The 144179-nt window shown below is 42.8% G+C and overlaps 2 protein-coding genes across 2 annotated transcripts; one reads left to right on the top strand and one right to left on the bottom strand.

Annotated features, from left to right (window-relative positions):
- Positions 1 to 48340: 48340 nt before the first annotated feature.
- LOC145396065 (DBH-like monooxygenase protein 1) lies at positions 48341 to 113038 on the bottom strand. Its single transcript, XM_080269530.1, has 12 exons — positions 112838 to 113038; positions 104197 to 104469; positions 103403 to 103491; positions 101562 to 101724; positions 97486 to 97636; positions 91543 to 91595; positions 84042 to 84196; positions 64991 to 65166; positions 63277 to 63420; positions 58580 to 58754; positions 49434 to 49608; positions 48341 to 48533 (listed from the first exon to the last, which is right to left on the bottom strand). The coding sequence occupies exons 1-12, from the start codon at positions 113024 to 113026 to the stop codon at positions 48372 to 48374; spliced, it is 1905 nt and encodes a 634-aa protein (XP_080125656.1). The 5' UTR covers positions 113027 to 113038; the 3' UTR covers positions 48341 to 48371.
- Positions 113039 to 142388: 29350 nt separating this feature from the next.
- LOC145396093 (uncharacterized) lies at positions 142389 to 142817 on the top strand. Its single transcript, XM_080269559.1, has one exon. It carries the CDS (start codon positions 142389 to 142391, stop codon positions 142815 to 142817), a length of 429 nt encoding a protein of 142 aa, XP_080125685.1.
- The last annotated feature ends 1362 nt before the right edge of the window (positions 142818 to 144179 follow it).

The raw sequence follows: 144179 nt of genomic DNA, 5'->3' as shown, positions 1-144179 counted from the left end.
TGTGTGTGTATGGTCACTAGGCGCTGTCGTGTGCCTATAAAGCATTCCTTGAGTTAGAGTGTGTAAGCATGTTTAGCATTGTTCGATTCTCGCAGACGCAATACCTCTGACTTGCTGCTTCTATCTGTCTGTCTATCTATCTATCTATCTATCTATCTATCATGTTTTCTATAATTAATTGTATTTATAAAATGGAGTCCTAACATTGCTCGGTCACGCCGCTTGAGGTCCTCTGACAGTAATTATCATTGACATATGCTAATCTATTATTACATAATATTGATTATAATATTGTATACATTTAATATTTATAGTAAATTGCAATGATCTAGTAATACTACATTTTAAACAAGTTGTATACATATTTGAATAAATGCAGTGGTTGTTGTATGACATTTTGTAAGATGTGTATGTATAACAGACATACGCATATAATTGTGCAATGGTAATACTGCTAGGTTATTACATTACATATTGAGTTATCTCTTTAGTAATGTCTAATATTTCACCTAACTTGTATGATGATTATGGTAATACAGAATTGTTTGTAAAATTGTATGATTTTACATAGTATTGTAGGAACAATGTGGTAATACATAATTGTAACATTGTGAATTGTTACATAATTGTATTGTAATTGTTACATTGAAGTAACGTTGTAGTAATACAGAATTGTAACATTTTATGAATTGTTACATAATATTGTGGTAATGCATAATTGTGTTGGCCTTATAATTGTCGTTACAGTTTGTTAATGCAACTGTTACATAATTGTGTTGGCCTTATAATTGTAGTTAAAGTTACATGAAAGCTACATCTTGTTAATGCAACTGTGACATGTTTGTATTGGCCTTATAATTGTAGTTACATTTTGTTAATGCAACTGTTACATAATTGTGTTGGCCTTATAACTGTAGTTACATTTTGTTAATGCAACTGTTACATAATTGTGTTGGCCTTATAACTGTAGTTACATATTGTTAATGCAACTGTTACATAATTGTGTTGGCCTTATAATTGTAAAGTTAAATAAAAGTTACATCCTGTTAATGCAACTGTTACATATTTGTTACATATTGTTTGTAGTTACATAATTGTAGCAAGAGTAACATAATGCAATCGTTTGTCGTTACATAACTGTTACATATCGTTTGTCGTTACATAATTGTAGGTAGTGTAATATAATGCAATCGTTTGTCGTTACATAATTCTTATATATCGTTTGTAGTTACATAATTGTAATAATTGCAGTCCTGACATTGAATCCGGTCATGCTGCGGTCGATGATATGATGTGCAATGCCACTAGCTTGTGGAGACAACAATTTGCTTTTTTGTTTGTAGTTTATGTGATATTTTGGCGTTTGTAGTAACACTTACGTTTATTTTCATTTGTTTGTTATGTGATCGTACTTTATTTCTTTTTTTTTCTTTTTTTTTATGTATTGATTTTCTATAGTTTGTTTATCTTCGTTTGTCTACGCTTTTTCGGTGCTGTCCGAGGTTGCATAATTGCTGGCTAATTTCCTTGGGACCCTTTTTTAAGGTTTAGTTTATATTGCACAGATATTACTGAAAATGATATTATATAGCCCCATATTTTGTTATTTTATATAAAAAAAAATATATATACACTATATACAGTATTAACTATATACACTGACTTGTTCACTTGTACCTGTCGTGGGCAATATATGTGTCAGCACTGTGTGGAAATCTTTGTCTTAACGACTGTGTGGAAGATGTTCATTCTTGCTAACGTCATTTGTGTTGGCCATTTTTTTTTTCTGGTTTTCCTTGTAACTTAATTTATCTGTTTCCACTAGGTAGCTTTAATTAATAAATGTTTAATACAGTTCTTTTAATCGCTCACTGAGTAACTGTGATGGTATATTTTCTTTATTACTTTGTAGATGTAATAATATATAGCTGTATGTATGAAACACGTATTTTATGTAGGTATAAATGGTAACACTCGTTGGTAGTAAATAACTGCTATAATAAATGAATGAATATATACAGTGTAGAATATTTATTGTTGGTGATTATTTAGTGTCTGAGTTATGCAGATAATTGAAGTAAGTATGAGTACGTAAGTTGTAATTATACAGCACGTGTTACATGTTTGTGTAGAAGTTTTTTGTCTATCACTGTGTATTGTATAAATGAGGTAACTATGTAACTCACTAAGTTTTACCGCGGCGGGAATGGTGTGAGTGGTGTTCCTCGTGGTGATAACGTTGTCCTTCGCGGGTTGATTGACGTGTTGTCGTCTCAGCAAGCACGTATGATGACGTCGACTTCCCACACTGGTAGCTGTGGTGAGTGAATGAGTAGCGATGAGTAACTTGGGTGAAGGTGAGTGAGTAAGATGAGTTGTGAATATGGGCTTCGTATCTGCCGCGTCGTCTTGACCTCGCACTCCTGCGTCAGCAGTGGAGGTTGAGTGGAGGTAGGAGAGAAAGGAGGGTGAAGTCTGGTGGTTGTGAGTTGTGAGTCATGTCTCACTCTTCGTTTGTTTGTTTTGTTTTTCTTTCTCGATGCATTCTCGGTCCTTTTCTCTTGTGATTTACTTGTTGTGGGATGAAGACTTCCGATACTTGTAGGTGCGTGTAGAAGATTATACAGACGACTCGTAGAGTTGTTACTTGTAGTTGATTCTAGATGGTTGTAGTTTGTTGGTTTGTTGCAGAAATTGCAAGATTGTTTGTATCAACATTTTGTTAAACTACATCAACGTGATGATCAGGCAGACGGAGGGGGGGTTGAAGAGAATACTGTTAGGAACTGGCTGTGAGTTGTTGGTTGTAAGAGGTATTTTTTGTTTTCAATTTTGATAATGCAGAATCAACTGTACACTCGTGGCCTCATAGGCTTGTAGACACGTTGGCTTGTAGACTTGTAGGCTTGTAGACTTGTAGACTCGTAGGCTTGTAGACTCGTAGGCTTGTAGCTTGTATTTTGTATGAATTCACTGTCGATTCGTAGACGAGATTCGTACGTTCGCTGCTGCCATATCTCACAATAATTTTGTAGTTTCTTGTAGTGAAGTTTTGTAGATCAGTTATACATAGACTTGTGGACTAGCGGTTGTTATACTTGAGTAGTTTTGTAAGTAGATAATCTTGATTCCCATTTGTCATGCAATGACAGGAGAGGTAAAGAATAGTATGGGACTATATTTATTTGTCTTGGAATTATTAACAAAGTCTCTCTTACACAAGTGAAGTATAGAGTCCCACGAGCTACCTCCCTGTCTCTCTCTCTCTCTCTCTCTCTCTTCCACCCTCTCGCGCATGTTGCTAGGCTCCTTCTCTCCACTACCTGTCGATTCTATAGCAAACCTCATTCTGAGCTCTGCTTCCTAAATTCTGGTGTAGCAGGGGTCGTGTCACGTGTGTTACACTGTTGCTGGAATGTTCTAGAAACCTGTGTGTGAGTATGTGTGTATGTGTATGTATGGTCACTAGGCGCTGTCGTGTGCCTATAAAGCATTCCTTGAGTTAGAGTGTGTAAGCATGTTTAGCATTGCTCGATTCTCGCAGACACAATACCTCTGACTTGCTGCTTCTGTCTGTCTGTCTGTCTATCTGTCTATCTATCATGTTTTCTATAACTAATTGTATTTATATTATGGACTCCTAACAACCATACCAAAACTCTACCTGAGCTTACCATTACCTAACATACCAAAACTCGACCTGAGCTTACCTACCTGAGCTTACCTACCATACCAAAACTCTACCTGAGCTTACCATTACCTACCATACCACAACTATACCTGAGCTAGCCATTACCAACCATACGAAAACTCTACCTGAGCTTACTTAAATGAGCTTACCTACCATACCAAAACTCTACCTGAGCTTACCATTATCTACCATACCTAAACTCTACCTGAGCTTATGTACCTGAGGTTACCTACAATACCAAAACTCTACCTGAACTTACATACCATACCAAAACTCGACCTTAGCTTACCATTACCTACCATACTAAAACTCTACCTGAGATTACCATTACCTCCCATACCAAAAATCTACCTAAGCTTACCTACCATACCAAAACTGAACCTAGGCTTATATTTGCATACCATACCAAAACTCTACCTGTGCTTACCATTACGTTTCATACCAAAACTCTACTTCAGCTTACTTACCATACCCAAACTCCGCCTGAGCTTAGCTGCATAAGCTTACCTACCATACCAAAACTCTGCCTGAGCTTACCTACCTGAGCTTACCTACAATACCAAAACTGTACCTGAGCTTACCATTACCTACCATACCAAAACTCTACCTGAGTTACCTACCAGAGTTTACCTACCATACGAAAACTCTACCTGAGCTTACCATTACCTACCATTCTAAAACACTACCTGAGCTTACCTTTACCTACCATACAAAAACTCTACCTGAGCCTACCATTACCTACCATACCAAAACTCTAACTGAGCTTACCTGCTTCAGCTTAACTACCATACCAAATCTCTACCTGAGATTGCTATTCCCTACAATACTAAAACTCTAACTGAGCTTACCTAGCTGAGCTTATCTACCTGAGTTTACCTACCATACCAAACTCAACCTGAGCTTACCATTACTTACCCTACCAAAACTCTTCCTGAGCTTACCATTACCTACCATACAAAAACTCTACCTGAGGTTACCATTACCTACTATACCAAAACTCTACCTGAACTTACCTACATGATCTTACCTACCATACCAAAACTCTACCTGAGCTTATGATTACCTACCATACCAAATCTTTGCCTGAGCTAACCATTACCTACCATACCAAAACTTTACCTGAGCTTACCTGCCTGAGCTTACCTACCACACGAAAACTCTAAATGTGCATACCTACCATACCAAAACTCTACCTAAGCTTACCATTACCTACCATACCAAAACTCTATGTGGGCTTACAATTACCTTTCATACCAAAACTCTACCTGAGCTTACCTACCATACCAAAACTCTAAATCACCTTACCTGCCATACCAAAATGCTACCTGAGCTTACCATTACCTACCATACCAAAACTCTACCAGAGCTTACCATTACCTACCATACCAAAACACTACCAGAGCTTACCATAACCTACCATACCAAAACTTTGCCTGAGCTTACAATTACCTACCATACAAAATCTCTGTGTGAGCTTACCTACCACACCAAAACTCTACCTGATCTTACCCTTACCTACCATAACAAAACTCTACCTGAGCTTACCATTCCCTATGAGACCAAAACTCTACCTGAGCTTACCATTACCTACCATAACAAAACTTTACCTGAGCTTACCATTACCTACCATACAAAAATTCTACCTCAGCTTACCATTACCTACCATACCAAAACTCTACCTGAGCTTACCTACCATATAAAAACTTTACCTTAACTTACCATTACCTACCATACCAAAACACTCAGGTGGTTTGCACATATGGAGAGAATGGAGAATGACAGACTCACTAAGAGTGTTTATGTAAGTGAGTTGGAGGGAGGAAAAGGGAAGGGAAAACTGAGGATGAAGTTGAGGCATGGAGTTGAGAGGTATATGAGGGGGGGGATGATATGGGGGGGTAAGCAGATGGTGGGTGACAGAGTGACTTGTTGGCGTTTTGTCTGTGACCACCCTCTGTGGGATGAAGGCATCAGGCTATAGATAGATGAAAACTTTGCCTGAGCTTACCCATCTTACCAAAACTCTACCTGAGCTTACTATTACCTACCATACCAAAATTCTACCCAACATTACCATTACCTACCATACCAAAACTCTGCCTGAGCTTACAATTACCTACCATACCAAAACTCTACTTGAGCTTACCTACCATACCAACACTGAACCTGAGCTTACTATTACTTATAATACCAAAACCTTAACTGACCTTACCTACCTGAGCTTATCTACCTGAGCTTGCCTACCATACCAATACTCTACCTGAGATTACCTACCATACCAAAACTCTACCTGAGCTTACCAGAATGTACCATATCAAAACTCTACCTGAGCTTACCATTACCTACCATACCAAAACTCTACCTGAGCTTACCATTACCTACCATACCAAAACTCTACCTGAGCATACCATTACCTACCATACCAAAACTCTACCTGACCTTACCTACCTGAGCTTACCTACCATACCAAAACTCTACCTGAGCTTACCATTACGTACTATACCAAAACTCAACCTGAGGCTACCATTACCTACCATACCAAAACTCTACCTGAGCTTACCATTACCTACCATACCAAAACTCTACCTGGGCTAACCAATACCTACCATACCAAAAACTCTACCTGAGCTTACCTACAATACCAAAACTCTACCTGAGCTTACCATTACCTACCATACCAAAACTCTACCTGAGCTTACATACCTAAACTTACCAACCATACCAAAACTCTGCCTAAGCATACCATTACCTACCATACCAAATCTCTACCTGAGCTTACCATAACCTACCATACCAAAACTCTACCTTAGCTTACCTACCTGAGCTTAATTACCATACCAATACTTTACCTGAGCTTACCATTACCTACCATACCAAAACTCTACCTGATCTTACCTTTACCTGCCATATCAAAACTAGGAGAGCTTATCTTCCTGAGCTTACCTACCATATCAAAACTCTACCTGAGCTTACCAGTACCTACCATACCAAAACTCTACCTGAGCTTACCTACCTGAGCTTATTTACAGTACCTGAGCTTACATACCATACCAAAACTCTACCTAAGCTTATGATTACCTATAATATCAAATCTCTGCCTGAGCTGACCATTACCTACCATACCAAAATATTACCTGAGCTTTCCTACCAGAGCTTACCTACCATACCAAAACTCTAACTGAGCTTACCATTACCTACCATACCAAAACTTTACCTGCGCTTGCCATTACTTACCATACGAAAACTCTACCTAAGCTTACCATTTCCTACCTTACCAAAACTCTACCCGAGCTTACCTTCCATACCAAAACTCTACCAGAGTTTACCATTACCTCTCATACCAAACTCTACATGAGCTTACAATTACATACCATACCAAAACTCTACCTAAGCTTACCTACCTGAGCTTATCTACCATACCAGAACTCTACCTGAGCTCTCCATTACCCACCATACCAAAACTCTTCCTGAGCTTACCTACCTGAGCTTCCCTACCATACTAAAACTCTACCTGAGCTTACCATTACTTATCATACCAAAACTATACCTAAGCTTACCATTACCTTCCATACCAAAACTCTACCTAAGTTTACCAACCATACCAAAACTCTACCTGAGCTTACCATTATCTACCATACCAAAACTCTTCATGAGCTTACCTACAATACCAAAACTCGACCTGAGCTTACCATTACCTACCATACCAAAAAATTACCTGAGCTTACCTGCCATACCAAAACTCTAACTTGGCTTACCTTTACCTACCATACCAGCACTCCACCTGAGCATACAATTACTTACCATACCAAAACTCTACTTGAGCTTACCTACCATAGCAAGACTCTACCTGAGCTTACCTGCCTGAGCTTACCTACAATACCAAACCTCTACCTGAGCTTACCTGCCTGAGCTTACCTACAATACCAAACCTCTACCTAAGCTTACCTGCCTGAGCTTACATACAATACCAAACCTCTACCTGAGCTTACCTACCATACCAAAACTGTACCTGAGCTTACCATTACCTACCGTACCAAAGTTCTACCTGAGCTTACCATTACCTACCATACCAAAACCCTACCTGAGCTTACCTACCATACTAAAACTCTACCTGAGCTTACCATTTCCTATGATACAAAAACTCTACCTGAGCTTACTATTACCTACCATTCCAAAACTCTACCTGAGCTTACCTACCTGAGGTTATCTACCTGAGCTTACCTACGATACCAAAACTCTACCTGAGCTTACCTACCACACCAAGACTCTACCTGAGCTTATCATTACCTTCAATACCAAAACTCTAACTGAGCTTACATACCTGAGCTTATCTACCTGAGCTTACCTATCATACCAAAACTCAACCTGAGCTTACCATTACCTATGATATCAAAACTCTACCTGAGCTTACCATTACCTACAATACCAAAACTCTACCTGAGCTTACCATTACCTACATTACCAAAACTCTACCTGAGCTTACCATTACCTACAATACCAAAACTCTACCTGGGCTTACCTACCATACCAGAACTCCACCTTAGCTTATCATTACCTTCAATACCAAAACTCTACCTGAGCTTACCATTACCTACCATACCAAAACTACCTGAGCTTACCATTACCTACCAGACCAAAACTCTAACTGAGCTTACCATTACCTACCATACCAAAACTCTACCTGAGCTTACCTGCTTGAGCTTACCTACCTGAACTTACCTAACATACCAAAACTCTACCTTTTTTTTTTTTTTAAATGTTTCTGACTCTGAGCATAGGCTTCACAGCCTGCTATCAAGGCCCAGCAGTCCTCCTACATACCATACACCTCTACATGTCACCACTTCGGCGCTAACACCCACCATCCATATTGAATACATATTAGGGCTGTCTCATGCAGGACTGGTGTATTGGTATTAGTGGGGGTATTTTTACGACATGTCGGCGGGTGCTGGTAGATCAGTAAGGCCTGATTTAATGAAATTCAATCCTTAAACTGTTCCCTGCCCCAGCAGGGATTCGAACCTGAGTCCGTCAGGACTGCAGGCCACCTCTCTACCAATTGAGCCACCGCCTCCCCCTACCATTCCAAATCTCTGCCTGAGGTTGCCATTACCTACCATGGCAAAAGTTTACCTAAGCTTACCTACCTGAGCTTACCTACCATACTAAAACTCTACATGAGCGTACCAACCATACCAAAACTCTACCTGAGCTTACCATTACCTACCATACCAAAACTCTACCTGAGCTTACCTGCAATACCAAAACTCTGCCTGAGCTTACCATTAACTACCATACCAAAACTCTGCCTGAGCTTACCATTACCTACCATGCCAAAACTCTAAATGAGCTTACCTACCATACCAAAACTATCTGAGCTTACCATTACCTACCATACCAAAACTCTACCTGAGCATACCTGCCTGAGCTTACCTACCTGAGCTTACCTATCATACCAAAACTCTACCTGTGCATACCTGCCTGAGCTTACCTACCTCAGCTTACCTACCATATCAAAACTTTACCTGAGCTTACGATTACCTACCATACCAAAACTCTACCTGAGCTTACCATTACCTACCATACCAAATCTCTGCCTAAGCTTACCATTACCTACCATACCAAAACTCTACCTGAGCTTACGATTACCTACCATTCCAAAATTCTGCTTGAGCTTACCTACCTGAGCTTACCTACCATACCAAAACTCTACCTGGGCTTACCATTACCATCTATACTAAAACTCTACCTGGGCTTACCATTACCATCTATACCAAAACTCTACCTGAGCTTCCCTACCTGAGCTTATCTACCATACTAGAACTCTACCTGAGCTTACCATTACCTACCATATCAAAAGTCTAAATGAGCTTACCGACCATACCAACACTCTACCTGAGCTTACCATTACCTACCATACCAAATCTCTGCCTGAGCTTACCTACTATACCAAAACTCTACCTGACCTTACCATACCATAACTCTACCTGATCTTACCATTACCTACCATACCAAAACTCTACCTGAGCTTACATACCTGAGCTTATCTACCATACCAAAACTCTATCTGGCCTACCATTACCTACCATATCAAAACTCTACCTGAGTTTACCTACCTGAGCTTTCCTACCATACCAAAACTCTACCTGGGCTTACCTACCATACCAAAACTCTAACTGAGCTTATCATTACCTACGATACCAAAACTCTACCTAAGCTTACCCCTACCTGCGATACCAAAACTCTAGCTGAGCGTACCATTACCTACCATACAAAACCTCTACCTGAGCTTACCTACCATACCAAAACTCTTCCTGAGTTTACCTGCTTGAGCTTACCTACCATACCAAAACTCTACCTGAAATTACCATTACCTACCATATCAAAACTCTACCTGAGGTTACCATTACCTGCCATACCAGAACTCCACCTGAGCTTACCTACCGTATCAAAACTCTACCTGAGCTTACTGTTACCTACCATACCAAGACTAATCTACCTTTACTGGCTACTGTAACCTACTCTAACCTACCTAATCTACCATGAATCTGTCCTACTCTACCTAGCTTACCCTATCTTTACCCTACCAAATGTACTCTTCCTTGCCTTACTACTTTACTTTAGCTTACCCTACACTACTCTACCCTACCCTACCCAATACTACTGTCCTCTACCCTAGCATACCCAACCCCAGCCAACCATACACTTTTTTACCCTACCCTACCCCAACCTACACTACTGTCCTCTACTCTACCCTACCCTACCCTATGTTACTGTCCTCTACCTATCCTACTCCACCCTATCCTATCCTATCCTATCCTGCCCTATCCTGCACTTCATTACTGTCCTTTACTCTACCCTATACTACTGTCCTCTACCCTACCCTACCCTACCCCACACAACTATCCTCTACCACACCCTACCCTACACTACTATCCTCTCCCCTGCCCTACCCTACCTGCCCTACAATACTGTCCTCCACCCTACCCTACCCTATACTACTATCCTCTACCCTACCCCACTCTACACAACTATCCTCTAGCCTACCCTACCCTACACAACTATCCTCAACCCTACCCTACCCTACACACACTATCCTTTACCCTACCCTGCCCTACAATGCTGTCCTCCACCCTACCCTACCCAACACTACTATCATCTACCCTACCCAACTCTACCATACCCTACACTACTATCCACTACCCTACCCTATCCTACCCTGCCCTACCCTACCGAACTTACCTATCTACCTCCTTCCCCTACCCTACCCACCAACATTGCAGCCCCAGCCACTCCATAATCCATGCAAGGGATAAAGTTTTTTAATCATGCTGTTTTAAGATTTTTTCAAGAGATTTATTGAAGCAAAAAGTTTTAACAGAATTTAGGAGGCTGGACGGATTTCACAATGTGTATTAATAATTTGTATTTTTGTTGTCTATATCGATTTATGGTTTGTATTTGACTATCTGCCTATATATCTATCAATTAATCAGTCTTTCTATCTATCTATTTATATGGTTTACAGTTGTCTATCTGCCTATCGATTTATTAATCAGTCTTTCTATCTATCTATCTATCTATCTTTGTGTATCTTTGTTTAAATACTTTTCCACCTGAACTTGGCCAAAATCTGCCATGTCTCCATCTTGATAGCTGAGTAGTAACGAAAAGATTAACGCTGGAACTCCAACTTTCCTTACCCTACCTTTCCCTACCCTGCCCTGCCCTGCCTTGCCATAAACTACCTTACTCTTCTCTACCCTACCCTACCCTACCCTATCCTACCCTACCGTACCCTACACTACCCTATCCCACCATATTTTACTTTAACCTCCTACCCTACTGTACCCTACCCTACCCAACCCTACTGTATCCTACCCACCCAACACTACTGTACCCTAACCATCTACCCTACCCTACTCTACTACACTCTACCCTCTTCAACCCTACCCTACTGTTTTATACCCTACCATACCCTATCTTACCCTACCCTATCCTACCCTCCTCTACCATATCCTACCCTACCATACAGTACCCTACCCTACCCTACCCTTCCCTTATTCAGTCTCTTTTCCACTACTATTTTTCTATTGTCTTCTTTCTACCTTTAACAAATTTCTTCAGCAGAGTTTTCGAAGTGAAGGGGTTAAATACGAGCGGTTGGGTGGGGTGGAGTGGGGTAGGATTGGGATTGGGTGGGCTGCAGGGAGATACGATCGGGTTTGGGTGGGGTGAATTGGGGTAGGATCGAGGTTGGGTGGGATGCAGTTGGGTAGGATCGGGGTTGGGTGGGGTGCAGTGAGGTAGGATCGGGGTTGGGAGGGGTGCGGAGGTGTAGGATTGTGGTTAGGTGGGGTGCATTGTGGTAGGATCGGGATTGGGTGGGGTGCAGTGGGGTTGGAACGGGGTTGGGTGGGGTGCATTTGAGTAGAATCAGGGTTGCATGGGATGCAATGGGGTAGGATCGAGGTTGGGTGGGGTGCAGTGGAGTAGGATCGGGGTTGGGTGGGGTGCGAGGGTGTAGCATTGTGGTTAGGTGGGGTGCATTATGGTAGGATCGGGGTTAGATGGGGTGCAGTGGAGTTGGAACGGGGTTGGGTGGGGTGCAGCGGGTTAGGATCGAGGTTGGGTGTGGTGCAGTGGGGTATAATTGGAGTTGGGTGGGCCTCTGTGACCATTACTCTGCTTTGTCTTTAATGCCTGGGTTATGACTCAGGCATTAAGTCTCATCCCTTGTTACGACTTTACATAAGAAAGTATGATTCTATGCATATCAATAAATCACAGTGGAGGAAGAAATAGTTTGAAGCTTCTTTTGGTCATCAGCAAGAATGCTACATTTCTGAATACTGTCAAACACTGATGGTGAGCACGTTACGACCTTAACTTGTAAAGCCCAAATGGCGGCACTGGCCATTGGATATGAAGTGTTTGGGATTGTTTTGCTGATGAACATAGCCGTTTTTTTTTTTTCCACCACAGTTTCAAGTAACCGCCAAATTCTTTCGTCACCACAGTGGCATGAAAGCATAGGGGAAACTGCCATATGACATAAGCAGTCCAGTGCATGCCATGGAAAGGTGTAGAATGAATAACTCTGGTTCCACTTCGTCTGATTCACCTGTCACTGCCACCGCTGCCCATCCGGACCATACCACCTTCACCCTTGCCAAGCCACGCACTCATGCAAGGAAGGGATTGAGAGTAAGTGCCAAAGGGAGGAAAATAGAGGTGCAAGTGTCATCCTGTTCTGGTCATCCCGCCCTAGTCATGAACTTGAGTGCTCATCCAAATGCAGCCTTGCCACTACAAAAGCTACATCTCTTGTTTACTTTCGCAATCCACAGCACATCCACATTGGCACTTGACGATACTTGCAGTGGAGAAATGAATGGTTGGTGAGTATTTTTATTGAATGTTCTAGTTGGTGTAGTCGCTGAGATACGGTAGTTTGAAAACAAACAATTTCTGTAAATATCACTGGGCACAGCGAGTGACTCGGGCTCATGGGGGGTTAATCTTGCTCTTGCTACGGTGTACTGGCACGTGGTGTCATGCTGTCCAGTGATGTATGACAACAAGAAGAGTAGCTGTTGCACGACAAGAAACTGCATATCACCTCTCATTCGTTACAAATTTGTGAGATCGTTGTCATTTTTTTTTTTTTTTTTTTTTTTTTTACACATCGGTAAAATTATATTAAATACATTTAATACTGAACTACTTTGTTGCCAGTAACTTAATTCCACATCACATTTTGCTGAACATATTGTAGAGTTGAGAGCGTCTTCTGTTTTCTAGAGTCTGTCACAGGCAAACCTCAATCAGTAGCCGAGAGGGGTGGCGTGGGGGGATCACCCCCCTCCCACCACCGCCGCAATGCTCTTAACTCCACCTTGCTGAACTAGTTAATATTAGTTTAAATCCATTCTTTACGTTGTTTGGAGGTATTAATTTACCCTTCAATTTGGGATTATTGTGAATAATTTAGCTTAATATACTTAAATTTATTTTGAATTTTGCCAAAATAATATCGGTATACAGATTTCAATAAATATTTTGGCCATGCAGCTAGTCTCCAGAAAATTTAGTGAAAAAATTTTTCAAGTTTATCACGTAAATGCCAACAATATTTTTTTACACATAACTCGTAATAACAACTTTAAATTAGGAGGAAAATTGTTTCAATACACCTTGCGGTACTGATGTAAATAACAAATAAACATATAAATAGAAAATGAAAAATCGGGAAACTTAAGTTACTCTTAATGTTTTGCGAGTGGGGATACCAAGTATAATAGGAAATGGTAAACTTTGTTAATTAAATCAGTATTAAATGCTCACCCATAATCTTTTATTTATATCGTATTACGAGTGCCGATGTATTATACGCACTGTTATTAAAATACCTGCCGCCGCCGGACCGACCACACCGCCACCCCCCACCCCACCAAGCCACCACCACACCACCACCCCAGGAGGACACCACGGCGGGGCTATTGACCCAGAACAAGAAGGTCACTGGGGCACCCCTGTCATGACTCCCTCTTCCCCGCAACTTACCATTCACAAGGTACACAGGAAGAAGCAACGACCCTGCGAGCGAGGCAGCTGTCACCAGGTTCGGGGTGGGACTGATCCAGAGTCAGTCCCAAGCAACACCACGGTACGGCCACTGTACGTGCCGGGGAAGAGACGGACACTGTACGCCCTTCAGTTGCCTCCCCCCTGTGACTCCGCCATCACGGCCACTGTACGTGAGGGGAAAGAGGCGGCCACTGTACGCCCTTCGGTCCCAGCCACCTCTGGAGATGGCCTCGGATCGATAGTTATTGATCGCGCTCCGACTGGCAAAGCCAGGAGTAGTGGAGCCGTGCTCACGGCCACTGTACGTGATGAGGAGGGAGCAGCTATTGTGCGCCCCTCATCCACTAACTTCTCCTTCTACGGGAGTAACACAGCGCTCACAGCCACTGTACGAGACAGGGAAGGAGCGGCCAATGTGTGCTCCTCAGTTACTTCCCAAAGGGCAGGCAGGCCCACGGCTACGGCCGTTGTACGTACCAGGGAGGGTGCAGCCACTGTGCACCCCTCACCTGCTTCTTCCTCCTTCGGGAGCAGCACCGCCAGCACGGCCACTGTACGTGCGGGGGAAGAGGTGGCCACTGTACGCCCTTCAGCTGCAGGCCCTAGGAGTCACGGAACCGCCAACACCACTGTACGTGTGGGGGAAGGCACGGCCACTGTACGCCCTTCATTCGTGACTCCGACGGTCCTCCCGAAGCAGGAGGTCCCTTGCGCAACTGACCCTTTACCTCTCAGTTGCGTGGGACGCCCTTTGCTGTCTCCCTTCAAGAGTGGTTCCCCGGAGGTGCTGCCGGAGTGGTGACGTGGCCCGATCCCGGCTCTACCACCTACCCCTGGAAGGTCCCTGCCCCTGACGGACGTCTGACGGAGAAGGCGCTGCAGTCCACCCCTGACAGCGCCCCACCCTGCAGACGGCAGCAGCCTCTGGACCCCCAGGCCTGACCAGCAGGCTCCAGACCCAGGCAACTTGGGCTCCCCCTCTCCACAGAGTCAGAGGCGACAGGCCCGCCTCCTGCAGCTGTTCGGCCCTAGTCCCGAGGGCCACCTCCCAGGTCGAGGCCCCCAGACTGGAGGGCCTCCCTGCACCCCACTGATGAGGCTCCAGTATGAGGGCCTCCTCCCAGGTCGAGGCCCCCAGACAGGAGGGCCTCCCTGTACATCCCCGACGATGAAGGCCCGGGCGGTGACGCCCCTACGGGCAGTGCGTTGCCCCCTACAAGAGGGTTCCCCAATAAGGCCTCCTCCCACGCCCGGGCGCCACATCAACTTAGACCCAAGAAACAAGGGTATGTAGTGATCTCAACGCCTCTTGTGCCGTGAACCGCTGAGACGGGAGTGTATAGCAACAGTAACAGAGTGAGGACCAGAATAATATAAGTGACTAAGTTATAAGTGACATACTGAGCAATGATACCCCAGCAGAGCAGAAAATACTAATGAATACAGACAGAGTAACATATAGAAATAGTGGGTCAAGACCTGCGGTGCGCGAGAAAACCAAACACCTAGAACAAGTGTTGCCGCAAGTAAGTGACTTTCCCGAGTGTCGCGGCTCGCACCCTGAACACTTATAGTAATATTCACTCCCCTGACCCTTGGCCCTTTCCACCCCTAGTGCATGTCAGACTTAATATACAGAATATCAATTCTGCCTATATACATAATACGGGTATCGCGTATTCATTATTTATTATTCATGTGTAAATGAAGAATACTACATCCTGAGTGTAGCTATGTACATTTATATTGAAGGCTAACACTGTGTCCCTATCCAAAGCATATCGAGTGTCTCTTTGTTCCATATTGTAAAGGTGTATGAATTAAGACAATAGATGTGTTAAGGTGTATTGCCTGGTTTTTATGCCCTGTTCCTTTGTGGGTGCTTTACTTCCGGTCCAGAAAGAGGACCCCGCTCAGTCGCGGGCGTTTTTAGGACGAGAGGTCGGACTAAAAACACCCAGCATAACAGTTATTCATGCCACGACAGCGACAGTCATGCAAGTATAATTTCCTCAGCTGACAGTTTTGCCCAACTGAGATGCATGATATCAACTGTGGGAAAGAATTAGGTGAATCTCTTTCCGTATTTTTTCAAAAATTCCTGACTTTTACAATGCCTGTTATTTTTTGTTCATGCTTTTAAAATTTATTTTTATCAAGCCATTTATTTACTGACCAAGGTATAAAGACTTGGTAGAGGCTAATCTACTACCAGTGTTGCCAAATCGCCGTTTTTGTCGTTACATCTAGCGTTTTTATACAAATTTAGCATAAAAAACATTAGATTTCACTCTATATCTAGCACATTTTGAACCTAAAGTCCAGTCTAGTGTGAAAGTTTGATCGGCTCACATAAAGCTTGAGGTGTTTTAATTTTCAATTTAGAGCTTTTCAAGATCTCTGTTTGGCAGCACTGCTACCATTTGGCTGGTACTAAGATGACCACCTCTCAAACGGGGAGGTGTTGTCGGTGGTGTTATAAGTGTGTGTGTGTGTGTGTGTGTGTGTGTGTGTGTGTGTGTGTGTGATGAATTTTAGAAACTTGAGGAACTGCTAGCCACCCAAGGACTCCTCAACATCCCATGCTCATCGTATGGTAAGTACAGACCCTGCAAGTAATTATTTCTTCCCCAAAAAGACTAGAATCCAGTGTTCATTCAAGTTTTCGTAGGCTGTCCAGCTTTTTTAAATTTTTTTCATTCGCCTCTAACTCTGTGAATGAATGGCCGTATTTCACACTGAAATGCGCGCTCTTGCTGCCAGACCCCCCACCCCACTATGGAGCTACAGCCCCACCACCACCCCAGGAGGACACCACAGTGGACTAGGTGAACGCAATGCCGGCCCAGAGCGAGATGGGCTCAGGTGCGTCCCGACCTTGTGTCCCTCTTCCCCTCAACCTGCCCAACCACTAAGTCGCGGTGATGGAAGACTACTTCTCGGCTGGACCAGCCTTCGTCAGGATCGGGGTGGGACTGCTCCAGATTCAGTCCCAGGCAGCACCGTGGTAACGGCCACTGGACCTACCGAGGAGGGAACGGCCACTGTACATCCCTCAGCTGTTTTCCCCTGCAGCACCACGACGACGGCCACTATATGTTGGGAAACGAACGGCCACTGAATGTCCTTCTGCTGCAGCCACATCTGGAGCCCACCTCGGTGTGACGACCACTGTACGCACACCGACAGGCAAAGGTAGGAGGAGTGGAACCACGACAATGGCCACTGTACGTGTCAGGGAGAAAACGGCCACTGTATGTCCCTCATCCACCTCCTCCTCCTCCTACAGGAGTAGCACCGTGGTAACAGCCACTGGACGTACTGTGGAGGGAACGGCCACTGTATGTCTCTCAGCTACTACCTGTCGGGCATGCAGACCCACAGCGACGGCCACTGTATGCACCAGGGAAGGAACGGCCACTGTACATCCTTCTGCTGCTATCCCAAGGGCCTGTGGAACCATGACGATGGCCACTGTATATGTCGGGGAAGGGACGGCCACTGTACACCCTTCATCCACAGTCCTGAGGGTTCTCCAGGAGGAGAAGGTCCCTTGCACGGCCCACCCTCCATCCGGCGGTAGCGTGGGATGTCCTTCTGTCTGTCCCTCCAGGTGTGGTTCCCCGGAGGTGCTGCCGTTCCAGGAGTGGTGGCAAGGCCCGGTCGCTGAAGACAGGATCCACGCCCTCCAGCCTGCCTTTGGACGACTCCAAGTCCTGATGGACCCCCCATGGATGAGGTGCCGCAGCAAACCCCTGACGGCGCCCCAACATAGAGGCGACCGCAGTCCCAGGCCTCCCAAGGACAGTCCTCGGACCCCAGGGAGGGACCACCCTGGCCTCACTCACCGTCAGCCCTCTGCCTGGAGTAAGATGCGGCAGGCCCGATTCCTGATGCTTTTTGGCCCCAGCCTTGAGGGCCCCTCACCAGGTCGAGGCCCTGACAAGAGAGGGCCTCCCTGCACACTAGACCAGAAACGCGCCTGGGCTGTGATGCCCCAAGAGCTGTCCCGTGTCTACTGCAGGAGAGCCCACCTGTAGGGCTCCCTCCGACTCCCACGTGCCACCTTGACTAAGACCAGACCTCGGCAGCCCAGTGATGACACAGTGAGATGCCAGCGTTGTATCAGAGACTTAGCAGTGACAGTGCCCATGCATTCTAAAGACAATGAGACAGGAACACCACCAATAAAAGTGTCTCTGACCTAACGTACTCAGTGTGCTGTGTCAGTGCCTAAGTTCCCAGGATTAGAGTACTATACAAGTGTGTGGTGATACCTAAGTGCAGCAGACCAGTGTACTACGCAAAGAATGAGGAGGTAGACTGTATGAACGGTGTCACCATCCTTCTGTATTATTCCCCTGTACAATAACTCAGGTATTATCACAGTGTCTGTATGATGTGATGTATTATTGTTAACTGGCCTGTCACTATACCCGTTCCACATCTTGTGCACCACCGTATATTTATTGTAAAGGAAATGGCAATATATGTGTTAAGGTGTCTTGCCGAGTTTTTATGCCCTGTTCCTTTGTAAGTGTTCTAGTTCCAGTCTAGAAAGAGGATCTAGCCCAGTTGCTGGTGTCTTGAGGACGAGAAGTCAGCCTAAGAACACCCAGCATAACACTGGTGGCCAGCAGTGGTTCTGGATCCGATTAGAGCATGGAGGAATGGAGGAACAAACAGGGAAATCTAGCACAATGACAGACAAAGCACACACCCAATTGCCAAAATTCAACCCTGAACAATACGACATCGATGTGTACTTGGCTATGGTAAAACCCTTATTGGACATAGGGTTTGAAAACAACAAGGAGAAAATTGCTATCACACTGCCACATGTGGGCAAAATTGTGGCAAGCATAGCCACAAAAATCGTCCCGGGACTAAAATGGGACCATTTCACACATATCATGAAGCAGACAGTTACATCTTCCTTGGGCAGGGTTGTCGCTCTATCACAACTAGATGCCCTCACATACGACGGTAGCCTCGATGACACATTCATCCAGGAACGGTAACTTGTCATCCCCGCCTACCCGGAGGCCAACGCAGCCACCCGGGATCAACATATATTCAATACCCTGCTGGGGATCCTCCCAAACACAGTCAGGGAACACTTCACAATTTATGATCCATCGGGAGACCTGGACCAAGACCTACAGTTTGTATGACGCCTCCTCGCTGCCTGCCCCGTACCCCAGCCAGTAAATGCAGTTAGCAAGTTCTCTATGAACAAGGCGGCACTGCCAAAGCAACGGACGCCCCCACCACAACCCACTATAAAGCCGGAACCTACCATATCCAGGGTCTTGGAATGTCCCAACCTCAAAGAAAACTTCAACTTGATATCCATAAGTCCGTGGGAATTCACCACCTGCTCTCGCAGTTGCCCTCTGCATGACATACGTGAGCAGCTGAAAGCCGCACAACACAGGGTGGCCCCACAAGGGTGCCGGAAGGTATCATCCTTGGATGACGACACACTTGAAGACGACACTCCACCCCCGTCCTATACAGACCCTGGGGAGGTGGAGCCCGACGAGGAGAGCACCGTGCAACAGATGGATTTTTAGGTCTGCCCCAGCAACTCCCCACGGTGGTGGGAGCCACTTCACATAAATATCGACCCCTAGTCTACAACAAGATGAGGCTGAATGGGGTCAAGGCAAGATTATTAGTCGACATGGGAGCAGCCAGATCCTGCCTCTACTCACATTTTTACTCCCGCCACAGCTCCGCCTTCGGCCCCCTTCTCCCCACTTCAGCCCACCTCATAGACACGGGGGATGGTCCCCTGCCCATCCGTGGGGAAACCCGGGACCTGCGGACTGAAACCCGCCAACAAGTGTCCACGAGACACCCATTCATTGTCTTTGATTCTACCTGCCGTGCATACAATGGCTACTTGGGGCTCGACCTCCTACAGGAGCTCCACGCCAATGTCAACTGCCACAAGCGCCGCCTCCAGTTTTGTCTAGCCCCACCCCCCCGACCAGCCATGCAGCACATGCACCCTTCCACCCTCGACACCCCCCTTTTCTTTTCCTTCTCAACCACTCTGCATGTGCATATCTCCTCCACCGGCGCTTCGCACTTCTCCTGCCACTACACCTTCCCATCTCTCTTCTCCTTCCTCTCCTACCTCCCCTCCACCTCCAACTTTTCCTGCTACCATCGCTTCCACCGTTACCATCCCCCCTCACCACGAGGCTTGGTTGCAACTAAACAGGCCCAGCGGTACCTCCTTACTATTCACCCCCAACTTACCATTTGAGCCCCTTTCATCAAGTTTATTATCTCTCACATTCCTCCCTCCCCACGTCCGAGCAGTGTGAATTGCCAACCTCACTGCCACACCACTCACCCTCCCTCGAGGTTTGGTAATAGGGAACATGGAGGAAACTGAGCCTTGTGACACCCCCTCCCCCTCTCCTGCCACGCTACCTACTCTACCTGAACACCTTTCCACCCACCAACCCAACAGCCTTCGACAACTCCTGGACTTCCAAGACGTTTTTTCATCTAGCCCAGTGGACATCGGGCACACCACCTACCTGAACCATGAAATTCACACTATAGGACCACCCATCTGCCAACTCTCACGATGGAAGAACCCTAAACAACGGGCAGAGGAAGACTGGCAGGCCCAGGACATGCTAGATACCAGCATCATTTCCCCCTCCACCAGTGCCTGGTCTTACCCCGTCGTACTCGTTAGAAAAAAGGACAGCACCATGCGGTTCTGTGTCGATTACCGTAAGCTCAACGATGTTACCACCAGGGACGCCACCCCCCTACCCAGGATAGACAATTCCCTCGACTCACTACACGGCTCTTCATGGTTTTCCACCTTCGACTTACAGTCAGGGTATTGGCAAGTCCCCGTCCATCCAGAGGACAAACAGAAAACAGGTTTCTCCACCAGCAATGGCACCCATTATGAATTCAATGTCCTCCCTTTCGGACTTTGCAATGCCCCAGCCATGTTCTCCCGTCTAATGGAATCAGTCCTCAGCGACCTGACCTGGGAGATCTGCCTGGCATATCTGGACAATGTCATCGTGTTCAGCCGAACCTGTGCTGACGACCTCCACCGCCTCAAACAGGTATTTACGCAAATACGCCAGGCCAGACTAAAACTCAAACCTTCAAAGTGCGTCCTAGCCGAAAGATCCGTCTCCTTCCTAGGACACGTGATCGGAGCTGAGGGCATCTCCCCTGATCCTGACAAGTTGTGTGCCATCACTGATCTCCCCCTTCCTAAGGACCTCCACGAGGTGCATGCCTTCCTCGGACTGACCTTTTATTACAGGTGTTTTGTCAAAGGTTTCACCGACATTGCCAAACCCCTGCACAACCTCACAAGGAAAGGTGAGCCTTTTGTTTGGACCAAGGCCCGGGTCGCGGCCTTAGAACCTGAAAAACAAACTCGTCTCCGCCCCAATTGTTTCCTACCCCGACTACAACTTACCTTTCCTTCTGTACACCGATGTATCTCTGGTTGCCATTGGTGCCGTGCTCATACAGGTGCAGGACGGGGGGGAACACATCATCGTCTGCACCAGTCGCACCCTCAACCAGGCTGAGAGAAATTATGCAGCCACTAAACGCAAGTGCCTGGGCATCATATGGGCTTTAGACTATTTTCGATCATACATTTCAGGCACCCACATCGTCATCATCATCGACCATCAATCTTTCCAGTGGCTGCGACAATCCAACACCACCAGCGCACAACTAATTCAATGGAGAGAAGCGCTGGAGGAGTTTGATTTTGAAATATACTGACCTGGGAAGTTGTGTACAAACGCCAATGCCCTATCCCGCCTACCCATTAATTCCATCCCTACCAGCACGGACCTCATCCAAATGTGGCAGGCCAAGCAATGCCCACCATGGATACCATTGCACACTTTCGCCAAATTTTACCAACACGGCGAGCACCTGTTTAACCAAGACAGCCACATAGTTCTAGACCCCGACGCCGCACATGACGCCTCCACACTAACAACAACATCCACCTCGGCACCAAAAAACTATTTCAAGTTTTTAATGATATATACTGGATGCCCAACCCCTCCACCATGGCCAAAAACATCATACAAATGTGCCAAGCATGGTCCTTGGGGAAAGATATCACTTGCACGGCCAGACCCGCGGGGAAAATCACCGCGCACAAACCATGGCAATTACTGTCAGTCGACGTAGTCGGCCCCCTACAACCCAAAGGAGGCGACAAATACATCATTACTTGTGTAGACGCGTACTCCAAATTCCTCATCACCTGCCCCGCGAAAGAACACAAGGCCATGACAGTAGGCGAAGCATTGGTCCACAACATTTTCTCATATTTCAGGATTTCCCAGGCTCTACCTTCTGATAATGCACTCGACTTCACCAGCAAGGTCTGGGACGAGCTAACCACCCTATTTGGTTATCAACTATCCCACTCTTCCCGCTACTGGCCCCAAGGATATAGCATGTGCGAAAGAAGCCATCATTCCCTTCTCAACCAGGTGCGGGCCCGAATTATACAAACGGGCAATGAAGATTGGCCCACCCATGTGAATATCGTTTAGTGGGGTCTGAACACATGCCCTAGGGATGATGGGGTCATCCCCCACCATCGAGTCTTTGGGGAAGCTCCGCTCCTTCTGCCCCTCCGCCAGCACCTTCAGCCCCCTCCCAAACCCTCCACCACTGATCCCCTACACCACCTAAAGAGGTGGCTCCACCACCTTCAATAACAGCAAGACTTACAACCAGACACAATTACCTCCAACCCCTACAAACCAGGGGACTCTGTCGTCGTGGCATGCCTGCCTACCCCAGACAAGGTGTCTCCCTGATTCGAAGGCCCCTTCACAATTATCAAGGTCCCTAACCCATACCTAGTCATCATTCAGCATCATGGGCAAACATGCACGTATCGCCACTGACACTCGCGTCCTTCCAACCCACTATCAATAACTGACTCATACACCTACTCCTTCTCACCTTCCCCCTCCACCTCACCCACCACAACCCCCTCCCCCACTGCACCCTTACCTGACCCACTGTCAGCCTCCTCCAATTCTGGAACATCACCATCCTTTCCGCCTAGCACACCCCACACTGCCGTCTCACCCTCACCTCCTCCTCCACCCCATAACTTTTCATCACTGACCCACACCCCCAGTAACTCATCACCACCACATCACTCCACAAACCCCCCTCCCACTGCCGCCACGGAAACAACCATCTGCCCCACACCTCCGCTACACACACCCTCCCCCACCCCCGCCACCCCCGTCCCCATCTCCTGAACTGCCTCACCTACGAGCTGCCCATGTGCAGCAACACCACCCGCCTCACACGCCACCCACACACCCTCACCTTCACATTGCTTACCCACCAATCACGCCCACTATACACGCCACCCCTCATCACACACACCACCTCACTGACCCTCCCACAACTAAAACCAAACACCCACACCACCACGTGGTCTCACAGCCTCACCCCCCACGCCCGTCTTCACTACCACCACCACGAGATCCGGACGCCTCTCATGCCCAGCAGCCAGATACACCCCTACGTCATCTCCTACACCCCCGACATCACCACACTCGGTTCCACACATGACACACACCCCTAATACCATCCCCATCACACTCAGCCTACATCAGGCAAGGTGGAAATTTCCACCGACCCAATTCCCCTGGGAGAGCCTCTGCTCCTACCCTAACCTCCCCCATAAAAATAAAAAAGGACCTCACCCCTGGCCAGCATACAGCCACACACCCTGCACCAAGCACCACCACCAGAGATGAGAGTTCAACACGTCATATGGCATCCTACACACAGGCCTGGACAGAGAGTACGAGAGACATGTCAACTCCTCTGCAGCCTCCGCCACACTCCACACACTTCCACTCTCCATGTAACATTCAACCCACATCAAGAACCCAACCACATCACTCAACACTGGACCACTCTCCTCCAACACCTCACACCTACACACCAGACCTCCACCACAAGCACATACCACCTCCAGTCACGGGGCCATGACTTTCTCAACGCAGACGGTGATGAAATGCGTGCTCCCACCGCCAGACCCCCCACCACACTACAGAGCTGCAGCCCTACCCCCAGCCCAGGAGGACACCACAGTGGGCCAGGTGAGAGCGATGCTGGCCCAGAGCAAGACGGGCTCAGGTGCGCCCCGATCTTGTGTCCCTCTTCCCCTCAACCTGCCCAACCTCGAAGTCGCAGTGAAGGGAGCCTACTTCTCGGCCGGACTAGCCTTTGTCAGGATCGGGGTAGGACTGCTCCAGATTCAGTCCCAGGCAGCACCGTGGTAACGGCCACTCGACGTACTGGGGAGAGAACGGCCACTGTATATCTCTCAGCTGTTTCCCCCTGCAGCACCACTACAACGGCCACTGTATGCATCAGAGAAGGAACGGCCACTGTATGTGCTTCTGCTGCAGCCACATCTGGAGCCCACCTTGGTGTGACGACCACTGTACGCACACCGATAGCCAAAGGCAGGAGGAGTGGAACCGCAACGACGGCCATTGTACGCATCGGGGAGGGAACGGCCACTGTATGTCCGTCCTCCACCTCCTCCTCCTCCTATAGGAGTAGCACTGCGGTAACCCCCACTGGACGTACCAGGGAGGGAATGGCCACTGTACCGGTATGTCCCTCAGCTACTTCCTGTCGGGCAGGCAGACCCATGGTGACAACCACTGTATGTGCAGGGGAGGGAATGGCCACAGTACGTCCCTCATCTGCCTCTTCCTCCTTCGGGAACAGCACCGTAGCGATGGCCACTTATGCACCAGCAAAGGAAAGACCACTGTACATCCTTCTGCTGCTATCCCAAGGGCCTGTGAAACCGCGATGATGGCCACTGTACGCGTCAGGGAAGGGATAGCCACTGAATGTCCTTCGTCCACAGACCCGAGGGTTCTCCCAGAGGAGGAGGTCCCTTGCACAGCCCACTCTCCACCTAGCGGCCACGTGGGACCCCCTTCTATCTCTCCCTCCAGGTGTGGTTCCCCGGAGGTGCTGCCATTCCAGGAGTGGTGGCGAGGCCCGGTCGCTGAAGGCAGGATCCACACCTTCCAGCCTGGCCTTGGATGATGCTGGGTCCTGATGGACGCCCCAAGGACGAGGTGCCGCAGCCAACCCCTGATGGCGCCCCAGGCCTCCTAGGGACAGTCCTGGACCGCCCTGGCTCCACTCACCGTCGGCCTGACTCCTGTTGCTGTTTGGCCCCAGCGTCGAGGGCCTGTCACCAGGTTGAGGCCCTGATAAGAGAGGGCCTCCCTGCACCCCAGACCAGAAATGCTCCCGGGCTGTGACGCCCCCAAGAGCCGTCCCGAACCTACTGCAGGAGAGCTCCCCTGTAGGGCTCCCTCCAACTCCCGGGCACCACCTTGACTAAGCCCAAACCTTGGCAGCCCAGTGACGACACAGTGAGATCCCAGTGTTGTATCAAAGCCTTAGCAGTGACAGTGCCCGTGTATTCTAAAGGCAGTGAGACAGGAACACCACCAGTAAAAGTGTCTCTAACTTAACGTACTCAGTGTACTGTATTAGTGCCTAAGTTCCCTGGACTAAAGTACTATACAAGTGTGTGGCGATACCTAAGTGCAGCAGACCAGTGTACTATGCAAAGACTCAGGAGATAGACTGTATGAACGGTGTCACCATCCCTCTGTATTATTCTCCGGTATAATAACTCAGGTATTATCAGTGTCTGTATGACGTGATGTATTATTGTTAACTGGCCTGTCACTATACCCGTTCCACATCTTGTGCACCATTGTATGTATATTGTAAGGGAAATTGGATTAAGGCAATATATGTGTTAAGGTGTCTTGCCGAGTTTTTATGCCCTGTTCCTTTGTAAGTGTTTTAGTTCCGGTCTAGAAAGAGGACCCCGACTAGTCGCTGGTGTCTTTAGGACGAGAAGTCGGCCTTAAAACACCCAGCATAACACTCAATCATAGCTATTTAATGTCAACAATTCGGTTGATTTTTTTACCACACCTACATAGTTGCTACATGTCTCTGGTACTGAGTTCACAGATTTGTTTTGCTTTTCACCGATGCATTGCTACGGTAGCCTCGGAACACTCAATGCAGGTTTGTTTTCGTCTGACGGAACTAGGCCTCTTGCACAGCTTGAATTTTAAATCATTGTTGCATGAAAGTCGACGTGCCTTGGTTATGAGACAGTAATGAGTCTCCTTGATTACTAGTCGTCAGCCCCGGCCATCTGACCAAAATCAGCTGAACTGAAGAGTGTTATGGATCTTCTTTATGGGAAAACAGACAAACTATAACACTTCCAATTTACTCTCATTTCCACCAGTTTTATCATACATGTTTTACCGTAGCAGTGAATGATTTTTGTTTATTTAGGAATCTCATACCACTTTGCCATGTTTAGGCCTTTTTGGTATTCATTTAATTGTTACTAAGCGTTTAATCGTTTATTCCAATCCTGCTTATCATCAATTTTCGTATTATCAAACTTATCATAATTATACATGTATAGTAGTACTGATCAGCATTTTATAATTTATTCAAGCATTATCATGTTTATAATTCTATATTCCAGTGTGCCATAATTACTATACTGTTAAGAAGTGGGATTTGCCAGTTAGGTGCTCGAGAAGCTTCTCGGTGTTTCGCTTACAGTAGTTCTGGTACTGGTATGAGTCAAAGATGCCAGTTTGCCTGTTGTTAGTGAGCGTAGTTATTCCATAAGTTGTACATCAATTTTTATGCTCTTTTTCTTTATGATGTTTTATTTATGTGATTGTTAAATTGTGTAATTTGACTTGGGTTTGTATGGTTAATAATTTAGTATTATGTAATGTAAGAAAACTCTTCCATGTTTTGTTTGTCTTCAATGGATAACTGTGCTCTCTCTTTCTGGAATACACCAGAACTGTAGTTCTCGTAGTATGTAGATCATTCTCGAAAAATGCAAGCTTATAATTATAAGAATGGGGAAGAGACTAGTTCAAGAGGAAGGAGAGAGGGAGGAGACAGCGACCAGACCAGCCATGCAAGACGAACGTGCTGACATTGCCTGCGACCCGTTAAGGGGGACAACCAGCCAGCCAGTCTTCTACCGCCCAGAAGATCCGCGGAACCGTGGTTTGGTTTAACGTAATGGAGGGGTATGGATTCATCAAATGCCAGGATACTGGCATTGATGTTTTTGTGCACCACCAGGCAATCATTAAACCAAGCCCACGGCACCTCCAATGTTCCCTAGGTGATGGAAAATCAGTGGAGTTTAGTCTGTTTGGAACCCCCAAGGGTCCTGAGGTCCGGGATGTTACTGGGCCTGGTGGTGTAGCCGTGCAGGGTTCTGCCCATGCACAGCAGCATCTCACGGCCCAGGGACGTCAGGCCAGGGATCCTGGAAGTTCCAGATAGATGAACCTCGTCGTGGAGATGTGTATTACGACAGCGAAGGCTTTCGTGGGGATGATAAGAGGGCTTTGCGGGTTCTCCTCCCAAAGATCTTCGAGGAGAATGGACTGCCTCGCCTTATCATCCGCAAGTGCTCTGCCCGCAATATACACTCTACCCGTCCCGACGGGAGCGTTGGGCTCATCAACCACAACCACGATCTGCTGCTCCTCATCAGACACCGAGGAAGAGGCTTAGGCTGGAGGCCCCCCCTCAACCGACAGACTGCCTCTCAGATTACCGACCCGGCCCCAGACCCGACCAACGCTACAAGTATGGCTACGACCACAGCGGAAGTCCACCATCTGCCAGCAATGTCTGAGGAAGAGCGGGCTCAACTGACACTGCCTCCATGGCCGAGAAAGCATCGACCGGCTCCTCGACCAAGGATGCAGTTGGTGAGCCCCCCTCCTCAGACAGAGGAGGGCACCCCATCACGCCCTCCCATTATCGACCTTAACCCGTCACGTCCCGAGGTTTTCCGCATCTATGACATCCCCCAGTCCCGAGCCTTTTTGGAAAAAATTTTTCTTGGCTAAAACTTCCGCTTAGGTCGAGAAACGAAGGAAAATCACAAAGAAAGTGGTTCCTGCGGTCTAGAAGTGGTCCGTTCAGGTGAGGTCCCCCGAGCCAGGTGTGGTGTTCTGTAATGGACATGATATGCCCTTACGTTTTCTATGGTAAGGAATAATGGGAGAAACAACACACAACACCTCTATATTTATTGAATTTGAACTAATAAACAATAACAGTAACAATATAATGGATTTCAGACACATATATATATGAAAAATAAGTATTGTACCATCGCGCGGGCATAGCGAGTTTGGTCCGAGTCGTAACATGCTATATGCTAAGTGTCTTGTATGAGTCAACCTATCATTTTTTCTACTTGTATACTTCTGTTTCAATGACATTTTACCAATTACAACTGTTTGTAAGTGTTTTCAGATGTTTTCGTTCCTTATGACGACATGCAGCATAAGTCTAGCGCACATCAGCTTAGTAAGCGCATTCGCTATGACTCGTATTTCAACATACCAAATTGTTTTATCACTTTCCAATTATTTTCACCTTTACATAGAACCTTTCCTCCATCACTGTAAAGTTTTTCAATTATTTTCATTCATTACGAGGGCATTTAGCGATATGCTAGCGCATATTCACGTAGCAACCACGATCTCAAACACTCGTGTTTCATCATCTACTTTATTTATTCACTCCAATTATAATTTCCCACTTACATTACACACGTTTACACTCCTATAATGCATTGTACATACTTACTGGCATTATTATTCAAGTGAGCGTGAGAATAACGCATGAAAATACCCTCGCAATGAATGTTTCGACCAACATAATACTCACACACTTATATACTAATTCTTCACATATATTACACACTTTACCACTTGCTGACTTTTATTTTCACTAATACGTGCCTTATTCATTCAACTGAGCGTCAGGAAATCGCATCTCTATACACACGCTATGAATATTTGACTTAGAATATATTTCAGCACTGACAATAATTTGAACTTATATTATACCCGTAAGCATTTGCAATAATAATAATTATATAATTACGGGCCGTATTTATTGCACTGAGCGACAGAATATCGCATCATAAAACTCTCGCTATGTAAGTTTCCACTTAGGGCATATTTATATACTTATACAATTTTTGCACTTATGTTCTACCCGTATGCACTTTATACTAATATTTGGAGATCAACATGACTGATAATTTCACTGAGCGTCTGTCTGTCGCATTTACCTCATAATTTCTGCGTCCTTTCGCATTCACACCATATTAGAATTGCATCAACGTGTGATATTCACTGAAACATGGGTGAATACAGAGACCCACGTCACACTGCACGCACTCATAGCGGGTGTCCTTCCTCTGTGTCGTGAGTCTCACCTGAGAATTACTGCACACGTGACACCTGCGTTGGGGCCTAGGTCTGTTTGGCTGGGGAGGGATAGGAGTGGGGAAATGGCGGCCGGATATTCTCAGGGGAGTTTGTGCAATAGGGGCAGTGCGGGTGCGATGTTGGGGCCTTTCAACAGCATACCTTGCAAAAATTTCTCTTGTGAGCTCCCTCACAAACCCTTCAAATGTTTCCTGAACTCCTGTTGTCATGGCGTGAAGGTGGTGGCAATTCAGAGCAGTGATATCTAGCAAGTGAAAGAACAGTTTCTTATACCACTTCATCGTGGTCCTGGCACACTCTACCGTCGATATCATGGAGTCTGACTGGTCCACGAGGCGCATGTTTATATTATAATCCATGACACACTCAGGTTTCCAAACACGACGCCTGTTCTCGCTACGGTAATCTACGGAATCAGTACGGTGCATCAAGGGGCCGTGAACCGTGGACAAGAGGCTTACTTCTCTCTTGTGGTTCCACACCGTTGCAAGGATGTTGTTGGCTTTGAAGAAGACAACCTCATTCCTTGCAAGTTTCCGCCCTACCTTGGCCATGTGACGCCGGTTCACCTTTACGGTTCCACAGACTCCCGTTTCATGCGTGTGAAGATAACGAGCGAGAAGAGGGCTAGTGTACCAATTGTCCAGGTAGAGAACGTGACCACGATGAAGGTAGTCTTCTATCATCGTCTTTACCACTGCTCCCGACAGTCCAATACTTCGATCTTCTATTATGTCTGTCTGTGCACCGGTGTACAAGACTATGTCTTGCACGTATCCAGTCCTACAGTCGCACATAACAAAGATCTTGAACCCAAAACGGTGCCTTTTGCTGGGTATATACTGTCTAAATGAAATATTGCCTCTCCACAACACGAGACTCTCGTCTATGACGAGGTCTCTATAGGGATAGAATGAGGAACGAAAGGTTTGCCTGAGGTGATCAAAGACCAACCTAATTCGCCTCATTTTATCAGTGTTGTTTGCATTTGCAGGGTCATGAGCATCATAGAAATGGAGGCGACTTAGAATTTGTTGAAACCGATTATGGCTCATCACTTGACCAAATATTGGGGTAAACATAACAGGGTCCCTAGTCCAGTAAGCAGGAATTCTATTCTTTCTTATAATACCCATCAAAAGGACCAGGGCAAAAAATAAGAACATTTCTGGAAGGGAGACAGGGTAATCATAGATGATAGAATGCCTACTCCTTGTTTCCAATCTTTCACTCTCTAGGCGCTGGGTGCTTGCAAACAGGTTGGTTTGGTATTCAATCTGATCAACAAATGCCTCACTGAAAAACAGGTGGAAAAAATCCAACCTGGTGGAATTACGGTGAATTCCTGGAGCAATGCAGCCAGATCGCCCCTGCTCAGTGAAGGGGTGAATGAGGGGAGAAAAATCACTCCCATCCTCCCAATTCCACGACACAAATCCCTCGTCCCCATCATTCTCATCACCGCCTTCGTCTGGGTGGGGAGGAGATCCTGGTTGGGGAGGTGGGGGAGAAGGAGTGCGGAGGGCTTCCCCACTGCCACTCCTCTTCCCTCTGCCTTTACCCTTTCCCTTTCCCTTACCCTTACGGCCTTGAGGAACATTAGGGGGCTGTGGGGATGAAATAGGGGAATACTGGGGAGCAGCAGTCGTGCTGGGGAGTGGTTCCTCCCCACCTTCCCCCTCCATGACAACACCACGTGCTTTCTCACGCACCCTAGCTCGACCACGTGTTAGGGGATATTGGGGAGCATAAGACGTGCTTGGGAGTGGTTCCTCCCCACCTTCCCCCTCCCTCACAACCCCACGTGATAAGGAACGCACCCGCACTGGCCCACGTGATCCACTACGCCGCCTCACACTACGTAGGGAGAGCAATGACTCACTCACATCACTCTCACTTTCCCTAATCCTCCCTGGACTTTCCCTTTCACTCCCCACTCCCTCCACTTGACTTCCTAACTCTCCAAACAAAATGCTAGGCCCATACCTGCTCATATGACGTGGTGTGCGCTCTGGGCCACGATGAGTTATCACCTCACGTCCATACCACGTGGCAGCACGTCCCACGGCTCCGTCCTCGTCCTTGTCCTCGTCCTCGAATTCTGGTTCCAAATCACGTTGGGGATAGGGATACGATGTTGCACGTGCCTTCTTTGCCTGCTGCCCCTCTCTAGCAGCACGGTAAGTCACGTACTGCCACTTCCTGGGAGACGGAACTTCCTCGTCACTGCTGGTGGTTTCTTCCTCCTCTGGCTGCACATAATCCTTGTCCATATCCTCATCATCCAGTGGGGAATCACTGTCGCCTGTAAAGGTGTCCAGGGCGACTTGAATTTTGCTGTCTGAGAGACCTCTCTTAGCCATGTCTGAGCAGGACCGTGGCTACCAGGTGAGTGGACAAGTGGTGGGCTAGCGCGGGTCGCGCGGGGTCACCGAGTGTCCCCGCCTGGTGGCAGGTAGGGGAAGGTCATGCGAGGGTACGTACCGCAAATCAAGCGCGAATTTTGAAAATTGTCGAAATTATGCACATTGCAATTGCACGACGTACCGGTACATCGCCGGGACTGGCAAATGCAAATCGTTGCAACGTACCCATATGTCGACAGGACGGGGCGGGTTAAGGATCAGCTGGACGTTGCCTCCTATAGACACCTCCTGGCTGTCAGCGCTCACACCCGGTCATACCAGCTTGGAGCAAAGACATACACCACCCTTTACGATCTGCTCCGAGCTGCCGACCAGGGTAAGGACGTAAGACCTGTGCTGATTGTCAGAGGGGAGGAGGTGAGTCTAGCTGACCTTAGAGCATTTTACCACATGCTCCCGCCTCGTCTGGCTCCTTAGATCGCTGGTGTTTTGTGGTGAAGGAGTGGCTTCAGTTTTGTCCATCCATCCTGGCCTAATGCACCATGTTGGAGGTGATGGCCATTAAGCCACCAAAAAATAAATAAAAATAAATAAATAATAGTTCAAGTTCAGTCAGTTTTCAGTTCAGTTTAAGTGTAGTGCAGTGTCAGGGCAGAGAAGATTGTATATTTTTGGTACTTGTGAAAACAGTGAAGCATTAAGTGTAATAACAGTGAAGTGTTGTCAAGAATTAAGTGTAATAACAGTGAAGTGTTATCAAGCAGTAAATGTAATAACAGTGAATGGCTGTCAAGCATTAAGTGTAATAGCAGTTAGTAAAGTTTGTATAGCTCCAGTGCTTGTAAGAACAGTGAAGTGAAATTGGCAAGCATTAGTGTAATTATTTGGGAAATAGACAATGAACTTTAACCCGCCCCATCCCGACGTTTTTGGATCTTTTTTTTTTGGCTCAAACATCCGCTTTTGGTGAGAAACATCGAAAATTCATAGAGAAATCGCTCACCTGAGGTTTAAAATACCGGATTTAGGTACGAGTACTTCCTTACCTGACTGGGTTTTCTAACAGGCTGGCACCAAAGAAAACGAGTTCTATGGGAGGGTAACTATTTTATCCACTCATAAACAGTATTTATTTATTTACTTGATACGAATTTATATGTAGTACAAGAGTATATTTTCAAACAGTAATATAGGCATTATAAGCATTGTTTCACTCACTAACTCATCACCATTCATGACCTTTTTTTTCCCACATTGCCTGATCATTATTTCTGACTGTTTCTTCCTCTAATGCTATGTAAACTTTGTCCTCCACATTGTCATCGATTGGGGAATCACTCTGGCCCTGAATGTCTTTATTGGCCAGGTCACTGGTAACAGGTGAATTGCCGAGACAATGGCGTGCAGGGAGGGGGGAGAGGTAATGCGGTGTAAGGCATTGTTCCTGCTTGGCATCTTGTAGAGGAATAGAGGAAGGTGTCCCATGTATACGTGCCAAAAATCACTTGCAAAATCACTCGCGAAAATTGAAAATTGTGCAAATTAGGGACCTTGCAATGTTGCCGAGTTAATTCACGTCGCCGGGACGGCGCGGGTTAAGAAGCCAGTGTTTATTGTCGCCTCAGCTGATCTTGTGTACTGTACACCGAAAGGCTGACCATAGGACATAGGAACTCACTGGGCAATGTCCTTCCTGTACTGTACTAATGCTGTTGGAGCCTGTGGCAGTGTGGGGTGGGGACATAACACTGGTGTCAGGAGTATGGATTTCTATAAAGTCCTGCAGTGAGTTTAACCTTCGACATGGAAGCAGGAGGTGTGTAGACATGATCCCAAGCAGGGCAGGAGGACGAGATGTCATCAGCAGTAATCATCAAGCTATTATGGGAACTGAATGAAGGACAGAAGAAATTCAAAGAACTTGTACAGGCACGGGGTGTACTATCGATAGCAAATAGTGAACTACTAGTGGCATAACAGGAACAAAAAAAAAAAAAAAACGATATGAGCAAATTCAAGAGGCATCAGAGGAGCAACAAAGTGATTTACAACTGAGGATGCAAGGACAGCCAGATGCTTTCATGGGGGAAATGAAGGAAGAACAGCAACAGCTTCAGGAGAAGGTAGATGCCAACCTAGAGCAGCAGAAGTATGAGATGGCAGTGCAGCTTGCCACCAGCCAGAAGGGTGCTGCAGTGGAAATTCTGGGCCAGATTTCAGTAGAGGAGAGGATGCAGATTTACGACCAGTGCTAGAGTGGCTGCAGCAGAGTACAGTGCAACTATCTTGGGAAGAAGTTTCCAGGTTAAGCCCCACAACCAAGAGCTACTTGAGTCAGTGGGACCTTCTCTGTTTGAACAATGGACTACTGGAGCATCAGTGGGAGACAGCCGATGGACTCAACAAGTATTGGTAACTCGTGGTTCCGAAGAAGAGATCTGAGGATGAGTTCCATAACCTGATCACCAGTGGGCACCTGGGAGTGCAGAAAACTCTAAGCCGGCTGCAACAGAGATTCTACTGGATTGGCATGCGTCAGGATGTTGAAGAGTGTTGTTGGGCCTGTGATGTGTGTTGTACCAAGAAGGGACACACACACAAGAAAAAAACGATATGAGCAACTTCAAGAGGCATCAGAGGAGCAACAAAGTGATTTACAACTCTCCAGCTGTACCAAGTGGGTGCACTGATGGAAAGAGTTGTGGTGGACATTGCTGGACCTCTGCCACTCACTCAAAGAGGAAACTGGAATATATATGTTGCCATGGACTGCTTCACAAAGCGGCCAGAAGCCTATGCCATCCCCGATCAAGAGGCTGCAACTGTTGTTCAGGTGTTGGCTGACCAGTTTTTCTGTCATTTTGGGATGACACAAGAGCTACATTCAGACCAGGGTAGAAACTTCGAGTCCGCTGTGTCCCATGAGTGTTGCAAGTTACTGAGGATCAAGAAGACCAGGACTACCCCACTAAGGCCACAGTCAGAAAGGATGGTGGAGAAATTCAGCTGGACCCTGGGACAAGAACTGATCAAGTACTGCATAGAGGACAAACAGAATGGGACCAGAAGTTACCTGCATTGTTGGTGGCATATCGGTCTGCATCCCATGAGTCTACCAGCTACACCCCTGCAAAACTGATGTTGGGCCGCGAGATACGCTCACCCATTGACCTGTTAATGTGAAGACCACCTGGTGAAGAGCTGCCAACAGAAACCACTGGCTATGCAAAGCACCTTCAGGAAAGGCTGGCTGAGGTACATCATCAAGTGCAAGGAGCCCTCATGTTTTCAGGAGAGGTGATGAAATGCAAGTATGATGCAAAGGCAAGTGAGGTGAGCTTCAAGGATGGTTATCAAGTTTGGTTATACAATCCCCAGCGAAAGAAGGGACAGTCACTGAAACTGCAGAGCCCATGGGATGGGCCTTAAACTGTGTTGGACCGCCTATCAGACGTAACGTATCGGATTCGGGGAGGCAGGAAGTCTCCCCCAAAGGTGGTACACATGTGAACCGTCTGTGGCAGTACCATGGGCCAGGACAGTACAGCTGAGACATCTCCGAGGAATCATGCTCTCCCGCAGCTGAGGATGTTGAGGACCAAGGAGCTGAAGTGCAAGAGGATGGTGACAGTTCCCCAAGAGAAGAAGCGAATCAAGAAGAGGACCAAGATCTCCCTGGAGGAGTGGACTGTGTGGAGGAGCAAGGACGCCATCGGAAGTGGCATAGAAGACCTGATGAGTTGAAGGATTATTTTGTGTATAGTTAGAGGTTTCATTAGGATTTATAATGCTTGTGTATACTGTTAAGTTTTGTCAGGATGACAAAGAACTAGGGAAGGGATAGTGTTAAGAAGCGGGATTTGCCAGTTAGGTGCTCAAGAAGCTTCTCGGCGTTCCGTGTATGGTAGTTCCAGTACTGGTACGAGTCAGAGTTGCCAGTTTGCCTGCTGTTAGTGAGCGTAGTTATTTAGCAAATTGCACATTAATTTTTGTGCCCTTTTTCTTTATGATGTTTTATTTGTGATTGTTAAATTGTGTAATTTGACTTGGGTTTGTATGATAAATAATTTATGGTGTTATGTAACTTAAGAAAACTCTTGCATTTCTGTTTGTCTCCGAGTTGGTAACTGTGCTCTCTCTTTCTGGAATACACCAGAACTGTTGTTCTCGTAGAATGTAGATCATTCTCGAGCAACGCAAGCTTATATAAGGATGGGGAAGAGACTAATTCAAGTTCAGTCGGTTTTCAGTTTAGTTTGAGTGTAGTGCAGTGTCAGGTCAGTTAAATTTGTATATTTTCGGTACTTGTGAAAATAGTGAAGTGTTGTCAAACCTTTAGTGTAATGACAGTGAAGTGTTGTCAAGCATTAAGTGTAATAAGAGTGAAATGTTATCAAGCAACAAGTGTAATAACAACACAGGGCTGTCAAGCATTAAGTGTAATAGCAGTTAGTAAAGTCTGTATAACTCCAGTTCTTGTAAGAACAGTGAAGTGAAGTTGGTAAGCACTAAGTGTAATTATTTGGAAAACAGACAGTGAACTTTTGAAGTGTTGTCAAGCATTAAGTGTAATAGCAGTTAGTAAAGTTTGTATAGCTCCAGTGCTTGTAAGAACAGTGAAGTGAAGTTGGCAAAGTATTGTGTAATCATTTGGGAAATAGACAGTGAACTTTAAGAAGCCAGTGTTTATTTTCGCATCAGCTGATCTTGTGTGCTGTACACCGAAAGGCCGACCACAGGAAGAACAACTCGCGAGGCACGTCCTTCCCGTACAGTACTACTGTTGTTGGAGCCTGTGGCAGTGTGGGGTGGGGACGTAACAATACTTTATGATTTTGACCTCAGCTTGACGTCCTTTTTATACCTTATTTCACAAAGTTCAAGTGAAAGATAAGGACAGTACCACGACTCTATATCCTTCCCACAGCACTGCTTCGTGACTAGCATCACATACAAGTGTTAATTAGCTGCTACAGTTCAGCATTAAAGATAGAGAGATAGGAATGGAAAGTGTCCTGTTTGATTAAAAAAAAAAAAAAAAAAAAAAAGGTGCAAAATTGAATTGTAAGTTAACTCATGCAAAAGTCTTATGGGTTTTCAAGTTCAGATCAGCATTGCATTTGTACGAGTTAAAAAAAAAAATATTCCAATATGATTAAGAGTACAGTATAGCTAACTGTTTATATGTTTTATTAATAGGGGCCAGAAAAGTTCATTTGGTAGTGTTCGTGCTTCGTGGCCGTAGAGCTGGCAGTCCAAGCCCCCACCAGGGTAGCCTATTATTGGTGAGAGATGTAGATGTCTCTCCAAGGATCTCCTTTTCTATAGAGCTATATAGTCCAATGGTCCTAGCTAGGGAGATTCACCCATTTACCCTTTCTGTTTTATTAATCTTTCTCCGTAATTACATGGACGTTTGCTAAATGAAGGTCATCCCTCCCACTGAATTTCCTGGATATGGCACCGATTTCCTTCAGTGATCAAACGTTTAGAAATGTTTGAGGCTTACTGGTGTACTGTTCACTAAAATAAAGTATCGTCAACCATAATGACGCCTTGACACAAGGTTCAGTGTACGGCAAAATCAAACAATCAATATCCAGTAACAGGTTTGTTTGCTGGTTTTCATAATGATGAGAAGCCTTATATTTGATTATTGTTGCGATCTTCATATATTTTATGTTTCATAATATTGCACTTTTGCTGAGGTTGTGGCACTCGTACAAAACAAGAAAAAAGTGATCCTTTTTCTGACTGGCCCTGGCAGTTACCCCAATTAACAACTTTGCCAGGTTAAATCCGCAACTAACTTAAATTGCCAATTTTATTGTACGGATGTGAAATTTGGGGCTATGAGAACCTGCATATACTAAATAACGACACATTTCTGAAGCGACTTAAGTTGGATGTGCCTACTGCTACATAAGTAGGCCCTAAAAGTATATCCAAGCACATTGACAACGCAGTGGTCAACTTCTGGCTTAGAACTGCAACTGGTGAGGAACACAAAATCTCAAATGTGCTAAATAAGTTTATTAAGGCATTATAATTATGACACAGTATTAATCACACTGGTTGAATAAAATTACATTCCTTACGGGTGGCAATGGTATGTGAAATATATTTGATGATCCAATGAACTTTAATGGCAAGTGGTTCAAGGAAGCATTCATGCTTAAATCGAATGATATTTATAGCAAAAAATGAAAAGAAGATGTTGAGAAAACCACTCAGTGTATATATTGGAGGTTAATGACTACAATCACGGAGCTGAAGTATTATTTCATTGCACTACCAAGAAAATATTCAGTTCTGTTCAGTAAATTTAAATGCGGAAACCACAAGTTACCAATTGTTAGGGTAAGACATAACAAAAATAATTGGAATGAACGAGTGTGTACTCTGTGTAATGATGGTGATATTGGTGACGAATTTCTTTATTTGTTTAAGTGTCGATATTTCATTTCCCAAAGCAAACGATATATGAAGAGATGATATTATTATGACGACTCTAATACCTTCACTAGTAAACGAGTAATTTATTTTCCAAGTTACTGTATGCATTGTATTCAGTTCTTTGCAAAACCTTACTGTACAGTATGTACTTGAAACCCCACTTGGGTTCGCTTGATTAAAATAAACCTTTCAACCTTTCAAACCCACGACCTTCAACCCCAAAACTTGATTGACCCCACGACCTGTCAAGAATTTATTCAGAAAAGGGTTAAAATGAATGCCACTATCCAGCCTAATGGAGTGAAAAGCAGTCAGGCAGTTACCATAACTGAAGTGAAATCATTTGAATCCTGCAACCGAACCTTCTGGACTTTTTTCTTGCAGCAAATTGAATCTCGGAATGAGGAGAATTCGTTCGGCAGAGTGCCCGTGTGTGTGTGTGTGTGTGTGTGTGTGTGTGTGTGTGTTTGTGTTTTCGATCATATAATTTGTAGGTACAGCTAACAGCAACAGGTGAGTGTCACAGACAGATGACACTTCAAGTTGAAGAGTGAGGTGTATGTGAAAAACACTATTCAGTATAAACATTATATCTGGGTAACCAGCCATTTCACAGGTTCCAGAGTCAGTTACATCATGCCGGAGGAAAAATACCAGAGATTTCAAGCAGGTCTTCAATTACCATAGTTCCCTGGCGTTACTCTGAGTATACCATGTGGTATTGGCAAGAGAAAGGCCACAAAAGTTCAATCTCAGGAGTATTGGTTAACTGTCATGAATGGGCTTTGGTTATGTATAAAATACTCATGTTGTTCAGATGGCATTACTAAACAGGAGAGTTTCTAGCAATACCGGTCACTTTATCTCTCATACTATCTAGTTTCTTGGTGTTTCCATCCCTGATTAGCATCTTACTGGTTGCCATTGGTCATATTTCCAAAAAGTCACCAAAAAACAGAGGCCGGCAGGGCGGAAAGGGATGAAGTCATTCTGTTTTTCCCGCCAGTTACGACCGTCTTGCACACTTTTTAAAGAGGCCGACTTCTCATATCCTTTCATTCTGAATTTCGTTTGATCTGCTACAGCTCTGATTAGTTCCCGATACCCGTGACTTGCAAAGCGAGTACGGGTACCGTTATGAGTGGTGGGCGGTCGCACGAGTTTTGTGTGTGTTCTTACCTAATTGTTCTTACGTAATTGTATCTTTACAGGAATGAGTCAAGCTCGTACTGTCCCGTGTCTTAAACCATTTTTATCGTACATATCCTCGAATTTATGAATTGTTTTGGCACACACTATTTCATTCGGTAGTGCCTTTCACTGATCAATTGCCCTATTTGGGAAACTAAATTTCCTGTCTTTATCGCCTCTCTTTTTATGCAGTTTTTTGCGGTGTCCTCTTGCTGATTCATCCCCAAAGGTTATGTAATCATTTATGGCTACTTTCTCCTTCCCTGATATGCATTTGTATGGCGTAATCATGTCTCATCTTTTCTTTCTCTACTGTAGTGTAGGTTGATTCAGTTTTTCTAGTCTTTCTTTGTAGCTTAGATCCCTTAAGCTTGGTACCCATAGCGGCCCTTTGAACTTTTTCAATCTTATCTATGTGTTTTTTTTTTTTTAGATGAGGACTCCAGACTACTGACGCATACTCCAGGGTTGGTCTGATGAATGATGTTATTATCTTTCTTAGCATGTCTTCATTTATGTATGTGAATGCTATTCTCATATTTGCAAGCAGTCTATACATGTTCCGTACTTTCTCACTGATGTGGTCAGTCGGAGATAGTCTGTTACTGATGATCACACCTAGGTCCTCCTCTTTTTCTGATGTGTGTAGGGTTTTGCTTCGTAACTTATAATCTCAGTCAGGTCTTTTTCCACTTTTACCAAACTTGATTACATGACACTTGTCCACATTGAATTTCATTTCCCATGTATTGCTCCCTTCATGAAGTTTATTAATTCTTCTTGTAGCTCTGTACGTAAGTCTGTGTTAGTAATTCTCCTTTGCATTTTTGCATCATCGGCAAACATATTTAGATAGCTTTCATTTCCAATGTTACTGTCTATATCATTTATATACACTAAAATCATAATTGGTGCCAGCACCGAGCCCTGTGGAACTCCACTAGTCACTTCTCTCCATGATGAGTAATTTCCCCTTAGTACTGTTCTCATTTCCCTTTTATTTTATTTTTTTTTGAGAAAATCTTGCATCCAACAGTACAGTTTGCCTTGGATTCCTCCTTGATGGTACAGTTTCCATAAAAGTCTTTGGTGCGGTACTCTGTCAAATGCATTCTTGAAATCTAAATAGATACTGTCCATCCATCCTTCTCTGTTCTGTAATGTTTCTGTTGCTCTATCACAGTCACTTAACAAATTACTAACATGATTTTCCCTTCCTGAAACCAAACTGTCTTTCTGTTACCATATTGTGTTCTTCTAGATGATTTATCCAAACTTTTCTTATAGGCTTTTCGAATACCTTGCTTACAACACTGGTTAGTGATACTGGTCGGTAGATGAGTGGATTTTGTCTATTCCCTTTCTTGAATAAGGGAACAGTGTTTGCTTTCTTCCAAATATCAGGTGGTTTACCTTGTCGCAAGGATTCCTTGAAAATTAAAAATAATGGTTTACTTATCTCCTTTGCACATTCATGTAGCACCCAACATGAAATTTCATCAGGACCATTTGCTTTTCCTTTGTCTAATTTACTTAGTTCCTCCTATATTTCTTTTTCTGATATTTGTATATCTGGTAGTATGTATTCTATATAATCCCTCTCAAAATTATTTTTTTCCTAAAAAAACTGTTTGGAAATTCTTATTTAGTGCTTCACAAAATTAATATCCTTCTCTTGTGTTTAGGTGATCCCCTAATGGATCCTGTAATGGATTGTATTTTATCTTTTACTTTGGTTTTGCTTCGGATGTAGCTGTAAAATAGCTTCGGTTGATCACTACTTTAATTACGACGTCCTCCTCAAACATTAAGTCAAACTGTTTTGGGGCTTCCCTCCATATTTTTGTATAATCGTTTCTTGCCTGTTTACAGTTGTTATATGCTCTTTCACTATCGCGTCTTCTGTATCTATTCCACAACAAATCCTTTTTTTCTTCTGATTTTTTACATTCTGTATTATACCATTTATTTATTTTCTTGTCTGCTTCTTTGTACTGTGGGATGTACATCTAGACTCCTATTTCATAAAGTTCACAGAATTTTCTATATATAACATTTAAATCTTGTCCTCTAAGCTCTTTTTCCCAATCTGTTTCTAAGAAGTATTTCTTTAGGTTACGATAGTTGCCCTTTTTATAGTTAAGGTTCTTTTTGTAACTTTCATTACTATTAACTATGTCATATGAAATCCTGAAGTTGTAACATAATACTGCGTGGTCACTTTTGCCGAATGGAGTGTGATACGGTATATTCTCAATATCATTTTCTTGCCTAGTAAATATAAGATCTAGTACTGATGGTATGTCAAGTCCTCTTTTTCTGGTGCTTTCGTTTACATGCTGTGTTAGGACATACTCCAGCACAAGGTTCAGGAGCTTTAGTTCCCAACAGCTTTCCTGGCTTTTTATATCTAGAGTATTTCAATTTATATTTGTATTGAAATCACCATTTAGTATAATTCTTTCATATTTCTCCTCCATTCTATGTAGTAATGCTCTTAAACTTTGAATTGTTTTCGCTGCCAGGCCTTCATATTTGCCTTTTTCCCAAATGTTTGATCTGGGGGGCTTGTATAAATTTGCCACAATTACTTTTCCTTCAGACGTACTAATCACTACCGCGATCAATTCTACCTGGGATGGTACATCTAGTTCTATTTCCTTGACTTGCAGATTTTTCATTGTTATTATTATAATTCCTCCTCCTTTTTTTAAGTTCTTATCTCTTCTCCATATATTGTATTCGTCTAGGTTTAGTGTATCGTTTGATATGCTTGGTGTTAATTTTGTTTCAGTTAGGCTAACAATATGTGGTTCCTATTCTTTGATATAATCGTTCATCTCTAGTAATTTAGATACTATTGCATCTACATTTGAGTACAGCAACTTGATCATTTTGTTTACATACTTGTCATGACTTGGGCCTAATACCTTTCTCCTTTTTATTTCCTCCTGTTAATGTACCACTTTCGAACCTGCAGTCCACTTACTTTGTAAAAAAAAATGTGTTCTTCTCTTCCTCTGATCTTCCCTCATTCTTTGTTTTTGCCTCCTCCCTCTTCTCTTTTAGTAATCCAAGTTCCTCCTGAGTTAGGCCTCTCTTTATCCATACATTTTTGAAATCCTCTTTTTCCATAAGTTTGTTTGCATTTTTCAGTATTTCCTCCACAGTGTTTACACTCTGGAAGGTTACTCTCAGGGGCCTTGATTTATTTCTCTCGTATTTCCCTAGCCTTTTGTGTTCCTCTATGTCTTTACAACAGATTTCCTCTGACACTGCCTTTAGTATGTTCATTACATTTGCAATGTCCTTTTTGTCTCTCGAAATCTGGTTTCATATTTCTTCCTCCCCTATACCAGTGTTTATTATAGACCTGTTAATGTCTGCTGAATCTTTGACCAATTTTGGATTGTTTTGGATTATTTTCTTCACTTCCTTTTTAATGCTATTTTCTTCAACTCTTGTTTCTAAGTATTTCCTTACTTTCACCATTTCAGTATATGTGGTTTCCACATCATTTTTGTAGCTTTGCATCGCTTCATTTACCTGGGTTATCTTCTCAATATCACTACTATGATCTATTAGAGTGCTTGCCTGCCTTGTCTCTGTATCATTTCTGAACTATTCCTTAATACTCTCATGGTTGACAACTGTACTTGACATTTCACTAATCTTCCTTCTAAGTGTACCTACCTCAACTGATAATTCATCAACAATTGTTGTGTCTTATTAATCTCCTTTACTAAATTTTCATTTCCTTCTGCATGTGCAACTGTTTTTTTAATTTCATCTATTTCGGTCTGAAAAGCCTTCTCTACCGGTAGTCTGTGCAATCGTTCTGCCAGTTTATTGTGCGTCTCCATTGCCACAAGTTCCTGGTAGAAATCATTATCCTGCTTTCTACCTTCGTCCGTATTCTTAACTCCTTCCAAAGGTGATTTGCTAAAGATGGTGGACATCTTCTGATAATAACAGAAAGATTCTACTTACAGTTTTGCATTCCTCTCTGTCAAGAGCCAAAACAGTCAACACACTATCAGCTGATTTGCTTGTTCGGCACTGCTGCCTACTTCGTTGTACAGTATTGTGTTGCTGGAAGAACACTTTTACTTAAACTTCCTTTTTTATATATATATATATTAGAACACTATTTAGTTGAACCTAATACTGAGCTTGACTCATATAAAGATACATTTTAGGTATGCCCATTTGCGGGCCGAGTTTGACCCGGTGCGGTGTGGAACGATGCGCGACAACGTCTTCTCGTTCTCGTGTCATATGTGTGTGTGTGAGTGTGTGTGTGTGTGTGTGTGTGTGTTAAAAATAATTCAAACAGATTTTATCCAATTTCAACGAAACTTAGTGGAAGGGTTGGACGACAGCCCATGAGGAAACCTATTGTTTTTAGAACAGTAGGTCAAAAGGTCAAGGTCACAAGGTCAGGTCAAACACGGACCTACCAATATTAATTTAAGAAGTTTTTACCCAATTTTGACCAAACTTGGGGGAGGGGTTCAAGGTTAAGCAAGAAGTTATTTTCAATACTTAGAACACTCAGTCAAAGGTCAAGGTCACAGGGCAAGGGCAAGTTCGACCCGTGTGTGTGACTGTTAGCAAAACAACTCAAACAGTTTTGATCCAATTTTAACCAAACTTGGTGGACTGAGTGAATGTCATCAAAGAAGTAAACTTACTGTTGTAGAAAACAATAGGTCTTAGGGCAAGGTCACCTCAACGTGTTTATACAAGTTATATTAAACTTTGGAGGTGTTAAGGGTTAGGCAAGAACAAAGGGATTCAAGTTTGAGAACTAATCAGGGTCTCAAGGCAAGATGAGAGTTCGATCCGTGTGTTTATGTGTAATTAAATAACTAAAACAGTTTCGAGCTGAGTTGGATCAAACCCAGTGGATGAGATGAGGATCACCCAAAAGGCTTTTTTTTTTTTTTTTTTTTTTGACAGATGGTCAGTCACATGCCAGTGTCAACTTAAACAGTTTCTAGTCAATGCAGGCTAAACTTAAAAGGGCAAGGTTTAAAAAAGAGATATGGAGGGTCGATGTTAAGAACAATTAGCCAAAGGTTTAAGTCACAGGGAGAGAGAGAGAAAAATAATAGTACCGGAACCAGGTTCAAATCCCCGTTGGGGCAGGGAACAGTTTAAGGATTTGAATTTTATGTAAAGCAGACTTTACCGATCTACCAGAAGACCCGCCGACATGTCGTAAAAATACCCCCGCTAATACCAATACGGCAGTCCTGTATGAGACAGCCCTAGCATGTATTCAATACGGACGGTGGGTGTTAGCGCCGAAGTGGTGACATATAGAGGTGTATGATATGTTGGAGAACTACTGGGCCTTGGGAGCAGGCTGTGAAGCCCATGCCCAGAGTCGGACACATTAAAAAAAAAAAAAAAGAAAAAAAAGAACCAAGGTTAATGTTTAGGCAGGAATGAAGTTATCCGATTTTTCGAGTAATCTGTTGAAGGTCAAAGTTACAAAGAAAAGTCATATATACGGCCCTGAGACCATCTGGTGTTCACGGATGTAGGGCTCTCTGATTGTCCCTTCTTCTTCTTCTTCTTGTTTTCCTGTATGAAGCATCTTTCCTCTACATAATGATGTCGCTGACCCGGCTACCAGTGAAAGGGCGGGCTTGTCAGTGTAGGACTTATTTGTCCGACTCTCTATAATATATGCGTTTATTAGTGTTATTCACATACTTCTTATTTCTCCAGCAAAGCCTACTGGTGTCACTCCTTTTTTCTGAATAAATTTTGAGGGGTGCGGGGGTCACATTGTCAGCTGAGGTGACTGACGGTACAATCGACTGATAAGATAGTTGACTGATGGCTGTGCAAGAATAATACAGGTAACATTGTACTGTAATTATATGTCGATGAAGCTAATGAAGGACAGTGGTCACCTCGAATTCAAAGCCCGTATTCTCGTCGGTTAGGGAAGTTCTGTAATACCTCTTTCTAAGTGATTTACTTTCCCTATTACACCTTGCCGTCTTCTGTGTTACTAAAATCAGTCTGACATCACCATACTCTGCATAAATAACGTACACAACGATATTAGCCAACCGTATCAAAGAATAAATGGGTAAGGAAGAGGTGTTAGGGAGCTGCCTTAACAGTCGGAATACGAGCCTTGGTGTGGTAAAAGGTGCAAAAAAAAGACAGCAAAAGTAAATGATTGACACTTTATTTGTGAACTGCCTTTTCTGTGCTAAATATGACACCCTCTCCCTTAATGCATGCAGAGTGACGGCGATCTTCCAATCAGAGAGAAAATCACACCTACTTGTAAGCTAAATACACATTGCACCCAAAGAAACAGCAAAAAAACTTGAAATTAAACGACAGAGGAAAAATATGGCTGTGCAAATGCAAAACTTTTGGCCACAACTGTTTTATCATGCCAGTATACAAAATGTCAATATGTGGGTATAGTTTTCATGTGAACTGTTCCTCGGCTCTGAAATTAAGACACTAAACCATGGATGTATTGCACGTAATTTTTTTTTTCTACCTGACAAATTTCAAACCCCTTTCAGCCCCGTTCATGGCCAGATGTAGCTTGAGAGAAGGGTTGTTCTGACTAGTAACCAAGGACTAATTTCTGCCTCATAACTAAGGCTCATCAATTTTCAAGTTCTGGGAGTGGCCCGGCTCCGTCAGGTGAAAATACAGATCAATATACGTACATCAGAGCCTTCACAGTGGTACAAGGCGGCCTGAAGCGATCATCAATTACGCGACTGAAGGGAGAGAGACCATCTCTCTCTCTCTCTCTCTGTGTCTATCTATCTATATCTATCTATCTATCTATCTATCTATCTATACCATATCTATCTATCTATATCTATCTATCTATCTATATATATATATATGTATCTATCTATATCTATCTATCTATACCATACATATATTTATATCTATCTATCTATTTATCTATCTATTGTGCACCAAGTACCCCGATGCCCTCTGGTAGACAATAAAAAAAAAAAACAAGACTACCTGCCATCTGTGAGCCAGGTGGTCTGTAATAATAGAGTTAGATGAATCCTTGACTATTATGTATCCATCCTGGATGACTCCCAGTGCTGGTTGAGTGACATGTGAACTCAAGTTGTGACTCTATACAACTCTTATTAATAACTTTTCCTTCTACAATCAATACTTTGTGAAATTTGAGTTCTCGACGCAAACACACACAGACAGCGTACATTTTGTACAAAAATGATGACCGTCAACTTCGTCTACGTGGCTCAATAGTAGTAGTAGTAGTAGTAGTAGTAACAATAATAATATAAACAGCCACGAATATATAGTGAATATATTCTATAGTCACGAATAAAATCTGCCTTTCTCAGCAGAAAATCATAAGTATTTATAAAGAATCCCAAGCAAGTTACAGAATACACGAGTCCACAGCAGTTTACTATTGTCACACACCATTTTTTTCCCCTGTCAAAATTCCTTTATTCCCCTAACCGCTTCTGTGTGATTTTCACTTCCCCAGATTCATTTCCCTCCAAACTTCAACTCACAGCAGTTCAAGTCCAACTGATACAGATTTCGTTTTATGAACGAAGGACTCGTGTAATTTGGTATATATGGATTTTCTTTCTGTATTTATTTTTTTTCTCTGTTCATCTTCTGTAAAAACTATTTAAATTAAGTAATTAATTGTGGAGAGGATGCAGAGTGAGAGACTGACGAGGAGGGTGTATGTGAGTGAGGTGGAGGGGGGGAGAGGGAGAGGGAGGCCAAGGATGAGATGGAGGGATGGAGTGGAGAGGTGTATGAGAGAGGGGTGTGTCAGCTGGGAGCAGGGCAGTGAAATGGCGGGGGACAGAGTGATATGGAGGCGTTCTGTTTGTGGCCACACCGTACGGGATTAAGGCGTCTGGCTATAGATAGAAAGAATTAACTGATATTGTGATTTAACTGTGAAATGTATAGTAGTTTTTTTTTTTTTTTTTTTTTACAAAGGAAGAACAAAAAAAAAAAAAAAAAAAAACTTTCATACGCCAGATTCCAGGTGTCTTCCAGTCATAAAAAAATCTGTAACAGTTGGACTTGATTTGCTGTAGGTTGAAGTTTGGAGGGAAACTAAACTAGGGAAGCAAGTTGGAAAGAGAAGCAGTTCAAGGAATAAAGGAATTCTAATAGGCAGAAGTTCTGCAATATGGCAGTGTGACAGTCATGAGCGTCACCAGATGCCTGCGTAGCATGGGGGAAGGTGTGGAGAGGTGGCACAATGGACGCAACTTCTTCTGAACATTTGCCATAAAAATTTCTGTAAAATAATGCAAGAGCCAACACCCTGTCTTACCTGTAGGGAAAGTGGTTCATTTGATACTGCAGTGTTCTTAATTTTTCTTAGAGCATTGTTCTGAATTTTGTCCATTTGTATTAGTGCAACCTCTCCGCATCCACTCCACAAGGGTGAGCAGTATTCCAGCTGAGAGCGCACATGACTCGTGAAAATTGTAGCCAACTGCTTTAATAATACAAAAGATGTTATTGAAGTGAAGGGGTTCAGAGAATCTATCTAGTAAATACAGGCCCTGATGTGAGGAAGCCACCCCTAACAGAATAGCGGGGACCAGGCTCCCCACACTACGAGGGGGACCAGCATCAGTGTGGGGGAAGGTTGGGGACCAGGCCAGGCAAGGGGGTAGAGGGGCGGCCATAGGAGGGCACCAAGTGGGCAGCGGACTTGTGGACATGGGCACAGGCCTTGTCTTCAGGGGGGATGTAAGGTGTCGCTCTTGGGTACCGGGTCAGGTTGGTGGACGGCTGCCAGAGAGAACATCATTTAGGATAGAAACTAAGAGAGATACCGCCAACTGTACTGCTTTTACTCTAAACTCGCCTAAAACTGCCATACCTCCATCTTCATTGCTGAGGTGAAAAAACAGATGAACACTACAATATGATGATAGTCACGAAGAGGTGCTATGAAAGTATACAGAACCGTTGTAATGTCCGATTCTGCCATTGATCTAAGCGAAATTAGCTGAAAAGGTGACGAAAATCTGTGCCTGCTTGAGGTAAAAAGGGTGTAGTATCAAAATGATGCCAGTGTAATTGTTACGTTATGTTAGGTCAAAAGAATAAACATCATGCCAAGGCAAAGGGATTAGCAGTTTGTCAGGTCAAAGAGATTAGCAGCATAGTAGGGCGAAGAGAAAATTATTATGTCAGGTCTGAGGTATTAGTCTTCTGTCAATTAAAAGAAGTTAGCATTCATCCATCCATCCATCAGCATTACGTCATGTTAAGAGAATAAGCAATATGTGAGATCAAAGGTACTAGCACTAAGGATTATGCTGGGTCAAAGGAATTAGTGGAATTAATATTGTTACCGTAGGTCAAAGAATTGCTGTTATGTTAGGTCAAAGAATTACTATTATGTTAGGTCAAAGAATTACTATTATGTTCAGTCAAAAGAATTAGCATCAAGTCAGAGCGACTGATATTATATCAAGTCAACGGGATTAGCCAATTATAGACAAAGACTTTCAAGAATTAGCAATATGTTAGGCCAAAGAGATTACAATGATCTCTGGACATAGGGACCATCCAGTTAAAGGTAACTGGCAAAAGCTTACCTTCTTGGATTAGCGTTATTTCTGGTTAAAGAGATTAATATTAAACAGCGTCTGAAGGCCTGGCTAGTCAAAGGTCAAGACTTACTTTCATGGAGACACGATGGTTGTACTGGCACTTGGTGACGTGGTCGCCATGTGTGATCCTGTTGTTCATAAGCTGATGGTCGAGGGTGTCCCAGGGCAGCGAGTTCACTGCCTCCTGGTACCGCAGTCCGTCATCCACCTCAGTGTCGAATAGAGAGGTAGCCAAATTCAGGTCTCTGGAAGATGAAATGTCAGGACTCCATATTATAATTACAAATCATAATAGATAGATAGATAGATAGACAGACAGATAGAAGCAACAAGTCAGGGGATGAGATAGGTATTGTGTCTGCGAGAATCGAGCAATGCTAAACATGCTTACACACTCTAACTCAAGGAATGCTTTATGTGCACATGACAGCGCCTAGTGATCATACACACACATACACACATACTCACACACAGGTTTCTAGAACATTCCAACAACAGCATAACACACGTGACACGACCCCTGCTACACCAGAATTTAGGAAGCAGAGCTCAGAAGGAGACAGGCGATAGAACCGGCAGGTAGTAGGGAGAAGGAGCTAGCAACATGGAAGAGAGAGAGAGAGAGAGAGAGAGAGCGAGACAGGGAGGTTAGCCCGCGGGACTCTATACCTCACTCGTGCGTGAGAGACTTTGTTAATATTTCCAAGACAAATAAAAATAGTCCCATACTATTCTTTACCTCTCCTGTCATTGCATGACAAAAGGGAACCAAGATTATCTACTTACAAAGCTACTCACGTATAACAACCGCTCGTCCACGAGTCTAATATATATATAACTAATCTACAAAACTTCACTAGAAGCACTTACAAAGTTTATTGTAGGATATGGCGGCAGCGAACGTACGAACCTCGTCTACGAATCTACAGTGAATTCCTACAAAATACAAGCTACAAGCCTACGAGTCTACAAGTCTACAAGCCTACAAGCCTATGAGTCTACAAGCTTACGAGTCAAGGAGTGTACAGTTGATTCTGCATTATCAAGATTGAAAACAAAAAATACCTCTTACAACCAACAACTCACAACCAGCTCCTGACAGTATTCTCTCTAACCCCCTCTCCATCTGCCCGATCATCACGTTGATGTAGTTCAACAAAATATTGATACAATCTTGCAATTACTACGTCGAACCAACGAACCAACTACAAGTAACAGCTCTTCGAGTCGTCTGTATAATCTTCTACATGCACCTACAAGTAGCGGCAGTCTTCATCCCACAACGAGTAAATCACAAGAGAAAAGGACGGAGAATACATCGAGAAAGAAAAACAAAACAAACAAACGAAGAGTGAGACACGACTCACAACTCAACCACCAGATCTCACCCTCCTCTCTGTGCTACCTCTACCCAACCTCCACCGCTGACGCAGGAGTGAGAGGTCAAGACGACGAAGCAATTACCAAGCCCATATTCACAACTCATCTTACTCATCTTCACTCAAGTTACTCATCGCTACTCATTTACTCACCACTGCTACCAGTGTGGGAAGTCGACGTCACCATGCATATCAACGTGTGTCCGAGACCCCACAACACGTCAATCAACCGGTGAAGAACAACGCTATCACCAAGTGCAACACCACTCACACCATTCCCACCACGGTAAAAATTAGTGAGTTACATATACTTCATTTATACAATACACAGTGATAGACAAAAAAAAAAAACTTCTGCACAAACATATAAAACGTGCTGTATAATTACAACTTAAATACACATACCTACTTCAATTACAGTACCTTCATAATTCAGTCATTAAATACTTGCACCAACAATAAATATTCTACACTGTATATATTCATTCATTTATTATAGCATTCATTTACTACCATCGAGTATTACCATTTACACCTACTGTACATAAAATACGTGTTTCATACATACAGCTATACATTATTACATCTACAAAGTAATAAAGAAAATATAATATCACAGTTATTCAGTGAGCGATCAAAAGAACTGTATTAAACATTTATTAATTAAAGCTACCTTGCTTGTGGAAACAGATAAATTAAGTTACATGGAAAACCAGAAAAAAAAAAAAATGGCCAACACAAATGACGTTAGCAACACAATCGTGAAGACAAAGATTTCCACACAATGCTGACACACATATTACCCACGATAGGTACAAGTGAACAACAAGTTAGTGTATATAGTTAATACTGTATATAATGTATGTATATATATATATATATATATATTTTTTTTTATATAAAATAACAAATTATGGGGCTATATATTATCATTTTCAGTAATATCTGTGCAATAGAAACTAAACCTTAAAAAAGGGTCCCAAGGGAATTGGCCAGCAATTATGCAACCTCGAACAACACCGAAAAAACGTAGGTAAACGAAGAAAAACAAACTATAGAAAATCAATGCATACAAAAAAAAAAAAAAAAATAGAGTAGGATCACATAACAAACAAATGAAAATCAGCCTAAGTGTTACTACAAATGCCAAAATACCACATAAACTCCTTCTATAAGTGAAACAAAAAGCAAATTAGTGTTCTCCACAAGCAAGTGGCATGGCACATCATCACATAAACTCCTTCTATAAATGAAATAAAAAGCAAATTGTTGTCTCCACGAGCCAGTGGCATGGCACATCATCACTATCATCGACCGCAGCATGACCGGATTCAGTGTCAGGACTGCAATTATTACAATTATGTAACTACAAACGATATGTAACTACAAACAATATATAACAATTATATAACAGTTGCATTAACAAGATGTAACTTTTATGTAACTTTAACTACAATTATAAGGCCAACACAATTATGTAACAGTTGCATTAACAAAATGTACCTACAATTACAAGGCCAACACAGTTATGTAACTGTTGCATTAACATGATGTAACTTTTATGTAACTTTAACTACGATTATAAGGCCAACACAATTATGTAACAGTTGCATTAACAAAATGTAACTACAATTATAAGGCCAACACAATTATGCACTACCACAATATTATGTAACAATTCATACAATGTTACAATTATGTATTACCACAATGTTACTACATTATTATGTAAATTCATACAATGTTACCACAATTCTGTATTACCAGAATCATCACACAAGTTAAGTGAAATATTAGACATTACTAAAGAGATAACTCAATATGTAATGTAATAACCTAGCAGTATTACCATTGGACAATTATATGCGTATGTCTATTATACATACGCATCTTACAAAATGTCATACAAGAACCATTGCATTTGTTCAATTATGTATATATACAACTTGTTTAAAATGTAATATTACTGGATCAGTACAATATTAACATGAATATTATATGTATACAATATTATAATCAATATTATGTACTAATAGATTAGCATATGTCAATGATAATTACTGTCGGAGGACCTCCAGTGCGTGACCGAGCAGTGTCAGGACTCCATATTATAATTACAAATCAAAATAGATAGATAGATAGACAGACAGATAGAAGCAACAAGTCAGGGGATGAGATAGGTATTGTGTCTGCGAGAATCGAGCAATGCTAAACATGCTTACACACTCTAACTCAAGGAATGCTTTATAGGCACATGACAGCGACCATACACACACTTACACACATACTCACACACAGGTTTCTAGAACATTCCAACAACAGCATAACACACGTGACACGACCCCTGCTACACCAGAATTTAGGAAGCAGAGCTCAGAAGGAGACAGGCGATAGAACCGGCAGGTAGTAGGGAGAAGGAGCTAGCAACATGGGAGAGAGAGAGAGAGAGAGAGAGAGAGAGAGAGAGAGAGAGAGAGAGAGAGAGAGAGAGAGAGAGAGCGAGACAGGGAGGTTAGCCCGCAGGACTCTATACCTCACTCGTGTGTGAGAGACTTTGTTAATATTCCAAGACAAATAAAAATAGTCAATACTATTCTTTACCTCTCCTGTCATTGCATGACAAAAGAGAACCAAGATTATCTACTTACAAAGCTACTCACGTATAACAACCGCTCGTCCATGAGTCTAATATATATATAACTAATCTACAAAACTTCACTACAAGAAGCTACAAAGTTATACTGTAAGAGAAAAAGGGCTAGATCTATGCCTGACGATTGCACGATGGTCATTAACATTTTGAACTCGGTATTGTATTTCTAATCTTATTCTTGGTATCCCCAGGCAGTATTATTCATGTTAAGATAGGGGTTTTGAGCAATGAGATGCAAACTGCAGCTCTCAACCAAGGTCCTCAAGTAAGTGGGCCATCCGCCATGTTGTTACTCCCAGTTTAGCCGCACCTAGGTCAAACACAAGGTATAATGGGTTTCGCTTGTCTGCTGCTTCTTCCAAAGCACAGAACAATTACTGTGTCACAATGATTCAGTGAGCTATGTTTTATAGATTCAATAATGGAAATACGTAAAAGAGATAAAAGGAGGGGCTACTGACGCCTCCGTCAGATCCGCTTTAATATACGAATTATATGATCATGTTAGTTATGGATTATACAACCATATAATTTTAAGTCAAAGTAATGCCAAGCGTACCATAATATCTTCAGAATAACTCACACAGAAATATATTACTCTCACAATGTAGCCAAAGGTATGCGGTGCTGTGTGGCGTGGTAATGTTGCAGCTGAGACATATTTGGCTGTGGTCTGCGTGAACATAATCAATGTAGTTCAATACTGTAATACTCCAGTGTGGTTCGTTGCTATCTGGCACGACTAACGTGCACAGGGTTGATGCCTTACCAGAAAACGTTGGTGATGGCTGTAGCCTAATAGGCTATGCAAAAAGTTACCAGATTTAGAATATAACTCAAATTCTAAAAACTTTACTATAACAAATGTAGTGGTGTGTATGTGCATGATTATCTGTGATATAAAACTGCTAAAAGACTTCTACAACGATAAAGAAAGTTTGTTTACTGATATATCCTGTACCACAAGCAGCATCAGTAGGCTACAAGTAGCCTTTGTAACTAATTTAATTAGTAAAAAACACTATACAATATGAAATTATTCTAAAATTTCGAGAAATCTTTGAAACTGTGAGTATAGTGCGCTATAGGGAAGGCAGTTCAATTTGAGGAGTAGGGAGAGTGGGCACATTTTGATGGTTCACAGGTAAGGCTTGCTGGCATCACCGCTGGCTACATTCAAGGTATGGGACGCACATTGCAGAGTATCTCTCTGTGGCTCTGAACTGGGTGGGTGGGTGAGATGTAGGCTTCATTAACTTCATAAACAAGTGGTACCCAGGTTAATGGCAGTGTACCAGGGAAGAGCGCTTACCACCCCCTGATATCGTCGCTGTTCACCCACCTAAGTTCAGCTGTTTAGTTGGGCAAGTTCAGGTTCCTAGTAATGTATGTGACGTGTGGATCATTGCATGTGGCGAGGTACATCTGTGTTTAGCATCTATCTATTTATCTATCTATTGTCAGACGCCTCAGTCCCGCACGGGGTGGCCACAAACAAATCGCCACCACGTCACCCTGTCCCCAGCCATCTCACTGCCCTGCTCCCAACTCACATCCCCCTCTCTCATATACCTCTCCACTCCATCCCTCCATCTCATCCTCTGCCTCCCCCTCCCTCTCCCCCTCCTCCACCTCACTCACATACTCTCCTCGTCACTCTCTCACCCTCCATCCTCTCCACATGGCCAAACCACCTCAGTGAGTTCCTTCTAACGCTTCCTATCACATCCACATCCACACCACAACGCTCCTTTATATCCTCATTTGTCAGTCTGTCTCTCCATGTGACTCCACAGGCTTCTCTTAAATAACTCATTTCCATTGCCCTCACTCTTGACTTGTGTCCTTCCAACAACGTCCAAGCTTCACTTCCATACGTTAGAGTTGGTATCACAATACTGTCATGCAGCAACTTTTTCACTTCCATGCTCACTTTCTTGCTTCTTATCACTGCCCTCAAGGAACCAGCAACCTTTCTTCCCTGCTGTAACCTTTCAAGCACTTCACCCTCCAAACCTCCATCCTTACTCATCACACTACCCAAGTACTTAAACGTACTCACAATTTCCATTTCCTCACCGTCCAACCTCACTGTTCATTCACTGACTTCACCTCTCTCAAAGACCATCATTTTACTCTTCCCTACATTCACCTTTAGATTCCGTTTCTTACACACTCTCCCAAACTCATCCACCAAGCCTTGCAGCTTCCCCTTCGTCTTCACTCAAAAACACAGTCATCTGCAAACAACAGTACAGGGAGGTTCCAAACACTACCCTTTCTCACTAGGGCCACTCCAACATCTACTGCCCTACCTTGTATCTCTTTTATTACCCCATCCATGTACAGACTGAACAACCATGGAGACATGACACATCTCTGTTTCAACCCAACCTTCAAAGAGAAACATTCACTCAGTTCACTATCCACACGCACTGCAGCCTTAGCACCATCATACTTACTCTTCACAGCATTCAAAAACTTCCCATCTACTCCATATATTCTTGGTAGTTTCCAAACTCCTTGTCTATCCACCCTGTCCTATGCTTTCTCCAAATCCATGAAGGCCGCATACTACTTCTTTCCCTTCTCTAGAAACTTTTTCACTAAGGATCTAAAAATGAATATCTGATATACACAACCTCTTCCCTCCCCAAAGCCCCCCTGTTCTTCTCCAACTAATTCCTCTGTTATTTCCCTAACTCTGTCAATAAGTATCCTACCATACACTTTTCCTATTACACTAAGAAGGCAAATGCCCCTATGATTACCAAACACTTCTTTTTCCCCTTTTCTTTTGTACAAGGGAATAATTATACCTGACTTCCAATCCTCCGGGACTCTACCTTCCTCCCAGGCCAATCTGCACATCTTCCACATTCATTCTACTATCTCTTCCCAATGCTTCAGCATTCACCACACACTCTATCAATTCCTGGAGCTTTCCCCAATTTGACTTTCTTCATTGCTTCCACAACTTATGTCCTACTGATTTCTTCCTGTATTCTCACCTTCCTCCTTCTCCCAGCCATTTGCTAGCCACTTATGCTCGCATTACTTCCATTCTCTATGTTCAAAAATTCCTTAAAGCGTTTTCTCCATCTGCTCACTTTTTCTCCCTTCTCCACTAGTAATCTACCATTATTATCTTTCACTCCTCTACTAACTTCACTGCCACCCTGTCTTACTCTCTTCACCTCTTTCCAGAACATTTTCTTACGGTCCCTCCACTTTACACTCATATTCCTTCCAAATTCCTCATCCACTCTCTTCTTACTCTCTCCTACGAATCTTTTCACCTCTCTCTTCCTTTCTACATATAACTCTCTCTTCCGCCTCTCAACTTCTTCCACACCCCTATTTCTCATCCATTAATTGTATACTTTCTTCTTTTGTGCCACAGCCTGTCTCACCTCTTCATTCCACCATGCTGTTCCCTGCATGCCCTTTCGTCTTCTCTTCACATCAGACACCATCTCACATGCTGCACATATTTCTTCTGTAAATATCTTGCACACACCTTCCACGTCCCCCATTTGCTCCAATTCATTTTTACCCAATCGTTCCTCCACTTCTCTCTTATATTCTGCCTTTTTCTCATCCTCTTGTAACCTTTCCAGTCTCCTTGCAACTACTACTTCCTCCTGTCCTTCTCTTCTTCTATTTTTCCATCTTACTTGGATCTTGATTCTGGCCACCACCAAGTAATGGTCAGAAAGTCCACTCCCCCAACCATTATATTTCTTCTGTGAATATCTTGCACACACCTTCCACTTCCCCATCTGCTCCAGTTCATATTTGCCCAATCGTTCCTCCACTTCTCTCTTATATTCTGCCTTTTTCTCATCCTCTTGTAACCTTCCCACACTCCTTGCAACTACTCCTTTCTCCCATCCTTCTCTTCCTCTATTTCTCCATCTTACTTGGGTCTTGATTCTGGCCACCACCAAGTAATGGTCAGAAAGTCCACTCCTCCAACCTCTATAAGCTCTTGCATCCATTACACATCTTCGCATCCTTTCATCCACACATACATAATCAGTCATAGCCTTCCTTTCATTCAGTTCACCACCTCCCTTCTCATCACTCGCCATGTATACCTTTGGATCATTTTGAGCCTGAAGAGGGTATTGGCTATCACCAACCCCCTTCCAGCACAAATGTCCACTAACGCACTGCCATTCTCATTTATCTCAGCAGGCACACCCCACTCACCAACTATTCCATCCACCTTCACATTCCCTACTTTACCATTCATATCACCAATCAAAAACACTCTCTCATTCCTTCCAAACTTTTCCATGCACACTTCCACATTTGTCCAGAACTCTTCTCTCACTCTGCTTGCACGATCTTGCGCTGGCGCATTCACTCACACAATCGCCCACATTTGTATTCCAACTTTCAATCTTACCCACACAATCCTTGAGCCAACTGATCCATACTCTCTTATGTTCTCCTTCCATCTTTTACTCATAACAATGGACACTCCTTCTTTTGCTCTCTCATTCTAACCTACTCCTGCACATATACCCCATTCATACTCTCATTCTCTCACGCTCTCTCCTCACCATTTTGTTTCAGTTACTCCACATGCATCCACTTTCGCACCCTCAAGCACCTGAACAATCTCTCTCTCTCTTTCACCTCATTATTTGCACCCCTTACATTCCACGTCGCGATTCGTACCATGTCCTTTTGTCTGGTCCTTGGTCGTCATCTTTTGGTCAGTCCTAGTCCGAGGCTTCTTGTTCGTCTTTTTAGTTAGCTGTTTTCCGGGTAGGGGCACTAACCCTCCGCCAACCCTTTTAGTCGCCTCATACGACAAGCAGGGATACTTGAGGAGTATTCTTGAAAACCCCCTACCCCCAGGGGTTAAGCATCAAGTCATAATTATTTGCCTACCTATCCGTTTCCTGATGCCTTGTCCTGTGAGATAAACAAATGTACACGCTTCTTGGTTTTATGAATATTAAAAAATCGTGCACAAATGAGCGAATTACGCTCCCATACTAAGACTGCGTTGACTTGCGAAGATACAAGAACTTCGGCCCAGAGGAGGGTCTAAGTTGAACTAAAACTGATCTCATTTTCATGCACATTCAGTAAGTGGGGACCATTCATTAGAGCAACTCAGAGCATTATAACACAAGACACAATAAACAAATCAAATGATACACTCACTCAGGGAAGCTTTTTAGGCGGAAAACATCCCTGAGAATCTCAGGGTGTGGTGATGAGCGGCAAAAGAAGAGATCGAGGCGAGGATAGTGGTAGAGGAACGCATCGCACATCTGGTCCCGCGATTTCCACCCAGTGAACGTGGCATTATCTCTGTTGCGGCTGTCGTAGTCACACTCTAACCGGAAAACAAGTAGAATCAGCATTATCAAACCAGAGCTTTTTTCCTCACCTCACTTAACCCATCTTGACATAAAGCAAAAAAGGAGAATCATCATCGTCGCCATCATTTCCTGATGTTTATTCCCACTTAACCTGGTCTAAGCAGTCATTCTGTAACCTCACCTGACCTAGCGAAAAGAGAAAGAATCATCAACCTGACTTTCTCATGATAATCTGATCTAACTTACCTTGAAAAGTAGAGAATGAACAGTCAATAACAACAACAACAACAACAACAACAACAACAACAAGATGATCTCTTCCCCATTTAATGATGGAATGAGGTAAAACCCAGACAACTAGTAAAAGGAAAATACTAAAGGCAAAGAACTATCATTAGCAGAAACTTTGTAGTACCCTAGTATGAAAGAAAAAAGCACACACACACACACACACACACACACACACACACACACACACACACACACACACACACACAAGAAAAAAAAAAAGCTTGTGAAGTGAAGCCTGAATTCCGGGTTTCAGTGATGTATGAACGATCTGTCACATTTCACGGGGATGCCTGTTTTATGAAAATAGAAAACCCAGGACTGAAACCTTACAAAAACTTGTCCTTTCAAAAGAGACTTGAACAAACTCGAGAAGCCTGGACACACTGAGTTTATAAGGCTGGAGGCCATAGGCAGTGAGAAAACAGAATAAGAAAAACAGTTTCAGAGCAGCATGAAACACTGGGATTACAAGTTAACTCTTTCATTCAGAAAGGGGGTAAGTGTGTGGCTAGGTAGATGCTGCATGCCTGTCATAATGGGGGAGGAATCCAGTACTTCAGATAAAAAATGACCAGAATAGTAACGACGAGAGAGAGAGAGAGAGAGAGAGAGAGAGAGAGAGAGAGAGAGAGAGAGAGAGAGAGAGAGAGAGAGAGAGAGAGAGAGAGAGAGAGAGAGAGAGAGAGAGAGAGAGAGAGAGAGAGAGAGAGAGAGAGAGAGCAAATTCCAGCAAAAAGAGAAAGTTCTGAAATGAAGAGCCTTTGTGTCCATCCTGCTTAGATGAGATGAAGAGCCTTTACGTCCACCCTAAGTAGATTGGACGAAAAGCTTTTGTGTCCAGCCTGTTTAAAGCCTCTGAGTCCAGTGTATAGATGATACCAAGAACCTTTGACTCCACCCTCTTTGGAGCCTTTGTGTCCACCCTGTTTAGATTAGACGAGAAGCCTGTGAGTGCAACCTCTATACTAGGTATATATTGTATGTGAGACACCCATCCTTCCCGCACATACGCCCTCTTTTGCGAGATGTATATAAGTGGCAAGTCTCCCCTCTCCTCCCCACACACATGACGGCTGTTCTGCACTCATGGCAAATAAGTTCCCTGGACGAAGTCATCAAATGGTAAAGCCGAGGGTAGATGCCACGAGGCGCTTAGCCGAGGTGCTCATCTCTGTAACATTGGCCTTTAAGCCTGTGGCGCGTTATTCACCCAGTATCCTGGTTACCACAGTTACCTCGCAAGGTGTTTCCCTAGGTACTCATTTTACCTGCCAGTCCACAGAGTGTACGAATCGATACATTACATTTAATCTCTGCCTTTGCCATTTATAAAGCATGTTGAACCTCGATATTATCATTTTCATTATCTATTTATGCATTTTGTCATATATATATATATATATATATATATATATATATATATATATATATATATATATATATAGATATATATATATATAGACTGTATATACACTATAGCAGTAGCCGTGTGTGTGTGTGTGTGTGTGTGTGTGTGTGTGTGTGTGTGTGTTTTGGGCAGCCGAAACTACAGATTCAAATCGCTCCAAATTTGGCACAGAAATTGCAAAAAATTAGCTGATGTGAAAAAACTTGGTCCCATCACGATTGAAAAACGTTTACTATATTTAACGAGTGATCACATTTTGATTAAAAAAAACGCCGGTCCTTGCGCCCGGCGTGGGATCTCCGTAGAATTTTTTGTCCACAGGCACAACTAAAGTATTTCGGACTTGTGTTCGGACAACTTGGGTTCCATTCCCGAAGCTGCAAATAACACGATCAATTGGTTAGCTGCATAAAATTCATGTGACAACGTTACACTAGAACAGCACATAAATGCTACAGCCCTCCGCAGGAGCAAGCGCAAGGGGCCCGAAGGGCCCACGAGCACTTGTAATATACTATAGCAGTAGGCGTGTGTGTGTGTGTGTGTGTGTGTGTGTGTGTGTGTGTGTGTGTATGTGTATGTTTTGGGCAGCCGAAACTACAGATTCAAATCGCACCAAAATTGGCGCAAAAATTACCAAAAATTCGCTAACGTGAACAAATTTGGTCCCATCACGATAGAAAAACTTTTATTGTATTTAATGAGCAATCACATTTTGACCAAAAATCGTTGCTCCCGGCTCCCGGCAAAGGATCTCCGTAGAATTTTTTGGCTACAACTATAACTAAAATATATTATAGCAGCACGAGAGCCCTCCGCATGAGCAAATGCAAGGGGCCCGAAAGGCTCACAAGCGCTTGTGTATATATATATATATATATATATATATATATATATATATATATATATATATATATATATATATATATACACACACACACACACACACACACACACGATCAGTAGGATACATAAGTGCACAGTCTACCAACTGGAGGCTCGTACTAAATAATAATGCTGTGTAAAGTGTTGTGCAGAACATGTCAGAATTCGTTCGTATCATAAGTTGCATGACCAGTCAGTTTAATTTATAAACATTGGTTATAATTTCTAGTATACTGAATACAAAGTAAATATTCTTTTAAATAACAATATTATTTTTTCTATGTATGTAATGTTTGACAGAGAGGTTCTGTTAAATTTACATACCAAATGCACATGCACGAGAACATGCTCGCCTCTCCTGCTACTACCGCATGTGTCTTGGTCTTGTTTCCTTAAAATCTAGACCTCTCACAAACTTCACAGAGTCCAGACCACCTTTAGACTTTCATCCTTATCGACCAAATCGTCCAATATAAGTCGTCACCATGTGAATACCTTCAGTATTTAGTGAAGCCTCTAAGACATGTTTAGGGTGCTATTTTGATGGATTATTCCCACAATATAATACCTTACCAGTAATTAGCCCCTTAGTGGCCAGGGCTCCTGTGCGAGGGATTTTGCTGGAAGGGTGCTAGGCGTACCGTCCCTCCCCCCCCGCCTGTTGGCTCATAGTCGCAAACCTCATATAGGTCCCCACCCCAGGGTTCCCTTCTTTATTAAATTTTGAAAATGCCCAGTTTCGACCCATATCGGGGATGCAGGGAGCAAAGAGGTTAAAGAAACTGATTAATTTGTCAGTGTTTAACCCCTTGGCACCCAGAGCTCCTGCGTGAGGGATTTTGCTGTAAGGGTGCTAAGCGTATCGCCCCTCCCACCTGTTGGCTCATAGTCACAAAGTTCATAGGTCCCCACCCCGGGTTTCCCTTCTTTATTAACTTTTGAAAATGCCCAGTTCCGACCCACATCGGAGACGCGGGGAGCAAAGAGGTTAACAAAAAAAAAAATTTACAACTCTGTTTCGATTAAACATCCCTGTACCTCTCGAATTCAAATTATGGCCCTTCATACCTCACCATATATCCATTGCTTTACCTTTTATGTTTCCTTTATCTTGCTAAACTTGTTCCCTCTCCACATTTGGTTACTCTCTGACTACATTGATTGGTGATAAACACCAGTGACCATCATTTTCCATTTCTTCAGTCTCCCATTTTCCTCATACTTCCTGTTAGCTTTCCCTTTCACTCCACTGGTGCTGCAGGCAGAAGTGTAGGTAAAGATTTTTTTCTTTCTTTATTTTTTTTTACCACCAACGTCATCCATGCTCCAGTTGTTGAGTGGCCACTCTCAACCACAGTTATGTGACACATTTCTACATAGATGAACCACTGTACCAATGGTTTGTTCTCATGATTTTTGCGGCACCAAGAGCTTGGGTGACTGATTTAAGATCGCAGCCATATGGACCTAACTTGCCTCTCACAGTTCTCGGCAGTAACAAAATCGATGAACAGACTAAACTGGTTCTGTTAGCTGGGGATATTGCCTCTCCGGCTGAGGAAATAAAGAAGGGAATCAGGGCGGTTGCCATGTTGTGGGCACTTAATCCCGTCTAAGGCTCGGGAATGTAACGTCAGCTTGATATAACACCAAAAAGAATGTAATCAATAGGTGCTTGAGTAGGCAGCCATTTACGAAAGCATGATTCAACCCAATGGAATTTAAAACATGATGAATTAGAGTGGGACAATGTCCACCTAAATATAAGTTTCTCAAAACCTCTTCATGCACCTGACTAATATTGCTTGGGATTATTTCGAGGTTTAGGACTAGGAAGTAAGAGTAGAATAAAATTAATGTAAGTGAGGGAGTAGATGTACGAGTAACAGCGTATCTGTTAGTGGGTGTTACAAAACCTTCCAAGCCACTTAGACTACGACCTGTATACTTACCTACTGTCAAGTGATCCCCAGGCATGACCTTAACCTCCTTGGAGAGTGTGCGGGACTGCTGGAAGTCGGCGACGTAATTCAGGTCTTCTATGAGGGGCGGCAGCTCCACGTTACCCCGGAAGTGACGAACTCTGATGGCCCGTGCTGAAATATCACAAAGGTTGTAACAGAGCTAATGTCTCAGGAAACAGTAAGTTACATTTTTCGAGAAGGGTTTTCAAACCATGCATTTATGGAAGGAAATTTAGAGCTGGGATTTGAGATAACTTTCCCCTTTATTTATTTATTTATTTATTTACTTTTTGCTTACAGGAGATGGAGTGTTTAGATTATCACCACCACCACCAACAACAACACCGACAGATTCTCAGATATACAGTAGATGTAAGCAATGGAAAAATATTGTCAGCAGATCGGATTTTAAGTAATTTCTCCTAACCCTTCCATGTTGGGCTGTTTTTACCGCCATTGCCCTCTCAGTATGGGTAGTTTTCCCAAAGTTCCTTGTTTCCAAATCTTAGTATCTCAGCAATTGGAGAAACAATTGAAAAACCACATTAGTCATCAACTCTTCTTCTTGCGAATAAAACCATCCACAGGTCTGTCGGTGGTCGCGTTGATAAGTAAGGATGTGAAGAATATAATTACTTTTTGGCAGTAAAGCACGCTGTATTCGTGCATGTGCGCGTGGCACTGACTTTCACTTTGCTCTGGACGTGATAACTTCTCCATTACTAGATGTACTAGACACAATTGCATCCAAGAAACGCCCTATGGTACTATCACTTAGCCCTTTCCTAGTATCCCCAGAAAAAGGCTTGGTAGGGGTAGATGAGGCAAGGGTTCACGTAAGGCAGGGATGGAATCGGACGAGAGACTTAAGAAAAACATTATCCTACACCCAGCAGAGTTACAGAGATGAATGAAGTATACTTGCTTTGGGTGCTGAGAGACTATTCCCACCCTTTGGTGATGAGATCAAGTGATGGCCACTTCAAACTGTGACACGAAAACACTTGCAGTTATAGTCGTCCCCTTGCACCCCCGATCCACCAATTTCACGTCGGATATAACCGTCACCCGGCGCTTAGATGTTAGTAGTGACTTAAAATATTCAAGGAGAGACTGATGATATCCTAAGACGATCCATATATGAAGTTATTTACAGCACCTGGTTCCTGTTTTGTCAGAGTGTGGTGATTCTGAGTCTCTTTCCTGCCCTGTAAACATCTGGACAAGAACTATGAGTATAACAGGTTAGTGTCTGTCCACTTCACTTATTTTGATATTATGAACCGATAGATACTCGATATCAGCAAATTGGACTGATTCTCAGGCACATAGAAAATTGCACATTTTGTTGCATACACCTACCATATTTCCCTGATTAGCTGAGACAACCTTGCTTTTGAATGCTGGTGTGGGCATTCCAGTCGGCCAGTAATTTTATCCAGAAATTAAAAAAAAAAAAAAGTATAATGAAATTAAGGGGAATAATTTGTTAATTTCCAGGGTATATAATGGGTGTGAAGCAAAAAAGTTCAGACACATCCCCAGTTATCGTGAATAACAGAACCTTAGCATAAAAAAATCAGTGGTTTAAAAAGAGCACGTAAATTCTTCCCACCAATGTATAGCATGAAATATCAGCCACTGTATTTTAAAGCAGTCACAGAGGCGGTGAATATTGTAGCTGAGTGAAGTAAAAACTGACCGAGGTAGTGCCCGTGGAGGAAGATGTTGAATACGTTGACACCCTGGCTTGGGATGGCTAGTGCGGTGCATTCAGAGGAGCAGTGACCCACTGAACGCCAGAAGGGGGTGTGAGGCAGCACCGCCAGTGAAAACACCAGGGAGTGACCCAAGGCGAGGTTACCAGCATCTTCCTGTCTGATGACACAAACACTTATTGGTGTCCACTGCTCATAACATTGAAAAAAATATCTGAAAAAGCATTAACGAGAACATGTAACAATACATTTACACTATATATTTCAAGACGTTGGTCATGCTAGCATGTGAAGTCATGGTCAAAGGATGGCTGCCGTCCAAAGTGCTCAGTCTTCTGCTCCACCTCCGGTTAGCCCCATTACTCAGGGGTTTTTATGTAAGACCTCTAACTATATCTTCTTATGTCTTCCCCTTAGCACTTTTCCTTTACCATTCATATCCATACTGCTCGTCACCCAGTAAATCTCTTCCTTTGTTCGTACATATCCATAAAACCTCGGTTGTCTCGTTTGCATGGCATCTTTAATACACTTTATGCCAAACTGTTCCTTCATTGCTGCACTGTGTAACCTGTCCCTCAAGGACAGAATACTCATCCATTTCACTATCCTCATCTCAGTTTGCTATGGCTGTGATTCACTGGCTTACAGCACCAAATATCTTTCAAAAAATTAGTTCACGGAGATGTTAATATATTACATTGTCATTGTTTCGTTAAAAATTTCTGAGCAATACATGGAAGTGGTTTGTTCTCAGAGGAAGACAATACTATACTCTCTGCCTGAAGGTAACAAAGCTACAGTACGTTAACCTTCACCTGTTGGAGATTTTCGTCCTCCAGCAGTTCTACTGTACTTCCTTTCCGTGACAATTTTTATGACTAGCACCATATTCTGGTTGTGATCTCATGCTACAACTCAGGATTGAAGATGGAAAGATGGCAATTTTAGGCGATGTTAAAGGAAACTTCCTATTGATTCATGCATTATGTCATTCTATTTCTACTTCATCTTTATTTGGAAGATACTTCCCTTGTCACTCTCACCACTATCAAGCCCAACATTTTTTTTTCTTTTAAGCTGCTGCTGTGTTTTATTGTTGTATAAACCATGATAATTCAGTTACTGAAGTGAGTGAACCCAAGCAGGCGCGTTTATCTCCCCTTAACAGTTACCTTTGGTTAACTGTAGACTGGCAGGGTTCTCAGCCACTGCAACTGAGATGGGAAAGGAAGACAGAGGCAAGTCTCAGTGCACAAATTTCAACTGCCAGATTTCAAACTGTACCACGAAAAGTTTGAATGTACAGGGTACTGAACCCGGTACACGCCACCGAATAGCCAGGAACGTACCAGGAACCGAAACCAATACAGAGGAGATAAAGTTATCTAGAGGTAGTCTCAGTAAAAGCAAGAGTACTCGTACATCATCATAATAGAGTGCTTAAAAAACTGAGACGTGTGTTTTCCCAAAGTAATTATATTTTTCAAAGGGAAGATTTGTTCTCTGTTTCATCTTGTTATATTTCTCAGAGGGAAAATTTGTTCTCTGTTTCTTCTTGTTATATTTCTCAGAGGGAAGATTTGTTCTATTTCTTCTTGTTATATTTCTCAGAGGGAAGATTTGTTCTCTGTTTCTTCTTGATGTATGCGTTCTTGTTCTTACCAACGTTTGGTGCCATTGTATCATGACTTTATTTCTGAACTGATTGGCCATATCTCATGACAGTGACTCCGATTTATTTTATCTGCTTGGTTAATTACAGGAATGTAGAAGGCACAGTAACTTAACCCTTCTTTTTTTTTTTTTTTTTAATTATATTCTTGCTGCCACTTGACAGTTTCATTAAGCCTGTGGTGGCTGTGAACTGGAGTTTAGACAGCCTTCAGTAACATCCTGCACTACTAGGCACAATTTAGAAGTTTAATAAAACCGTCCAGAGTGGCAAGAAGAAACTAAACCAAGAAGGAGGATGCAGGGAGTGCAACGCCCACCCTCTACAGTTGGTCTAAGGGCTTAGCATTTAACATTGCCTTGTGACCTTGACCTTCGACGACTGATTGTCCTCAAAACTGAACCACGCCATTCTTGCCTGACTTTTAACTCATTCACCAGCTTAGGTTCAAACCGGGTCAAAATTGTTGCAGTTCCATCATGCCCTTTGACCCATCGTTCTCAATCCTTTTTTGACTCTTAATTCTTCCTCAGGGTTTGTTTCATATCGAACAATAGTTGAGTAACAGGGTCGAACATTTCACCTTGCCCTGTCACACTTTTAATATCTTCATCCTTCCCTGACCCTCAACACTTCCACCAAGTTTGATCTAAGTCGAATCAGAGCTGCTAACGTGGGCCTTGTCGTGTGATCATCAACTCTGGTATTTCCCTGTGATCTTGACCTTTGACCGATTGTTCTCATAATCGACTAATTATAATGGAGTGAAAAACGGCAGATGAAATTTAATATAGATAAATGTAAAGTAATGCACCCTGACAACAAAAGCATCATATATGAGTATTGGCTGCTTGATATCCCACTGACAGTAGTAAAGGACGAAAGAGATCAAGAAGTTATTGTCAGTAACGATCTGAAATCCTTTAAGCAGTGTGCAGTAGCGAGTAACGAGGCAAACAAAATGCACAGCTTCACTGCACGGAACTTCCAGCACAAAACACCCGGTATAATCTCTGAACTTCATGTGTCACAAGTTGGACCACACCTACAGCGTCCCCGAACCATATTAAGGAAGAAATATTCGAAAGACTACAGCGAAAAAACAATAAAATGATAGCGTCACTGCGAAATTACCACACGAAGAACGTCTAAAGAAACTAACTATGTATCTCTCTCTCTCTCTCTCTCTCTCTCTCTCTCACTTAAAAAAAAAAAAAAAAAACTAAAGGAAGACCTAATACAAGTAGTTAAAATTCTTTAAAAATCCAACGACGTAAGATATTGTAAATTGTTCGAAATAAATCTGTAGACTGTGACTAGAAATAATGGGGTTAATTCAAAGGTAAGCGATGCAGCACTAAAACAGTATTCGCGTAGCTGAACAGAATAAACTGCCAGCAACAGTAGTTTGTGCAAAAACTGTAGATACATTGAAAATTCAGCTAGATAAATATTTCGAAACAGTAGGCCACAGTTAAAAGAGTGTTTTTTTAGTTCCCGACTGACGTGTATGCTGACGACAGGTAGACGATTGCTTGGTTATGAGAACATTCTGCCATCGTAGATGCTTCTTTTTCTGATCTGAGGTTAGATATTGTTTACAACATAAATTTTCTGCCTCTTTTCGTATGAAAATTTCCATGCTTATTCTTTCTAAGAAGCATAGTGTTTCCTGGTTTTCTTTCCTGCTGTTATTTTACTGAATGACGTGGTGGGTGAGGGAGAGCCCTCCTTTATGCTGTCCTTTTCTCACACACGTTTAAGTTTTATCGTAATATATATATATATTTTTTAAATAACCTCGTTATGGGTATTATCTGTACTTCCTGTGCACTTGTATGTACCGCCTTCGTTCTTGCCTTACCCTTAACATTTCCATCAAGTTTGGTTTTAATCGGATAAAACTGTTTAAGTTGTCCATGTCATGTAGCTTTGACCTTTTGGCTGACTCTCAACACATCCAGGAATTTTCATTAAAATTGAATTAATACTGCTGTTAATATTATGTTCACACACACACACACACACACACACACACACACACACACACACACACACACACACACACACACACACACAATAGTGAAAGGGCGTATAATAGTTACAAACAGGCAAGAAACGATTATACAAGAATAAGGAGGGAAGCCCAACAACAGTTTGAGGAGGATATAATAAATAAAAGTAGTGATCAACCAAAGCTGTTTTACAGCTATATCAGAAGCAAAACTAAAGTAAAAGATATAATACAATCAATTACGGACGAGGGAATCACTTATACACAAGAGAAAGATATTTGTGAAGCACTAAATAAGAATTTCCAATTAGTTTTTACAGAAGAAAAATATTTTGAGAGGGACTATGTGGAACATGCATGTCCACACATACTACCAGGTATACAAATAGCAGAAAAAGTAATACAGGAGGAGTTAAGTAGATTAGACAGAGGAAAAGCAAGTGGTCCTGATGAAATTTCATGTTGGGTACTACGAGAATGTGCGAAGGAGTTAAGTAAACCATTATTTTTAATTTTCAAGAAATCCTTGAGTCAAGGTAAACTACCTGATATTTGGAGAAAAAGCAAATATTGTCCCCTTATTCAAGAAAGGAAATAGACAAAATCCACTCAACTACCGACCAGTATCACTGACCAGTGTTGTAAGCAAGGTATTAGAAAAGCTTATAAGAAAAGCTTGGGTAAATCATCTAGAAGAACACAGTATGATAACAGAAAGACAGTTTGGTTTCAGAAAAGGAAAATTATGTGTTACTGATCTGTTGAGTTACTATGACAGAGTAACAAACACAATATAGGAAAGGGAAGGATGGGTGGACAGTATCTATTTAGATTTCACGAAAGCTTTTGACACAGTACCACACCAAAGACTTTTATGGAAACTGTACCATCAAGGAGGAATTCGAGGCAAACTGTTTTGTTGGATGCAAGACTTTCTCATAAAAAGAGAAATGAGAACAGTACTAAGAGGAAACTACTCATCATGGAAAGAAGTGACTAGTGGAGTACCACAGGGTTCAGTGCTGGCACCAATCATGTTTTTAGTGTATATAAATGATATAAACAGTAACACTGGAAATGAGAGCTATCTGAATATGTTTGCAGATGATGCAAAAATACAAAGGAGAATTACTAACACAGACTCTTGTAAAGAGCTACAAGAAGAATTAAATAAACTTCATGAATGGAGTAGTACATGGCAAATGGAATTCAATGTGGACAAGTGTCATGTAATCAAGTTTGGTAAAAGTGGAAAAAGACCTGATTGGGATTATAAGTTAGGAAATAAAACCCTATACACATCAGAAAGAGAGAAAGTCCTAGGTGTGATCATCAATAACAGACTATCTCCGGCTGACCACATCAGCGAGAAGGTATGGAACATGTATACACTGCTTGCAAATATGAGAATAGCATTCACATACATAAATGAAGACACGCTAAGAAGGATAATAACATCATTCATTAGACAAACCCTGGAATATGCATCAGTAGTCTGGAGTCCTCATCTCAAAAAGCAGATAGACAAGACTGAAAAAGTTCAAAGGGCCGCTACAAGATGGATACCAAGCTTAAGGAATCTAAGCTATGAAGAAAGACTAAATAAACTGAATCTACCAACACTACAGGAGAGAAGGAAAAGAGGTGACATGATAATGCTATATAAGTGCATATCAGGAAAGGAGAAAATAGACATAAATGATTACTTAACATATGGAGAAGCATCAGCAAGAGGACACTGCAAAACACTGCATAAGAAGAGAGGTGATAAAGACGTAAGGAAATTCAGTTTCCCAAACAGAGCAATTGATCAATGGAATGCACTACCGAATGAAATAGTGTGTGCCAAAACAATTAACAAATTTAAGGATATGTACGATAAATATGGATTAAGACACGGGACAGTACGAGCTTGACTCATTCCTGTAAAGATACAATTAGGTAAGAACACACACACGTCGACATTGCACCCTCCACTTCTCTACCCATTTTCCGTGCTTCCATCACAATCACTTCAAAAAATAGCACCTAACATTCTGTGGATATATATATATATATATATATATATATATATATATATATATATATATATATATATATATATATATATATATATATATATATATATATATATAGGTGAGCAGTACCGAAGTACAAAAGCACCGAGTGAGTTACATTACCGAGTTAAAATTCGAGTACCGGTAGCAATAGTGACACTACTTCTTTCGTCATGTACCGAAATTGGTTCCAACGGTATATTTTTAAGCATATTTTGTTGGTACTCGGTACCGGTACATTTTATTTATCTATATCCATTCATCGTGTGATAAAAAGAAGGTGAGGAGAAGACCTACATGGTAGTGCTGCTGCCGACGCTGGCCATGTGCCTCAAGAAGTTAAATGAAGTGAAGGAAAGCGCTGATCTGACGGTGTGCTAGCCTCTAATGAACGCAGTGATTGAGGGTGTGGAAGGCATGTTCGGCCATCGTTTCGAGGACATTGACTGCCTGCTTGCTACTGCCTTTCATCCCCAATTCAAGCTTCCGTGATTGGCGTGGTTACCTAAGTCTGCCTCCTACGACATAGAGAAAATGAGGAGGGTGAAGAAGAAGATGGTGTCGCTACTGGAGAGCAAGCTAGGGGACGCGGAGTGCAGCACCACTGATGATGACGGGCAGGATGTCAAGGAAGAGTTTTTCAAACTCTTCTATGTAAAAGCGAGGGAGACTGGGGTAAAGCTAGTAAAGGAATTTTTGGAAAAACCCCAGAAACATAAAATCAATAAGGACTGCCTTCCTTGCAAGGTTACCAGAGACTTTTTTGTAACTTACAACACGCCAGTACCATCCAGTGCTGCTGTGGAACGTCTGTTTTCACTGGGGAAGGACGTGCTTAAACCAAAACGGGCGGGACTCAGTGACTATCATTTTTAAGTGCTCATTTTCCTCAAGGGGAACACTGGAAAAGAAAACTGATGTGCACTGGGTAATTATTAATCAGATTATTGTCCATGTAATGACACGATGTAGTCATAAAATTGTGTTTATTTTGATAAACACTAAACTAGGTGTATAAGAATGAATTACAGTGGCCGGATAAAGTTTAGCGATCTATGTATTGAAAGTAAAGGACTGAACGGTCGCAAAACCTTATGCTTTAGTCACCCCATAGTTAATGTGACTGTGACAATTGTCTGACAACATCTTTCATCTCTCCTCAGGTCCGGCTTTGCAGACAGGACTGGTCTCTGGGTCCTCTGTGGTAAAAAAAAAAAAAAAAAAAAAAAATCCAATCCTGAGCAAGTTTACTTTATTCATATTCATGTACCGAGTACCGAGTACCGAGTCGGTACTCGGTACTTCATTTTTTTTTTTTAATGCAGGTATCGGTAGTGACTACAGTTTTAGGCAAGTATCGGTACCGTTACCGACGGTACTTTTTGTGTACCGGGTGCCCACCTCTCTCTCTCTCTCTCTCTCTCTCTCTCTCTCTATATATATATATATATATATATATATATATATATATATATATATATTGTTACATAGACTATGATTTCATCATCCTTTGTATAATTCTAATGTACAGTATGCTGCATGTTTGATCACGATTCGCCTCGTGGCTTCTAAAGTGACCAGGCTTGCGTGTTCTACCTCACTCCTCCCTTCTCCCCCTTCTAGTAGAGTAAGTCGTTCTTTCTGTTGTTCAGAGCAGGATTGTCAACTCTTTGTCCCCTATGGCTTCATTTGCGCGTCCTTCTTACAAGTTGTATCAAGCTCTGCCGGCCCCTATATAATGAGCTCAGTCTCTGCATTAATTGCCAATTAGATCTACTCCTCATTTGGTTCACATCTCTGTCCTCCCCTGTATAGTGTATTATTATTATTTTTGTGAGTGCTTAGGATGTCTCCAGCCATCTAGCTGTTGCATAATTTGAGTATAAGTGTTGTTACCATTTTTCTTGTACTGTATGGCCTAAGGTGTTGATTCGTAGGCCTGGTAAGATTTTTGTGATTCATGTAGAGTTTTTGATGTCAGCCATTATTAATAATATTTTGTATCTGTAATAATATATCTTCCTTTAACTGAGTATTATCTGGTTCTCTCATTTTATCAGGGCTGACTTAGATAAATTTGTTCTTGCTAAATTCGTGTTAATAGAGGCTATTGCAGTTAACCATATATTTAACCTGTTTTTGCCATTACATTATCCTTATGAGTCCTGAATGTTTAGTTGTTAGGTTGAGTATTAACCCCTTAACCGCGGGGCGTCACTTTCGTGACGCTCGGCTACAATGGATCATACCGCGGGGCGTCACTTTTGTGATTCTGTGTTATTTTGAATTATCCCGGGCTCTCAAGTGGTGGCTTGTATCATATATCAGTCCTGCCAATGTCCAACACTAGTCAGCACTCCAAATCTCATCTGTACTCCCATCCATTGTTGACATTTTAGCTATTTTACCCCCTTCCTGACTCCCCTCCCTACCTGCCCTCCATTACCCTCTCCTCTCACCTCCCACGCCGCGCTGCGCTACGGAAATTTCCCCCTTCTCTTTCCACAGATTTCATCCATTGAAATAAGCCCTATGCCCTATATTTTTACCCAATAATATATACCAAAAAAAAAAAAAGGTAAGTGATAGTGTTATACTCCAGAAATTTCCTAATTATCACCTGACAACACCTCACGTGCATTCATTCGCTACATTACCACGGTAATTTCCCCTTTGATTTATGCCTTGTAATCGATGTCTGTAATAAAAATATATATCAGAAAGGAAGGGAGAATCCTAATTGACATTTACATTCACCTGGAACTACCTATTTCTTTATTTATTGCCGAGATTTTCTACCTATAAAAAATTAGCCTGTAAGTTAGCAGCAGTCAGCCTAAAGTGTCATTGTCAACCCTTCCCTTCTCAGATAAGCCGCGGCATTTAGTTCCCTTGTCCTCCACTGCAGAGACAACATGTCGCACTCGCGCCCGCCATTCCTGCCGCTTCTGCGCCCATTGCAAAGGGCCCCGTGACCTCTACCCCCAAGAAAAGTGTTGAGGCAAGCAGGAAAGGCCTCAGTGACTCTGCAGTGGCACGAGAACTTGCTGAATTGTCGATGATAATAATGGACAGCGATTTTGACGATTCCGGTGAATCGTGTGATGAGCCGGGTGAAGTTATCGTGCCAGAAACAGCGACAACAAGTGCTCCTACCAGTGAATCTGTGTCTAGCTCCAAGGGAAAGGAGCCTTTAGTGCAGGAAGGAAAAGAATTTGGGAAGGGAGTGAAAAGGCGGCGTGTTAGCCCCAGAACAATGCCCCCACGTGACCCAGCCCGCCATGAGTCACGAGAGCATTCACCTCCCCGTTCCCCAAGCCCCGCTTTACTCATCTCATCATCATCGTCGGCTGAGTTATCTCCGGAGTCTTCGTCGTCGGAGTCACCACCAGCATCAACAGTGAAGGCCGGCCGTAGAGGTAGAGGTAGATCTAAGAGAGTGAGAAGTAGTGTAGCTAGTGGGGTAAGGGCTGCTAGTGCTGTACGGCAACCTAGGGTCAGTGCGAGTGACCTTGACCGAGATAAGCCTCCCTCTCAGCCAACCTCCACCACCACCACCACCACCACCATCCCTCCACCGCCACGCCAGGGAATCCTGGACGCCTTCGCGTGGACGGAAGGGTCAGATTTTGTCCCCGAAAACCTGGTTTTCGATGAGAGCTCGTCAGGAGTTCAGCCTGCCTTCACTATGGACGAAAATGCTGAGTGTGTCGACTACCTTTTGGCCTTCCTAGATGACGAAGTCATGCAGCACATATGTGATGAGACCAACAGGTTCGAATCACAACGTGCTGCTAGTGGTACAGGTGCAGCCAAGATGCAACAGTGGACCATGCTGGGAGTGCAGGAGCTGTATGTGTTCTTTGCCCTCATGCTTCTTATGCCACACTCCAAGAAGCATGAGTTGGAAGAATACTGGTCCATGGACCCCTTACTACCCTCACCGACCTTCAACAAGTACATGGCCAGAGATCGCTTCCGGAACATCATGGGAAACCTGCACTTTGCCGATAATGATGTACCTTCCCAAACCGACCCACTCTGGAAGATCCGGGAGATTCTGAACAGAATGAAGGATAAGTTCATGTCATTCTTCCACCCATTTCAGAAGGTTGTCATTGATGAGTCCTTGGTTCTGTTCAGAGGACGTCTTCGGTTTGTCCAGTACATTCCAAGCAAACGCCATCGCTTTGGAATTAAGTTCTTTGTACTGTGCGACTGTAAGACGGGGTACATCCTTGACTTCGTCATATATTCAGCCAGCACTGTCGATCTCGATAAAACACGGGCTTCTCAGGCTGTGTAGTGAAAGTGCTCCTAGAAAAGTATTTTGGTGGGAATCATGTGCTGTATACAGACAACTACTATACAGCACCGAAACTTGCCAAATACCTTTCTGAGCACGGCATTGGCTCCTGCGGCACTGTGAAAAGTAATCGTGCCAACTTCCCCAAATTCCCAGAGGCGGGAAACTCGCAGCGAGGAGACGTGCACCTACGCAAGTCTGAGAAGATGCTGGCAATACGGTGGCATGACAAGAGAGTCGTGCACATGCTCACCACCGTACATAAGGGGGAGATGAGAGACAGTGGGAAGGTCGACCGTAGGACAGGCGAACCTGTGATGAAACCTGATGCTGTGTTGGACTATAATATAAACATGCGGCTGGTGGACAAGTCCGACATGATGATTGGTGAGATCGACTGCCTCAGGAAGAATACTAGGTGGTACAGGAAAGTTTTTCTGCATCTCATAGATATGACGATGCTGAACGCCTTCATCCTGTACAAGATGAAGGTAAAGCCACCCAAGTCCTTCTCCCTGAGGTTGTTCGCCAGGACTTGTGTCCAGCAGCTGCTGGAAAAATATGGTAAGGTGCAAGCAGCAACTCCAAGGCGCCATCCAGTTACACTTCCCGACCGACTTGAGCAGAGGGCGTATATGGATCGGCACAGACTTGAGCTAATGCCTGCCACAGGGAAAAGGAAGGCTGCGATTCGCAGGTGTCAGGTATGTGCGCATACCACACGCCGCACACCTGAGCATAAACGCACCTCTTGGCAGTGCGCTGAATGCCAGGTTCCCCTCTGTGTAACCTGCTTCTTCGATTATCACAGCCAGAAGCAGTTCTAACAGTGCAAGTGTGGAAGCAGAATTATTTGGAAATAATGTGTAAATAATGTGTAAATAGCAGGTGAAAGCAATGGATGTTCAGTTCATATGATTGAACAGTGTATTATAGTTTCATCTTACTGAAAGTGACAGTGAATAACATATTGTAAGTAAAATAGAAGGGTAAATATTGAAAATAGAATAGAAAATGTAAATAGTAATGTAAGTAATTAGTAATATAAGAATATGAGTACAAATAATTTATGTTACAACAGTGAGAGTGAATCCGTGGCTCTCTACGTATTTTACTGACTGAAAAATAGAATGGCTTCAGTGACAATAAAATAATACGACTGAAGGAAACTTATGGAGAAAGACTCCAGATATATATAAATGTGATATAGTAATAGAAATATAAAGTGTGAGGGGTTTTATGAATAATAAATGACAGAGTGCCTAGAGCGAACTAGCGCAAGTGCGGCGATCAGACGCACTCGTAATTTCCATTGCTTTCACACTGTTTTTTTTTTTAGTATGGATCCCAAACTACTTGAAAATGGTAGAATAGTGTTTATAGTGTTTGTATCTGGCTGTGGTAATCATAAAACTAGTTGTCGGGAAGTGTAAAGTGGACACTTAGTTACCCTACTTCAGAGGTCTCCACAAGTCCTACGGAAACCGACGAAGGCTCAACAATCATTCCAGGAGAAAGCTGAAGGTATGTGCTATAAGCATATATAATTTTATTATTCTAGGACTAATAACTGATTTTTAGCAAATATTTTTTGAGAGTCTGTCGGAGCCCAAATAACCCCACGTGACACGCAAGTAATTGGTAAACAAGCCCGCTGTGTAGGGGTTAAACTTTAACTTGTAATTTTACCTAACTCTTTTGCTTTGAACCTGGAACTTTGCGGGACAGTAGTGATTTTAGTATTCTCACTTGAAGTGTTCATTATCGCTCTCTGTTCCGTAACATAAATTTGGCGACCTCTTATCAGGATATTCAGGATATTATCATAAGGATATTGCTTGATATTTTGTGACTGTGATTCATTCATGATGTCTACTATTACTACTCTTGATGAAGCCAAAGATTTTTTGTCAAATGTGCAAACAGTCTGTGATGTAGAAAACAGAACAAAGAATGAACTTAAGCTTGTTGCTCAACAATTGCGAAATGCTGTTCGCTCTCATCAGTCTAAAGATCAAATTGTTGACATGATTAATTAAAGCTTATTTAATGTAACTCCTCCAGATGAGCAAACGCAGATTGAAATAGCTAAGTTACAGCTAGCCCTGCAGGAGGCTCGTGCTAAGGAGGCTGAGTCTCAGGCTCGTATTCAGGAGGCACAGGCACAAATTGAAATTGCTAGGATTCAGGCAGACCATGAGTATCGCATGAAACAAAGTGGAACTGGATCATCTAGCTCTGATGATTTTGATGTGGCTAAAAATGTTAAACTTGTCCCTCCTTTTAATGAATCTGATTTAATTAAGTATTTTCAGTTGTTTGAGAGGGTAGCTACAGGTTTTAATTGGCCCAAAAAGTATTGGCCAGTACTCCTACAGAGTGTTCTCACCGATAAAGCTCAAGTAACTTGTGCATCTTTGCCTCAGGATCAATCTGATAATAATGATATAGTTAAGAGCTTGATTCTTAAGGCCTATGAGCTTGTTCCTGAAGCCTATAGAGTAAAATTTAGGACAACTTATAAGCAAGATAAGCAATCCCATGTTGAGTATGCAAAAATCAAAGAAGACCTGTTAGAGCAGTGGTTAAATTCTAAGAATGTAAATTCTGATTTTGATAAATTTAAGCAGATGATTTTGCTGGAGGACTTCAAAAGATGTATTAATAAAGATGTAAGCCTATATCTTGATGAGAAAAGAATAGATAATTTGTCTGATGCTGCAGTTTCAGCTGATGAATATGTTCTCACTCACAAGAGATACTCTAAAGAAAAAAGGAAAGCTGAGAGTAAGTACGTTGCCTCTACTCAGAGTACAGGTAACAAGAAAAAGAAAAGAGATGATGTTTCTCAGGAAGTAAATACCAGCTCCACCTCTAGATTTCAGAAAATTAAATGTACTTATTGTAATAAGCTTGGTCATACTACGGAGAAATGTTTCAGGAGACAGTGTGATGTGAACAAAAAGGAGTCTTTAAATATTCAGTCAATTGGTCTAGTGTCCACCCTTGTGAGTTCCCAGAATTCTTTAACGGAGTTAAATGAACCTGATTTGAGGGGTAAATTAAATTCTCATGATGAAGCTCCTCTTTTGAGCAGTAACGTGGGTGACACTTTCAAGAGTTCATGTGCTAATTTCCTGTCTGATGGTTTTGTCAGTCCACTGGACAATAATGACAGGAAATCAGTTAAAATATATCGTGATACAGGTGCTTGCCAATCCTTTATGCTGACCAGTGTTCTAGGCACTAATGTTAATTCCTCTGATGAAACTGTAATCTTACAAGGTGTAGGGAATAATTACTTCTCTGTCCCTCTGTGCAGAGTGAATTTAGAGTCTGATTTTGTTAATGGTTCCGTTATGGTTGGGTTGGTTGAGACACTCCCAATGTCAGGTGTAACTTTCTTACTTGGAAATGATATTGGTGGAAGTCAAGTGTGTCCAGCTCCTCAGTTGTCTAGTGAACCAGTGACTGCGACCCAGGATTGTGGTGTCCCTGATGTGTTCTCTGCATGTGCTGTCACTAGGGCTAAGTCTAAAGTTACTGGTGACTTAGAGGATAATGATGATGATGATGTTATCCTAGCTGACACTTTTCTTGCTAATTTGGACCACTCACCAGATGAGGCAGTACCCCGTAGTGTTGATAATTTGTCTCGTCAAGAGTTGGTTGAGTTGCAGGTTGCTGACCCTGAGTTGAAAGGTCTAGCTAACTCTGCTTGCAGTGAGGAAGAGTCAGCTAGTGCTTCTACTTGTTATTATATAAAGTCAGGAGTACTTATGAGAAAGTGGAGACCCACAACAGTATCAGCCGACTGTGAGTGGGAGGTTGTACATCAAGTTGTCATCCCTCGTGTTTGTAGGCAGGATATCATTAGAGTGGCTCATGATTCCAGTTTGGCAGGACATCTTGGAGTGAGGAAGACTGTGGCATGCATTTTGAAACACTTCTACTGGCCAGGTATCTTCAGAGATGTTTCCTGGTATTGTAAGTCTTGTCACACCTGTCAAGTTGTGGGGAAGTATAATCAGACCGAAAAGGTTCCACCTCTAGTTCCCATTCCTCCTTTTGAGGCGCCTTTCACCCATGTGTTGGTGGATATTGTGGGCCCTCTTCCTAAGACTTCTTCAGGATTTTCTTATGTGTTGACCCTGATTGATATGGCTACTCGTTATCCTGAAGCTATTCCACTTAGAAATATCTCTGCAAAGAACGTGGTTAAGGAAATGCTAGGGTTCTTCACCAAGTTTGGTCTGCCCAAGGAGGTACAGTCAGACTGGGGAAGTAATTTCATGTCAAATGTTTTCAAGCAGTCTCTGAAAGAGTTGGGCATCACCCAGATCACGTCTTCAGCTTACCATCCCCAGACCCAAGAAGCGTTGGAGAGATATCATCAAACACTCAAATCGATGCTCAGGAAATACTGTTTGGTACATCAGAAAGACTGAGATAAAGGTCTTCCATTCGTTGTATTTGCCACAAGAGAATCTCCAAATGAATCACTGGGCTTCTCACCCTTTGAACTACTGTTTGGCCACGATGTAAGAGGACCCCTTAAGCTACTCAAGGAATGGTGGCTGTCGGAGGAAGATGACGTCAACCTGCTGGAGTATGTGATGAAGTTCAAAGAACGGCTGTCCACTGCTTTACAGCTGGCGAGAGAGAATTTAGGAGCTGCTCAGGAGAAGATGAAGACTTGGTATGACAAGAAGTCCAGGTTATACGACTTTCAGCCAGGAGATCAGGTTTTGATTCTGCTACCGGTGCATGGGCAGCCTCTTCAAGCCAAGTTTAGTGGTCCTTATTTCGTGGAGAAGAAACTCAGTGATGTCAACTATGTCATCGCCACACCAGATTGTAGAAAGAACAAGCAACTTTGTCACATCAACATGCTAAAGTTATATCACAGGCGGGACGAAAATAACCCAGTCTGCACTGTAGCTGTTCCACCCGAGTCTGTAAGTGAAGTTCTCCCATGCAGTATGAGCCTGAGTGATAGTTTGGGGAAGAATCCTGATATCATGAATGATCTCCAGACTAAGCTTTCTCATCTAGCTCCCGAGGAAAGGCAGGAGTTTTCGGCATTACTCCAGGAGTACCCGCAAGTGTTCCGTGCCACTCCAGGAAGAACCACTGTGTTGATGCATGATGTCGATGTTGGAGACGCAAAGCCAGTTAAACTGCCTCCTTACCGTGTGAACCCAGTGAAAGTTCCTCTCATCCAGAAGGAGCTTGGTTACCTGTTGGACCACAAGATGATTGAGCCCTGTCAGAGCGAGTGGAGTTCTCCTGTCACTCTAGTTCATAAGCCAGGCAGGTCACAGCGGCTTTGCATCGACTACAGACGTGTTAATCAGATAACCAAAACAGACACTTACCCTCTCCCTCGCGTGGAAGATTGCATGGAGAAGATCGGAAAGGCTAGGTACATAAGTAAGTTTGATTTGTTAAAGGGATACTGGCAAGTACCTATGACTGAACACGCTAGGGAGATCTCATGCTTTGTAACACTAGGAAAGACTTTTGCATGTTCTGTAATGCCATATGGTATGAAGAATGCACCAGCCACATTTCAGAAGCTCATGAATGTTGTAACAGAGGGTTTGGCAGGGTGCGTTGTTTATATTGATGATGTATTAATCTTCAGTGACAACTGGAAAGATCACCTATGCCATGTCAGTAAATTTCTTGAGCGTTTGGTTCAGGCTAATCTTGTAGCTAATTTATCAAAGTGTGAGTTTGGTCAAGCTAACGTTCAGTACCTTGGGTACGTAATTGGTGATGGACACGTTGTACCACCAGGAGCTTAGGTTCAGGTTATAAGTGATCTTCCCAGACCTAAAAGTAGGAAAGAGCTACAAAGATTTTTGGGAATGGTAGGTTATTACAGGAGATTTGTTCTTAACTTTTCAATTCTTGTATCACCACTTACAGACCTACTGAAAAAGGGAGTTAAATTTGTCTGGACCGATAACTGTGAATCCTCTTTCAGTAAACTTAAAGCTATCCTATTAAGTCAGCCAGTGCTCGCTACTCCAAATTTTGCTAAGCCTTTTAAGATGGCTGTTGACACAAGTGATACAGGAGCTGGGGCTGTTTTGCCGCAAGAGGATGATGAGGGTATTGAACACCCTGTATCTTATTACAGTAAGAAGTTCATTCCACCTCAAAAGAACTACTCCACTATTGAGAAAGAGCTTTTGGCCTTGATTTTGGGTTTATAGCATTTTTTATTTTATTTGTGTTCTGGTTTTGACCCCATAGTCATTTATACCGATCATAACCCACTGAAATTCCTTAGTAAGTTTAAAGATAAAAATCAGAGACTGACAAGATGGAGTCTACTTCTTCAGGAGTATTCATTAGACATACAACATGTCAAGGGGAAAGAAAATGTTATTGCAGATTGCTTATCTAGACTTTAGACAGATTGTTTTAGAGTAATAAGAAATTTCCTTTGTAAATTTCTTTTTCTTTGTGGGGAGGTGTTACATAGCCTATGATTTCATCATCCTTTGTATAATTCTAACGTACAGTATGCTGCATGTTTGATCACGATTCGCCTCGTGGCTTCCATAGTGGCCAGGCTTGCGTGTTCTACCTCACTCCCCCCTTCTCCCTCTTATAGTAGAGTAAGTCGTTCTTTCTGTTGTTCAGAGCAGGATTGTCAACTCTTTGTCCCCTATGGCTTCATTTGCACATCCTTCTTACAAGTTGTATCAAGCTCTGCCGACCCTTATAAAATGAGCTCAGTCTCTGCATTAATTGCCACTTAGATTTACTCCTCATTTGGTTCACATCTCTGTCCTCCCCTGTATAGTGTATTATTATTTTTGTGAGTGCTCATGAAGTCTCCAGCCATCTAGCTGCTGCATAATTTGAGTATAAGTGTTGTTACCATTTTTCTTGTACTGTATGGCCAAAGGCGTTGATTCGTAGGCCTGGTAAGGTTTTTGTGATTCATGTAGAGTTTTTGATGTCAGCCATTATTAATAATATTTTGTATCTGTAATAATATATCTTCCTTTAACTGTGTATTATCCAGGTCTCTCATTTTATCAGGGCTGACTTAGATAAATGTGTTCTTGCTAAATTCGTGTTAATAGAGGCTATTGCAGTTAACCATATATTTAACCTGTTTTTGCCATTACATTATCCTTATGAGTCCTGAATGTTTAGTTGTTAGGTTGAGCATTATACTTTAACTTGTAATTTTACCTAACTTTTTTGTTTTGAACCTGGAATGTTGCGGGACAGTAGTGATTTTAGTATTCTCACTTGAAGTGTTCATTATCCCTCTCTGTTCCGTAACGATATATATATATATATATATATATATATATATATATATATATATATATATATATATATATATATATATATATATATATATATATATATCACGCCGGGTTTGTGGAAAACTTGTTCTTTTCGATGTCTCGAAACACTAATTTCCTCCGCCTTTCTACTGGCCACAGTCTTTCACATGACATCACCTTGCCTTCTACCACACAAAATTCTAGTTTTCATCATTATTACTATTATAGAATTATTATTATTATTATTTTATTATTATTATTATTATTATTCTATCTATCTATCTATTGCCTGACGCCTCAATCCCGTTTGGGGTGGCCACAAACAAATCGCCTCCAAGTCGCCCTGTCCCCCGCCATTTCACTGCCCTGCTCCCAACTCACCCCCCCCTCTCTCATATACCTCTCCACCCCATCCCTCCATCTCATCCTCGGTCTCCCCCTCCCTCTTCCACCCTCCACCTCACTCACATACACTCTCTTTGTCAGTCTTTCACCCTCCATCCTCTCCACATGGCCAAACCACCTCAGTGTGTTCCTCACAACGCTTCCTATCACATCCACATCCACACCACAACGTTCCTTTATTGTGATTCATGTAGAGTTTTTGATGTCAGCCATTATTAATAATATTTTGTATCTGTAATAATACAACGTTGGGTCTGGTTAGTACTTGGATGGGTGACTGCCTGGGAACACCAGATGCTGTTGGCATCCCTACGTGTCAAGTGGGGTTGGTGGAGGATTAGTGCCCCTCCCTGTAAAACAATTAACTCTAAGCCCTTGACCACCCCGTTTGGGATACATGGCGTCTGGCAATGAATGAATGAATGATGAAATTGATATTCTTTATTTTCCATTCAGAACAAGCCTATCACTCAGGGGAACGTTGTCCCTGAGGGCAGAGCAGGAAAAGGAACATGAAAACAAAGGATTTAAAGGGTCTAAAGAATACTAGGTCAGCCCTCGCTTCACACCCCTTCCCCCCCAAAAAAAAAAAAAAAAAAGTTCAGCTCCGTGCATGATGTCACTGGCAGTAGAAAGACGATATTACGGGATAATTTGCCCAGAGAAACGCCATCAAAGTTTCTCACTTTGTTTTCCAACGATGTGTATTTTTATTGTTTTTTTTTTTTCTTCAAGTTAACAGCAAGACATGTGCATGAAGTGGTGAGGGTCGGGGTGAAGTTCGTTCTATAGTAAGATGAACTTTTCTCTTCCGGTTTCTTAAGAGTGAGGATCTTTTTTTTAGGGACAAAAGTTAGTCTGCTCTTCCACTGTATATACGACATGCTTGGGTCATGTCCGTCACTCTCTTCCCTCAGTGAGAATAATTTGTGGACAGAGAAGTATATCAAGCCTCTCTTGGCCAAGGAATATTAGTTAAAGAGGTGAAAGTTCAGGTTAATATTAGGCAGCAGAAAATAAGAAGTAGAAGAGACAGATATTAAGGGTAATCTTAGTTTCCGACCTTACTTCACACTCCATCAGGGCACAACAAGAGAAAAACGAATGTGGTGAAATTTTTAGTCATCTGTAGAGAAAGGTGTAATAATATTCATTTTGACTGTGGGTACCAGCAGAGTATATATATCAATGAACTTTACAAACATGGTCTTGAATCACAGCGACGCATGAGCTTATTCCTGAATATCTGAATTAATTACCTCAGTTTGTCCGTGTAGTAGATGTTCATGGTCCAGTCCACGGTAATTCCCCGCTTGAGCATATAGTTGTCATAGTGGGTCTCGAACAGTAGGTAGGTGGAGCCCCCGTGCAGGTCACCCATGGGAACACCAACCCTCTCTGGCAGCATCTCACCCTAGGAACACACGTCACGGGCGTTATTAGTATTTTTTTTTTTTTTTTTTTTGAAGAGCAGGGAAGGAAAAACAAATAAAAAGAATCTTTACACAAGATTACAGGCGTCCTGTCCTCAAAAAGTATCTGTAACAGTTAGATTTAGATTGCTGTAGTGATGGTATATAAGCTTTAACCTCTTGGACCGTCCTCTTGTTGGCTTGAGGGATTCGTAATATCTTTTCTAGAGTTATTTATTTTCTCTGAGCTGTATTTCCTTTGGCCTTGGATATTTTGTAATTCCTCTTCCTCAGCGATTTATTGCCAGACCTTCCTAGGCTTCGGCCGAGAAACGCCTTTGTTACCGAGTTACTTATTGACTTATTTACTTTCAGGCTAATTTGAAATTAGCTTTTTGAAGCCTCCCCAGAGCCTCTAGGACAGTCACAGAGGCTTTCCCAGTCAGGAATTTTTATCAACAGTAAGACTGTTTTTGAATGACAAATTAAATTCAGAAAGTGCCTTTCAAAGTCCATTGTTTGGTTCAGGGCTCGTATTCAGATTTCTAAGTCATATTTACACTAAATTCTTAAGCCATGTTGATGAAGACTTTTAGACTAAAAGTTTTATAAGTGATTTAGAATTCTCTATGTAATAACTGAACTGAAACTTAACAAATTAATCACTGGTCTTGGCCGTGATTCGATCTCACGACCTCGTGCTTCATATAGACCCCATTACATCACTCTTTTCTCCCCTTGGTGATTAATTTGGTGATTTTTGAACATGGTAGTGTAGCATCGGAGGCCACCATTGTGGACGCTGCGGACCTCACCGAACAGCTCATCCCTGGGATGTAAGGACTAGGACACTGTCAGCTAACCAACAACATCATTGCCCTCCAAGCCTCGCCTCACATCCCACACCGCTGCCAACCAATGTACGTTAATAACCGAAATGAAACATAACAAATCAATACACTGTCCTGGCCAAGGTTCGATCTCAGGCCAGCTGTTAACTTTCATTTTTGTTATTACATTGGTTGGCAGTGGTGTGGGATGTGAAGTGAGGCTTGGAGGGCAATGATATTGGTTAGCTGACAGTGTTCTAGTCCTTACATCTCGGGGATGAGCTGTGTCTCAACTGATAGAGAGTTGGCCTGCAGTCTTAACGCACCCGGGTTCAAATCCAGCTGGGGCAGGGGACATTTTAAGGATTTGAATGTCATAAATATCAAACTTTACTGATCTACCAGAAGACCCTCCGACATGTAAAAATACCCCCACTAATACCAATACACAAGTCCTGTATGAGACAGCCCTAGTATGTATTCAGTATGGACGGTGGGTGTTAGCACCGAAGTGGTGACATGTTGAGGTATGCGGTACGTAGGAGGACTACTGGGCCTTGCAAGAAGGCTGTGAAGCCTATGCCCAGAGTCGGTCACATAAAAAAAAAATAACAGTATAGTGCATGGAAAACTTAGTCAAGTAAAACGTATGACAGCACAGGGACTGTCGTATCAGTGCAGCTCTACATGTTACGGGCCATTTGTCGTTGGGAAATATGCAAAAAATCTAAACTGTTTTTTTCACCTCTGCCTTACGTACAGTATATACTTGAGATTGTTTTGATGTATAATAAGACCAATTATTTGCTTATAAATAGGTTCTTTTGCCATTCACACTATGCATGGGTCGTTTAGGACAGGCCTCGAGTCAGTGGAATGTGAAGCTCAGAAACAAAACTTCATAGAAATCTATGCTGAAGCTACTATTTTAATAATCACATGTGGTGAGGTAATGTTTATCACTAGTAAAAGCCTAGTCAAGACACAAATTGTATATCCCACAATCTGTATTCCATGTACCTGCAGCCACCAACATTTTCCAGTAAGTATATAGCATGCAGTGTTCAGTGCGCCACTTTTGTAATAAAAGTTTCATATTCATACGTTTTCCTTCAGCATAATAGTACTTCTGTGTCAAATTTCATGTGTCAAGGAGAATTAGACCAGGTGATAAGGCAAAATGAGTTGTCCTCTTTCAGTGAGCCATCCTTTAAAAATCTGGTTTAACTTAGCTATTTATTGACCAAAATTAAAAAATATTCCACCCTCATAATAGCATTTCCAAGTCAAATTTCATGTGTCTAGGTGAATTAAATCAGAATATAAGACAAAATGTGTTGTCATCTTTCAGTGGGCTGTCCTGAAAAACTAAGTTTCAATACAAAATCTTCCATAAATTGGCTATTTGTTGATCAATTTTGTTTATTCCAAAACCATTTTACTCAGAATTCTGGGCACAAGAGAAAAAATGCCTTTTTAACCATTTAAACTCTCCTGCTTATATGTACGACACAGATTTTGAACTTTTAGAATTTAAGATTAAATAATTTCTCGCTCAAAACATGTTGTGTGGATGAATAATCACAATTAGATTTTTTGTCTTTAAATTAAGAGTAAATTACCCTTCAAATGAACAACATTGCACCGTAAACAAAGAAGTAACAGCAATTTTATTGACACGAGTAATGTGTGCCATGACAAACGCCCCTTAAGAACGACTGTTATATGGTTGGCCTCACTTTATGACCAAAGAATATAGCAAAGAATGAAATTTTTTTAAGTAATCTACTCGAAAATTATTTTAGTAATAGAAATTTCAACACTAATTCTCTTATTACACACAGGATTACACACCGGAAAGCAAACAGCAACAGACCTTATGGTCCTTTCGAGGCTGCTTGTTAGAGAAAACTATGACTACAAGATCTAACTCTACATGTTGAAGGATAAGGATAGTAAAGCAAGAAGGCTCCCCCCACCACCAAACCCTCCAGGAAAAAGTGAGAAAAACCACCATGCAGCATGGAAAAACTGACATGGAAATTTTATAGGAAACACTGGAAAGGAAAAGTCACATTCTATAATACTTTATCTATAAGCTACCCGATAGAGTAACCTGAAAGAGAAAGTAAACAAATAAAATAGTAGTTACGGCATGACATTATAAACCGGTTACATTGAGTTAATGGGAAGTCTGTGGACATAACGTGGAAGCTACACACTGCACAGTGTGGATGTTTAGGGGTGGTGCAGCAGCCTTGCCTGGCGCTTTTAAGGTAGGCAGCAGTCAATCAGGCCCTAGCTCCGTTTGCTCCACTGAGACAAGGAACTCTCCCATGTGGGACAAGTACACAAGTTTCATCCTGAAGCAGTGACCCCTGGTACATTATGTAGATCCCGATGGTGGTCACTTGACTAACAGGGACCCTCAGTGATCCACAGCCCATCACAGGTCGAAAGTAAGAGTAGTGACCGTTAACTCAGGGTTATCTGTGCAGATCCTAATCTGTGCTTATATTGCTTTCTTTGCACTGGGGAGATTGAAAAGTATATAGGACGGGTGTCTTAGATAAAAGGGGACTGCACAGTGCACAGTGTGGATGTGCAATGCACAGAGTGGATGTTTAGGGGTGGTGCGGCAACCTTTCCTGGCGCTTTTTAGGTAGGCAGCAGTCAATCAGGCAATAGCTCCGTTCACTCCACTGAGACAAGGAACTCTCCCATGTGGGACAAGTACACAAGTTTCATCCTGAAGCAGTGACCCCTGGTACATTAAAAAAATCCCCGATGGTGGTCACTTGACTAACAGGGACCCTCAGTGATCCAAATCCCATCACAGGTCGAAAGTAAAAGTAGTGACCGTTAACTCAGGGTTATCTGTGCAGATCCTAATCTGTGCTTACTGTATATTACCTCATTTGCTTTGGGTAAATCGAAAAACGTATAATGACGTGACGTGACGCTATGTTAAGTTTACGGGGTGTCCTGTAGACACGAGGGGACTGCACAGTGTGGATGTTTAGGGGTGGTGCGGCAGCCTCGCCTGGCGCTTTTAAGGTAGGCAGCAGTCAATCAGGCCCTAGCTCCGTTCACTCCACTGAGACAGGGAACTCTCCCATATGGGACAAGTACACAAGTTTCATCCTGAAGCAGTGACCCCTGGTACATTAAAAAAATCCCGATGGTGGTCACTTGACTAACATGGACCCTCAGTGATCCACAGCCCATCACAGGTCGAAAGTAAGAGTGGTGACCGTTAACTCAGGGTTATCTGTGCAGATCCTAATCTGTGCTTATATTGCTTTGTTTGCACCGAATAAATTGAAAATGTATAATATCGTGACGCAACACTATGTACGGGTACATTGTTTACGGGGTGTCTTGTAGACTAATGGGGCATGAACTTACATGTACCGTAGCTATAAAAGCAAGTTATTCGGACAGAAAAAGAGTCAGCTGAGGATTTTCGTGCAAATACTTGTCTAATTTGTTTTTGAATGTCTCAATTGAGATACTGTTCACGGTATCTGAGGGTAATCTGTTCCAGATATTTACGACTCTGTTAAAGAAGAAGTATTTTGCTTCGTGGGTTTGGAATCGCTTTCCCATGATTTTGCAGCCATTACTTCTGGTTTGACTTGACCAGTCTATATCAAAATATTTATTCATGTCTAAGTTGTCATATCCCTTCATGATTTTGAAAACTTCAATAAGGTCCCCTCTTAACCTGCGCTTCGTTAGGCTAAATAATTTAAGTTCTTCAAGGCGTTCCTCATATGGTTTGTTTCTAAGTCGTGGTATCATTTTTGTGATTCTTCGCTGAATTTTCTCTAATTTTTCAATGTCCTTTCTGTAGTACGGAGACCAGAATTGCACACAATACTCAAGATGGGGGCGCACTAGCGAGTTGTACAAGGCAAGTATGACTTTTTCCGATTTAAACTCGAAAGTTCTTCCAATAAAACCCACTAGCTTGTTTGCAATTTTAACCGCATCGGTACACTGCTTGCTTGGTTTTAGGTCATTTGATATTATCACACTAAGATCCTTTTCACTGTCTGTACTTGATAACTGAATATTGTTCATTTTGTAATTTGCATGGACATTGTTACTTCCAATATGAAGTACTTTACATTTTTCTGTGTTGAATTTCATTTGCCATTTTTCTGCCCAGCTTGCTAAAGTATTAAGGTCATTTTGTAACTGCTGCCACTGTAATTTTGAAGTGACTATACTGGTTATTTTAGTATCATCTGCAAATTTGGATACTTTACAATTTAGACCCTCATCAATGTCATTTATATAAATAATAAAAAGTATCGGTCCAAGTACTTAGCCTTGGGGAACGCCGCTGATCACATTACGCCATTTGGATTCCTTTCCGTTTATCACAACTCGCTGTTTTCGGTCTGACAGCCAGTCTTGTAACCATTTTTGCGTCTTTCCTTTTATTCCATGTGCTTTTATTTTTCTCATGAGACGCTTGTGAGGGACAGTGTCAAATGCTTTCTGAAAGTCGAGGTAAATTATATCTACTGCTCTTGAGTCATCGTATGATTTGTAAACATCATGGAAGAAGTCCAGTAAGTTAGTTAAGCATGAACGACGATGTCTGAATCCATGTTGCGAGTCTTTAATTATATTATTTTCTTCTAGATAATTAACTATTTTATCTCTTATGATTTTTTCCATTAACTTGCACACTACTGATGTTAAGCTGATTGGTCTGTAATTTCCTGGGTGCGACTCATTTCCTTTTTTGAAAATTGGTGTTACATTTGCTAGTTTCCATTCGCGTGGAACTTTCCCAGTACTTAATGATTTATTGAATAAGACAGAGAGTGGCAGCAGTAACTCATGTTTTGCTTCTTTGAGAATTCTCGGTGATATTTTATCGGGGCCAGGGGTTTTGTTTATGTCCGTACTATTTATGGCTGAAAGGATATCATTATTATGGATAGCATAGTTACTAAGGACTGTGCTATTTGCTTGGTTTGTGGGTAACAGTAGGTTTCTGGTGGTGTTTTCTACTGTAAAAACAGACGCAAAGTAATCGTTAAGAATGTTTGCCATTTCGACCTCATTTTCAGTGTGTTTGCCATTGTTTGTTTCTAGAGGACCTATTGATGTAGTCATAACCTTTTTCTTTCTAATGTAACTGTAAAATTCTTTAGGATTTGATTTGCACGTATTAGCAATGTGGATCTCCAGTGCTCTTTTGCTTTGTTTAATAAGTCTTTTCGATATGCGCCGTAGATTATCGTACTGTAATTTATCATCATTATTTTGTGTAGCTTTATATTTATGGTATGCCTGTTTTTTGGCTATTAAGTTACTTTTTATTTCACTGGACCACCACTTTGGTTTACTATTTCCAGCTGGACGTCTGTTACGTAGTGGCACACATGACTTTACCACTTCATTAAATTTTTCGGTGAATATTTCCCATGCTTGGTTTGTGTCATCGGTTTCAGACATTTGATTCCAATCTGCAGTTGCAAGTAGCGCTCTGAGCCTGTTGAAATTAGCTCTACGATAATCTGGGACCTTTTCTTTGCTCTCCGTTTCTTTTACTTTTTCAGTAGTAATATTAAACTGTATAATTCGATGATCACTGGAACTAAATTCAGGTCCTATTTCAACGTTGTTGACTAGGTTATCATTTGTAGTCAAGATGATGTCTAGTTTCCTCTCGTTGGGTATTCTACGTGTTGGGAAAGGGCGTTTTCTTGAAGATTCGTATAAAGCTCTTGTCCTGAGTGTGCCGTCAGTGGTTCACCCCACTTTGTTACTGGTAGATTAAAGTCTCCAAAAATTACGCTATCCTCTTGACAACAAATTTCCGCAATTTGATCATAAAGTTTTTCATCTGTCTCAGTTGACTGTGCTGGAGGACGGTAGATGAGACATATATTTATTTTGTGTGAATTAATACTTAGCTGAACATAACTGAAGTCAACCGGTGGAAACAAAAATGGAACACAGAACGCCATAGTGCTGAAGTGGTTATTGAGGATTATTGCTAACATATTCAACGCCAGGGATTCTCTTATACTGAATACATATTAACCAACTATAGCAAGAAGAAGGTAAAATTACACCCTCATATTTAACGGGCTAAATTTAGATTAACAAAACTCTACCCTCTTTATTCTGAATTGACAGTAATCAGATAGACAATACTAGACAGGCTCAAGGTTATAGACAAAGACTAAAGATTCTAAAGTATGGTTATTTACTGAACCCTTAGACGACGAGAAGCCACTGCTAAGTTGAGTACAACCATCCGGAGAATATAATAAGTCAAAATTGCTATCCTCATCACAGGGTTTAGAATATACCATAGCAGTTTTCAGTTATCTGTACAAGGAGTGGTCAACTAAGGCGCTCAGAAACGAAGACAAACTAGACTCATAAAGCGATATTATTACGTGAAAACAAGGGAAAAGGACCAGTGTTTCCCACTTATGTTTTCAGCGCTTGTCTGCCGTCATTTCTGTTCGCCTCAGATCATTTACCTCACTGCCGATGGCCCAGACGATGAGGAAGCGGTTGCACTGGTAGAAGTGTTCTGAGGAAGAATTCATAAACGATATTAACTTTTCTTCGTGAAAGTCTCCAAACGCGAGGAATATCAGGAATATTTTTTTTTTTCATTTTCATTCTAGTTTGGTTATGAAGGTGCTTCGTAACTGTTTATTATCAGGAACAGTTGTGTGTGTGTGTGTGTGTGTGTGTGTGTGTGTGTGTGTGTGTGTGTGTGTGTGTGTGTGTTCCTTCATTATTTTTATGCGAGGAAGAAGGAACCAAAGACTGAGCTCGCATGAACGCTCCTTCCAAGAAAAAAAACAAAAACAATACAAAGGAGTGCCAAATTCAAGATCCATTCATTTCGAGATGCCTGGACACACTGCGTGTGAAAGACTGGAGATCATAGGAAGTAGGAAATACAGACAGAGGGAGACAGTTTCAGAGCTGACCTGTTGCATAAATGAAAGACTGGGAGTTGGACAGAAAAGAGATGAGAGTTTGTTGCTAGACGGGTGCTACACGCCCATCGTAGAGTTGGAGGGATGCAAGCAGACAGTTCAGAGGAGTAGTGACCATTGAAGTAGCGATAGAAGAGAGATAAAGAGGCAACAGTGGGGCGAAGAGACAGAGGTTGAAGGGAGCAAGTAAGAGGAGGAGAGTTGATCAGACGAATAGCCTTTGACTCCACCCTATTGAGAAAAGCTGTATGTGGGGAGCCTCCCCACACAAGAGAGTTGTACTCTAAACAGGGGCGAATAAAACCCATGTATAAAGTCAACAACTGTGCAGGGGTAAAGAAGACACGGAGTCGGCTTAGCACACCTAATCTCTTGGAAGCAAATTTTACAAGAGATGTAATATGATCTTTCCAAGATAAGTCCCGTGTGAATGAAACCCCAAGCATGTTCAAGGATGATGCAGGATTGAGCTGGATATTATTAAATATTAGTGGGTACTCCTGTGAAAGATTCTGATGGGTTGATAGGTGTAAAAACTGAGTCTTTGATGCATTAAAAACAACAAGATTATTTTTACCCCAGTCAGAGATACGAGCCAAGTCAGACATTAGGTGTGCCATAGCCTCATCCCTTGTTTGTTGAAGAACTGTTGAGATGGACGTTGCGGGAACCGAATGGAAAGGTGAAGGGTAGAATCATCAGCGTACGAGTGGATGGGATTAGATGTACAGCTTAGAAGATCATTGATGAATAAAGAAAGAGAGCGGTGATAGGACAGAGGCCTGAGGAACACCACTGTTGACAGATCTAGGAGAAGAACGATGGCCGTCTACAACAGCAGCTATAGAACGACCAGAAAGGAAGCTAAATTTACTTCTACTGTCGCTATGAAGTGTTTAGTAGCTGTGTGAATGAAGATAAAAGCATAACAGTAATCTTGCACATAACTAAGGACATGTGCTTAAAGTTTTAATCAGAGACGGGAAGGCAAGACCCAAGACTCTAATTTATGACAGATATTTATAGAATGCCTGTGATAGATATGATTAGCCTGGATCCCAAATTACAGTGCGCAGTCTGGTCAGACTACTTCACTCCGTTTGTTTTCACATTGTCCTTGTTCACCCAGTATTACAGATGGGGACCTGGAGGTAAATAGAAAAGCCAAAGGCTTGAAGTTTGCAGAAGAGTTGTTCTTTACAGAACAAAAATCCATTTTAAAAAGCCATTCATTTCGAGATGCTTGGACACTTTGCGCTTAGAATACTGGTGGTCACAGGCAAAGGGAAATGCACACTAACATAGATCCTGAGGCGACCTTCGGGATACAGGAAGGACTGGAAGAATCAGATAATAGTTTTCTTTTACTGATTGTAGAAAAAAGCCCGGTGAGTGCGTTGCTAAACAGATACTGTGTACCTGCAATAATGGATGCGTGATGCAACTAGCCAAAAAGAAAAAAAAAAAAAAAAACAGGGTCGTATTCTGCCCAAAACTGAAACAACAAACACTGACTGTTTGTCACAGTGACCCTCGAACAGTTGACAGGTATAAATCTAAATCTTCGTCATCTGTATTCGTCATATGGTTCAGAAAATATCGTCAAACATCTGGGGCTTGTTTTCTCTTTCTCGATTCAAGTTTTAACCTCTTTAGCCTGAGGACCTCTTTTTCTGCTCTGTTCGTGCTACTGCCAGGCGACTCAGGTTAGAGTACCACAGTAGTAAACCAGTTCGTGAAATTTTATAATAAAATCTTTCCAGCTTAAACAGTCTTTCCCAAGCTGAGTAAAATCATGGTTTCCTTCCCTCTTGGCTTTTCCGCATTTCACCCACACACGTGGTTTCCTTCCCTCGTGGCTTTTCCCCACTTTGTTCACGTACTTAGCATCGCTACTAATGCTGCTGGCAATAGTATTCAATCTCTCATTTCTCCTCATCTGTACTAGTGCCACTACCAATAATATTCGATTTCTCATCCCTCCTCATCTGTACTAGTGCCGCTTCCAATAATATTCAATTTCTCTTCCCTCCTCACCTGTACCAGTGTCACTACCAGTTATATTCAATTTCTCTTCCCTCCTCACCTGTAGTGGTGCCTAAACCAATCAAATTTGCCTATTCGGTCGACCTAGGCATACCGGTGCTCTGCCTACCTCATTAAGGGGCTTAAAACTGATCGGGCGACCTAGCTTGCTCTTCTTTTTTCTCTCAACTTCACCGGGCTGACTACCTACCTTACTCTCCGTCTCTCCTGGTAAATCTGGCCACGCAATACAACTTTACATGCGGAATACACGTAAACACATCAGCTCAGCACTCCCGCTCCAAACTAAATTCATTGCTCACATTTTAGTCTGTAATTATTTATCCGTTTTAGTGATCTACACATGCTGTAAATGTAATTGCCTTGTACTACTTTGAAGTCATGCAGTAACTCTGTATTGTTCCAAGTTAATAATCACTGCCCTGTCTATTTCTTCCCAGCACATCTGTGTTTATCTATCCTTACCATTTGCCTTGGCATAGCCCCTACTAAAATATCCCCATAACTAAAATGCTACAGCAGGATTAAACGTTGAGCAGAAATTATGGCACACAAGTGTACAGTCAAGAACAAAACTTCTCCCTTTTCTGCATTACTTTTCCTCTGCTGATGGATATTGAGAGACACATATATGTTTCTCTGCCCACAGACGATTTACTTATGATGTGTTCCCTCTAGACAGTGGCAGGATTAGACGGTGAGCAGAAACTATGGCACACAAATGTACAGTCCAGGACAAAAGTTCCCCTTTTCTGCATTACTTTTACTCTGCTGACGAATATTGAGAGACACACGTATGTTTCTCTGCCCACAGACGATTTACTTATGATGTGTCAAGGAGGAAAGTAACGGACATATCATAGGTGTGAATTTGGCCTGGGACTGAGGCCTGGCCTTCATATCGTGGCCTCGGACGCGACCTTGGCATCTACCTCCAAAACTGGCCCTGGCCTCGAGGCCAGCTGGAAAGTGTACAGGCCTTGTGACAGTTCCGAGACCTAACCACAGTTATGGATATAGAAGTGAATCCCAGAACACACACACACACACACACACACACACACACACACTCTCAGGGAGGGGGGGGGGACAGAATCAGCCCAGTGATATATGACTGTGGTTGCATAGATACACTGAATATAAATAATAAGGGTATGTGCAGTCAGGTCTTTGCAGGAGGTAGAGCCAAGAATTATAGGAATTAAATCCCGGTGAGCGTTTGTGTGGCCCATCTTTAGTGACACAGTATTTTCTAAATCTAGGTCTTTCTTTTCTTTTATGGGAGACCTTGAAGCCACACCACTTACGTCTGAAGTAGTGTTATGAGGCTGGCGATATTGATGAGATATGGTTTAATTGATTTGAAACATACGAGTACTGCAGTCAGTCTGTCATATGAGAGTGCACGATCATGTCAATTCCTGAACAAGAACAAGATTGCAATGCCAGCACTATCCTCGTGCGTGACTATGTTTTGAAACTATATTGCTAATTACTGCACATGGCAAAGGCATCACTCCATACAAATGTAAGTGCATTACCTGGTTATTATCAGATGTAAATCAAATTCCCATCCAAATATTGAAGCTGATATTTCTGGTAACTTAACAATGATCAAACCACTGTCTCATCTCACCCTCATAGTTCCTCCACCCAGTTCACGGTTAAGTAATGCACGCAGTTACCCATATGAATGTTTTCAAAGCGATGCTATCCGTTTCGTCTTTGTATCTTTATTAATTATGTCCAGAAAAACAGTTTAAAGAACTAAGAACCAAAATAAGACATGATAATAGGTAAAGAAAAAAAGATGTGTCTCTTTTATGTACTTATACTGTATATCTGAAAAATAATCACTAACCGTACAAGATAATGAAATAGTTTGTGTGTTTGGAAAGGGTAGTATTTTAGTGCTCTTTACCTACTCACTGAAGCTTTAACAAGGAAAAGAATAATGCTTATTGAGTACAAGAAATGAACCCTCTGAAAAGGAGTTTGTGTAAACACTGAAATAACACGGAGGACGACTTTCCACCACCAAACTGTCTGAAATTCCATAGGGGAATACTTATTGGAAAGTCATTAAAACTGGACAGAGAATGGAGAAGCAAATTCCATTCACAGCTATTTAACCAGTAAAGTAAAAAGTTCTGAGACAATTAGCATGACCCTGCATTCAGACCTTGACCTTTACCTCCACCTTGACCTACCATCGAGCTATACAAAACATGATTACTTCTTTGCATCCCCACACACAATTCTCCATCCGAGTCCAAGGAGGGCCGTTGTCCAGAAATCTCGTTTATCAAGGGTAGTAAAAGAAGATGCTAAACTCTGTTATAAATTCAGGTTTTCATTGTACGTTTGTAAGGTACACGTGAAACCCTCCCCAATGAGTCAAGAGATTGGTGTTTTTACCATTGAACAATGCGTCACTTACGATGGTACTTCTGTAGCGTAACTCAGATGTGGTATTTTTAGACACTGGCCCTCCTTGCACACAGCCGGAGAACTCATGTGCCGAGTTTGATTCAGATTGCATTATTGATTAAGAGATAATCCCACTCCCTGATGCTGCACCTACAACTTTGGCCTTGACCCGCTACCTTAGATTCTGCTCATTCTCGTTCAAAATCAAATAAGGTATTCCCAAACCACTACACAGTGTATATGATAAATCTGATAAATAAACGGAAAAGATATGAGTGAGGTAGCTAATGCTGCGCCACGACACTGTACCAGGAACTTTGACCTTGGCCTGTGACCGTGACGTTTGATTGCCCAGTACAGAAAAGCCATTACTTCTTTTCCAAACCCACCCACAGTATATGTGCCAAGTTTGATTAGAATAGGATCAGGTGTGCTTGAGATAACTTGTTAACATTATACAAACAGACTCGATCACCGAAGCTACTGCCATAAAAAAAAAAAAAATGCAAAAGAAAAAAATGCATTGTTTAAAATTAATGAAAAGGTTGCCGGAAGGTGACGCTTTTGTTCTGCGCAATGTTTCAAAACCCGAAGAATGTCGTTTTCCAGTAACGTACCCCACGCATCGCTTAGCAAACATGAGTCGTGAAATGGTGGTGAGGGTGTTTTCAGCTACAGTTAGGTATTGGTTTTTGCAATACTTTTCTCTAGCTTTCATGGATCCACAAAAATCATAGCAAGTCAGTGTGTTTCATAATAGTCTGCATGAAAACAAATAGCTGTAAAGCAGCTCTCTCGCTCTCCCCTCTTTCCCTACCAGGAATCACTTCTGCTCCATGCTGCCCTTACCTCATCCTGCCATTATCCCCTCACTACCATTGTCTGCTTTCATCTTCCTCACCCTCATGACCCGTCGGCAAGAAGCAACCAGATGTGCGTGTACTAGGGACAGGGCAGTGTCACTGTTTCGTCGTCAAGGAGTTGTACAGTACCTACCTGGCATATTGGGTGTGTGGCACTCATAGCCCGGGTGTCCCACATACTGCTCCAAAATCCGGCTTGAATCAGTCCCGTTCTGCGTCTGGCACTCGAACGCCACAATGTGATGAAGGTTACTGCGAGCGTTCTTCCCGTATTTCAAGCTGAACTGTAGATATAATAAAACCATGAACAAAATACACGCATGAATATACAGTAAATGCACCCATAAATAAATTATGCACCCATTAACATCCATTCAGCAGTATTCATATTTGCTTACATTCATTCTAGTCATTTTAAGTAATTTAAATAAGTCTGGGCACAATCAGGTTAATTTATGTTCTTCAAGGTTACTTTAGGTCAAGTGCATAATCAGTTCAGGTTAAATGTAGTCAGTGAAAGCATTTTTATTAAAATTAACTTGACTTACTTTAAGACCGCTGTTTTTAATTAACTTCTGGTCCGCTGAGGTAGCTCAGTGTTCATCAAACCCAGTCACTGAGCAGGTGAACCTTACTCGTATAAAGCCATGAGCAAAAAGTTAGTCCCTTTCATATTAAACTTTCCAAGTTTTTTTTTTTTTTTCTTCTTCGTCATCATCGTCTTCTTTACTTGCATTGTGGTACGTTAAGTAAACCTATATGAGCGCAGTGTGCGTTTGTTTTCTTGTTGCCTATCCCGAGAGGAAGTGTTCTGTTACATTTCCCAAAGCAATGTTCTTTTCTTTGTCTTTTTGGTGTTACTTTTGTTGTTCTTACCACCACATGTTGTCATGGCCTCGTTACTTTATTTCTGGGTTGATTAGTCTGAAAATTACTATGCATACACTGTATCTGGACCTGATACCTCGAGACAATTTTTATATTTTCAATTTGAACCCTTGAATGTATTTTATATCCTCCAGAGTGTAAAAAGACGGGTACAGAACCACCAAAAGTCGAGCGTGAAATCATCAGACACCAAAACACCCAAAGTCTGTTGGTAGACTTTAAAAAACTATCTATCTATCTATTGCCAGACGCCTCAATCCCGTTTGGGGTGGCCACAAACAAATCGCCTCCAAGTCGCCCTGTCCCCCGCCATTTCACTCCCTTGCTCCCAACTCACACCCCCCTCTCTCATATACCTCTCCACCCCATCTCTCCATCTCATCCTCGGCCTCCCCCTCCCTCTCTCCCCCTCCACCTCACTCACATACACTCTCTTCGTCAGTCTTTGACCCTCCATCCTCTCCACATGGCCAAACCACCTCAGTGTGTTCCTCATAACGCTTCCTATCACATCCACATCAACACCACAACGCTCCTTTATATCCTCATTCGTCAGCCTGTCTCTCCATGTGACTCCACAGGCTCCTCTTAAATAACTCATTTCCACGGCTCTCACTCTTGACTTGTGTCCTTCCAACAACGTCCAAGCTTCACTTCCGTACGTTAGAGTTGGTATCACAATACTGTCATGTAGTAACTTTTTCACTTCCATGCTCACTTCCCTGTTTCTTATCACTGCTTTCAAAGAACCAGCAACCTTTCTTCCCTGCTGTACCCTTTCAAGCACTTCACCCTCCAAACCTCCATCCTTACTGATCACACTACCCAAGTACTTAAACGTACTCACATTTTCCAATTCCTCACCATCCAACCTCGCTGTACATTCACTGACTTCACCTCTCTCAAAGACCATCACTTTACTCTTCCCTACATTCACCTTTAGATTCCGTTTCTTACACACTCTCTCAAACTCATCCACCAAGCCTTGCAGCTCCCCTTCGTCTTCACTCAACAACACGGTATCATCTGCAAACAACAGTACAGGGAGTTTCCAAACACTATCCTCTCTCACCAGGGCCACTCCAACATCCACTACCCTACCTTGTACCTCTTTTATTACCCCATCCATGTACAGATTGAACAACCATGGAGACATGACACATCCCTGCTTCAACCCAACTTTCAAAGAGAAAAATTCACTTAGTTCCCCATCCACACGCACTGCAGCCTTCGCACCATCGTACATACTCTTCACAGCATTCAACAACTTCCCATCTATTCCATATATTCTTAACACTTTCCACAATCCTAGTCTATCCACCCTGTCATATGCTTTCTCCAAATCCATGAAAGCCGCATACAACTTCTTTCCCTTCTCTAGAAACTTTTCCACTAAAGATCTGAGAATGAATATCTGATCTACACAACCTCTTCCCTTCCTAAAGCCTCCCTGTTCTTCTCCAACTAATTTCTCTGTTCTTTCTCTAACTCTGTCAATAAGTATCCTACCATATACTTTTCCTATTATACTAAGAAGACAAATGCCCCTATGATTACCACACACTTCTTTTTCCCTTTTCCTTTGTACAAGGGAATAATTATACCTGACTTCCAATCCTCCGGGACTCTACCTTCCTCCCAGGCCAATCTGCACATCTTCCACATCCATTCTACTACTATCTCTCCCCCATGCTTCAGCATTTCACCACACACTCCATCAATTCCTGGGGCTTTCCCTGATTTAACTTTCTTCATTGCTTCCACAACTTCTATCCTACTGATTTCTTCCTGTCTTCTCACCTCCCTCCTTCTTCCAGCCATTCCCCAGCCACTTATACTCGCATTACTTCCATCCTCCACGTTCAGCAATTCCTTAAAAAAACACCCATCCCAATAAAAGGACGGGTTTCCAGAGATAAAGTCTGAGGACCTAAGGAAGCTGAGCCGGGATGACAGTTTCCAGTCCGTTCTTTCGTCCGTGCTCTAGAGGCCGTTGTCAAGGGAAACGCAGTAATGGACCGATTTAGAAGACCGAAGTGTTGAGTGAATCCTCTCCATCTGACGGTGTGCGCCTGTCACACTGGTGGACATGCCCATAGTCACAGTGACCACAACTGTCTCTATAATCTGTAAGGGATGTCAGAGTGCAATAATTTATGCCCTTATCACAATTTTGATACAACCCACTATAAACTGGCAATGTCCAAAAGCACTAAATACCGGCCTGCGTCGCTGCCCCGATCAGTGGTGGAGGCAGTAGAGCTGTGAGTAGGCAGGAAAGTCTGACGGTGGAGAAGTATGTAGGCTTGTAGACAGGGAGGTAAGGAGGTCGGGAGGGAGGTAAGTAGACAAGAAGGGAGTTAGGGGAGGGGAGTAGGTTGGTTGGTAAGTAGGTAAGGAAGTGGAGTGGGAAGCAGACAGGGAGGTATGTAGGAATACAGGTTGGTAGGGATGAAAGGAGGTAGTAAGGGAGGCAGGCAGGGGGGTAAGGTAGGAAGAAAAGTAAGTAGGTAAAGAGATAGGTATGCACGAACAAGAAGTGCAATTTATCCTTTATATGGTGAAGGAATAGTTTGCAGCTTAATACCACAGTGTAACAGAATGGCTGAATAACCCGAGATCAACGAAAAAAAAAAAAAAAAAAAAAAAAACGAATCCGCTGTACACGGCAAGGATCATATGAGACTGCTGGCTTTGAGACCCTATCGTGGCAAAACGCAGCCAGTACCGTATTTTCGAACGGGCTATGATAGAGGTGAGTTCAGTCTGAATATGCTTCCTACTCTGATTGGTCTGTGATTCTTTCCATATAAGTTACAAATATATACATGTATATGCGCGTGAGTAACAAACTTTGGGAAATATCATGATTTTCTTGCAAATGTTGCCCCTCTTTTCATCATTAATATATATATATATATATATATATATATATATATATATATATATATATATATATATATATATATATATATAATTTTATTTTCTATTGATGCATTCGTTCATGCATTTACTGAAAGGCAGGAGTTACGAAAAGGTGGGGCTGGGTAAATAAGATTGGATGGGATGAAAGAGTACAGCCTGTGAAAGCGGACATTGTACTGTACACTAGGTAACGTAAGTGAGGAAAAGGTTTAAATCAAAGTTTTCGCCCAGAAGAAGATAAAGAACAGGAAGAACACGAAAGTAAGAATACATTGCTCTCCGGTACTTTTTTCAGAATGTAATAATATTTCTGTATACTCTGATTTTATTGCCGATTGGGACACGGGCTTCTGTTGTCATGCGTTCCATTTGTGTCTATACAGCGACAGGACTCACCCCAATGTAATGGTGTTTCTTTTGCCACTTTGGTATCTTCTCAACGTGGCACCAGTAGCATGTGTCCTGCGTATGTGGCAAAGTGGCACTCTGACTCACCCGCCACACTTGCGCATCCTCTGGCACCGTCTCCTGGTAGAATGGCAACAACACATAGGCAAACCTGATGAAAATAAAGGCTTATGAGGGCACACATAGGCAGGCAGGGTATGCAGGTCTAAAGACGGGATAAACTGTACAAAACATTCATTGTAACATAATACGATGAAAGTTCACAAAAATGCATAGAACAACAATTATTAGCATCGAAGACTCATGGCAGTAGTGCATATAAACCAGGAAGACAGAAACAAATGTATACGATTATAGTGAGACAAAATTTTCAGGTTCTTTGGATCAGTTCAGCTGGATCTAAACTGTCGGGGCCTCTCTAGATGCTTGTGAGAATGGACTGAGACTAGTCCTTCCCTGAATGTTGCTCCTTTTGAATGGGAGAATCAAGTGGGAAGAAAGAGGAAGCAATTAATTATGTAAAAAAAATAATGAAAGATAATACGTCCGGTAAATTATTAATGTCAGTTATCAATGCACGGTTGCTTCTACTTTATAATAATTTGGTGGTTGTTCACCATCATTCATAATACTGTGATTCTGACCACACGCTGTTAGTGCAAGAATGAAAGAGAATTAACTTAAACCAGTGTTACAGTTCTCATCCTTGAGGAATTGCTACTGAGAAATACTTGCTGCTACCGTCTTTACTTTTTATATTCCTTTGAGTGAGAGCAGTGGAAATGAGTTACTTGAGAGGAGCATGTGGAGTGACATGGAGGGACAGGTTGACGAATGAAGAAGTGAAGGAACATTGTGGGGTGGATGTGGATGTGGTTGAAAAGATTAGGAGAAATACACTGAGGTGGTTTGGACATGTGGAGAGAATGAAAAATGAAAGACTGACTAAGAGGGTGTATGTAGGTGAGGTGGAGGGAGGGAGAGGGAGGGGGTAGACCGAGGATGAGGTGGAGGGATGGAGTTAAGAGGTATATGAGGGAGGGGGGGGTGAGTTGGGGGGAGGGTAGTCAAATGGTGGGTGACAAAGTGACTTGGAGGCGTTTTGTCTGCGGCCACCCTTTGCGGGATTAGGGAGTCGGGTTATAGATATATAGATAGAGATTTAAAAAATTATGTTTTTCTCCAGACATGATTTTTCCACTAGTTTAGGAATAAATGAGTGGCTTCAATTTAGTCTTAGTGATAATTAATTTCATTAAGAAACTGCGTTATAATTATCACCTTACCACATTAGCACTGGCTGTCAATTATGTGAAATCCATTTTTGTTTTACCATTTATCTTTTGAACATATTGACAGTCTTTATGCTATCAGCTTTTTAACCCCTACCAAAAACTACCCTTTTCGCTTCGTGCTGATGTGCAGCTTTGTGTACAAGCAGCAGTCGAAAATAATACAGCTCGTCAGTTCAGCCCAGGAGACGGGACGAGTAGTCCAGTCTGGAAAGGTTGAGCTGCTTCACCAGAACTCCCATGAAACTGTCCCAATCAGCCTGGACTGGTGAAAATGCACTATACTTTGTTTACTCTAACTTGGCCCAGATTTTTATGCTTTTGAAGCTAATTTCGCATAAGTCAGTGGTAGAAAAATTCAGTGCTACGGTTCTACATTCCTTCCATAGCATTTCTCTGTGACAGGCATCACATTCTAGTGCTAATGTATACTTACAGTTCAGCATTCATTTTGGAGACATGAAAGTTTACGCCAAGATAGTATAACCTGAGCATAGTTGTTGGCCAAGTGACAAACACATGACATCAGTGACGTACCTGTTTCCCCGATGAGGACAGTGGTAGGAAGGGTGTTCGTCACTAGGGTCGCTGTCTCCCCACGCGTACAGCAGCCGCACAGTCTCATTCTGTCATAGAAAATTTGGCACAGCGTCTAGTCCCGTCAGTCCAGTTATATCTTTTTTCCTTTTTTATTCTTGCTCGATTATTTTATTCAGATCAGGAGGGACTTTTCCAAGAAGACGGGTTGTATATTGCCGTCGTTGAATCTTTTAATACAAGTGGTCTCTCCTAAACTTGACAAAAAAATCGACTGGTGATAAGAATAAACAAAATTAAGAAACATTAAACTACCTGCATAAAACTGTATGCCCCTACTCAGAGCAAAACCCCTCACCCACAGGCAACTCAGAAACACAACTAGAAAAGTCAAATTGCGTCACACGAGCAGGTTTTCTGGCATTTCCTTTTCTAGCAACACTGTCCTGGCAACATCTCTTGATAACTTTCAAGGGAATATTTTAACACAAGCTTTTACAGCCACAGGCAACCTATGAAAAGCTACTGCCATCATCGAGTTACCTGAGAAAATCTGCCACAAAACTGCTCGTGTGGCACCTCCTTAACTCTACAGGTGACACATGTGCAGTATGTAGCTCTACACCTCAACTATACAGTATAATTACACACTGCCCGACATTCATACAACAGAGACAGCAACACATGTCAAGTGTGCTCAACTTTGTACTGATGTTCGCCCAGGTAAATCGATCTGGTATCTCCTTACCGTGGGCCTACTCAGTCCCTTCCAGTAACTGCAATCACATACTTACCGTAAGGACGTAGTCGTGCGGGTCGCAGGTGTTGATGTCCCTAGCCACAACAAGGACGGTGTGCGTGTCGTTCTCTCGTGCGTGCAGCGGCCGCCAGTCAGCGTGGTCGTCGAGGGGCGGTGTGAGTTCGCCCACGCCGTGGCGGTCCTGCAGGAACAGTCGTCCGTCCTTCACCCAGGCGGTGATCATGTCCCCGCCAGTCATCCCGCCATTAGACGAGAACCCGAACCCCAGCCAGCCAAGGGTGCGAGCATGGATCTCCCATACCACCTCCTGCATGGGAACACTGGTACTTAAGAATGCCAAAAGAAGCATAACATCGACACAGCAAGATTGTCAGGGAAATTATAACACACCAGCCATCCCGACACAGGCCGGAAACACGACCCCAAGCTAGCCACGTGCGCCAGCATGGATTTCCCACACGACCTCCCATCAGTGATAGAGACACTTAGCAATACCAAAAAAAGGCATAAATTAACACAGCAACATTGTCAGGGGAAACGCAACGCGACATTTATTATTCCGTTCGACTAGAATATGAACCTCAGCCAACCACAGGTGCAGGTATGTATCTCTCACGATATACCTCTAGAGAAACATGGACACGCCAGAAACTGATTTGTCTGCCTTAACCATTCGACTGTTGGGATGAACAGAATCATTTTGTGTTATCCTAATTTGATTCTTTGACGTACCAAGAGCGAAGAAAGAGTCACTCGAGATGGTTTTCGAAGCAACTGCTAGGATTTCTCTCCCAGCTGAACAAAATCGTCTGCTGTTAGGCTGAAAAAGATGCTCAAGTACGTCAGCGGCAAGCATAATATTAGATTAAAAGCAAGCCCCTGATTTCTACGGTCACTTATGGAATACTTGAAAATGGCCGATGTGATTAGCCTGCATCCCACATTACAATGTTACAGAAAGTTCAGATACTTTCTATCATCTCGTGCATCAAATATTACCGTCAGTAATTGAGGGCTTTACCACAGTTTTATCTTCATAGTTCTAATATTGTGGTCTTTAGACGTAGTTTTTGTTGTTGCTGCTCAACCCTGGCCCGTCTGTTCGAGCAGACCCATCGACCGCAGGTATGCAGCTTGTTCCTATGGGGTTGTCTTATAGGTGTCCTACACCGGTGATATTGTGTATACGTCTTTGTGTGGCATGTGCTGCAGTGCTTCATTATGTGTGTTATGTTGTATGGTCCTATTCTACAAGCAGGGCACGTGTCATCTGTGATTCTACCCAGCCCATAGCTGACCTGGCAGGTAAACAGGGCTGGGTTATGTCCTCATCTAAACCTAGGTAATTGATCTCGATCAGATCTGCTGAAGTGCACGTCTGATGGGTGGATGTCAGGATGCGGGGCTTGCAATATAGCGTTCTGATCAAGATGTGGTATTGCCTTGCACGTAAGTGAGTATATAGTACAGTGTTTCTTCATTGGTGGTGTTGGATTGTCTGGAAGTGGGATATTGTTGTAGAAAGTTTGTTATTTATGGTGATTGTTCTATGTGCCAGGGTGTGTTGTGTGTCTCTGCCATGTAATGATAGGGGCGTTGTGTATTGGCACAGACTGCTACATGGAATTGTGTACATACCTCTCATATCAAGGTAAATTCTGACAGGCAGGACTTTAGTTTCAGAATGTGAGCTGTGGCAGTGGTTTTGGTCCAGCCATTGGTGATGCGTCGGGCGTGGTTCTGTATGATTTGCAAGGTGCTGCAATAAGTATTAGATAGGATGGGAGCCCATGCTTGGAAGGCATATTGCATTACTGATCTAATGTATCGTTTGTAGAGTAAAGGCGATGTCTTTTTATTGCCCAAAGTCTGGCCCTGTAGTTGTCCTGAGTGTACTGAGTCTGGGGGTGCATCGTCTCTTGATGTCATGTTCGCGTCCGGTGTCATAAATATGTCACTCCAAGGATCTTAGTCGAGGTTGTGTGTGGCATATACTGCCAAGTGTAGTGTGAGGGGAGTACAGTACCTCTGTTCATCTTTACTGCTGGTGATGAGTGTTGTGGTGGATCTGCATCGGGCGATCGTTAGCGGGTTCTTCTAGACCCGAGTTTGCAGTGTGTTGAGGTAGTCCAGTTGGAGTGTACAGGTTGTGTCTGTAGTGCGATTTGTGGTTGTTATGATACCGGTATCTGAATATGAGACAGTGTTTGTGGGCAGCTGGGGTGTAGGAATATCATGCATGTATTGCCCTGCGGAGCTCCGTCAGGGAAATTCGAGTTCGTGATGAGTTGCCATGGAACATAACATGTGCTTGTCTACCAAACAAATAGTTGACAATTCATATTTAGCAAACGCCGATTGTCTGCCTTAATGATTATCAAGTAGTCGATTGGTATTAATGGGAGTCGTCTTTAGTACAGATGAGGACAACATTTAACTTTTTGAGTCTAATGACATCTTTCGCATTTTATTCTTGTTATCCCCACCGTTATTCCACATGGTGAGGATATAGGAATCGTCCCTGTCCGTCCGTCTGTCCCTCTTTCCGTCTGGGCCTGTATCTCGGAAACCACCCGGTGGATTGGCTTCATATCACAAAGAAAGATAGAGTATGTGTCGTAGTTGATACCCGTATATGTAAAATTGTCATATTGTCTGTACTTTACGAGCTATGACCATATAAGGAAAAGTCGGTCTTGTGTTATCCGTCTGTCCGCCTTTCCGTCCGGGCCTGTATCTCGGAAACTACTGGGTAAATTATCGTCAGATCACACACAAAGCTAGAGTATGTGTCGTAGTTGATCCCCACATATGTGAAATTGCCATATTGTCTGTACTTTACGAGTAATGACCTTATAATCAACAATCTGTTATATTTTGGAAACTCCTTGTTGAATTCTCTTCATATCTCACAGAAAGATAGAGTATGAATACTAGGTTATGTCCTTGTATATGAAATTGCCACATTGTATTTTACGAGCTGTTTCCATGTAAAGAAACTAATCTGTAAACAGCTGAGTCTTGGAAACTACTTGCTGGATCATCTTCACTTCTTAAAGAGAGATAGTGTACGAGTCCTAGTTTATCCCTCTATATATGAATTTGTAATACTTAATAGTGCATATCTATATAGTTTTTTACCTAATGGTGGAGATGCGTCTTTGCTAAAGGCTTGTTTTTACAGGTTTTATACAACTTACCAAAGACCTTTCGAACTGGAGAGGTTACATGTAGCTTAAATTATTCCCGTCGCTACTAGAGATCCTTTCTAAACTGAGTGAAATCGTCTGGAGACAGCAAGAATATAACATAAATGACGTCGTTTAGGTGAAAGGATAAACATAATGTGGGGCTTAACCAGTACCAACAAAAGCATATCATTCCCACAGTAACAGGAAACACATAACACAGATACAGTAGCACCAGCATTATCTTAACTCTTATAATTATACTGGTTTTAGCTTAGGTTCGTCTGAATGTGGACCCAGTGGACTACAGGCTGAAGTGCAGACCACCATCACACTCTCAGGATACCATACTCTCTCCAGGACCATACTAATCCTGAATCCCATTAAATAACAGAGTAGGAAGGATTCTGGAACAAGAGAGAGAGAAAGCATGAAAATAGGATAAATACCTAAAATGATCAAAGAAACGTTCCATGCATATATTCACTAATTAGGAAGGCAATAACTAGTTCACAGTAACAAAACCACAACACACTTTCCTTTACAGGGTTACTGTGACTGTTTTATTCTTTAATATTGACAGTGATAGTGAAAATATGTTTCCCATCTATACTGCCATGATGTGAAGACCTCTCTCTCTCTCTCTCTCTCTCTCTCTCTCTCTCTCTCGAGCTGAGTCATGATACTGCTGAAACAAACTGCACTAAGTGAGTGGATGGGTGTGTGGGTTGGTAGGTGGGTTGGTGGGTGGAGGGGGGGAAAAGTCCATTGAGGAATAGGTCCATGGGATAAGTAGATCCTTGATTGGAATAGGTCCACGTGGGAAGACAGGTTCATGAGTGAATCAGTCCTTCAGGGTAATGGGCCCAAGTGGAAACAGGCTCAACGGGTAAAAATATATCCGTGGGGGAAATTGGTCCATGGCAGAAAATAGGTCCATTTGGGGATTCAGTTTTTCCCCATGGAGAGAAAATAGGTGCATGAGGGAAAATAGCCTGAAGAGGGAAATAGGTCCTTCAATGAAGAACTGGTCCATGGAGAAATTAGTTTGATGGAGACAATAGGTCCATGGTGTAAGTAGGCCCATGGGGAGAGTAGGTTCAGAGGGAAAATAGGCCCATGGTATAAACAGGTCCATGGTGAAAATTGGTCTATGGTGTAAATTGGTCCATGGTGTAAATAGGTCCATGGTGTAAATAGGTCCATGGTGTAAATAGGTCCATGGTGTAAACAGGTTCATGGTATAAATGGGCCCAGGGCAAAAATAGGTCCATGGTGAAAATTGGTCCATTATTTAAATTGGTCCATGGTGTAAATAGGCCAGGGTGAAAATAGGCCCATGGTGAAAATAGGCTCATGGTGTGAATAGGCCCATGGTGTAAATAGGCCCATGGTGTAAAAGCCTTTGGTGTAAATAGGTCTATGGTGTAAATAGGTCCATGGTGTAAATTTGCACATGGTGTAAATAGGTCCATGGTGTAAATTTGCACATGGTGTAAATAGGTCCATGGTGTAAATTTGCACATGGTAAAAATAGGTCCATGGTGTAAATAGGTCCATGGTGTAAATAGGTCTATGGTGTAAATTGGTCTCTGATGTAAATTGGTCCATGGTGTAAATAGGTCCATGGTTTAAATTGGACCCCCTGGGGGTAGGGGAGGTTTCAAGAATACTCCCCCAGTATCCCTGCTTGTCGTACGAGGCGACTAAAAGGGTTGGTGGTGGGTTAGTGCCCCACCCCGTAAAAAGAACTAACTAAAAAAGCGAACAAAGCGCCTCGGACCCGGACGGACCATACGTTGACGACTAAGGAACGGACGAAGGACATTCTTAGGGTGGGAATGTGGAATGTGAGAGGAGTGACTGATGAAGTCAAAGAGAGAGAGATTGTTCAGGTGCTTGAGGATGCAAAAGTGGATATATGTGGATTGACTGAAACTAAATGGAAAGGGGAAAGGGTGAGAGAATGGGAATATGGATTAGGTATATGTGCGGGAGTCAATGAAAACGAGAGGGCAAGAGAGGGAGTATGTCTGATGATAAGCAAGAAGTGGAAGGAGAATATAAGAGAGTATGGAACAGTGGGTGCAAGGATTGTATGGGTGAGGATGAAAGTAGGTATACAAGAGTGGGTGATTGTATGTGTGTATGCCCCGACAGAGGATCGAGTGGCAGAAGTGAAAGATGAGTTTTGGGCGAGTGTAGAAGCGTGTATGGACAAGTTTGAGAGGAGCGAGAGAGTGCTGTTGATTGGAGACATGAATGGCAAAGTTGGGAATGTACGAGTGAATGGAGTGGTTGGTCAGTGGGGTGTGCCAGCTGACGTAGATGGGAATGGAAGTGCTTTGGTGGACATCTGTGCTTGTAAGGGGTTGGCAATAGCCAACACCTACTTTCGGCATAAGATGATCCACCGGTATACATGGAGAGTAATGAGGAGGATGGATGGTGAACTTGTTGAACGAAAGGCAATGATAGACTATGTGTGTGTGGATGAGCGAATGAGAAGACAAGGGTTGGATGCAAGAGTGTGGAGAGGGTTGGGGAATGGAGTCTCGGACCATCACTTAGTGATGGTCAAGGTAGAGCTGCAAAGAAAGTGGTTGAGGAGACGAAGGGGAAGACAGGAGGAAGCAACTCCTGTGAGAAGAGTGGAGAAATTGCAAGATAGTGAGAAAATGACAGAGTATAAGAGCATAGTGGAAGAAAGACTGGGAAGGTATGAGCTAGAGCAGATGGAAGGGGTGGAAGACGTATGTAAAATATTCACGGAAGAGATAGGCACAGCGTGTGAGGCGGTTTGTGGAGTGAGGAGGAGATACAAGGGTGTGCAAGGGACAGCATGGTGGAATGATGAGGTGAAACGAGCTGTGGAACAAAAGAAGTAGGCATATAGTGAATGGTTAGCGAGTAGAGGTAGGGGAGAAGATGAGAGAGAGAAGAGAGAGATATATGTGAGCAGGAGAAGAGAGGTTAAGAGACTGGTGAAGGAGAGTAAAAAGAAAGTGGATGAGGAGTTTGGGAGGAATCTGAGTGTGAAATGAAGGGAGAGTAAGAAATTGTTTTGGAAGGAGGTAAAGAAAGTAAGGCAGTTTGAAAGGGGAAATAGTAGGGGAGTGAAAGATAGGAATAATAGATTGTTGGTGGAGAAGAGAGAGAAACTGAGGAGATGGAAGGAGCACTTTGAGGATTTGTTGAATGTGGAGCGTGAGAGCAGTGCGAGTATAAGTGGTTGGGGAATGGCTGGGAGAAGAAGAGATGAGAGGAGGGAGGAAGAGATCAGTAGGGCGGAAGTAGTGGAAGCGATGAAGAATATTAAGTTGGGAAAGGCCCCAGGAATTGATGGAGTGTGTGGTGAAATGCTTAGGTATGGGGGTGAGATTGTTGTGGAGTGGATATGGAAGTTGTGTAGATTGGCTTGGGATGAGGGAAGGGTTCCAGAAGACTGGAAATCAGGTATAATTGTTCCTTTATACAAAGGAAAAGGAGAGAGAGAAGTATGTGGTAACCACAAGGGTATTTGCCTACTTAGTGTGACTGGTAAAATATATGGGAGAATACTCATTGATAGGATTAGGCATATGACAGAGGAGCTAGCTGGAGAAGAACAAGGGGGATTTAGGAAGGGAAAAGGGTGTGTAGATCAGATATTTGTTCTAAGATGTTTAGTGGAGAAGTATCTAGAGAAGGGAAGGAAAGTGTATGCTGCCTTCATGGACTTGGAGAAAGCTTATGACAGAATAGATAGGCAAGGTATGTGGAAGGTATTAAGAATATATGGAGTGGAGGGGAAATTGTTGAGTGCTGTGAAGAGTATGTACGAGGGAGCTAGGGTTACGGTGCGAGTGGATGGTGAGCTGAGTGAGTTCTTTGATCTCAATGTGGGACTGAAACAGGGTTGTGTGATGTCTCCATGGCTGTTTAATATATACATGGATGGGGTTGTAAAGGAGGTGCACGGTAGGGCAGTGGATGTGGGGGTGGCTCTAATGAATGAGGGTGAGATTTGGAAGCTTCCGGTGTTGCTGTTTGCTGATGATACAGTACTGTTGAGTGAAGATGAATGGGAGTTGCAAGGTTTGATGAATGAATTTGGGACGGTGTGTAGGAGGAGGAATCTGGAAGTTAATGTAAACAAAAGTAAAGTTATGGTGTATGAGAGGAATGAAGTCACAGAGTGTGCAGTGAGGTTGGATGGTGAGGATATGGAGAATGTGAGTGCATTCAAGTACTTGGGTAGTGTGATGAGTAAGGATGGAACTTTGGGGGATGAAGTGCGTGAAAGGGTACAGCAGGGAAGGAAGGTTGTTGGTACACTGAAAGCAGTGATGAGAAATAGGGAGGTGAGTATAGAAGTTAAGAAGTCACTGCATGATAGTATTGTGATCCCTACCCTGACGTATGGAAGCGAGGCATGGACCTTGCAAGAGGGGAACAAGTCAAGAGTGAGAGCAGTGGAAATGAGTTACTTGAGAGGAGCATATGGAGTGACGCGAAGGGACAGGTTGACGAATGAAGAAGTGAAGGAACGCTGTGGGGTGAATGTGGATGTGGTTGAGAAGATTAGGAGAAATACACTGAGGTGGTTTGGACATGTGAAGAGAATGGAGAATGAAAGACTGACTAAGAGGGTGTATGTAGGTGAGGTAGAGGGAGGGAGAGGGAGAGGTAGACCGAGGATGAGGTGGAGGGATGGAGTTGAGAGGTATATGAGGGAGGGGGGGTGAGTTGGGGGGAGGGTAGTCAAATGGTGGGTGACAGAGCAACTTGGAGGCGTTTTGTCTGCGGCCACCCTTTGCGGGATTAGGGCGTCGGGCTATAGATAGATAGATGGAGATAGTGTAAATTGGTCCATGGGGGAAATAAAAGGTTTTTGAAGGAAAATAGGTCAGTCTGGAAAATAGGTTCATACGAGATAATAGGTTCTTGGCAAAAAATGAGTCCATGGGGAAAACTGGTCAATGGGAGAACAGATCCCTGAGGAAAAATAGGTGGGCTGTGAACTGCCCCTTAGGGGGTGTGGTTGGAGACAGGCATAAGTGCTAATAATGTTGACACAACATCATTGTTACTGTTAGTATGTTGTGCTATAGGCAGTGTAGCAAGTTTTACTGCAGTAATTCATATGAATAAAACAAAAACATTATATATGTAACAAGAGAAATGCAGTCATCACTGTCGTCGTCCTGACCTATTTTTTCCACCTAAGGATGGGGTGAGGTAGGATGCAGAAAACAATGCAAGGGAAAACAGGAAAGTGGGAGAACTGTTAACTGCATACCTAGTAAACTGGGTCGGATACAGTCACTGTGCATTAGTACTATATTTAACTTCTCTGGGGTAAGCTGGGTGTCCAGCCAGCTTCACTGAGCGGATTTGTCCCACACAGCTGCCTGGGGAAGGTATAATATCCAAAATAAATCTCTGAGACAAAGATGCTACTAAGCCTTCTATGTAATTCAGACAACGACCTCTTGGCCCACACACCTGCTTGTCAAGGTCCGGTGTCCAGAACACTGTGAACACGCCATCAGGATTCAGCACGACCTGGTGTGTGTGGGCAGCGTGGTGGTGGGCGGGCAGGGAACACAGCTGCACTTTGGCTGCCACGTCAAGCCTGGGTCTGTCGTGTTTTTCCGCCTCACTGATGCCAGTCATAACAGCCGCCACCGCCATCACCCGCCACAACAGCCCTGTCAGACCCATACCTGCAACACTGGGGAGGGACAAGAAAAAGGTTTTGATTAATACCTATTGACCACACGAGGATCATTAAATTCTTCAAATTATTAACGAAGTTTTTACTTACGCTAACTTCAGACACGTATATTTAGTTCCTGTCATTCAATCATTTGTTGTAATGCTACCGACAGGTGGCGCTACGCTAAGTGTCAAGCTTAACGGTTTTCCTTAATCCAGGAATTTTTAAACTACGATGGATGGTAACATTACGCCCTTTCCCTGGGGAATGGAGGAAATATTGTTCCTGTAATCCCTATGAACCTGAAGGCAAAATGGGAGAGTAGTGGGGATAAGAGTTTACCCTTCCTCAATTTTTTCCTCTGGGAAAGGTATAGGAAACTTTGGACCTGAGTACTGTGCCTGCCCATGGCCCAGTAAACAGAGAGGTTCACATGGCTGTGTTGGCATAATATGTTATAACACAATAATATATGTAACTACAGTATGTAACTATATAGCTATAGGTAACAATATGTAAAACAGGTAGTCATGTTTGAGTTCTCCAGGAAGAGACAAATAAATACCTACCTTGCCCTAGACTAATCAAGAATGTCATACACCCCTGATCATGTGCCAGGAACGTGAACGACACACACACACGCACATGCGTACGCACACGTACGCCCACACACTTTACCCGGAAGCTAAGGGGGGAATACAAGTCCGATACCACACGTAGGAGAGCTCGTAGAACAAGTCAGACAGAGTAGGACAGGAGAGAACAAGAGGTAGACAAGGAGAGAGCGATAGGGAGTAGGAGAGTGAGAGTAAAGTAGGAGGACAGCAAGTAGCATAAACTGCTACTAACCATAGGCTACACGGGTCACGCCAAGCTCTTAACTTTTATTCAAGTAACTGTCACAATAAACTCCACTGACCCAAATTTGCCAATTTCATCATCCCACTTAAAATACGAAGAGAATAACGGAACAGAGACAGCCCACACTGACATCTACAACGCTTCACCATTACTCTCTCCTAGCGACTCTCCCATCGACGATTCAACCAAATAACCTTCTCAGTAAAATTACACCCATCAGCTACATCTACTTACATTGGTGGCAGCAGTAAAACGAACCTACTACGCACACTTACATCGGCAGCAGTGGTAAACTACGACAAACTACGCCTTACGAGTTTATACAACGCTCATTTATATTAGTTTATACGTTCATCGATATACGCAGCAGACAACTCTCCTGAACGGCTACGACGGTAAACTACGATAAATTACGTTCACTGAGACTGACACGGTGCAGTAAACGAAGCCGATAAACATCTCAATCAACAATCAGCAAGCAAAACTATAATCAAAATAATATACGACAACGCTTAATTTGGCGACTTCGCGCAATCAAACAAAAAACAAACAAGCAAAGCTGAGAACAGGAGATAGCCGTGCATCTACGCTCTTTAACTTCGTCCCTAATCGCGCCTAACCACCTCAACCACAACTCCACGATTACGAAAAACATTAGCAGCGACAAATTACGTCTGTCAACAACTCTACAAGCCTACAAGTTTATCTCAACAAGTAAAGAAAATCAAGCGTACAAGAAGAAACACCGAAAGTGAGTGAAGTGTCACCTGAGTAAAGCACAACACAGCCGAATTTCCTCCACCTACTCCACCACCCCAGTATGACCCCCACCACTATTCACACCACCACCATCATCTCCACCACAAGGAGGAGGCAAGCGAGTGTCTTGACCCCAGATGTGATGACCAAACGATGCTGACGTGTTGCTCTTCAACAACAACATCTCCCTCACCACGCCTCACGCCAAGACTTTTTTTTTTTTTTTTTTTATGTGACCGACTCTGGGCATAGGCTTCACAGCCTGCTTTCAAGGCCCAGTAGTCCTCCTACGTACCCCACACCTTTACATGTCACCACTTCGGCGCTAACACCCACAGTCCATACTGAATACATGCTAGGGCTGTCTCATACACGACTGGTGTATTGGTATTAGCGGGGGTATTTTTATGACATGTCGGCGGGCCTTCTGGTAGATCAGTAAAGTCTGATTTAATGAAATTCAGATCCTTAATCTGTTCCCTGCCTCAGTGGGATTTGAACCCGGGTCCGTCAGGACTGCAGTTGTATCTCCTCTGCTGTTCTAGTGAGTTGATTTATTCAAACCAAGGTTGTATTAGTTAACACTTCATCACTTACATAATTATCCACAAAATGCTAAGACTTAGTTAACGAACCAAGCAATTTTATATATATATATATATATATATATATATATATATATATATATATATATATATATATATATATATATGTATGTATATATATATATATATATATATATATATGTATATATATATATATATATATATATATATATATATATATATATATATATATATATATATATATATATATATATATATTGTTACATAGCCTATGATTTCATCATCCTTTGTGTAATTTTAACGCACAGTATGCTGCATGTTTGATCACGAGCGTGTTCTGCCTCAGTCCCCCCCTTCTACCGTTATAGTAGAGTAAGTCGTCCTTTCTGTTGTTCAGTGCGGGATTTTCAGCTCTTTGTCCCCATGGCTTCATTTGCGCGTCCTTCTTACAAGTTGTATCAAGCTCTGCTGGCCCCTATATAATGAGCTCAGTCTCTGCATCATGGCCAATTAGATCTGCTCCTCATTTTGTTCACATCTCTGTCCTCCCCTGTACCGTTATTATTGAGTGCTCAGGAAGTCTCCAACCATCCAGCAGCTGTGTAATTTGAGTATAAGTGTTGTTGCATTTTTTCTTGTACTGTGTAGCATAAGGTTGATTCTTAGGCCTAGTGAGGTTTTTGTAATTTGTGTAAGGGTTCTTTGTCAGTCATCATTAATAATATTTTGTATCTGTAATAATTTATCTTGCATTAACTGAGCATTACCCAGTGTATTTTCATTTTATCAGGGCTGACTTAGATATATTTACTCTTGCTAATTTCGTGTTAATAGAGGCTATTGCAGTTAACCATATATTTAACCTGTTTTTTGCCATTACATTATCCTTATGAGTCCTGAATGTTTTGTTGTTAGTTTGAGCATTAAACTTTAACTTGTAATTTTACCTAACTCTTTTGTTTTGAACCTGGAACTTTACGGGACAGTAGTGATTATTAGTATTCTCACTTAAAGTGTACATTATCTTTCTCTGTTCCGTAACATAAATTTGGCGACCTCATATCAGGATATTCAGGATATTATCATAAGGATATTGCTTGATATTTTGTGACTGTGATTTATTCATGATGTCTACTATTTCTACACTTGATGAAGCCAAAGATTTTTTGTCAAATGTGCAAACAGTGTGTGATGTAGAAAACAGAACAAAGAATGAACTTAAGCTTGTTGCTCACCAATTGGGAATTGTTGTTCGCTCTCATCATTCTAAAGATCAAATTTTTGACATGATTCATGAAAGCTTGTTTAATGTAACTCCTCCAAATGAGCAAACGCAGATTGAATTAGCTAAGTTACAGCTAGCCCTGCAGGAGGCCCGTGCTAAGGAGGCTGAAGCACAAGTTGAACTTGCCAGGATTCAGGCAGACCATGAGTATCGCATGAAACAAGGTGGAACTGGATCATCTAACTCTGATGATTTTGATGTGGCTAAAAATGTTAAACTTGTCCCTCCTTTTAATGAATCTGATTTAACAAAGTATTTTCAGTTGTTTGAGAGGGTAGCTACAGGTTTTAATTGGCCCAAAAATTATTGGCCAGTACTCCTTCAAACTGTTCTCACCGGTAAAGCTCAAGTAACTTATGCATCTTTGCCTCAGGATCAATCTGATAATTATGATGTAGTTAAGAGCTTGATTCTTAAGGCCTATGAGCTTGTTCCTGAAGCTTATAGAGTAAAATTTAGGACAACTTACAAGCAAGATAAGCAATCCCATGTTGAGTATGCAAAAATCAAAGAAGATCTGTTAGAGCAGTGGTTAAATTCTAAGAATGTGGATTCTGATTGCGGTAAATTTAAGCAGATGATTTTGCTGGAGGACTTCAAAAGGTGTGTTAATAAAGATGTAAGCCTATATCTTGATGAGAAAAGAATAGATAATTTGTCTGATGCTGCAGTTTTAGCTGATGAATATGTTCTCACTCACAAGAGATATTCTAAAGAAAAAGGGAAAGCTGAGAGTAAGTAACGTTGCCTCTACTCAGAGTACAGGTAACAGGAAAGAGAATAAAGATGATGTTTCTCAGGAAGTAAATACCAGCTTCACCTCTAGATTTCAGAAAAGTAAATGTACTTATTGTAGTAAGCCTTGGTCATACTACGGAGAGATGTTTCAGGAGACAGCGTGATGTGAACAAAAAGGAGTCTTTAAATATTCAGTCAATTGGTCTAGTGTCCACTCTTGAGAGTTCTCAGAATTCTTTAACTGAGTTAACTGAACCTGCTTTGAGGGGTAACTTAAATTCTCATGATGGAGCTCCTCTTTTGAGCAGTAACGTGGGTGACACTCTCAAGAGTTCATGTGCTAATTTCCTGCCTGATGGTTTTGTCAGTCCTCTGGACAGTAATGACAGGAAATCAGTTAAAATATATCGTGACACAGGTGCTTGCCAATCCCTTATGCTGACCAGTGTTCTAGGCTCTAATGTTAACTCCTCTGATGAAACTGTAATCTTACAAGGTGTAGGGAATAATTACTTCTCTGTCCCTCTGTGCAGAGTGAATTTAGAGTCTGGTTTTGTTAATGGTTCCGTTATGGTTGGGTTGGTTGAGACACTCCCAATGTCAGGTGTGACTTTCTTACTTGGAAATGATATTGGTGGAAGTCAAGTGTGTCCAGCTCCTCAGTTGTCTAGTGAGCCAGTGGCTGCGTCCCAGGATTGTGATGTCCCTGATGTGTTCCCTGCATGTGCTGTCACTAGGGCTAAGTCTAAAGTTACTGGTGATTTAGAGGATAATGATGATGATGATGTTATCCTAGCTGACACTTTTCTTGCTAATTTGGACCACTCACCAGATGAGGCAGTACCCCGTAGTGTTGATAATTTGTCTCGTCAAGAGTTGGTTGAGTTGCAGATTGCTGACCCTGAGTTGAAAGGTCTAGCTAACTCTGCTTACAGTGAAGAAGAGTCAGCCGGTGCTTCTACTTGTTATTATGTAAAGTCAGGAATACTTATGAGGAAGTGGAGACCCCCAACAGCATCAGCCGACTGTGAATGGGAGGTTGTACATCAAGTTGTCATCCCTCGTGTTTGTAGGCAGGATATCATTAGAGTGGCTCATGATTCCAGTTTGGCAGGACACCTTGGAGTGAGGAAGACTGTGGCACGCATTTTGAAACACTTCTACTGGCCAGGTATTTTCAGGGATGTTTCCTGGTATTGTAAGTCTCTTCACACCTTTCAAGTTGTGGGGACGTGTAATCAGACCGAAAAGGTTGCACCTCTAGTTCCCATTCCTCCTTTTGAGGCGCCATTCACCCGTGTGTTGGTGGATATTGTGGGCCCTCTTCCTAAGACTTCTTCAGGATTTTCTTATGTGTTGACCCTGATTGATATGGCTACTCGTTATCCTGAAGCCATTCCACTTAGAAATATCTCAGCAAAGAACGTGGTTAAGGAAATGCTAGGGTTCTTCACAAAGTTTGGTCTGCCCAAGGAGGTACAGTCAGACCGGGGAAGTAATTTCATGTCAAACGTGTTCAAGCAGTCTCTGAAAGAGTTGGGCATCACCCAGATCACGTCTTCAGCTTACCATCCCCAGACCCAAGGAGCGTTGGAGAGATATCATCAAACACTCAAATCGATGCTCAAGAAATACTGTTTGGAACATCAGAAAGACTGGGATAAAGGTCTTCCATTCGTTGTGTTTGCTGCAAGAGAATCTCCAAATGAATCACTGGGCTTCTCACCTTTTGAACTACTGTTTGGCCATGAAGTAAGAGGACCCCTTAAGTTACTCAAGGAATGGTGGCTGTCGGAGGAAGATGACGTCAACCTGCTGGAGTATGTGATGAAGTTCAAAGAACGGCTGTCCATTGCTTTACAGCTGGCGAGAGAGAATTTAGGAGCTGCTCAGGAGAAGATGAAGACTTGGTATGATAAGAAGTCCAGGTTACGCCACTTTCAGCCAGGAGATCAGGTTTTGATTCTGCTACCGGTGCATGGGCAACCTCTTCAAGTCAAGTTTAGTGGTCCTTACTTCGTGGAGAAGAAACTCAGTGATGTCAACTATGTCATCGCCACACCAGATCGTAGAAAGAACAAGCAACTATGTCACATCAACATGCTAAAGTTATATCACAGGCGGGACGAAAATAATCCAGTCTGCACTGTGGCTGTTCCACCCGAGTCTGCAAGTGAAACTCTCCCATGCAGTATGAGCCTGAGTGATAGTTTGGGGAAGAATCCTGATATCATGAATGATCTCCAGACTAAGCTTTCTCATCTACCTCCCGAGGAAAGGCAGGAGTTTTCGGCATTACTGCAGGAGTACCCGCAAGTGTTCCGTGCCACTCCAGGAAGAACCACTGTGTTGATGCATGATGTCGATGTTGGAGACGCAAAGCCAATTAAACTGCCTCCTTACCGTGTGAATCCAGTGAAAGTTCCTCTCATCCAGAAGGAGCTTGGTTACCTGTTGGACCACAAGATGATTGAGCCCTGCCAGAGCGAGTGGAGTTCTCCTGTCACTCTGGTCCCTAAGCCAGGGGGGTCACAGCGGCTTTGCATTGACTACAGACGTGTTGATCAGATAACTAAAACAGACACTTACCCTCTCCCTCGTGTGGAAGATTGCATAGACAAGATCGGAAAGGCTAGGTACATAAGTAAGTTTGATTTGTTAAAGGGATACTGGCAAGTACCTATGACTGAACGTGCTAGGGAGATCTCATGTTTTGTAAGATTATGAAAGACTTTTGCATGTTCTGTAATGCCATATACAGATTGTTTTAGAGTAATAAGAAATTTCCTTTGTAAATTTCTTTTTCTTTGTGGGGAGGTGTTACATAGCCTATGATTTCATCATCCTTTGTGTAATTTTAACGCACAGTATGCTGCATGTTTGATCACGAGCCTGTTCTGCCTCAGTCCCCCCCCCCCTTCTACCGTTATAGTAGAGTAAGTCGTCCTTTCTGTTGTTCAGTGCGGGATTTTCAGCTCTTTGTCCCCATGGCTTCATTTGCGCGTCCTTCTTACAAGTTGTATCAAGCTCTGCTGGCCCCTATATAATGAGCTCAGTCTCTGCATCATGGCCAATTAGATCTGCTCCTCATTTTGTTCACATCTCTGTCCTCCCCTGTACCGTTATTATTGAGTGCTCAGGAAGTCTCCAACCATCCAGCAGCTGTGTAATTTGAGTATAAGTGTTGTTGCATTTTTTCTTGTACTGTGTAGCATAAGGTTGATTCTTAGGCCTAGTGAGGTTTTTTGTAATTCGTGTAAGGGTTCTTTGTCAGTCATCATTAATAATATTTTGTATCTGTAATAATTTATCTTGCATTAACTGAGCATTACCCAGTGTAGTTTCATTTTATCAGGGCTGACTTAGATATATTTACTCTTGCTAATTTCGTGTTAATAGAGGCTATTGCAGTTAACCATATATTTAACCTGTTTTTTGCCATTACATTATCCTTATGAGTCCTGAATGTTTTCTTGTTAGTTTGAGCATTAAACTTTAACTTGTAATTTTACCTAACTCTTTTGTTTTGAACCTGGAACTTTACGGGACAGTAGTGATTATTAGTATTCTCACTTAAAGTGTACATTATCTTTCTCTGTTCCGTAACATAAATTTGGCGACCTCATATCAGGATATTCAGGATATTATCATAAGGATATTGCTTGATATTTTGTGACTGTGATTTATTCATGATGTCTACTATTTCTACACTTGATGAAGCCAAAGATTTTTTGTCAAATGTGCAAACAGTGTGTGATGTAGAAAACAGAACAAAGAATGAACTTAAGCTTGTTGCTCACCAATTGGGAATTGTTGTTCGCTCTCATCATTCTAAAGATCAAATTTTTGACATGATTCATGAAAGCTTGTTTAATGTAACTCCTCCAAATGAGCAAACGCAGATTGAATTAGCTAAGTTACAGCTAGCCCTGTAGGAGGCCCGTGCTAAGGAGGCTGAAGCACAAGTTGAACTTGCCAGGATTCAGGCAGACCATGAGTATCGCATGAAACAAGGTGGAACTGGATCATCTAACTCTGATGATTTTGATGTGGCTAAAAATGTTAAACTTGTCCCTCCTTTTAATGAATCTGATTTAACAAAGTATTTTCAGTTGTTTGAGAGGGTAGCTACAGGTTTTAATTGGCCCAAAAATTATTGGCCAGTACTCCTTCAAACTGTTCTCACCGGTAAAGCTCAAGTAACTTATGCATCTTTGCCTCAGGATCAATCTGATAATTATGATGTAGTTAAGAGCTTGATTCTTAAGGCCTATGAGCTTGTTCCTGAAGCTTATAGAGTAAAATTTAGGACAACTTACAAGCAAGATAAGCAATCCCATGTTGAGTATGCAAAAATCAAAGAAGATCTGTTAGAGCAGTGGTTAAATTCTAAGAATGTGGATTCTGATTGCGGTAAATTTAAGCAGATGATTTTGCTGGAGGGACTTCAAAAGGTGTGTTAATAAAGATGTAAGCCTATATCTTGATGAGAAAAGAATAGATAATTTGTCTGATGCTGCAGTTTTAGCTGATGAATATGTTCTCACTCACAAGAGATATTCTAAAGAAAAAGGGAAAGCTGAGAGTAAGTAACGTTGCCTCTACTCAGAGTACAGGTAACAGGAAAGAGAATAAAGATGATGTTTCTCAGGAAGTAAATACCAGCTTCACCTCTAGATTTCAGAAAAGTAAATGTACTTATTGTAGTAAGCTTGGTCATACTACGGAGAGATGTTTCAGGAGACAGCGTGATGTGAACAAAAAGGAGTCTTTAAATATTCAGTCAATTGGTCTAGTGTCCACTCTTGAGAGTTCTCAGAATTCTTTAACTGAGTTAACTGAACCTGCTTTGAGGGGTAACTTAAATTCTCATGATGGAGCTCCTCTTTTGAGCAGTAACGTGGGTGACACTCTCAAGAGTTCATGTGCTAATTTCCTGCCTGATGGTTTTGTCAGTCCTCTGGACAGTAATGACAGGAAATCAGTTAAAATATATCGTGACACAGGTGCTTGCCAATCCCTTATGCTGACCAGTGTTCTAGGCTCTAATGTTAACTCCTCTGATGAAACTGTAATCTTACAAGGTGTAGGGAATAATTACTTCTCTGTCCCTCTGTGCAGAGTGAATTTAGAGTCTGGTTTTGTTAATGGTTCCGTTATGGTTGGGTTGGTTGAGACACTCCCAATGTCAGGTGTGACTTTCTTACTTGGAAATGATATTGGTGGAAGTCAAGTGTGTCCAGCTCCTCAGTTGTCTAGTGAGCCAGTGGCTGCGTCCCAGGATTGTGATGTCCCTGATGTGTTCCCTGCATGTGCTGTCACTAGGGCTAAGTCTAAAGTTACTGGTGATTTAGAGGATAATGATGATGATGATGTTATCCTAGCTGACACTTTTCTTGCTAGTTTGGACCACTCACCAGATGAGGCAGTACCCCGTAGTGTTGATAATTTGTCTCGTCAAGAGTTGGTTGAGTTGCAGGTTGCTGACCCTGAGTTGAAAGGTCTAGCTAACTCTGCTTGCAGTGAAGAAGAGTCAGCCGGTGCTTCTACTTGTTATTATGTAAAGTCAGGAATACTTATGAGGAAGTGGAGACCCCCAACAGCATCAGCCGACTGTGAATGGGAGGTTGTACATCAAGTTGTCATCCCTCGTGTTTGTAGGCAGGATATCATTAGAGTGGCTCATGATTCCAGTTTGGCAGGACACCTTGGAGTGAGGAAGACTGTGGCACGCATTTTGAAACACTTCTACTGGCCAGGTATCTTCAGGGATGTTTCCTGGTATTGTAAGTCTCTTCACACCTGTCAAGTTGTGGGGAAGTGTAATCAGACCGAAAAGGTTGCACCTCTAGTTCCCATTCCTCCTTTTGAGGCGCCATTCACCCGTGTGTTGGTGGATATTGTGGGCCCTCTTCCTAAGACTTCTTCAGGATTTTCTTATGTGTTGACCCTGATTGATATGGCTACTCGTTATCCTGAAATATCTCAGCAAAGAACGTGGTTAAGGAAATGCTAGGGTTCTTCACAAAGTTTGGTCTGCCCAAGGAGGTACAGTCAGACCGGGGAAGTAATTTCATGTCAAACGTTTTCAAGCAGTCTCTGAAAGAGTTGGGCATCACCCAGATCACGTCTTCAGCTTACCATCCCCAGACCCAAGGAGCGTTGGAGAGATATCATCAAACACTCAAATCGATGCTCAAGAAATACTGTTTGGAACATCAGAAAGACTGGGATAAAGGTCTTCCATTCGTTGTGTTTGCCGCAAGAGAATCTCCAAATGAATCACTGGGCTTCTCACCTTTTGAACTACTGTTTGGCCATGAAGTAAGAGGACCCCTTAAGTTACTCAAGGAATGCTGGCTGTCGGAGGAAGATGACGTCAACCTGCTGGAGTATGTGATGAAGTTCAAAGAACGGCTGTCCATTGCTTTACAGCTGGCGAGAGAGAATTTAGGAGCTGCTCAGGAGAAAATGAAGACTTGGTATGATAAGAAGTCCAGGTTACTCCACTTTCAGCCAGGAGATCAGGTTTTGATTCTGCTACCGGTGCATGGGCAACCTCTTCAAGCCAAGTTTAGTGGGCCTTACTTCGTGGAGAAGAAACTCAGTGATGTCAACTATGTCATCGCCACACCAGATCGTAGAAAGAACAAGCAACTATGTCACATCAACATGCTAAAGTTATATCACAGGCGGGACGAAAATAATCCAGTCTGCACTGTGGCTGTTCCACCCGAGTCTGCAAGTGAAACTCTCCCATGCAGTATGAGCCTGAGTGATAGTTTGGGGAAGAATCCTGATATCATGAATGATCTCCAGACTATGCTTTGTCATCTACCTCCCGAGGAAAGGCGGGAGTTTTCGGCATTACTGCAGGAGTACCAGCAAGTGTTCCGTGCCACTCCAGGAAGAACCACTGTGTTGATGCATGATGTCGATGTTGGAGACGCAAAGCCAATTAAACTGCCTCCTTACCGTGTGAATCCAGTGAAAGTTCCTCTCATCCAGAAGGAGCTTGGCTACCTGTTGGACCACAAGATGATTGAGCCCTGCCAGAGCGAGTGGAGTTCTCCTGTCACTCTGGTCCCTAAGCCAGGGGGGTCACAGCGGCTTTGCATTAACTACAGACGCGTTGATCAGATAACTAAAACAGACACTTACCCTCTCCCTCGTGGGGAAGATTGCATAGACAAGATCGGAAAGGCTAGGTACATAAGTAAGTTTGATTTGTTAAAGGGATACTGGCAAGTACCTATGACTGAACGTGCTAGGGAGATCTCATGTTTTGTAAGATTAGGAAAGACTTTTGCATGTTCTGTAATGCCATATACAGATTGTTTTAGTGTAATAAGAAATTTCCTTTGTAAATTTCTTTTTCTTTGTGGGGAGGTGTTACATAGCCTATGATTTCATCATCCTTTGTGTAATTTTAACGCACAGTATGCTGCATGTTTGATCACGAGCGTGTTCTGCCTCAGTCCCCCCCCCCTTCTACCGTTATAGTAGAGTAAGTCGTCCTTTCTGTTGTTCAGTGCGGGATTTTCAGCTCTTTGTCCCCATGGCTTCATTTGCACGTCCTTCTTACAAGTTGTATCAAGCTCTGCTGGCCCCTATATAATGAGCTCAGTCTCTGCATCATGGCCAATTAGATCTGCTCCTCATTTTGTTCACATCTCTGTCCTCCCCTGTACCGTTATTATTGAGTGCTCAGGAAGTCTCCAACCATCCAGCAGCTGTGTAATTTGAGTATAAGTGTTGTTGCATTTTTTCTTGTACTGTGTAGCATAAGGTTGATTCTTAGGCCTAGTGAGGTTTTTGTAATTCGTGTAAGGGTTCTTTGTCAGTCATCATTAATAATATTTTGTATCTGTAATAATTTATCTTGCATTAACTGAGCATTACCCAGTGTAGTTTCATTTTATCAGGGCTGCCTTAGATATATTTACTCTTGCTAATTTCGTGTTAATAGAGGCTATTGCAGTTAACCATATATTTAACCTGTTTTTTGCCATTACATTATCCTTATGAGTCCTGAATGTTTTCTTGTTAGTTTGAGCATTAAACTTTAACTTGTAATTTTACCTAACTCTTTTGTTTTGAACCTGGAACTTTACGGGACAGTAGTGATTATTAGTATTCTCACTTAAAGTGTACATTATCTTTCTCTGTTCCGTAACATAAATTTGGCGACCTCATATCAGGATATTCAGGATATTATCATAAGGATATTGCTTGATATTTTGTGACTGTGATTTATTCATGATGTCTACTATTTCTACACTTGATGAAGCCAAAGATTTTTTGTCAAATGTGCAAACAGTGTGTGATGTAGAAAACAGAACAAAGAATGAACTTAAGCTTGTTGCTCACCAATTGGGAATTGTTGTTCGCTCTCATCATTCTAAAGATCAAATTTTTGACATGATTCATGAAAGCTTGTTTAATGTAACTCCTCCAAATGAGCAAACGCAGATTGAATTAGCTAAGTTACAGCTAGCCCTGTAGGAGGCCCGTGCTAAGGAGGCTGAAGCACAAGTTGAACTTGCCAGGATTCAGGCAGACCATGAGTATCGCATGAAACAAGGTGGAACTGGATCATCTAACTCTGATGATTTTGATGTGGCTAAAAATGTTAAACTTGTCCCTCCTTTTAATGAATCTGATTTAACAAAGTATTTTCAGTTGTTTGAGAGGGTAGCTACAGGTTTTAATTGGCCCAAAAATTATTGGCCAGTACTCCTTCAAACTGTTCTCACCGGTAAAGCTCAAGTAACTTATGCATCTTTGCCTCAGGATCAATCTGATAATTATGATGTAGTTAAGAGCTTGATTCTTAAGGCCTATGAGCTTGTTCCTGAAGCTTATAGAGTAAAATTTAGGACAACTTACAAGCAAGATAAGCAATCCCATGTTGAGTATGCAAAAATCAAAGAAGATCTGTTAGAGCAGTGGTTAAATTCTAAGAATGTGGATTCTGATTGCGGTAAATTTAAGCAGATGATTTTGCTGGAGGACTTCAAAAGGTGTGTTAATAAAGATGTAAGCCTATATCTTGATGAGAAAAGAATAGATAATTTGTCTGATGCTGCAGTTTTAGCTGATGAATATGTTCTCACTCACAAGAGATATTCTAAAGAAAAAGGGAAAGCTGAGAGTAAGTAACGTTGCCTCTACTCAGAGTACAGGTAACAGGAAAGAGAATAAAGATGATGTTTCTCAGGAAGTAAATACCAGCTTCACCTCTAGATTTCAGAAAAGTAAATGTACTTATTGTAGTAAGCTTGGTCATACTACGGAGAGATGTTTCAGGAGACAGCGTGATGTGAACAAAAAGGAGTCTTTAAATATTCAGTCAATTGGTCTAGTGTCCACTCTTGAGAGTTCTCAGAATTCTTTAACTGAGTTAACTGAACCTGCTTTGAGGGGTAACTTAAATTCTCATGATGGAGCTCCTCTTTTGAGCAGTAACGTGGGTGACACTCTCAAGAGTTCATGTGCTAATTTCCTGCCTGATGGTTTTGTCAGTCCTCTGGACAGTAATGACAGGAAATCAGTTAAAATATATCGTGACACAGGTGCTTGCCAATCCCTTATGCTGACCAGTGTTCTAGGCTCTAATGTTAACTCCTCTGATGAAACTGTAATCTTACAAGGTGTAGGGAATAATTACTTCTCTGTCCCTCTGTGCAGAGTGAATTTAGAGTCTGGTTTTGTTAATGGTTCCGTTATGGTTGGGTTGGTTGAGACACTCCCAATGTCAGGTGTGACTTTCTTACTTGGAAATGATATTGGTGGAAGTCAAGTGTGTCCAGCTCCTCAGTTGTCTAGTGAGCCAGTGGCTGCGTCCCAGGATTGTGATGTCCCTGATGTGTTCCCTGCATGTGCTGTCACTAGGGCTAAGTCTAAAGTTACTGGTGATTTAGAGGATAATGATGATGATGATGTTATCCTAGCTGACACTTTTCTTGCTAGTTTGGACCACTCACCAGATGAGGCAGTACCCCGTAGTGTTGATAATTTGTCTCGTCAAGAGTTGGTTGAGTTGCAGGTTGCTGACCCTGAGTTGAAAGGTCTAGCTAACTCTGCTTGTAGTGAAGAAGAGTCAGCCGGTGCTTCTACTTATTACATAAAGTCAGGAATACTTATGAGGAAGTGGAGACCCCCAACAGCATCAGCCGACTGTGAATGGGAGGTTGTACATCAAGTTGTCATCCCTCGTGTTTGTAGGCAGGATATCATTAGAGTGGCTCATGATTCCAGTTTGGCAGGACACCTTGGAGTGAGGAAGACTGTGGCACGCATTTTGAAACACTTCTACTGGCCAGGTATCTTCAGGGATGTTTCCTGGTATTGTAAGTCTCTTCACACCTGTCAAGTTGTGGGGAAGTGTAATCAGACCGAAAAGGTTGCACCTCTAGTTCCCATTCCTCCTTTTGAGGCGCCATTCACCCGTGTGTTGGTGGATATTGTGGGCCCTCTTCCTAAGACTTCTTCAGGATTTTCTTATGTGTTGACCCTGATTGATATGGCTACTCGTTATCCTGAAGCCATTCCACTTAGAAATATCTCAGCAAAGAACGTGGTTAAGGAAATGCTAGGGTTCTTCACAAAGTTTGGTCTGCCCAAGGAGGTACAGTCAGACCGGGGAAGTAATTTCATGTCAAACGTGTTCAAGCAGTCTCTGAAAGAGTTGGGCATCACCCAGATCACGTCTTCAGCTTACCATCCCCAGACCCAAGGAGCGTTGGAGAGATATCATCAAACACTCAAATCGATGCTCAAGAAATACTGTTTGGAACATCAGAAAGACTGGGATAAAGGTCTTCCATTCGTTGTGTTTGCTGCAAGAGAATCTCCAAATGAATCACTGGGCTTCTCACCTTTTGAACTACTGTTTGGCCATGAAGTAAGAGGACCCCTTAAGTTACTCAAGGAATGCTGGCTGTCGGAGGAAGATGACGTCAACCTGCTGGAGTATGTGATGAAGTTCAAAGAACGGCTGTCCATTGCTTTACAGCTGGCGAGAGAGAATTTAGGAGCTGCTCAGGAGAAGATGAAGACTTGGTATGATAAGAAGTCCAGGTTACTCCACTTTCAGCCAGGAGATCAGGTTTTGATTCTGCTACCGGTGCATGGGCAACCTCTTCAAGCCAAGTTTAGTGGGCCTTACTTCGTGGAGAAGAAACTCAGTGATGTCAACTATGTCATCGCCACACCAGATCGTAGAAAGAACAAGCAACTATGTCACATCAACATGCTAAAGTTATATCACAGGCGGGACGAAAATAATCCAGTCTGCACTGTGGCTGTTCCACCCGAGTCTGCAAGTGAAACTCTCCCATGCAGTATGAGCCTGAGTGATAGTTTGGGGAAGAATCCTGATATCATGAATGATCTCCAGACTATGCTTTGTCATCTACCTCCCGAGGAAAGGCGGGAGTTTTCGGCATTACTGCAGGAGTACCAGCAAGTGTTCCGTGCCACTCCAGGAAGAACCACTGTGTTGATGCATGATGTCGATGTTGGAGACGCAAAGCCAATTAAACTGCCTCCTTACCGTGTGAATCCAGTGAAAGTTCCTCTCATCAAGAAGGAGCTTGGCTACCTGTTGGACCACAAGATGATTGAGCCCTGCCAGAGCGAGTGGAGTTCTCCTGTCACTCTGGTCCCTAAGCCAGGGGGGTCACAGCGGCTTTGCATTGACTACAGATGTGTTGATCAGATAACTAAAACAGACACTTACCCTCTCCCTCGTGTGGAAGATTGCATAGACAAGATCGGAAAGGCTAGGTACATAAGTAAGTTTGATTTGTTAAAGGGATACTGGCAAGTACCTATGACTGAACGTGCTAGGGAGATCTCATGTTTTGTAAGATTATGAAAGACTTTTGCATGTTCTGTAATGCCATATACAGATTGTTTTAGAGTAATAAGAAATTTCCTTTGTAAATTTCTTTTTCTTTGTGGGGAGGTGTTACATAGCCTATGATTTCATCATCCTTTGTGTAATTTTAACGCACAGTATGCTGCATGTTTGATCACGAGCCTGTTCTGCCTCAGTCCCCCCCCCCCTTCTACCGTTATAGTAGAGTAAGTCGTCCTTTCTGTTGTTCAGTGCGGGATTTTCAGCTCTTTGTCCCCATGGCTTCATTTGCGCGTCCTTCTTACAAGTTGTATCAAGCTCTGCTGGCCCCTATATAATGAGCTCAGTCTCTGCATCATGGCCAATTAGATCTGCTCCTCATTTTGTTCACATCTCTGTCCTCCCCTGTACCGTTATTATTGAGTGCTCAGGAAGTCTCCAACCATCCAGCAGCTGTGTAATTTGAGTATAAGTGTTGTTGCATTTTTTCTTGTACTGTGTAGCATAAGGTTGATTCTTAGGCCTAGTGAGGTTTTTTGTAATTCGTGTAAGGGTTCTTTGTCAGTCATCATTAATAATATTTTGTATCTGTAATAATTTATCTTGCATTAACTGAGCATTACCCAGTGTAGTTTCATTTTATCAGGGCTGCCTTAGATATATTTACTCTTGCTAATTTCGTGTTAATAGAGGCTATTGCAGTTAACCATATATTTAACCTGTTTTTTGCCATTACATTATCCTTATGAGTCCTGAATGTTTTCTTGTTAGTTTGAGCATTAAACTTTAACTTGTAATTTTACCTAACTCTTTTGTTTTGAACCTGGAACTTTACGGGACAGTAGTGATTATTAGTATTCTCACTTAAAGTGTACATTATCTTTCTCTGTTCCGTAACATAAATTTGGCGACCTCATATCAGGATATTCAGGATATTATCATAAGGATATTGCTTGATATTTTGTGACTGTGATTTATTCATGATGTCTACTATTTCTACACTTGATGAAGCCAAAGATTTTTTGTCAAATGTGCAAACAGTGTGTGATGTAGAAAACAGAACAAAGAATGATCTTAAGCTTGTTGCTCACCAATTGGGAATTGTTGTTCGCTCTCATCATTCTAAAGATCAAATTTTTGACATGATTCATGAAAGCTTGTTTAATGTAACTCCTCCAAATGAGCAAACGCAGATTGAATTAGCTAAGTTACAGCTAGCCCTGTAGGAGGCCCGTGCTAAGGAGGCTGAAGCACAAGTTGAACTTGCCAGGATTCAGGCAGACCATGAGTATCGCATGAAACAAGGTGGAACTGGATCATCTAACTCTGATGATTTTGATGTGGCTAAAAATGTTAAACTTGTCCCTCCTTTTAATGAATCTGATTTAACAAAGTATTTTCAGTTGTTTGAGAGGGTAGCTACAGGTTTTAATTGGCCCAAAAATTATTGGCCAGTACTCCTTCAAACTGTTCTCACCGGTAAAGCTCAAGTAACTTATGCATCTTTGCCTCAGGATCAATCTGATAATTATGATGTAGTTAAGAGCTTGATTCTTAAGGCCTATGAGCTTGTTCCTGAAGCTTATAGAGTAAAATTTAGGACAACTTACAAGCAAGATAAGCAATCCCATGTTGAGTATGCAAAAATCAAAGAAGATCTGTTAGAGCAGTGGTTAAATTCTAAGAATGTGGATTCTGATTGCGGTAAATTTAAGCAGATGATTTTGCTGGAGGACTTCAAAAGGTGTGTTAATAAAGATGTAAGCCTATATCTTGATGAGAAAAGAATAGATAATTTGTCTGATGCTGCAGTTTTAGCTGATGAATATGTTCTCACTCACAAGAGATATTCTAAAGAAAAAGGGAAAGCTGAGAGTAAGTAACGTTGCCTCTACTCAGAGTACAGGTAACAGGAAAGAGAATAAAGATGATGTTTCTCAGGAAGTAAATAGCAGCTTCACCTCTAGATTTCAGAAAAGTAAATGTACTTATTGTAGTAAGCTTGGTCATACTACGGAGAGATGTTTCAGGAGACAGCGTGATGTGAACAAAAAGGAGTCTTTAAATATTCAGTCAATTGGTCTAGTGTCCACTCTTGAGAGTTCTCAGAATTCTTTAACTGAGTTAACTGAACCTGCTTTGAGGGGTAACTTAAATTCTCATGATGGAGCTCCTCTTTTGAGCAGTAACGTGGGTGACACTCTCAAGAGTTCATGTGCTAATTTCCTGCCTGATGGTTTTGTCAGTCCTCTGGACAGTAATGACAGGAAATCAGTTAAAATATATCGTGACACAGGTGCTTGCCAATCCCTTATGCTGACCAGTGTTCTAGGCTCTAATGTTAACTCCTCTGATGAAACTGTAATCTTACAAGGTGTAGGGAATAATTACTTCTCTGTCCCTCTGTGCAGAGTGAATTTAGAGTCTGGTTTTGTTAATGGTTCCGTTATGGTTGGGTTGGTTGAGACACTCCCAATGTCAGGTGTGACTTTCTTACTTGGAAATGATATTGGTGGAAGTCAAGTGTGTCCAGCTCCTCAGTTGTCTAGTGAGCCAGTGGCTGCGTCCCAGGATTGTGATGTCCCTGATGTGTTCCCTGCATGTGCTGTCACTAGGGCTAAGTCTAAAGTTACTGGTGATTTAGAGGATAATGATGATGATGATGTTATCCTAGCTGACACTTTTCTTGCTAGTTTGGACCACTCACCAGATGAGGCAGTACCCCGTAGTGTTGATAATTTGTCTCGTCAAGAGTTGGTTGAGTTGCAGGTTGCTGACCCTGAGTTGAAAGGTCTAGCTAACTCTGCTTGCAGTGAAGAAGAGTCAGCCGGTGCTTCTACTTGTTATTATGTAAAGTCAGGAATACTTATGAGGAAGTGGAGACCCCCAACAGCATCAGCCGACTGTGAATGGGAGGTTGTACATCAAGTTGTCATCCCTCGTGTTTGTAGGCAGGATATCATTAGAGTGGCTCATGATTCCAGTTTGGCAGGACACCTTGGAGTGAGGAAGACTGTGGCACGCATTTTGAAACACTTCTACTGGCCAGGTATCTTCAGGGATGTTTCCTGGTATTGTAAGTCTCTTCACACCTGTCAAGTTGTGGGGAAGTGTAATCAGACCGAAAAGGTTGCACCGCTAGTTCCCATTCCTCCTTTTGAGGCGCCATTCACCCGTGTGTTGGTGGATATTGTGGGCCCTCTTCCTAAGACTTCTTCAGGATTTTCTTATGTGTTGACCCTGATTGATATGGCTACTCGTTATCCTGAAGCCATTCCACTTAGAAATATCTCAGCAAAGAACGTGGTTAAGGAAATGCTAGGGTTCTTCACAAAGTTTGGTCTGCCCAAGGAGGTACAGTCAGACCGGGGAAGTAATTTCATGTCAAACGTTTTCAAGCAGTCTCTGAAAGAGTTGGGCATCACCCAGATCACGTCTTCAGCTTACCATCCCCAGACCCAAGGAGCGTTGGAGAGATATCATCAAACACTCAAATCGATGCTCAAGAAATACTGTTTGGAACATCAGAAAGACTGGGATAAAGGTCTTCCATTCGTTGTGTTTGCCGCAAGAGAATCTCCAAATGAATCACTGGGCTTCTCACCTTTTGAACTACTGTTTGGCCATGAAGTAAGAGGACCCCTTAAGTTACTCAAGGAATGCTGGCTGTCGGAGGAAGATGACGTCAACCTGCTGGAGTATGTGATGAAGTTCAAAGAACGGCTGTCCATTGCTTTACAGCTGGCGAGAGAGAATTTAGGAGCTGCTCAGGAGAAGATGAAGACTTGGTATGATAAGAAGTCCAGGTTACTCCACTTTCAGCCAGGAGATCAGGTTTTGATTCTGCTACCGGTGCATGGGCAACCTCTTCAAGCCAAGTTTAGTGGGCCTTACTTCGTGGAGAAGAAACTCAGTGATGTCAACTATGTCATCGCCACACCAGATCGTAGAAAGAACAAGCAACTATGTCACATCAACATGCTAAAGTTATATCACAGGCGGGACGAAAATAATCCAGTCTGCACTGTGGCTGTTCCACCCGAGTCTGCAAGTGAAACTCTCCCATGCAGTATGAGCCTGAGTGATAGTTTGGGGAAGAATCCTGATATCATGAATGATCTCCAGACTATGCTTTGTCATCTACCTCCCGAGGAAAGGCGGGAGTTTTCGGCATTACTGCAGGAGTACCAGCAAGTGTTCCGTGCCACTCCAGGAAGAACCACTGTGTTGATGCATGATGTCGATGTTGGAGACGCAAAGCCAATTAAACTGCCTCCTTACCGTGTGAATCCAGTGAAAGTTCCTCTCATCCAGAAGAAGCTTGGCTACCTGTTGGACCACAAGATGATTGAGCCCTGCCAGAGCGAGTGGAGTTCTCCTGTCACTCTGGTCCCTAAGCCAGGGGGGTCACAGCGGCTTTGCATTGACTACAGACGTGTTGATCAGATAACTAAAACAGACACTTACCCTCTCCCTCGTGTGGAAGATTGCATAGACAAGATCGGAAAGGCTAGGTACATAAGTAAGTTTGATTTGTTAAAGGGATACTGGCAAGTACCTATGACTGAACGTGCTAGGGAGATCTCATGTTTTGTAAGATTAGGAAAGACTTTTGCATGTTCTGTAATGCCATATACAGATTGTTTTAGAGTAATAAGAAATTTCCTTTGTAAATTTCTTTTTCTTTGTGGGGAGGTGTTACATAGCCTATGATTTCATCATCCTTTGTGTAATTTTAACGCACAGTATGCTGCATGTTTGATCACGAGCGTGTTCTGCCTCAGTCCCCCCCCCCTTCTACCGTTATAGTAGAGTAAGTCGTCCTTTCTGTTGTTCAGTGCGGGATTTTCAGCTCTTTGTCCCCATGGCTTCATTTGCGCGTCCTTCTTACAAGTTGTATCAAGCTCTGCTGGCCCCTATATAATGAGCTCAGTCTCTGCATCATGGCCAATTAGATCTGCTCCTCATTTTGTTCACATCTCTGTCCTCCCCTGTACCGTTATTATTGAGTGCTCAGGAAGTCTCCAACCATCCAACAGCTGTGTAATTTGAGTATAAGTGTTGTTGCATTTTTTCTTGTACTGTGTAGCATAAGGTTGATTCTTAGGCCTAGTGAGGTTTTTTGTAATTCGTGTAAGGGTTCTTTGTCAGTCATCATTAATAATATTTTGTATCTGTAATAATTTATCTTGCATTAACTGAGCATTACCCAGTGTAGTTTCATTTTATCAGGGCTGACTTAGATATATTTACTCTTGTTAATTTCGTGTTAATAGAGGCTATTGCAGTTAACCATATATTTAACCTGTTTTTTGCCATTACATTATCCTTATGAGTCCTGAATGTTTTGTTGTTAGTTTGAGCATTAAACTTTAACTTGTAATTTTACCTAACTCTTTTGTTTTGAACCTGGAACTTTACGGGACAGTAGTGATTATTAGTATTCTCACTTAAAGTGTACATTATCTTTTTCTGTTCCGTAACAATATATATATATATATATATATATATATATATATATATATATATATATATATATATATATATATATATATATATATATATATATATATCATCATAAATATTACAAACTACACAGTGAGAGACAATTACACGATTTACACTGACATATGTGTTTTATAATTTTATGAGCAATGAAGAGAAAGATAAAATATGATTTAGTGTGTAATCCTATTATGCTAGTAGAGTTTCATAATTGGTGCCTGAAGGATCAACATTAACAGTGACAAATACCCTCACACAGACACCAGAAAACGATCAACAAAATATAAATTCCGAAACAGCATCAGACACACAAGAACAAGCAGAAAAACCAAACTCAGGAAACAAAACATACTCTAGATGAAGACAAGCAAACAGATTCAATTTACGCTGAAGTAAATAATGATGACACTTGGTCAGAATTTTCGGATGTAGATAGTCTATCTATCTATCTATCTATTGCCAGACGCCTCAATCCCGTTCTGGGTGACCACAAACAAATCGCCTCCACGTCGCCCTGTCCCCCGCCATTTCACTGCCCTGCTCCCAACTCACCCCCCCCCTCTCACATATACCTCTCCACCCCATCCCTCCATCTCATCCTCAGACTTCCCCTCCCTCTTCCCCCCTCCACCTCACTCACATACACTCTCTTCGTCAGTCTTTCACCCTCCATCCTCTCCACATGGCCAAACCACCTCAGTGTATTCCTCCTAACGCTTCCTATCACATCCACATCCACACCACAACGCTCCTTTATATTCTCATTTGTCAGCCTGTCTCTCCATGTGACTCCACAGGCTTCTCTTAAATAACTCATTTCCACTGCTCTCACTCTTGACTTGTGTCCTTTCAGCAACGTCCAAGCTTCACTTCCATACGTTAGAGTTGGTATCACAATACTGTCATGTAGTAACTTTTTCACTTCCATGCTCACTTCCCTGTTTCTTATCACTGCTTTCAAAGAACCAGCAACCTTTCTTCCCTGCTGTACCCTTTCAAGCACTTCACCCTCCAAACCTCCATCCTTTCTCATCATACTACCCAAGTACTTAAACGTACTCACATTTTCCAATTTCTCACCATCCAACCTCGCTGTACATTCACTGACTTCACCTCTCTCAAAGATCATCACTTTACTCTTCCCTACATTCACCTTTAGATTCCGTTTCTTACAAACTCTCCCAAACTCATCCACCAAGCCTTGCAGCACTCCTTCGTCTTCACTCAACAACACAGTATCATCTGCAAACAACAGTACAGGGAGTTTCCAAACACTACCCTCTCTCACCAGGGCCACTCTAACATCCACTACCCTACCTTGTACCTCTTTTATTACCCCATCCATGTACACATTGAACAACCATGGAGACATGACACATCCCTGTTTCAACCCAACCTTCAAAGAGAAAAATTCATTCAGTTCACCATCCACAGGCACTGCAGCCTTAGCACCATCATACATATTCTTCACAGCATTCAACAACTTTCCATCTACTCCATATATTCTTAACACTTTCCACAATCCTTGTCTATCCACCCTGTCATATGCTTTCTCCAAATCCATGAAAGCCGCATACAACTTTTTTCCCTTCTCTAGAAACTTTTCCACTAAAGATCAAAGAATGAATATCTGATCTACACAACCTCTTCCCTTCTTAAAGCCTCCCTGTTCTTCTCCCAACTAATTCCTCTGTTCTTTCTCTAACTCTGTCAATAAGTATCCTACCACACACTTTTCCTATTATGCTAAGAAGACACATGCCCCTATGATTACCACACACTTCTTTTTCCCCTTTTCCTTTGTACAAGGGAATAATTATACCTGACTTCCAATCCTCCAGGACTCTACCTTCCTCCCAGGCCAATCTGCACATTTTCCACATCCATTCTACTACTATCTCTCCCCCATACTTCAGCATTTCACCACACACTCCATTTATTCCTGGGGCTTTCCCCAATTTAACTTTCTTCATTGCTTCCACAACTTCTATCCTACTGATTTCTTCCTGTCTTCTCACCTCCCTCCTTCTCCCAGCCATTCCCCAGCCACTTATACTCCCATTACTTCCATCCTCTATGTTCAACAGTTCCTTAAAATGTTCTCTCCATCTGCTCACTTTTTCTCCTGTCTCCACTAGTAATCTACCATTTTTATCTTTCACTCCCCTGCGGTTGCATAATTTCCAAGTGGGGGACCTGGTATTGGTGACGGATTGGAATGTACCCGTTATCACTGGGTTCTTAGAAGACTGCTAGAGGTGAATCCCGGTGATGATGGTGTGGTGAGACATGTGAAGGTCAGGACATCTGCAAGCAAACCCTAACCCGCCCTGCCAACAAGCTGTGTCTGCTGGAAGGAATTGACGAGTGAAATGGTACATGGTATTGGTCATAACCAACCAACGGGGGGAGACTTACCGCATCTAACGCAGTAAAGGAGAGAAAGAGAGAAAGAGAGAGTGCAGGAGAGAGGGAGAGAGACACAAGGATGCTTATGCGGTGTTTACACAGTTTATATACGGTCGCGTTAGCATAACATCCATCAGCGTGGCATTAATGAACACCAGGCCTTAGAATAGACGCTATGGGCAAGTGTGGGTGAGTGTGGGTCAGTGTGTGGGTAGTCGGGGACGAGTGAGGGACGAGGGACTGTTGATCCTTTGGATTTACTAGACGGAGAGTCCAAAGGGTGGAGTTCAAGCACGAGGTGTGACTCCACGACCATCCAGTGAAGGTGTTATCGCTGTGAGGATATTACGCCCGTGAAGGCCTGGTGCTGTGTACTTCACACCCTACCCACACACTGATACTGTAAGACGAAAATAGGACCCGCCACAAGTGAGTTGCCCTTGCTTACTTTAAGTATTCTTATTAATCTGCACGTGGTTGATGTCACGACATAACCCGATTATAAATGTAGGAAAGTAAGAACGAGAATTAAAGCGATATGTGTATAGGAAGGAAACTTTGGCAAATTGTAATTATGTGTATGACCAAGTGTTGTAACAATGACGAATAAAGCCATTATAGTATACTGAGAGAGTAAGAATGCAATTCCAGGTATGACCGAATAAATAGTCGAGTCCAGCTGCTCGGGTTTCATTACCCTGTTTCCCCCTCCATGAGTGCAGGCGGTTATAGTCATACTTGGGGTCCGTTGGTGGGGGAGCGGGCCTAACCACGACCGACGACAACGCTGGGTGGTGCTAAAGTCTACGGAGGTGACCTACCTACGGTCGGCGACACCGCCACTCAGGACATCTTGGGTTGTGAATGGGTAGACCCCGCAGGACTGTGAATGTTAATAAACAACTTTACTCAGGCGATTGAAAACTGGGAGCTGATATGCTACGTCTGGTTCATTTGAAGAAAATACGACGTTAGTTTACCTACTGGGGGAGGAGTTTATTGCCTGAGCCGGACCATACTAAATAACCGTGATTCATCAAATGTGAGAGATGTGAGTGTAATATTCAAGAAGTCGGTATTGATATCGCGACATCGTGTATACAGTATGCTATGAAGTAGTGGATTAGAACTAAGTAGTGTACCTTGGATGTTATGAGTTTTGATTGATTTGGACTATTCTAATGATACTGTACCGATTTGTGGAAGTATTTACGAGATGCAGGGGGTACTTGATTGTCTGGTGGAGGAAGGAGAAAAGATGGGATTGGTAATGAATTGTGGAAGGACTGAAATTATTAATATGAACGTTGAGAACCGAATCTATTGTGTAATTGGGGATAGTGTGGTGAAGAATGTAAAATAATTTAAATATCTGTGAACGATTGTATCATCTAATGGATCATTAAACAATGAAACAGAGGAGAGGATTGGAAAGGCTTGGCTAGCTGTTGGAATGCTGAAATCTGTTTGGGATAATAATATGCTTTCGGTGCATACTAAAGTAATAAGTTACAAGTCCACGGTTAGACCAATTTCAAAATATGGGCATGAGTCATGGTACAGTACAATTGCAACAGAGAGAATATTAGGATTTGAGAATAAAATGCTGAGAAGGATACCTGGGATAAAGTGGCATGACAGAGTTACAAATGAAAGAGTAAAGGATATTACGAGAGTGGAACCAGTTGATGAATATGTGAGACTGTCTCGCTGGAGATGGGAAGAGACAAACATTGTGGAGAGTGTTCATCGAGGCCTTATGGATCCCGTAGGGCAGGGGTCGGCAACCTTTTCAGTGCGAGGACCAAAGAAAGCTTCTAGGAGTAGCCTGCGGGCCGGAGTGCCAAAGAGAACCCAATAGTGACAGTGTACAAAAATTTTATAGAAAAGCAGGCAAACCAGTGACTAGATTACTAGAAATTTATTGAAAAACATGCAAATCAGTGACTGCAGAAAACAGAGTTATCAAGAGACATGCAAATTAGTGGGATGGTTGGTGCTGTTTGCCATGGAGAAGTGATTCAATGTCTGGATCGATTGATGAGGCAGACAAGAGCAGAATGTCATTGAGGTGGCGGTCACTTAGCTGGGAGCGAATGCGAGACTTTGTATATTTCATTTTTGAAAAGAGTTGCTCCCTGGCGATTTTCCGTGGTGCTTCTGTGGTAAAGATCTCAGTCATGCAAATTTGCCCCGCGCTACCCGCCGCGATCACGTCGTGAGGCGCCGACTTACCTATTAAGTTGGCTGGGCTGTTGCGGGCCGGATTGTTATATAAATATCAAGCAGAGTGACGGGACATGAGTTCAGACTCTGCGGGCCGGATCTGGCCCGTGGGCCGGAGGTTGCCAACCCCTAGGGTGCCACAGGAAATGATTGATTGACTGATTGATTAATTGATACTGGTCTGTCATAGAGAAGGTTCTGGTGTGCCACTGTACTTGAAAGACTAAACTCAGTGCTTGCTGTCTGGCTGTTTGGGTGTATGATGGGATAAACACTGCATGAATGGGAGTGTGACTAAGAGAGTTACTCGTAAAAAAAAAAAAAAACGAGAAAAAAGGGGGGGACGGAACCTAACATACCAGGCGGAGCCCAACCTGAACATACCGGGAGGAACCCAACCTAACATACCAGGCAGAACCCATCCTAACATACTGGGCAGAACCCAACATAACATACCAGGCGGAACCTAACCTGAACATACCGGGCAGAACTCAACCTAACATACTAGGCAGAACCTAACCTGTGCATCCAACCTAACATACCAGGCAGAACCCAACCTAACATACTGGGCGGAACCCAACATAACATACCAGGCGGAACCTAACCTGTGAACCAACCTAACATACCAGGCAGAACCCATCCTAACATACCGGGCAGAACCCAACATAACATACCAGGCGGAACCTAACCTGAACATACCGAGCGGAACCCAACCTGACATACCGGGTGGGATCTAACCTATAACATACCAGGCGGAACATATCAGCATGGACAACCCAGAGGGAAAGGAATGGGTGGAACATAACGGGCAGAACGTAACACATAGAACAGCCCAAAGGATAGTCGAGGAGGCCAAGGAAGCAACAGAGGGAGAGGAGTACGAGACAGATGCTGTGGGGACGGTGATGGAATAAAGAGAAGAGGAGAGGGTCGAATCTGTGCTGCAAGAATGCTTAGAGAAGTGGCCAGCAGTTGAAAGCAGATAGGCTGAGGCACACGAGAACGTATACATCAGGGTCCTCATACTGGCTTTGTAAACCCTGCAAGAACAGAACAAGGCAGTCCGTGATCACCTGACACAGTTGGAGAGCACGATGGAAATGGAAGGGAGGAACAAAATGAGCTTGAGGTCGCAGGTACAGCCAGAGACAGTAGTGGTACGTGAAGGACCGGCAAAGAGGCCAAGATACAGTGATGGCATGGGAGACAAATAAATGTGGGAGACTAGGGAACCCCAGCAGGGGGAGTGAGAACAGACGCAAGAGACCATGAGTTTACATCACGAAGAGTCAACAGTTAGCGGGCGAAGGCCAGAGTGGCAGACGTCAAAAAAAAAAAAAAGGCTAGGTGGGGACAGGAAGAGCTGACACGCACTATCCCTATGGGCATCGAGATGATAGCCTCCAGCTTGAAGGAATTGATTGCCACCATGAAGTTGCCACAGACCCAACTACCAACCTTTGAAGGAAATAGCCAGAGGGAGTACTGGGGGTTCATATGTGTATTTGAACTGCACGTTGGGAGGACCGCAGTCCCTAGAGGGATATAAGCTGCAGACGCGCATGCAAGCATGTGCAGAGCCTGTCAGGGACACACTACAAATGTACAACTATTTGGACCCACGAGAAGGTTCCAAGAAGGCGATGGCCATATTGGAGGACAGATACGGAGACAGACATCAGTACGTCTGAGAGATTGTGGGAGAAATACTTGAAAGGGACTGTGATCAGGGATGAGGATGAGGGTGGCCTTAGAAAATTCGCCAATGAGTTAGGGTCATGTAATTTGAATCTGGAGACCATCAGGAGATTATGGGAGTTGGCCACCGCTCACTGGACGGACACTCACTCGTGTCAGTTACCTGAGAGGGCACTTATGCAGTATGAAGAGTATCAGGACGAAACCTTTGCCCACTTGCCCACAACAAATGATACGGGTATTATCTTGACATAAAAAAAAAATAAACTATATTCTGGAGGAGGCGGACAGAGTGTGTGTGAGGAGGGGAACCCAGGAAGGGGGACGGAGCAAAACCACAGATGAAGGATGAGAGAAAGCTGAGAGATGATCGTCGTTGATACACTCAGTGGGAACGGGTGCATGGAAGCAAGTAGGGAGTACACAGGGCAGAGCTGGAGGGAAGTGCTCCCTGTGGACAGGCTGACAAACGGGATGAGGCAGGCATGGAGGGGACACTTAAGAAGCCCAAGCTCGAAAGGGGCAAAGGCGGGAACGAATGACTCACCACCACGACAGGGACATGCATGGGCGGCTTCACAAGGTGGCATTGCCCATTGTTGAGGTAAAGGTGGCTTGTGAAGGATTGGATGCCGTGGTCCAGACGAGAGAGCACTTTTGGACTCTGGCAACAACCAAACCTTCTGTACAACCCAGTTGGCAAGCAGGCTAAGGGGCACCAGGGAGAACTACATGGGTAACACTAGACACAATAACTCGGATGATGGTGCAGCGAACTTAAGAGATAGACTTAGTGAATAGCAGTGGGAATGGCCATAAACTGAACCAGAAGATATCGCTGCCTGGATGGTTGTCACTCAGCGACTACCTGCAACGCTGAAGGATTTGGTAGCCTCTGTACAGGACACAGCACGATGGAGTCATTTGATGGGAATAGAGCCACTGGACACGTACGAAAGTGAGGTGCAACTGCTGATTGGTCCTGATGCGCCACGAGCATTGACGCCCTTGGGGGTCGGGTACAGGAGCAGTGGAGAACCTTTGCAATAAAGCCACCGCTAGGGTGGACCATTGGCGGACCTGTACGACCTCATGCTGAGGTGGTAGACAGATCAGATATGGTAGGATATGTGGCCGTAGTCAACTATAACTCTCAGGAAACATGATTGGAAGAGCAAGTGTGACAGTTTTGGGAACTGGATGCAAGTTACCTGAGGAAGGGAAATGGCTTATCTGCTGAAGACAATAAGGTGATAAATTGTGGTCGGGCACAGCAACAAAGCTGATGGGACAATAACAACTCCCTATACCATTCAGACGAAATCCACCCTAGCTTCCAGACAACAAGTTGAGGGCTAAGGAGGTTAGAGGGCCTGAAGAAAAGGCTGCTCAGGGACCCATTCTTATTCTGGTGTTATGCAGAAGAGATGCAGCTGCCGCTAGATGAAGGGTACACTGAATCGGTTCCCGACAATGAACTTCACACAAGGCCTCACGTGACTTGGCATCTGCCACACCATCCGGTGTTAAACCCGAAGAAGCCCAGAAAGGTGCGTATCGTATTCGACTGTGCAGCAGAATGTGGGTCGGTGTCTTTAAACGGCCAGATGCTACAAGGGCCTGACCAAAATAACAAACTGCTGGGGGTACTGCTACGGTTTTGCCAAGGATCGTTGGCCCTCATGGCGAACATAGAGGCTATGTTTCACCAGGTCAAAGTAGCTCCAGAACACAGGGATGCCCTACAATTTCTTTGGTGGCCGGAAGGGGATGTACAGTGGACACCCCACACATACGAGATGACGGTACAACTTTCGGTGGAATCTGGAGTCCGTCATGCGCCTTGTATGCCTTAAACAAGCCATCTTAGATCACAGAAATGTATGTCCTGATGACGTGGTGGGTGCCCAGTGAAAATTTATGTGGACGACCTGCTTATTTCAATGCAGTCTGCCGACGAAGGAGTAAGAATGGCAGAACAACTGCGGCATGTCACCTCACTGGGGGGCTTCAGACTCACCAAGTGGGCAAGCAACAATAAGCAAGCACTTGAATCCGTTCCTGAATCAGAAGGGCATAAGGGAGTATAGGAGATTGATCTAGAATGCAAGCCTCTCCCTGCAGAACGAGCACTTAGAGCAAGGTGGGACCTAAAGAAGAACCAAATGGCAGTGGTCATCAAGCACTTTGAGCGAGAAGGGTTAACTAAAGGGAGGGGCCCCTTGTGTGTAATCAGCTCAGTGTATGATCTGCTAGGATTCCTTGCGCCATTCCTCATTCGCATCAAGGTCATCTTCCAAGAGGAATGCATAAGGCTGAAAGGGTGGGATGAGGCTATATCTGGCAGCAAAGGGGTACGGTGGGATGGAGAATGATTGACCGGATGTTAAAGGGTGTCACGTTTGTCGCCGAGTCAGTTGGAAGGAGTCACTGCAAAGACAAGCTGACCTCCCTGCCGACAGGGTATGTGTGGTGAAGGCACCGTTTGCGCATACTGGAGTGGACTGCTTTGGACCATTCACCACAAAACAGGGTAGGAAACTGGTGAAGCGGTGGGTTGTTTGTTCTCTTGTCTGAACTCAAGAGCCATACACCTGGAGATTCCTGACGTACTAGATGCTGACTCTTTCCTCAATGCAATGACACGCTTCTTGGCAAGGAAGGGGTGTACCAGAACACATTCTTTCTGACAAGGGAACAAACATGAGTAGAGCAGATAAGGAACTCTGGGCTGCAGCTCTCAGTTGGGAAAGGGATGGCAAGGTCCACGATGCATTGTTAAGGAAGGGAGTTGAGTGGGAGTTCAACCCACCAAATGCATCGCACATGGGCGATGTCTGGGAGCAACAGATCCGAACAGTCGGGAAGGTCTTGCAAGTGATAGTAGGTGCGCAAGTTGTGGACGATGAGTGACTTCACACATTCCTCTGTGAGGTGGAGATAGTCAATGGAAGGCCCATCACCCCGACCTTCAGTGATGTTAACGACCTCGAAGCGCTTACTCCACTTCATATTCTGTGCCCTAAGATGGTAACCCATTGCCCTTTAGGAGGTAAAGCCAAAGAGCCTAAAAGGGACATCTACCGGATGAGTTGGAAGCACACACAGCTCTTAGCGGACCAGTTCTGAAGGTGATGGTTGCAGGTGTACCTACCATCCTTACAACAACACTAGACAGTTCAAGCGGTTGCATAATTTCCAAGTGGGGGACATGGTAT

The sequence above is a fragment of the Coenobita brevimanus genome, chromosome 34 (genome assembly GCF_032717465.1).
Source record: "Coenobita brevimanus isolate Jiangsu-jjx chromosome 34, ASM3271746v2, whole genome shotgun sequence".
Classification (NCBI taxonomy): Eukaryota; Metazoa; Arthropoda; class Malacostraca; order Decapoda; family Coenobitidae; genus Coenobita; species Coenobita brevimanus.
The sequence above is the reverse complement of the archived record's forward strand: the minus strand, read 5'-3'. Positions and strand labels throughout refer to the sequence as shown.

Excerpts from the sequence above, each read along its gene's own strand:
- LOC145396065 (XM_080269530.1), bottom strand. The coding sequence starts at position 113,026 with ATGGCGGTGGCGGCTGTTATGACTGGCATCAGTGAGGCGGAAAAACAC. Across the intron at positions 104,470-112,837 it reads CACCGGACCTTGACAAGCAG|GAGGTGGTATGGGAGATCCA; the intron begins GTGTGTGGGCCA and ends GTTCCCATGCAG. Across the intron at positions 49,609-58,579 it reads CGCCTAAAAAGCTTCCCTGA|AGACCTGAATTTGGCTACCT; the intron begins GTGAGTGTATCA and ends TTCATCTTCCAG.
- LOC145396093 (XM_080269559.1), top strand. The coding sequence starts at position 142,389 with ATGCAGCTGCCGCTAGATGAAGGGTACACTGAATCGGTTCCCGACAAT.